Source organism: Musca autumnalis, unplaced genomic scaffold (genome assembly GCF_047663935.1).
Source record: "Musca autumnalis isolate F117 unplaced genomic scaffold, ASM4766393v1 scaffold_4, whole genome shotgun sequence".
In the NCBI taxonomy this organism is placed as follows: Eukaryota; Metazoa; Arthropoda; class Insecta; order Diptera; family Muscidae; genus Musca; species Musca autumnalis.
The window spans coordinates 146,141,384-146,247,969 of NW_027411977.1; the positions used below are offsets into that span (position 1 = coordinate 146,141,384).

The following is a 106,586-nucleotide window of genomic DNA, read 5'->3' on the forward strand; positions in this document are numbered from 1 at the left end:
GAGATAGAGAAAATCTGGCAAAAATTGGAGATCATTTTTATAAAAGTCGCGATACCTCCGAAACTAGAAGAGATAGAGCAAATCTGCCAAAAATTCGAGATAATTTTTATAAAAGTCGCGATATCTCCGAAACTACAAGAGATAGAGCAAATCTGGCAAAAATTCGAGATCATTTTTATAAAGGTCGCGATATCTCCGAAACTAGAAGAGATAGAGCAAATCTGGTAAAAATTCGAGATCATTATTATAAAAGTCGCGATATCTCCGAAACTAGAAGAGATAGAGCAAATCTGGCTAAAATTCGAGTTCATTTTTTAAAAGTCGCGATATCTCCGAAACTAGAAGAGATAGAGCAAATCTGCCAAAAATTCGAGATCATTTTTATAAAAGTCACGATATCTCCGAAACTACAAGAGAAGAGCAAATCTGGCAAAAATTCGAGATCATTTTTATAAAAGTCGCGATATCTCCGAAACTAGAAGGGATAGAGCAAATCTGGCAAAAATTCGAGTTCATTTTTTAAAAGTCGCGTTATCTCCGAAACTAGAAGAGATAGAGCAAATCTGGCAAAAATTCGAAATCATTTTTATAAAAAATTCAAGTTCAATTTCATTTTCATAAATGTCGCGATATCTCCGAAACTAGAAGAGATAGAGCAAATCTGGCAAAAATTCGAGATCATTTTTATAAAATTCGCGATATCTCCGAAACTAGAAGAGATAGAGAAAATCTGGCAAAAATTCGAGATCATTTTTATAAAAAATTCAAGTTCAATTTCATTTTCATAAATGCCGCGATATCTCCGAAACTAGAGGAGATAGAGAAAATCTGGCAAAAATTCGAGATCATTTTTATAAAAGTCGCGATATCTCCGAAATTAGAAGAAATAGAGCAATTCTGGCAAAAATTGGAGATCATTTTCATAAATGCCGCGATATCTCCGAAACTAGAAGAGGTAGAGAAAATCTGGCAAAAATTCGAGATCATTTTTATAAAAGACGCGATATCTCCGAAACAAGAAGAGATAGAGCAAATCTGGCAAAAGTTCGAGATCATTTTTATAAAAGTCGCGATATCTCCGAAACTAGAAGAGATAGAGCAAATCTGGTAAAAATTCGAGATCATTTTTATAAAAGTCGCGATATCTCCGAAACTACAAGAGATAGAGCAAATCTTGTAAAAATTCGAGATCATTTTTATAAAAGTCGCGATATCTCCGAAACTAGAAGAGATAGAGCAAATCTGCAAAAATTCGAGATCATTTTTATAAAAAATTCAAGTTCAACTTAATTTTTATAAAAGTCGCGATATCTCCGAAACTAGAAGAGATGGAGCAAATCTGGCAAAAATTCGAGTTCATTTTTTAAAAGTCGCGATATCTCCGAAACTAGAAGAGATAGAGCTAATCTGCCAAAAATTCGAGATCATTTTTATAAAAGTCGCGATATCTCCGAAACTACAAGAGATAGAGCAAATCTTGTAAAAATTCGAGATCATTTTTATAAAAGTCGCGATATCTCCGAAACTAGAAGAGATAGAGCAAATCTGCAAAAATTCGAGATCATTTTTATAAAAAATTCAAGTTCAACTTAATTTTTATAAAAGTCGCGATATCTCCGAAACTAGAAGAGATGGAGCAAATCTGGCAAAAATTCGAGTTCATTTTTTAAAAGTCGCGATATCTCCGAAACTAGAAGAGATAGAGCAAATCTGGCAAAAATTCTAGATCATTTTTATAAAAGTCGCGATATCTCTGAAACTAGAAGAGATAGAGCAAATCTGCCAAAAATTCGAGATCATTTTTATAAAGGTCGCGATATCTCCGAAAGTAGAAGAGATAGAGCAAATCTGGTAAAAATTCGAGATCATTTTTATAAAGGTCGCGATATCTCCGAAACTAGAAGAGATAGAGCAAATCTGGCAAAAATTCGAGATCATTTTTATAAAAAATTCAAGTTCAATTTCATTTTTATAAATGTCGCGATATCTCCGAAACTACAAGAGATAGAGCAAATCTGGCAAAAATTCGAGATCATTTTTATAAAGGTCGCGATATCTCCGAAACTAGAAGAGATAGAGCAAATCTGGTAAAAATTCGAGATCATTTTTATAAAGGTCGCGATATCTCCGAAACTAGAAGAGATAGAGCAAATCTGGCAAAAATTCGAGATCATTTTTATAAAGGTCGCCATATCTCCGAAACTAGAAGAGATAGAGCAAATCTGGCAAAAATTCGAGATCATTTTTATAAAGGTCGCGATATCTCCGAAACTAGAAGAGATAGAGCAAATCTGGCATAAATTCGAGATCATTTTTATAAAAAATTCAAGTTCAATTTCATTTTTATAAATGTCGCGATATCTCCGAAACTAGAAGAGATTGAGCAAATCTGGCAAAAAATCGAGATCATTTTTATAAAAGCCGCGATATCTCCGAAACTAGAAGAGATAGAGCAAAACTTGGAGATCATTTTTATAAAAGTCGCGATATCTCCGAAACTACAAGAGATAGAGCAAATCTGGCAAAAATTCGAGATCATTTTTATAAAGGTCGCGATATCTCCGAAACTAGAAGAGATAGAGCAAATCTGGTAAAAATTCGAGATCATTTTTATAAAGGTCGCGATATCTCCGAAACTAGAAGAGATAGAGCAAATCTGGCATAAATTCGAGATCATTTTTATAAAAAATTCAAGTTCAATTTCATTTTTATAAATGTCGCGATATCTCCGAAACTAGAAGAGATTGAGCAAATCTGGCAAAAAATCGAGATCATTTTTATAAAAGCCGCGATATCTCCGAAACTAGAAGAGATAGAGCAAATCTGGCAAAACTTGGAGATCATTTTTATAAAAGTCGCGATATCTCCGAAACTACAAGAGATAGAGCAAATCTGGCAAAAATTCGAGATCATTTTTATAAAGGTCGCGATATCTCCGAAACTAGAAGAGATAGAGCAAATCTGGTAAAACTTGGAGATCATTTTTATAAAAGTCGCGATATCTCCGAAACTACAAGAGATAGAGCAAATCTGGCAAAAATTCGAGATCATTTTTATAAAGGTCGCGATATCTCCGAAACTAGAAGAGATAGAGCAAATCTGGCATAAATTCGAGATCATTTTTATAAAAATTCAAGTTCAATTTCATTTTTATAAAAGCCGCGATATCTCCGAAACTAGAAGAGATAGAGCAAATCTGGCAAAACTTGGAGATCATTTTTATAAAAGTCGCGATATCTCCGAAACTACAAGAGATAGAGCAAATCTGGTAAAACTTGGAGATCATTTTTATAAAAGTCGCGATATCTCCGAAACTACAAGAGATAGAGCAAATCTGGCAAAAATTCGAGATCATTTTTATAAAGGTCGCGATATCTCCGAAACTAGAAGAGATAGAGCAAATCTGGTAAAACTTGGAGATCATTTTTATAAAAGTCGCGATATCTCCGAAACTACAAGAGATAGAGCAAATCTGGCAAAAATTCGAGATCATTTTTATAAAGGTCGCGATATCTCCGAAACTAGAAGAGATAGAGCAAATCTGGCATAAATTCGAGATCATTTTTATAAAAATTCAAGTTCAATTTCATTTTTATAAAAGCCGCGATATCTCCGAAACTAGAAGAGATAGAGCAAATCTGGCAAAACTTGGAGATCATTTTTATAAAAGTCGCGATATCTCCGAAACTACAAGAGATAGAGCAAATCTGGCAAAAATTCGAGATCATTTTTATAAAGGTCGCGATATCTCCGAAACTAGAAGAGATAGAGCAAATCTGGTAAAAATTCGAGATCATTTTTATAAAGGTCGCGATATCTCCGAAACTAGAAGAGATAGAGCAAATCTGGCAAAAATTCGAGATCATTTTTATAAAGGTCGCGGTATCTCCGAAACTAGAAAAGATAGAGCAAATCTGGCAAAAATTCGAAATCATTTTTATAAAAGTCGCGATATCTCCGAAACTAGAAGAGATAGAGCAAATCTGGCAAAAATTCGAGATCATTTTTATAAAGGTCGCGATATCTCCGAAACTAGAAGAGATAGAGCAAATCTGGTAAAAATTCGAGATCATTTTTATAAAGGTCGCGATATCTACGAAACTAGAAGAGATAGAGCAAATCTGGCAAAAATTCGAGATCATTTTTATAAAAAATTCAAGTTCAATTTCATTTTTATAAATGTCGCGATATCTCCGAAACTAGAAGAGATTGAGCAAATCTGGGAAAAAATCGAGATCATTTTTATAAAAGCCGCGATATCTCCGAAACTAGAAGAGATAGAACAAATCTGGCGAAACTTGGAGATCATTTTTATAAAAGTCGCGATATCTCCGAAACTACAAGAGATAGAGCAAATCTGGCAAAAATTCGAGATCATTTTTATAAAGGTCGCGATATCTCCGAAACTAGAAGAGACAGAGCAAATCTGGTAAAAATTCGAGATCATTTTTATAAAGGTCGCGATATCTCCGAAACTAGAAGAGACAGAGCAAATCTGGTAAAAATTCGAGATCATTTTTATAAAGGTCGCGATATCTCCGAAACTAGAAGAGACAGAGCAAATCTGGTAAAAATTCGAGATCATTTTTATAAAGGTCGCGATATCTCCGAAACTAGAAGAGATGGAGCAAGTCTGGCAAAAATTCGAGATCATTTTTATAAAGGTCGCGATATCTTCGAAACTAGAAGAGATAGAGCAAATCTTGCAAAAATTCGAGATCATTTTTATAAAGGTCGCGATATCTCCGAAACTAGAAGAGATAGAGCAAATCTGGCAAAAATTCGAGATATTTTTATAAAAGTCGCGATATCTCCGAAACTAGAAGAGAAAGAGCAAATCTGGCAAAAATTCGAAATCATTTTTATTAAAGTCGCGATATCTCCGAAACTAGAAGAGATAGAGCAAATCTGGCAAAAATTCGAGATCATTTTTATAAAAGTTGCGCTATCTCCGAAACTAGAAGAGATAGAGCAAATCTGGCAAAGATTCGAGATCATTTTTATAAAAGTCGCGATATCTCCGAAACTAGAAGAGATAGAGCAAGTCTGGCAAAAATTCGAGATAATTTTTATAAAAGTCGCGATATCTCCGAAACTAGAAGAGATAGAACAAATCTGGCAAAACTTCGAGATCATTTTTATAAAAGTCGCGATATCTCCGAAACTAGAAGAGATAGAGCAAGTCTGGCAAAAATTCGAGATCATTTTTATAAAAGTCGCGATATCTCCGAAACTAGAAGAGATAGAGCAAGTCTGGCAAAAATTCGAGATCATTTTTATAAAAGTCGCGATATCTCCGAAACTAGAAGAGGTAGAGCAAATCTGGCAAAAATTCGAGATCATTTTTATAAGGGTCGCGATATCTCCGAAACTAAAAGAGATAGAGCAAATCTTGCAAAAATTCGAGATCATTTTTATAAAAGTCGCGATATCTCCGAAACTACAAGAGATAGAGCAAGTCTGGCAAAAATTTGAGATCATTTTTATAAAGGTCGCGATATCTCCGAAACTAGAAGAGGTAGAGCAAATCTGGCAAAAATTCGAGATCATTTTTATAAGGGTCGCGATATCTCCGAAACTAGAAGAGATAGAGCAAATCTGGCAAAAATTCGAGATCATTTTTATAAAAGTCGCGATATCTCCGAAACTAGAAGAGATAGAGCAAGTCTGGCAAAAATTCGAGATAATTTTTATAAAAGTCGCGATATCTCCGAAACTAGAAGAGATAGAACAAATCTGGCAAAACTTCGAGATCATTTTTATAAAAGTCGCGATATCTCCGAAACTAGAAGAGATAGAGCAAATCTGGCAAAAATTCGAGATCATTTTTATAAAAGTTGCGCTATCTCCGAAACTAGAAGAGATAGAGCAAATCTGGCAAAAATTCGAGATCATTTTTATAAAAGTCGCGATATCTCCGAAACTAGAAGAGATAGAGCAAGTCTGGCAAAAATTCGAGATAATTTTTATAAAAGTCGCGATATCTCCGAAACTAGAAGAGATAGAACAAATCTGGCAAAACTTCGAGATCATTTTTATAAAAGTCGCGATATCTCCGAAACTAGAAGAGATAGAGCAAGTCTGGCAAAAATTCGAGATCATTTTTATAAAAGTCGCGATATCTCCGAAACTAGAAGAGATAGAGCAAGTCTGCCAAAAATTCGAGATCATTTTTATAAAAGTCGCGATATCTCCGAAACTAGAAGAGGTAGAGCAAATCTGGCAAAAATTCGAGATCATTTTTATAAGGGTCGCGATATCTCCGAAACTAGAAGAGATAGAACAAATCTGGCAAAAATTCGAGATCATTTTTATAAAAGTCGCGATATCTCCGAAACTAGAAGAGATAGAGCAAGTCTGGCAAAAATTCGAGATAATTTTTATAAAAGTCGCGATATCTCCGAAACTAGAAGAGATAGAACAAATCTGGCAAAACTTCGAGATCATTTTTATAAAAGTCGCGATATCTCCGAAACTAGAAGAGATAGAGCAAGTCTGGCAAAAATTCGAGATCATTTTTATAAAAGTCGCGATATCTCCGAAACTAGAAGAGGTAGAGCAAATCTGGCAAAAATTCGAGATCATTTTTATAAGGGTCGCGATATCTCCGAAACTAAAAGAGATAGAGCAAATCTTGCAAAAATTCGAGATCATTTTTATAAAAGTCGCGATATCTCCGAAACTACAAGAGATAGAGAAAGTCTGGCAAAAATTCGAGATCATTTTTATAAAGGTCGCGATATCTCCGAAACTAGAAGAGATAGAGCAAATCTGGCAAAAATTCGAGATCATTTTTATAAAAGTTGCGCTATCTCCGAAACTAGAAGAGATAGAGCAAATCTGGCAAAAATTCGAGATCATTTTTATAAAAGTCGCGATATCTCCGAAACTAGAAGAGATAGAGCAAATCTGGCAAAAATTCGAGATCATTTTTGTAAAAGTCGCGATATCTCCGAAACTAGAAGAGATAGAGCAAATCTGGCAAAAAATCAAGTTCAAATTCATTTTTATAAATGTCGCGATATTTCCGAAACTAGAAGAGGTAGAGCAAATCTGGCAAAAATTCGAGATCATTTTTATAAAAGTCGCGATATCTCCGAAACTAGAAAAGATAGAGCAAATCTGGCAAAAATTCAAGTTCAAAATCGTTTTTATAAATGTCGCGATATTTCAGAAACTATCGAGATTCGAGATCATTTTTATAAAATTCGCGATATCTCCGAAACGAAGAGATTGAGCAAATCTGGCAAAAATTCGAGATCATTTTATAAAAAATTCAAGTTCAACTTCATTTTTATAAATGTCGCGTTGTCTCCGAAACTGGAAGAGATAGAGCAAATCTGGCAAAAATTCGAGATCATTTTTATAAAAAATTCAAGTTCAACTTAATTTTTATAAAAGTCGCGATATCTCCGAAACTAGAAGAGATAGAGCAAATCTGGCAAAACTTCGAGATCATTTTTATAAAAGTCGCGAGCAAATCTGGCAAAAATTCGAGTTCATTTTTATAAATGTCGCGATATCTCCGAAACTAGAAGAGATAGAGCAAATCCGGCAAAAATTCGAGATAAGTTTTATAAAAGTCGCGATATCTCCGAAACGAAGAGATAGAGCAAATCTGGCAAAAATTCGAGTTCATTTTTATAAAAAAATCAAGTTCAACTTCATTTTTATAAATGTCGCGATATTTCCGAAACTAAAAGAGATAGACAAATCTGGCAAAAATTCGAAATAATTTTTATAAAAAATTCAAGTTCAACTTAATTTTTATAAAAGTCGCAATATCTCCGAAACTAGAAGAGATAGAGCAAATCTGGCAAAACTTCGAGATCATTTTTATTAAAGTCGCGATATCTCCGAAACTAGAAGGATAGAGCAAATCTGTCAAAAGTTAGAGTTAATTTTTATAAAAGTCGCGATATCACCGAAACTAGAAGAGATAGAGAAAATCTGGCAAAAAATCGAGACCATTTTTATAAAAGTCGCGATATCACCGAAACTAGAAGAGATAGAGCAAATCTGGCAAAAATTCGAGATCATTTTTATAAAAGTCGCGATATTTCCGAAACTAGAAGAGATAGAGCAAATCTGGCAAAACTTCGAGATCATTTTTATAAAAGTCGCGATATCTCCGAAACTAGAAGAGATAGAGCAAATCTGGCAAAAATTCGAGATCATTTTTATAAAAGTCGCGATATCTCCGAAACTAGAAGAGATAGAGCAAATCTGGTAAAAATTAGAGATCGTTTTTATAAAAAATAGCTGAACCCGGTGCGCTTTGCTACCCCGACATAGATAAAATATAATAGAATGCTTTTTTAATATTTTAACGTATAAATATAGGAGATATGAAGGCGTTCTCTGCTCATTTGGAGCTACTATGGTATTTTTGTATGTTTCAGGAGGTACCACTCCTCCTAAAGCCTTTTCGACTATAAGTATTCCTACGGTAGTTATATACTTTTACAGTATTAATTTCTGTTTATTTGTACAGATTGGATTTGGAGTGAAAAAAAATTAAGAATAGAACCAGGTTTGAGAACCTTAGGTTTGAGGGTAGTTGTAATTTATTTTATAAATGGGACTTAATATTTCCAGGTCATATAAATATTAACATATTGTGATATCTTAAATTACTCTTAGGATAACTCCCACTCGTATTCATAATTGTTACTCAATATTGATTTAGTTATATTATATTAAAACATTATTCTTATGAAGTCTCTCAAAGATATAATATTTAAAGCTGTAGCATTGGTCAATTCCTTCTCAACTATAAGTACTTGTGTATATAATGATGACTTCTAAATATCTTCAAAATTTCATTGAAGTTGGACATACGCAACAAAAACATGAAAATATACATGGGAGCTATGTATATTCCGATCTGAACAGATCTCGATATCATTTTGCACATTTATTTTTACAACAAATCCCGTCTCACATTCCAGATTGCAATGAAATTGGACATACATAACGTGTTTGGTGCACAAAATGCAGGAAATCGGCCGAAAATATATATGGGAGCTATATCCAAATATGAACCGATTTCGATATAATTTGACACATTTATGTCTAGACCAAACTGCGTTAGACATTCCAAATTTTCAGCAAAATTTGACATACTTACCCCCGTTATTATAAGACCTCTTTTGTTATAGTTTGGATTTACCGAACAGTATTGTAGCGTTTCGATTAAATTAAAGTTAAAAGAAATGATTGAATTTCAAGGAGGAGCTTCTTGGCATTAACTTTCAATGTAAAAATTATATTTTTAATACCTCCAAATTGGTTTATTTTGCGTTTTCAAAACCATCAGATAGTAAAAGAACACATATAATAATGACCCATAGTGTGTTTGTTGAATAAATTACAGGAAATCGGCCGAAAATATGTATAGGGGCAATATTCAAATATGAACCGATTTGGATATAATTTGGCACATTCATTTATAGACCAAATTCCGTCACACATTCCAAATTTCATTGAAATTGGACATAAACAGCGTGTTTGGTGCATAAAATACAGCAAATCGGCCAAAAAATATGCATAGGGGCAATATCCAAATATGAACCGATTTCGATATAATTTCGCACATTTGTTTCTAGACTAAATTCCGTTACACATTCCAAATTTCAGCGAACTTGGACATATATAGCGTGTTTGGTGCATCAAATGCGGAAAATCGGCCGAAAATATATACGGGAGCTACATCCAAATCTGAACCGATTTCGGTATAATTTGGCACATGTATTTCTAGACCAAGTTCAGTCACACGTTCCAAATTTTATTGAAATTGGATATATGTATATAGCGTGTTTGGTGCATAAAATAAGGAAATCGGCCGAAAATATATGTATATGGGAGCTATATCCAAATCTGAACCAATCTCGATATAATTTGGCACATTTATTTCTAGAACAAATTCCGTCAGACTTTCAAAATTTCAGCGAAATTGAACATATATAGCGTGTTTGGTACATAAAATAAGGAAATCGGACGAAAATATATGTATGTGGGAGCTATATCCAAATCTGAACCGATTTGAATATAATTTGGTAAATTTATTTCTACATCAAATTCCGTCACACATACAACATTTGGAGATTGAATCAGTAACAGTTCTAAAGATATTTGCATACAAAGTCTAAATTTTTTAAAGGTACCTCCGGTTTTGATGCTATATCTCCAGATCAACGCGAAATTTCAAAAAATGATATAGCCTATTTTCATTCCAGGCCATGTAGCAATGTACCCTAAACATTTCAGTAAGATCTGTTCAGCGGTTTTCGAGTCTATAAGGCACAAACAAACAAACAAACGTACAAACAAATTTCAATCTTCTATATCTATATATATATATGGCGAATAACAAAATTCCTTTACAATTCCATTTGAAAAAAATTAAAAATTTTTTTTGCGAGCACATCTACGATTTTTGGTATAGAGGTAAAGGAAAAAAATCCGGTTTCAAATCTACTCGCGTTCACGAAATTGGCCAATGCGCGCAAAAGTTATAGCGGTTTTTATTCTCATATAAAGAAAAAATATTTAAAAATATCTTTTTTGTTGTTATGAGAAAATGTATGCATAAATCGTTAACAGCATTCCATATCTATTCGTGGATGTTTAAAAAGTTATTAAATTTATTATTATTTTCGCGGAAAATCAACAAATAATAAAAAATTTTGAAGTAAATCCAAATTATCCTTTCCCAGAATCCGTACAAACCCTCAAAAAATAAATTAAAAAATATATGCGGAATCTAGACAATGCGTAGAAAAATATGATACCAAATTTATGGAGATTGGGTACATAAATTGCATATTATAGCAACAACAAAAGAGAAAAACTTATTGTTGGAAAATATTGTTGCAAATATTTGTTTGGTTTGATTTTAAAAATTCGAAAAAAATATTTGGGAGTTCTCCAACTATTTTGCTAAAATCCCATAGAATAATGAATGTATACTGTTAAAACTTCATCAAAAAATATGGTTTACAATCGCGAGAGTTTAACTGATTACTGTGATAACTTATATGTGTAGGAAATTAAGAGTAATATTGAAAATACAATCATTCAATTAATATTAAAATTAAAAAGCCCGTTATTCGCGAATTAGTTAAAGTCGGTTGATGCGCATTCGTTTTTTGATACAGCGAATCAATCTCTTTCAAAATTTATGCATATTTCGATGTTTCACTCAGGGGCCATTGTGTGCCGCCAGTTGCATCATACACTGCAAAAAACCTTAAAGTTGGTAAAAGTCGCGCAATGTGCATACGATTTTGATGCGCATCCGGTTTCATCAGCGCCTATCAAAAATACGTCAAAATATAACTATTTTAATTATATTCTTCAAGAACCGCGGATGTGCCTCCATATTCAATTTTTTGTGAAAGACCCATATTACTCGCGTATCTCTTTTCTTTTATGACACGCGTTTTCGCAAATATTATAATCGCAAGTAAAGGATTCCATTTATGTAAAAAATTTTAAAGAAAATCGCGGTTTAGTACGCGGATTTGTCAAAATATATTTTTGCTGATTTTCCGATTTTCAAGGTATCTATATCCGCGGTTTTAGTAGATGGACTCTATCGCGGAAGGCTTCATTAGAACCGTCGCGTAAAAAAACTAAATTCACGCGGGTTTCAAAGGAAATTGAATGACAGTTGTAAATTTTACACGCAAAAAAATATGTTTTGTAAGAAAATTCACGCATGAAATTTTGGCCTTTCGACTCCAATTACTAGGATGCTGTAAGGAGCACACTCATGAGATATGCACCAAACGACGTAAAATCACGAGTTCTATAATCGTGTTATGAGTTTGGAATATTATCTTATTGCGCGTCCGGATTATTAAAAAAATTCAAAAAACCCCGAAATTCCGGCTTCAAAATGTCAGCATCAATTTTCAGTGGATGCAGTGGATATATCGAAAAATCATACACTACAATCTTGTTGCCCATGGAGTATTCTATGATTCTTTCTTTGGGGATATGTCTATAAAATGTAAGGTTAAGCCAAAAATCGTATGGGAACAGAAACAAACTTGTTGGCTTCATCCCATTTTTACTCATTTTTCTACATTGATGCCAACACAGCTTCCACGAAAATTAATTTTAATGGTCGACATTATGGGATCCCTCCTAAAACACTCCATTTTAAAGAATTGTAGTCATACTTTATAGAATATATTAACAGTTCGCGAATTCTGATAGGGTGAAACTCGGATTCATCGATTGCAAAACATTTTTGTTATTCGCCATATATATAAAATTCTTCGAGACTGCCATGATGTTCGAAATTAAACTCCTCCGAAACGGCTGGACCGAATTCGATGAAATTTTGTATGTGGAGTTTTTAGGTCTGAGAATAGGTTTTTAGCTATTTTTTATACTGGTCAGTGAAGTGACCAGGGTACCTCCCCCACAATTTTTTTTAAGAAAACGTGAAATCAAATATAATTTTGAACGTATTGTTTAAAAATTGATTGCAATACTATGGTAATAACTGTCTTGATCCTGAATGGTCATCTCGGAAGTAGAATATCGCGGTCAGCCCAATTTTTTAAAAATGTATAATTATAGGTCATATCCTTAATTTTAGTAAGCGTGACTACAAAAACGCTATAAACACTGGCTTCAATAATTGGGAAAGCGCGAACAACCCCACAGTTTGGAATACAGTACAACCCAAATGATGTTAAATGTCCCTTGACCGAAATTCCAAAATATCGATTGAGAAATCAGGCAAGACATAATTTCAAAGATGGTTAAATAAGTAGAACGTCTAAAAAATGTGCATTGGTCACTAAAGCAATTCGGTGTATATATAACATATCTAAATGTATATAGGGTTCTTTAAGACTGACATGATTTCCTAAATTAAACTACCGAATCGGCTGGACCGAATTGGATGAAATTGTGTGTAGGTTCATAAGGTGGGAGAATACCGATAATGGAGGGTGTGGGGGACCTCCCCAACAATGGGTTTTAACAAATCGATAAATATCAGAGATTATTAGACGTATTGGTACAATTGTGGCCTCTGCCATTAATGGGTGTTTTGGAAGCAGAATAACGCGATTGCGTCCAATTTTTGAAAACTTTATTCTTACTGATTAGATTTACAAATTTAGTAAGTGGGACAGCAAACATGACATGATCATTGACTTCAGTGCTTGGAATAACTCGATCAAGACCACGTTTTTTAATACAGCAAAGTCTAGATAAACCCAATAGCATTTTGAAGTCATTTTTTATGAATCACAGATGTTTTCATGTTTAGGAGTGCAAAATAAGAACGTGTTCAATGAAACATCTCTCTGTTGCCCCAACTTTTGTACGCACCACCATAAATTATATTGAAATCAGGTTTAAGCTATTCCGGTTAAATAATGTGGCTAAAACATTCAAAATCCCCAAAAAATCAGTAGGTATCGTTTTATGAATGAAAACATGGATTTATACCTACAATTCTCTGCTAAAATATTTGATACCTCCAAATATAGCCATTTCTGTTGAATAATGCCGCTAAAACCATGAAATATTGAAAATCGGAAGGTATCGTTCAATGAAGGCTACATAAAAACTTCTACCGAATATTCTATGCGGGAATGTTTTATACCCACAATGAAGACAACGCACCAAATTGCCATAGCCATTTCGGTGGGATAATGAGACTAAAACCTCCAAATTATCGAAACTCGGGAGGTACCGTGCTATATGCCGATAATTCGTTGCAGAAATGGTTTATACTCCCAAGGAATACTAAGTACCAATTATAGCCACTTCGTATGAATAATGTGGCTATAAACTTGAAAATACCGAAGATAGAGAGGGACCATTCAATGAAGACTATTTAGAAACCTGGACCTGTACCGAATGTTCTATGTTTTATACCCACACTGATGAGTGATAATGATATTAAAACTTACAAAATATCGACACTCGGGCGGTACCGTTCTAGGGTAGTTCTATCAAAACGTGGACCTATGCTGATAATCCTTTGCAAAAATGCGTTATGCCTCTAAGGGAGAATAAATACACCAAGACCTCGCTTTACGTCGTTTCACTTTGCGTTTTTTTTCGAAGTTGCGTCGTTGCTTAGTTAATACCTATTTTCAATATGCGTCGTTCGAATTTCGATGTAGCGTTGTTTTGAATTTGAGTGTCTAATTTTTTATAACCTCTACCATAGTATAGACGGTATATAAAGTTTGTTTTTCCGTTTGAAACACATTGAAATATTCATTTGCGATCATATAAGCTGATTTAGTTGTAATCACGCCATCTTCCGAATGATTTGAGATATATGGCTGAAATTTTGTACGCATGTGTATTTGGTCAGAGCTTAGATCAAGTTCGAAGATGGGCTACATCGGTACCGCCCGATTTCAGTTATGTTGACCATTTTAACGACATTTTCAGCCCGAATGAGCTATAATTTGGTATTTAGTGATCCCAGTGATGTGGAAACTTCTCCTACAAAAATGAAGAACATAGGTAAACGTTTTCTTATATCCCTCATATAACGATACCGCCAGATTTCCATTATTTTGTTTTAGCTAAATTTTCTGGCCGAATTAGACCAAAATAGCTGTAATTTCTCTACCTAAAACTGTGGACATAAGAAAAAAGTGTTTTTCACCTTAGAACCTATCTCCGAAATTTACATAGCTTTCCATAGAAAATCTTAGTTCTCATTGCGTCGTTTCACTTTGAGTCGTGTATTTTTTGGAACGTATCTACGACGCAAAGCGAGGTCTTGGTGTACTAAAGTAGTGTCATTTCGGTAGGATAATGCGGCTAAAACCTTGAAAATTCCGAAAATCGGGCGGTCAGTCACTGCTTTATCAAAATGTGGACTGATATAATCAATTTTCAATACCAAACATGCTCCGAGAAAAAATACAAACTTCTGTACCAAATTGAAAAGCTCTATGTTAAATATCGCGAGCTGTATCTTGATCAACAGATAGACGGACATCGTTATATTCACTTATTTTTTATGCTGATCACGAATATATACTTTATAGGTTCTACGAAGAATATTCCGATGTGTTACAAACAGAATCATAAAGTTAATTAATATGAAGGGTATATTATGATGGAGGCTACAATTAAAGTAATTTTCTATTTTACATCTGGAGATACCATTGCATGAGGGTTATACCAAAATATCTAGAGGTATCAATATTAAATAGACAAATTGTAGATAGATTACTATGCCGGAAATCCAAAACGACGGGCCAGCAACGCGGAACCGGGTCAGCTAGTATCTTCTATATATATAAAAATGGTGTAAAAAATGTATAGTAATTCATAAAATGAGAACGGCTAGGCCGATTTCTGTAAAATTTTTTGTCAGTTATTCGTATTTTCGAGGAGAAGGTCTTTACGGAAGAAAATTTTGGAAAATCTCTCTGGAAAAGTCGGAAAATTGGAAAAATCGAAAATTTAGTTTTTGTATGAAATTTTATTCCTTAATAGCGAGACGAAGTTCGCCGGGTCCGCTAGTTTTATATATATATATATATATATATAGATTCAAGTTCAACTTCATTTTGATAAATGTCGCGATATCTCCGAAACTAGAAGAGATAGAGCAAATCTGGCAAAAATTCGAGATCATTTTTATAAAAGTCGCGATATCTCCGAAACTAGAAGAGATGGATCAAATCTGGAAAAAATTCGAGATCAATTTTATGAAAGTCGCGATATCTCCGAAACTAGAAGAGATAGAGCAAATCTGGCAAAATTCGAGATCATTTTTATAAAAAATTCAAGTTCAACTTCATTTTTATGAAAGTCGCGATATCTCCGAAACTAGAAGAGATAGAGCAAATCTGGCAAAAATTCGAGATCATTTTTATAAAAGTCGCCATATCTCCGAAACTAGAAGAGATAGAGCAAATCTGGCAAAAATTCGAGATCATTTTTATAAAAAATACAAGTTCAAGATGAGCCTGACTTGGACTTGAACCCACGTCGTCGAAAAACACAAGAAAAATTTTATCACGACGTGTTAGCGTTATAATCCAAACTCATAACTTCCAAAGGCTGCGCTATAAAGCGTTTGTCATGGAAAACATACAGACCTATTTTGTCAGGACTTAGCTAAAATTTTGCCGAGCTTTTTACAGGGAGATTTTTCGACCCAAATATGGGTTTCGTAGTCTCAAACAGTACTGTGAGTAGGATTCACAGTCTATGAGTGTTAGTTTGTATCACACGACTCCTGATAAAAATGCATTCATTTTTCCTTAATTAATTTTCTGAATTTTTTTAGTTGGCTTGCACGATCTCTGTCACATCTTTTAAAAGATAACGTTTTGGTGTTTTTCTGACATAAACGATTATTTGAATTAATTCTCTTTAAAAAGGAAAAAAATAATAAAAGAATATTATTTTCTTACAATAACCAGCTTTAAAAAAGGAAGCCGTAGATAATTTTTGATTGGAAATATTCGATACAAGTCTAATCTCGTATTCTAGTTATACCCTCAGCATTTATTCTAACGAGGGTATATACATTTTCATACGAGCAAAATGTGCCCCATCGAAATAATGGTTTTAGACCCCAAGTATGTTTGGACGAAATGTGTTTCAGACAATTTGGAGTCGATTGAGCAATGTCCGTCCGTCTGTCTGCCTGTCTGGCTGGCTGGAGCGCACGATAACTCTCGAACGGATGAACCGATTCGGTTCAAATTTTGGCTTTCGTAATATTTTGCCCAAGCTTAAATTAAGTTCGAAGATGGGCTATATCGGTCCACTCCTTCCGGTACCTCCCACACAAAAATTTCGAAATTATCGGAAAATTTGGGCGCACGATAACTCTTGAAGGGAGTAACCGATTTGGTCCATACCTTGCACATCCTGAAATGTGTACCAGACTTAGATAGGGTTGCAATATGGACTCAATCGGTCCACTCCTTCGGGTACCTCCCACATAAAATTTCGGAAAAGTTCAGTTTAGGACCATCTCTCGAATCGCTTTGGATTTGGTTTTAGCAACTTGTATTCACTGTTCCCCATACGACGGTACAAGTTTCATTAGGGGCAAGTCCATACTTCCTGAGCAAATAGCATGAAAGTTGCAAGAAACCCCTATGACACCGTGTGAGGTGGTTCGAGCGCAAGATAACTCTAGATCGAATCTGCCGATTCGGTCCAACATTTGGCCTTAGTAATATTTTGTCCAAACATATTATAAGTTCGAAGATAAGCCGTATCGGTCCACTCCTTCAGGTACCTCCCCCACAAAAGTTAAAAAATGTTCAGAAAAATTGTTCGTACGGTAACTCTTGAAGGGAGTGGCCGAATTGGTTCATACTTTACACACCCTAATATACCTACCAGATATAGACCAGGTTCAAATATATATTTGTCCACTCAATCCGGTACCTCCCACACAAAATTTCGGATAAGTTCACTTTAAGACCTGATATCGAATCACTTTGATTTTTAGTGAAGCAACTTGCATTCGCTGCCTCAATTACGATGGTAAAAGTTTTTTCAGGGGCAAGTCCATACTTCTTGAGCAAACAGCCCGAAGGGTGTAAAAACCCCATAGACACCACATGTAGTCGCTGGAGATCCACTTCCATAATGGTCAATGTCGATCCATTCCTTTTAGAATCTCCTCCGGAAAACTTTTGATCTTTAGTCCTAATTAATATTTTTGTCGGTTCAAACGACCAAAATTTTTAAAGCCCCTAAATAAATAGGTTTTTTTGGGAAAAATTGTTTCAATATACACTGGCTGAGGGTATATCTCTGTCGGCAAAGCCGTCTGATACTTTTTTACTTGTTATTCTTCTCTTTGGATATATTTATTTCAATTAATTAATTGATGGTATACAAATAACATTAAACATTTTTTGAGATAGATCTTTTTGTCAGAATCAGTCCTCGTGGTCAAAAGAAGCAAATGCGTTATGTTCAGACCGAACTGTTTATATCCTACACAACACTAAAACACTGTATATATCTGCTCGACATATTCGCGATTGCAATCCCTACATTCAAACGTGGATCTATTTTGACCACTTTCTGCATGGAGGTTCTCCCACCAAAAAGATTCCCAAAATCCATATTACAGACGATATTTTTAAAAATTAGAAATACTGAAAATCTTTAGATACCGAAAACGTGAACTTAAATATTAGAAATTCTCTGCGGAAATTAGAACCCAAAATGCCAAATAAGAGCTAATGCGATTGAAAATTCCGGGATACTCCAAAACGTAAACCTATATGGGAAATATTCTTTTGAAAGATTTTTTTAGTTATAGCGTCAATTTTGTTAGAGTTAAAAACATCAAAATACCAGACGGAAATTTTGTATGGGGACTATGAATAACGTGGTCGATATTTTTAATTCTAAACATCCAAACACTAATATATTGTTACGAATGTAACTGATAGGTTTAAGTTAATTTAGTTTAATTTCCGTTAATTTAAAATTTTGAATTGTAACGTAAAGTTTTTTATTACGCAGTTACTTTATTTAAGCAGCAACAACTACCATGTAGAATTCTCTTCATCATTCTAGTTCTTACTTTACCTTTCATTAATGTGCTTTTGTTTGTTTTGCCATAATCATGTAATTATCGTTTAGTTTGCTACTTCTTTATTTCTTGCATTTGTTTGTTGTTGTGATACGTCATTAGAGTGCTTGTCCACTTGTATTGATCTTCGTCCATGTAAGTGAGTCTGGTTGTTCGCTTAGTGCGAATGTGCGTCTGTGTGTTCGTTGTACAGATTCGAGGTGTTCCCAAAAATGTTCTAGAGGATTCTTGAACGAGGGAATTTGGGGGATAAATACGGGTGGAAGCCGCAATGACGAGTTAGTTGTGTTTTAAGCGTTGAACTGAACAGATCGGTTAAAGAAGTGCTGCGTGCTAACTAGAGACAAGATGTATGCTTAGTAATTAAAGTCGGTTCCGAATAAGTGTAATAAAGTAAATAAAGCATTGTAGAAACGTAATCTAAAACGAACCCTGTTTTGTTTGGTACAAATCTAAAACGAACCCTGTTTTATTTGGTACAAATCGTACTGGGGAATAAAACAACGTCTACACAGAGATTAGTTAAATCTAATTCCGTAACAATATTATACTTTGTTCCAAATTTCAAAATTGTATGTAAGATGTTGTGAACTCTCTCTATTGAATTTATATATTTTGTGTCAATATTGCATATAAAATCAACTAAAAAACCTTTAAAATAGCTTTATATTACGCTACACAACATTTTTAACTTTCATGAATTTTGGTCAAGTTGAACACCCCCCCCCCCCACCCCCTCAAAATGAAATCCTGCGTACGTCCCTGTATGGTGGAGTGTATAAAATAAATTGCTTTATGATTATTCTTTGCTGTAAATGCTAATTTAATTTTTATTGAAATAAAAATACTACAAAATAAAAAAATCATGTTTTGCACATTGTACATAACTTATGTACCGAAGTGATTAATTCATCGTCGTCACCAGGTTTCTATATTTACGAGTTAGTGAGAAATAGCCATAGAGAATAGCATGGTCTGTCAGCCAAAAGTATTAAGTAAATAATCGTAATCCGTATTCATAGCCATGTTGTAGTCCTGTTTAATCTGTTTAATTCTTAAATTATATGCGCTGTTCCAGAAGCAGCAGGAATCCAAATTGTTGTCGTTTTTACCAGATTTGTTTTATAAATTTAAAAGTTTTACAAGTCTTTGTGTACGGGTATGTTTCAAGCATATTATGCTGAGGTCGTTTGCTGTGGCGCTTGTTCCTGTGTTGTTGTCGAACTAGTACTAGCACTTTCCGGCGCCTTTTCATTTATCGCCAACCAAGGACATCGTTTCTGTAACTCTAACCTATATTTCGGATGGCTAATGGCATATACAAACGGATCTATACAAGCTACCATTTTGCAAGTACATGCCGGTATCATTGTTACTCCAGGTGTTAATAAACTCTTATCGCCAAATGCTCCAATTAGAGACATCACCCCATAAGGAGTCCAGGATACAAAGAAAAGGAAGCATATTGTGATTGCTGCCTTTGCAATACGTATTTCCGCTGTGTCTTTGCTCTTGTCTACGTTAGAACGTAATGACTCAACGTTCATCTTTTTTGCTTGCTCCCTCAAGGCCTGTATTGGAAAAATATAAATTATTTTATAAATACAACAAAAAAGCATCAAATAGAATTCGATCTTTTCTAAAGAATATCCAAACTAAAACATTTTTTGACTTAATAATTTTTTGCTTTTTTCAATGCAAGAATCTACTATTTTGGCAAATTTATAAAGTAAACAATTGTAAAATTTAAAAAAAAAAAATAGTAGATTAGATTCTTGTACCTTCTTGAACAGGGCATCTATTTTTCATACTCCAAAATTGCTTATTGAGCCATGTTTGTATTATAACTTTTGGGGAAGTAAAATCAATGGATAACTTAAATTGCATTGTCTCTAAAATCGATTATTTTTAGTTAGGACACTCTTTCAGGAAATGAGCGATGTACATACATATTTATTATACCTTTTCGTGGCTGAATACGTGTCCCACTATTTGACTATAGTAATATATAATCAATGCTGTGGGACAACAAAAACTAAAGAAGAATATCGTTCCAACGAAGAGACGAGTATCGAAGTTATCAGTTAGATAATCAAAAGTGCACGATGTTAAGTATCCCTCTGAAAATTTCGAAGAAAACATAAATACATATTGTTATGAATGTAACTGATAGGTTTAAGTTAGTTTAGTTTAATTTCCGTTAATTTAAAATTTGTAACGTAAAGTTTTATTACGCAGTTATGTTTGGTTTACATTCGGCGTCTTTTCGTGATTTCGAAGGCGTTTCGTGATTTCGCGCGGAATCAAGCAAAAATTATCATGATTTCGCATACAAAAATGAAATCATCTCATTTCGTGATTTCAGCGAAATCAACATCGAAATCGCAGTACACATGATATACAACCCTGTTATTGCCTGAAAAAGTACCAAAAGTTGCAACACTTTTCACGTATCACAATAAACAAGGTAGATGGTCAATTGATGCAACAAAAAATTTTAGTATCAAAATTTGTAAACAATGTGAAAAAAAAATTAAATTACTTTGTTACAATGCTATTTTTCATTGTGTTCTCGTACTTTTTTAATGGTAATGTTAGAAAAAAGAGCGAATTGTCAAAAATTGATTCCCAAAACAAATTTCTTAAAAAATAAGGGAACGGAAAATGACGGAAATTGCAGAAACTCCTGCATAAATGTCAAAATCAACGTGTCAGCTATCGTATTAGATGCCAATGAAAATACTTGCTGCTAGTTTCTACTAGGCCAAAATTGTATGGCAGAAAATAGGAGAAGAAGGTGTTATTCGGAGCTATTTTTGTTTAAAGAGAAGTGCAAGTCTTGCTAAATTTCGGAGTACGGGAACGCATTTTTAGCACTAAACGAGGAAACTACTGCAAGTACTAACATTATGCAGGTTCTGAGCACAACTTTTATCTATCAAAATTTATTATGATGTCTCAACGATAAAATCATTTTTTATTTTTTCATTTGTTTTTACTATACACAATTAATACGATATATAGATAATTTTCGAAATAAAGTTGTAAAGTTCTATATTGTCGTATATTTTTGATGACAAATTCAATTTACAACAACTTGTTTTGAAAATTCATGTTCGATCAGCTGCGCATGTGCATCTACCTTGATCATTGTGATATGTTTGAAATCAACAAAAAAATAAGTGTAAACACCGGGATGTATTTCAGGATTTCGTGAAATCCAGTGGATTTTAGAGCGCAAGTGTAAACTTGGCATTACTTTATTTAAGCAACAACAACAAAACCAACTACCATGTACAAATCTCTTCATTATTGTAGTTATTTACCTTTGCTTCTGTTTTGTTTCGCCACAATCATGTAATTATTGTTTAGTTTGTTACTTCGTTATTTCTTGCATCTGTTTGTTGTTGTAGTTACGTCATTACTGTGCTTGTCGTCCAATTGTATTCCCCCCATGTATGTATGTGAGTATGGTTGTTCGCTTAGTGCGAATGTGCGTCTGTGTGTTCGCTGCACAGATTCGAGGTGTTGCCATATGTGTTCTAGAGGACTCTAGAACAGGGAGATTTTGGGGTATAAATACAGGGGAACTGGCAATGACGAGTGAGTTGTGTTTTAAGCGTTGAACTGAACAGATCGGTAAAAGAAGTGCTGCGTGCTAACTAGATACAAGCTGTGTGCTAGTAATTAAAGTCGGTTCCGAATAAGTGTAATAAAGTAAATAAAGCATTGTAGAAACGTAATCTAAAACGAATCCTGTTTTATTTGGTACAAATCGTATCGGGGAATAAAACAACGTCTACACGGACATTAGTTAAACCTAATTCCGTAACAATTGGTGTCAGGAAGTGAGATTACGATCATCCTACAATGAAGTTTAAGGATCTACGAGTGGAAGACTTGAAGAAGGAGCTAAGTAAGTTGGAGTTGTGTTCTACTGGCAACAAGGCCGAACTACAAAAACGCTTGTTGGAAGAGTTCGAGCGCCGTGGAATGAACATCGATGAATATGAGTTCGACGGTAAGGAGGAAGTCGAGTTATCGGCAAAGGACGAATCCAGCGTTGAGGAAGTTTCGTCGGTAGCTGCCAGGGGTGACGATTTGAAATCAATGCTGGCTATGATGATGCTGGAAATGAACCAGAAAAATGAAGAAAATTCAAAAAGACTTATGGCGGAAATGAAATCTGACAACTGTAAGATGTTAGAAGAGATGTCTAGGAAGAATGAAGAAACTTCCAGACTTATGATGGAAATGAAAGCAGAAAACTGTCGAATGAGCGAAGAAACCTCCAAACTTATGATGGAAATGAAAGCAGAAAATTGCAGAATGGTTGAAGAAAATTCCAGTAAAATGATGGAGAAATTAGATGCTAAACTGGAAGAAAATTCCAGAAAGAGTGAAGAATATTCCAAAAAATTAGAGGAACAGTTAGAAGAGAACTCTAGAAAAATCGCTAAGGGCATGGAAGAGAAATTAGAGGTAAATTCTAGAACAATTAACGAGAAACTCGAGAACATCACGATGGTGATTGAAAAGAGAGTAGAAAACGTGGAGGTACAAATTAAAGAGTTGGATAAAAAGATTTTGTCTGTTGACGAGAAATTTCTGGCTCAAGATGAGAAGATTCTAGGCATAGAAAAGAAAATGTCGGAACTGGAAATTAAAGGCGGTCCAGTGAGAGCTATTCATAACACGTTAAAAATTAAGCCTCCAGTGTTCGACGGCTCTACCTCTTTAAATGTGTTCAAATTACAGTTCGAGACATTGGCTGCTAGAGATTCTTGGAACGACAACGACAAGGCGGTATCACTCCTTATGGCATTGAAGGGTGATGCTGCTGACGTATTACAGAGTATTCCCGCCGCTTCTAGGAATAACTATGGGGATGTAATGGCTGCTCTCGAACGTAAGTACGGTAGTGAACACAAGCAAGAGATCTACCGAATGGAACTTAGGGGAAGAGCCCAGAAGCCAAATGAGACCTTACAAGACTTTGCGGCTGATATAGAGCGGTTGGCGCAGTTGGCATATCCAGGAGAGACACATCCATTGGTGGACCGCATAAAGATTGAGACATTTGCTAGTGGTATTCGTGATCCAGAGGTAAAATTTGCGACGTATGCGGCACCGATAGGAACATTTGCAGAAACCGTGTCATTTGCCCTGGCCCAAGAAACCGCGAGGATGATGGTGAAACCAAAAGCTTACAACGTGCGGAGGCTGGAAATCCAGGACAACAATTCCCAGACCGTTGTCGACCTGCTGAAAGATGCACTAATGCGTGTGAAACGAGGTGCTGGCAGAACGAAAAAGACGTGCTATAACTGTCGGAAAACTGGACACTTGGCCCGAGAATGCAGAGTGAGACAAGCAAGGCCCAGATCCACCTCACCGCCTTCAAAAAGCAACGACCAACCGGTGGCCAAGAATCTGCAAAGAGAGACATCAGGTGAATCAGATACAGCAAGTTCTGCTAATCACGAGGCGCCGCTGGCAGAGGATGAAAACGATGGTCCCACAATTTCTATAGCCATAGTCCAGCAGAAGAACCACAACTTAACGGTTAAAGGCTTTATCAATGGTGTATTGCGTACCTTGACATTGGACACCGGTGCAACAAAGTCCATTATTAAACCGGATTTGGTAAAAGGGAAGGTATTGCCGTTAAATGGAGTCAAATTGCGGACGGCCACAGGCGAGACTACAACGGTGCATGGAAAGGCCTACCAAAGACTGAGCATGGGTAGAAAATCCGTAAATTTCGATTTTATAGTGGCCGATATTGCGGACGAAGTTATACTTGGTGTAGACTTCATGATTGCCTTCGATATCAATCGGGACATAAAGCACCGTGTGATGACATGGTCCAATGTAGAAATACCGATAAGTGTGGGCTACAACGAGAAAAGCAAACATCGCCCAAAGGCAGAATCCGGCGAGATAGCTGTCGATGTCCGTACGCTGAAGGTGGAAGCCGCCGACAATTGGCCAGTAGGAAAGCGGAAAAATCCAGCAACGAGGACGAGAAAGCGAAGATGTACGTCGAGGAAAGGTCCATCGAAAAGCGGCCGTACAACAAGGAAGGACAAGTCCGATGACGATCAGGTGGCACTTAGGAGGGTGACCGAGAAAGAAGATATAACGTCACGATACCTGGAGAGAAAAGAGCGAAAGTCCAAAGCTGACGCAGTAGAGGGTACATCTAAATCAGTTGCCACCACTACGGAACGAGAACTGCGTCTAGTCAAGAGGAGCAGGCTTAAGCGGGAGGCAGTGTTACCAATGCCCATACCACCGAGAGGGAACTGTGCCTATTCGGGACGAACAGGCTTAAGCGGGAGGCAATGTTACGAATGTAACTGATAGGTTTAAGTTAGTTTAGTTTAATTTCCGTTAATTTAAAAATTTGAATTGTAACGTAAAGTTTTATTACGCAGTTACTTTATTTAAGCAACAACAACAACTACCATGTAGAAATCTCTTCATTATTCTAGTTATTTACCTTTCATTTATGTGCTTCTGTTTTGTTTCGCCACAATCATGTAATTATTGTTTAGTTTGTTACTTCGTTATTTCTTGCATCTGTTTGTTTTTGTAGTTACGTCATTACTGTGCTTGTCGTCCAATTGTATTCCCCCCATGTATGTATGTGAGTATGGTTGTTCGCTTAGTGCGAATGTGCGTCTGTGTGTTCGCTGCACAGATTCGAGGTGTTGCCATATGTGTTCTAGAGGACTCTAGAACAGGGAGATTTTGGGGTATAAATACAGGGGAACTGGCAATGACGAGTGAGTTGTGTTTTAAGCGTTGAACTGAACAGATCGGTAAAAGAAGTGCTGCGTGCTAACTAGATACAAGCTGTGTGCTAGTAATTAAAGTCGGTTCCGAATAAGTGTAATAAAGTAAATAAAGCATTGTAGAAACGTAATCTAAAACGAACCCTGTTTTATTTTGTACAAATCGTATCGGGGAATAAAACAACGTCTACACGGATATTAGTTAAACCTAATTCCGTAACAATATTAATAAAGTACACAGCAAAAAGGTTTGCATCCATGGATGCAGTTTAATCACTAGTTAAGTGCGGCTGCACTACATCTTTTTTTATGAATTCACTGAGAAATTTTGAAGAAAGCGCGCGGCTAGAAAGCATTAATTTTTGCTTCCGAAACATGCGGCTAGCATGCAGAGCAAAAAAATCCAAAACATTGCCTGAGGTCACCATTTTTAACCTGCAAAGCGTTCCTTAAACCCAAAAAATGGTAAAACTTCTACCACAGGCTACCAGACAAATTTCTTCGGGTAAAAATAGTATAACTGATTTTTCGACATTTGTTTGACGTTTATTTGGCAATGAAGAAAAAATTAATAAAAACCGACCAAATTAAAAAGCAAAATTATAATGAAAAAATTCAAATAAAAGTTGACATCACTGTTGCTATCGGTAGAACTTTGCGACTACTGTTTATTGGTCGTTAAATTACCGAATAATATCGTTAATTACGGAAATTATACGCATTTTAATTTTAACGATTTTTGTCGATAACCAAAAAATGGGTTAGAGAATCCCACTACAAATCTACAATTTTTCCGTTACTTTACTTTTCTGGTCATGAGAGAGCAATTTTGACAGTTTTCTCTTTTACCACATTTACCATTAAAAAAGTAAAGGAACAAAGGTTTCATTGAAACTTTTAGGGATTTTTAGATCGAGTTCCCCACCACAGAAACTTCATTATATTACTCTAGTATGTTCCGGTCCACACCAGAGGTATTTCATTGAACAAGTTTTATGAAATTATGCGTCTCTACATCGAGTTTCCCGAACGCCAAATTTCATGATTTTTATACCCTCAGAATTTATGCTAACAAGGGTATGTACACTTTCATACGGGCAAAATGTGCCTCATCAAAATAATGGTTTTAGACCCCAAGTATGTTTGGACGAAATGTGTTTCAGACAATTTGGAGTCGATTAAGCAATGTCCGTCCGTCTGTCTGTCTGGCTGGTTTGCACGATAACTTTTGAACGACGCAACCGATCGGGTTCAAAATTTGGTATTTGTAATATTTTTTCCAAACTTAGTCTAAGTTCTTCATTAGGCCGGGGCGATTTGAAAACCTTAATGAGCCCTTCGCGTTTCTGATTCCTGGCATTGAACTGAGCAAAAAAGTCCACTGGACCATATATCTACCGTGAAAATCGAGCCTCCCGATTTTGACTTTATGTTTTTTATTGACGTTTTTTGGATATTTTGGCATATAACAGCCAATCCATTGAGATTTTCGATCCAACACAAATACAAAAATTGTAGCCAAGACAGTAATTAAGAACATCGCGAATGCATTGGAACACTCCTTCAGGCAGTTTTGGCCTTGAGAAAGTGCAAACTTTTCGAAAAATGTCGATAAATGACACTGTGCTACAAAAGTTGACCAGAAAAATATTCAAGTGTTCTGATGCAAAATTATATCGTGTTGGGATCCATGGACAACGACAATGCCTTTAGTTCGTTGGGGTAACTTCGTTTTATTTTTTTATAACGGTAAAAGTAGTGAAAATCTGGGTTTCTTACATTTTCAAATTTAAACGGACATATCTTCTTTTTTATACCCTCAGCCTTTAGGCTATGAAGGGTATATACACTTTCATACGGGCAAAATGTGCCTCATCGAAATAATGGTTTTAGACCCCAAGTATGTTTGGACGAAATGTGTTTCAGACAATTTGGAGTCGATTGAGCAATGTCCGTCCGTCCGTCTGTCTGGCTGGCTGGAGCGCACGATAACTCTCGAAGGGATGAACCGATTCGGTTCAAATTTTGGCTTTCGTAATATTTTGTCCAAACTTAGTTTAAGTTCGAAGATGAGCTATATCGGTCCACTCCTTCCGGTACCTCCCCCACAAAAGTTCGAAAATGTTCGGAAAATTTGTACGCACGATATCTCTTGAAGGGTGTAACCGATTTGGTCCATACTTTGCCCATCGTGGAGCGTGTACCAGACTTAGATCGGGTTTTAATATGGACTCAATCGGTCCACTCCGTCGGGTACCTCCCACACAAAATTTTGGAGAAGTTCAGTTTAGGAACATCTCTCGAATCGCTTTGATTTTTGCTTTAGCAACTTGTATTCACTGCCCTCCATACGACGGTATAAGTTTCATCAGGGGCAAGTCCATACTTCCTGAGAAAATAGCCTGAAAGTTGCAAAAAACCCCTATGACACCGTGTGAGGAGGTTGGAGGGCAAAATAACTCGCGAACAGGTCTGCCGATTCGGTCCAAAGTTTGGCCTTAGTAATATTTTGTCCAAACATAGTTTAAGTTCGAAGATAAGCCATATCGGTCCACTCCTTCAGGTACCTCCCCCACAAAAGTTCAAAAATGTTCGGAAAAATTGTGCGTACGATAACTCTTGAAGAGAGTGGCCGAATTGGTCCATACTTTACACATCCTAATATATCTACCAGATATAGATCAGGTTCAAATATGGACTATATTTGTCCACTCCATCCGTTACCTCCCACTCATAATTTCGAATACATGTTCACTTTAAGACCTGCTTTCGAATCACTTTGATTTTTGTTGAAGCAACTTGCATTGCTGCCTCAATTGCGATGGTAAAAGTTGTTTCAGGGGCAAGTTCATACTTCTTGAGCAAACATCCCTGAAGTTCTAAAAAACCCCTATGGTACCATATGTAGTGGCTGGAGATCCATTCTTTTTAGTATCTCCTCCGCAAAACTTATGATATTAAATCCTAATCAACATTTTTGTCAGTTCAAACGCCCAAAATTTTTAAAACTCCCTAAATACATGCGTTTTTTGGAAAAAAATTGTTTCAATATACACAGGCTGAGGGTATATCTCTGTCGGCAAAGCCGACTGATACTTTTTTACTTGTTCACAACGGATTTCTAGTGATACTTCTTCCTTTTAAAGGGGTGAATAATATCTTTAGAATATGTTATTATTTGTTTAAATTGGTTTATAAATGGCTAAGTTATACTGGTTTAAGTCTGACAACCCCCACAAAAAAACCTATAACTGAATTTCTTATAATTTTCAAAAATATAATGTTGTTATGTTTTGTTCAATATTTATTTTGAAAATTGTGAGAAATTCAGTTATAGTTTTTTTGTGGGGGTTTTCAGACATAAACCACAATAATTTAGCCATTTGTTAAATGATTTAAAACAATAATAGCTTATTCAAAAGATATTATTCACCCCTTTAAAAGGAAGAAGGATCAAAAGAAATCCGTTGTGGAAAAAATAAGATATGCCCGTTTAAATTTGAAAATATAAGAAACTCAGATGTTCACTACTTTTACTGTTATAAAAAAATAAAACGAAGTGACCCAAACGAAGTAAAGGCATTTTCGTTCTCCATGGGTGTTGGGATACAACACGATGGAATTTTGCATCAGAAGGCTTGAATAATTTTCTGGTCAAATTTTGTAGCACAATGTCATTTATCGACATTTTCCGAAAAGTTTGCAGATTCTTAAGGCCAAAACTGCCTGAAGGAGCGTTCCAATGCTTCTGCAATGTATCAGAGAGTTTTCAACTACTGCCTTGTCTACAATTTTTGTCTTTGTGTTGGATCGAAAATCTCAAGGGTTTGGCTGTTATATGCCAAAATATCCAAAAACGTCAATAAAAAACTTAAAGTTAAAATCGGGAGGCTAGATTTTCACGGTAGATATATGGTCCAGAGGACTTTTTTGCTCAGTTCAATCCCAGGAATCTGAAACGCAAAGGGCTCATTAAGGTTTTTTACCTTCCACCCTAATGTAAACTATAACAAAAACGGAACAAATTATGAATGAATATTTAGCGCAAAAATGGTAAAATTCATGTTTTTAATTTTTGAGTTTTTCCTTAAACTACAAATAAACGGGTCAGACGATATCAAAAGTCGATGGACCAAGTCTTCGTTTGTGGCCTTTCTAGAAATCTTGCGCGTAAAGTTCTGGCGGTATTTCCGTGTATCCTTATGTCGCGACTCTTGTGTCTCCTCCGATAGTTGCTCAATAGGAAGTATGCATGATTCTATTATAGATTTTCCATGAAATAATACCTTATGGACAGTGGCCATGGTAGAACAAGAAAAGGTAGCAGCAATACCCAGCTGACTGAACTGGGTTGTAGTGTTAGTGTCAAATTCCATACGACATTTTATGTATTTATTTCTATGTTCGATGTATATAAGGGATATATATTTTTGAAAAACAAATTTATTCATCAGAAAAAAAAACTATTTCCCATAAAGACGGCTTCATATCATTGACATGTAACCTGCTCCAGGTCCGAACGACATGCCGCACACTAACACACCGCTTATAGAGGCGGTACAATATTTGTTAATATGTGTGGTATTTTGTTAAACTTGAAAAGAATAAAGCCCTAATAAACATGTGCTTTTTTGTTTTCAAAAGCAAATGATTGAAACAGCTTCTCTTTTTTCAATGAATTACCAGCGACCCGAAACATTTTTGCAAGTATTCTACTTTCTGCGATAAATTATGCATTTAGTGGAATGATATGGAAACATTCAAATTGAAAATTTAACGAGTTTTCATTCATGTTTTCCAAAATTTTCAATCAAATGTGAAAAATTATTTGTTTTTTAAATTCCAATAATTTATAGACATTTCCTTGTTTTGTTTACATTTACGTTGACACTAAGGTTTACAAACAAAAACAAATTTCAATGTGGTTGTTGTTGAGTTGTATTTGTTGTAGTATTAACTTTACCTTGTATTTGTTCTACCATGGACAGTGGCTGGCATATTATACCAACTATAATTTTCTAAGTAAACTTAACACGTTTCTTTTGCGTATTTATCAAATTTGTCTGAATGTATTGATTTACCAGACAGCAAACATCCCAAAATAACTCGAAATCTCGTTATTAATTCCACACTTACGCCAGTTACATTGGATGTTTTTTGGGGTTCTTAGAAAAATATCCTGTAGTGGGATTCTGTAACTCATTTTTGCTGTTACCGACAAAAATCGGTAAAATTAAATCGCAAATTATGGCTAAAAACATAAAGAAAAGTTGGCCTCACTGTTTGTGTCGGTAGAGGCTAGCGACTACTTTTTATTCATCGTTAACTTACCTAAAAATTTCGTTAATTATAGAAATTATAAACATTTTAATTTTATCGACAATTATCGATAACAGCAAAAATGAGTTACAGAATCCCACTACTGGAAAATTATATTTGCAAATATTAACCCAGATAAAGCCACTGGTCGTTTAAACGCCATGAAAAATGGTTGCAAAAATTGACGTAAAACTCTGTTTTTTTTTTGAATATTTTTGTGGGGTTTTTTGCATTTTTTATAGTATTGTCTGTTATCTGACATTTCACGCTTACAAGGCTTCATTTGACCTATGCATTTCCATGCAATTGGCCTAAAACCCAAGCTATTCAAAAAAATCGACTTTTTTGTAATTTTCTATTTTTGATGAAAAATTTAAATACGCGATAAAAATTTAATCATAAATGTTAGAATCATATAAAGTAAGGGAATTGTTAGGAATATAGTAAGAGTATTTTCTCAATCAAAAACCAAGGGATTGGCATATAAGGATACACCTATATTACCCTCCAAAGTTTTTGGCACTTTCAAAAGAAAGCCCGATTACAGGAAATCTAAACGTTTTAGAGAAAAAAGTTATTTATTAAAAAATGCTTAAAATGTCTCAAAATTATAATTTCCATAAACAATTTTAAGTTTTCTCGCAAAAAAATTCACGGCGCTAAGTGGGTTAAAGAATATATAATTCGGTCGGAAAATGCATCTTTGAACTCCAAAATACCAAAAATCAGGGGTACCGTTATATGAGAGTTCTATCATAAAGTGGATTTATGCCCACAATATTGTGTGTGCAAGTTTTTTGACCACTAGGAACCCTAAATGCAAAATTGTAGCAACGTCCTTCCGAAAATGTATTTAAAAACTCTAAAATACCTGAAATCGGGCGGTAGCCTTATATGGGGGCTACATCAAAACGTGGATCTATATATACAATAGGTGTGTTCGTTTACTCAATAATTTGTACAAATTTGTACAAGTCCTGTAACTTCTTGTAATCGACTAAGGTCTTTTGCATTGTACAGTAGAGTAAACGAACAACAACCAGTAACAATTTGTACAAATTTTGAGTAAACGAACACACATAATTTTTAGTAAGGAGATAGTTTACTCGTAGAAAACGTTATATTTAAATTTTTAGCTAAATCGGTTGATTACAATGTGCTACAAAAGTTGACACATTTTTTTGCAGGGGTTCTGATGCATATATTCAGTTTTATGGGAGTCCATGAAAGACGAAAATACCTTTAGTTTCTTTGGGTCACTTCGTTTTTTGATTTTATAACGGTAAATGTAGTGAAAAACGGGGTTTCTTAGATTTTCAACTTAAAACGGACATAACTTCTTTTTTCAACAACGGACTTTTACAGATTATTCTTTATTTAAAATGTGAAAATCACGTCCTTCGGACAAGCCATAATTTTTAAAAATCCGGTAACAAACGGTTAAGTTATAGCAGCGTACGTAAAAATACTTTAAATAACATTTCCAATCGTTTCGTAAAACAAAACGATTCCCGTACCAATCACACAACGCCACAAACTTTTCAGCTTCTCTGAATCATTCATTCATTCATTCTCACAAACAAAACAAAAACACAAACTTTTCAATGTAAAAAGATGAAATCCGTACGATTGCTCAAATGTACTTCGGCTATGCTTTGCCAGTTGTTTCATTCACCACCGAAACAAAAAGATTTTTTGGCAAACGTTTGCCGTGCGTTATGGTCAATGACACACACAGGCACACGCCCATGTGATTGCATAACTACCCTCTAAACCAACATCAACATGCCACAGTAAATATTTTATCAACCACCAAACGTTTTTATACCCTCCACCATAGTATGGAGGGTATATTAACACGTTCGCGGACGCAAGCAAATTCAGAGAGGTGAAAAAAATGACACCCAATTATTTTCGAAATTAGTTTTTTGTTTTTATTTAATAATTATTGATTCTTATTATTATTTTTTATTTATTACAGAGTGTACCTTGTTGAAATAAATCGTATTATGTATATTAATCACCAAAACTTAAGATTGTATACAAGTAAATGGACAAAAATTGGCTGACAATGTGAATGCTATAGCATTCACGTCATTTTGCATCGGAATGCTATAGCATTCACGTCCGCGAACGTGTTAAGTTTGTTTTTCCGTTTGTAACGCATTGAAATACTCATTTGCGACCCTATAAAGTATATATATTCTTGATCAGGGTAAAATTCTAAGTCGATCTGAGCACGTCCGTCCGTCCGTCCGTCCGTCCGTCTGTGGTAATCACTCTAGCATCCACAAAAATAGAGATAGGGCGCTGAAATTTTGGGAAAATGCGTCTTTTGTTTGCAGGCAGGTCAAGTTCGATGAAGGGCTATATCGGTCCACGTTTTGGTATAGCCCCCATATAACGGTACCCCCCGATTTACGGTATTTTGACGTTTTTAGCTACATTTTTAGACCGATTTAGCTATAATTTGAAATTTAGGGTTCTTAAGTATCAATAAACTTATATAACAAAAGTTGTGGACATAGGTCCATGTTTTGGTATAGCCCCCATATAACGGTACCCCCCGATATACGGTATTTTGACGTTTTTAGCTACATTTTCAGACCGATGTAGCTATAATTTGACATTTAGGGTTCTTAAGTGTTAATAAACTTATAAATTAGAAGTTGTGGACATAGGTCCACGTTTTGGTATAGCCCCCATATAACGGCACCCCCGATTTGCGGTATTTTGACGTTTTTAGCTACATTTTCAGACCGATGTAGCTATAATTTGACATTTGGGGTTCTTAAAAATCAATAAACTTATATAACAAAAGTTGTGGACATAGGCCCACGTATTGGTATAGCCCCCATATAACGGTACCCCCCCGATTTACGGTATTTTGACGGGTTTAGCTACATTTTCAGACCGATTTAGCTATAATTTGACATTTGAAGTTCTTAAATGTCAATAAACTTATGTGACAAAACTTGTGGACATAGGTGCACGTTTTGGTATAGCCCCCATATAACGGTACCCTCGATTTACGGTATTTTGACGTTTTTACCTACATTTTCAGACCGATATGGCTATAATTTGACATTTAGGGTTCTTAAGTGTAACTAAACTTATATAACAAAAGTTGTGGACCTAGGTCCAAGTTTTGGTATAGCCCCTATATAACGGTACCCCCGATTTACGGCATTTTGACGTTTTTATCTACATTTTCAGACCGATTTAGCTATCAATTGATATTTAGGGTTCTTAAATGTCAATAAACTTATATAACTAGTGGACATAGGTCCATGTTTTGGAATAGCCCCCATATAACGTTACCGCCCGATTTCAGGTATTTTGAGAATTTTACCAACAAGTTTTAACCGAATTATCTGTAATTTGAACATTTGACATTTGAAATTCTTAGTGGTCACCACACCTCTCCACCAAAAATTGTCAAGAAAGCCCCCATATAACGGTACCTCCCAATTTTCAGTAATTTGATGATTTTAGCTACAATATTAAACCGAACAAGCATTAATTTGACATTTGAAGTTCTTAGTGGTCAGAACACCTCTCCATCAAAAATTTTCAACATAGGTCCATGTTCGGATATAGGTCCCATGTAACGGTACCTACCAATTTTCAGTAATTTGGCAATTTTAGCTACAATTTTTAACAGAACTAACTGTAATTTGACATTTGAAGGTTGTAGTGGTCACCACACATCAGCATCAACAATTTTCAACATAGCCCCAATATAACGATACTTCCCTATTTTCGGTACTTTGAGGATTTTACTTAAAATGTAAGTCAAAAAAAATTCTGCAACAAAAATTGTTCATTTAAGTTCATATTTTCGTATAGCCCAGATACCTCCGAACTAGCTGTTAATGACATTTGAAGTTCCCACGTTATGTACCGATTTTCGATATTTTGAGGATACTAGCTAAATTTTTTAACCGAATTAGTAGTTATTTGACATTAAACGCTCCCATCAAAAACTGTCAACATAGGCCCATGTTTTATTATAACCCCTATATAACAGTACCTCCCAATTTCTAGCCCACCAAAAATTGTCAACAGTTAGATATAGGCACCATAAAAAAGGGCCTCCCGAATGAAGCATTTTATGTACATTATCTAACATTTTAACGTACTCACCTAAAGTTGGGGACAGGATTGATTATTTTATGGTGGAGGGTATGAGAAGTTCGGCCCGGCCGAACTTAATACTTTTTTACTTGTTGATTTATTCACATGTGTTTAGTACTATTTAGTTTTTTATCTGCTCTTGTGGAGTTGATACTTTTCGCTAATCGTTTTGTTCGAACTCGCGAATGTAAACAAAACGAAACTAAACAGCGAACTCCGCCAGCGTGGGTTATGTTTCGTTTTGTACCTATGGAAAATACGAAACGAAACGATTGGAAATGTTATTTAAAGTATTTTTACGTACGCTGGAGTTTATATATTCACATATTCAATTCACGCCCACATTAAATGAAATTTCTCATAGCGGAGAGTATGAAAAGTTCGAAAATCCAAGCTTATACGCAATTTTTAGCATTCTGATTGTTAGTGATGCTGAGTTTAAATCTATAAGATTATCACAGAACAAAGTAGGTTATAGAAATACTATTCACGTGTTGGTCTCAATGCTAAATTAAAGCAAACGAAAGCCTCCTAGAAAGAGTGTGTTGAGGACATTGGTATTGGTCTTACATAGCAGTACCACACTTGAGTTCTTTTGAAGCATTAGCTAACGTTTTTCCTCTTTAATAAGTAAAACAAAGGTTAGCGTAGTCTTCATACGTAGGGTAGCATGGGGCAGCTTCGCCACTGTTGCGCCTTCGCCAGCGCCGATTTAATTGATGCTACATAAAGCTGGTCTAAAGGAAAGTTATGAGTTAATCGAAGATCTACAAGTTCTCTTTGATGATCTTTATGCAGTTTCAATAAAATCGGCGCTGTCGAAAGCACAACAGTGGCGAAGCTGGCCCATGTTATTCTCACCGTTAATACTTATGTAAATGCATTAAGAAGATTTTTCTCAATAAGGCGGAATTTACCTTGTGTACCCTCCTTATTAACATAACATATGTTCATATAAAACGCCGTTGTTAAAAGAAATCAGCGAAATATTGTAATAATTTACTGTCGTTAAGACTTAACGACTACTTTTTTTTTGGTTGTAAACTTAACAATAACTTTCGGTAATTAACGACAAAATTTACCGACAAAAATCGTTAAAATTGGTATACAGAATAGCACTTACCGAAAAATGTCGTTAACTACCGACATTTGTCGTTAATTCTGTCGTTAAGGACTACTGCACTACTGGTTATGTTTTTTGGTATGACATAACCCAAAACTGTAAACAACAGCTTTGCCAAACAAAACAGTACATACACATGTGTTGCCATCTCAGTTTGATTCATCCAATTTGTTTATGTATTACACGAGTATTACTTACAGATCTCGAAAACAGATACATAACATACTAAGCAGATAGTCTTATGGCTATATCACACCATATGTTTTTTCACATGTATGTTGTCACTTACAGACCAGGGGCTGGATTCTTGTTCTATGAAAATTTAAATGAAAAATATTTTCTTTACAATTTTTTTTTATTTGACAGTTTTCTCCTTTATAAAAGTTTTCATTTCACATTTTCATAGAAACAGAATCGAGCTCCAGGGGCTGGATTCTTGTTCTATGTACATTTGCAATGACAAATATTTCCTTTATAATATTTTTCATTTGACAGTTTTTTTCCTTTACAAAAGTTTTCATTTTACTTTTTCATAGAAACAGAATTGAGCCCCAGCTGATGTCATACATGTGAAAAATCATATGGTGTGATATAGCCATAAGAAAAGCATATGGTGTGATATAGCCATATGAATGGAAATCATCGATTTCTTTTTGTCTTCCGTTCACATACATATTTTGTTTTCGTTCATGTTCTTATGTGAAAGATTTTGCTGTCAAATGCATTATTGCAAGATCTATTTAACAGGTCACGTAAGTAGCACAACAACAACTCAATTTTGGCCGAAAATTCTTCAATATGTCAAAATGTTTGTTTACGTTTTCATACAATTTATTCACAATAACGAAATATTTGACAGATTGAAACCAGCGTGACCGCTGGAAATTTTCAAAAAGTGTCACAAAAAGTATCATTTCTGAAAAAAAGTGGCACACGTCTTTCGAAAAAGTGGCACAAAAAGTATCACACATTTTTATTATTAAAATCTGAAAACAACATAAAAGCATAAGAGAAACAATCGTGTACATATAAGTAGACTTATCGGACAGATAACAGGTTTTTTATTCTTACAAGTTTGATTTAAGATTAATTGTCGGATAACTTAAAAGGAACTTCGTGTTCCTGTTGTTATCGGTAGGAATTAGTGACAACTTTATTTTGGTTGTTAGCTTATCCAAAAATTTCTTTAATTACCGAAATTATAAACATTTTAATTTTACTGATTTTTGTCGGTAACTCGAAAAATGTGTTACAGAATTCCACAACAGATTTGAGTACTGGTTTTTTTGGCTTGATATTGCCAAATTTCCACATAATATTATTTGCTCTGTTCCTTAACGTGCAAGAATCTTGAAGTTTTACAATTTTTTTACCCGAAAAGCGTTCCCTTATTTCAGATACCATACAATTCATATGAGAGTACTTCAAAACTTTTGCTACTTTTACCATTTTTAAATTTTAGATGGAAGATGTAATAACAAATCATCATTCCTTACTAGTCTTAAAGTAAGGGATAACAAAAATGGACTATAAAAATACGATATAAATGTCCTAAATACATTATCCGTAGAAAGTCTCAAAAAACTCTGCAAATATCTTCACTTTATAAGAAAAAGGGGTCTTGAGTGTAGCCGTTATGCGGATCAAACTGTTTGACTACCATTACCGAACATTTTCGTTCATTCCTACAGATGCAAATATCTCCTAAAAACAACCTAATAGGAAAACGTGCCGCATGTTACTTCAACTCCCTAATTCGATATCGTGTAGTTGGAAGATTTTTCTACTGCTCTTACGGGTAGTTTACACTATATGTAAATGTCATATGACATGAAATTTTCCATCGTTAAATCTTCACTAATATGTGGAATATTTGAGATTTTCCTTACGCCATTTATTCTGTGCGTCCACCCTAACAAAAATATAATAAAATTACGTGTCCACATTGCCTCCGTGGGTAGATATGGAATGTTTTTATTTCGTGTCATATGACATTGATAGATAGTGTAAACTACCTCTTAGTGATTTTAGTAGAGTGTCTATATTACATTAGGGCGAAACCTATAGCTCTGCGTGTTGCGTGTGCGTTCAAAAATACAAAAACAAAATACACGTATTTCAAATTGAAAACAACAACAAATACATGTATTTTGTTTTTGTATTTTTGAACGCACACGCAACACGCAGAGCTATAGGTTTCGCCCTAATATTGAATTTAAAAAATAGTGGCACAAGGTATGAAAAAGTGGCACATTTGGTATCAAAATAAAAAAGTGTCACAGAAGTATCAACGTCGAAAAAAAGTGTCAAAATTGATACTTTAGTGGCACAACGGTCACGCTGATTGAAACCAATCACCTGGCCGTTTTACGCCACCTTATAATTTCATCATGCATTATTGTGACATAAAATACAAAGGAAATCAAATCACAATAATGAACAATCTATTATGTTTGTTGTCAAAAGTTGTTAACAGAACTCTGAATGTCCGACCTTCTGTAGGCCTGGTTACTACTCTTTAATAAAGCGCATAAATTCTATAAAATAAGAAGTATATAACACTAAAAGAACGGCAAAATATCATTGGTGAAATCAGCGATTTAAACAACAATATTTGAGTTAAATGTCAAATGAGCGAAGGAACGAACAAAGAACGATATTAAGGAACTAGTTCCTTTTGATGAAAGCATGGCACAATTACCCAGGTAGTGGCATCTTAAAATTTTGAATATGTTGTTTAAAACTTTCTTTATGTTGTTGGGGAAATTACAACAAATATAATTTTTTTATAAAGGGATTTGACTTTTCATATTCAATCAGCTGGTGTGATACCACTACCTGGTAGTTCTGCCATGGATAAAAGGAACGAGAAAGATAGAACCGCTCAGTGAACAAGATTGCCCAACTCTAACACACACAACAGCTTCTTTCCCGTACTTTTTAATAGTAATACCCCGGTTACAATTAACCGGAATAACCCAGTGGGTTTGGATTTAAAATGTCAATTCCATAGCGCAAACGTCAAATAAATCGTCTTAAAGTGGGTTAACCCGGCAAAAAACTGTAGTGTAACCGCACTATAAAACTCGTAAAAGAGAGAACTGTAACAAACGTTTTCTCACACAAAAGTTTTTTGAAATACAGTTGAACCTCGATTATCCGTGAATCGATTATCCGGGAACCTCCATTATCCGGGATAGAAAAGAAATGTTGGTCTTTTTTCTATTTCCTATATTTTTCCTTATAATCTTCATTGTCGGGGAGTAAAAGCACGCTTTCCAATTAATTTGATTAAGCAAATAAAGATTAGGCAAAAGAAAATTGGAAATTCTCCCACATTACACAATTTTTGTATTAATTGTATCACAAAAAGCGTGGGACAAAGTCAATTCAGATGAATCTGATGATGATATTATGTATCATTCTAACATTTTGTGAATTACATTAACAAATATAATAAAAATTGCAGACTTTATTTTTATTATAAAATTCTATACATTTTTTACTTAAAAATATGTCCAAAAACTGCATAAAAACTTTGCCTCCATTATCCTGGAAAATCGATTATCCGTAATGCCTCCGGTCCCGATCATCACGGATAATCGAGGTCCGACTGTAGTTCGGGAACGAAAATGGAAAATACGTCGAAAAATGGAACAAATGTCAAAGTCGGCGTATCAGCCAATCAGACGCCGACAACCATGTTACTATTTTTTTACGTATTACCAAGCATAAATCGATCTTTTGATTCTTACTTGGAATTCGAGAGTGGATCTTTCGATCTTTTGATTCTTAAGTATAGTACACATTGACAAGCAAAACTGACAGTCATCGAGGTCTTTTTCTTGAATATCAAAGCCTAAATGAAAAATTTCTTTTGTAATCTCTAAATAATACCGTAAATATTGTATTTCAAACGTTTTTAGCTAAATAAAAGTTGTTATTTGCCGGAAAATTGTCCTAAAAGTACGTTGACTGTCAGTTTTGACTGTTAGTGTGTACTCCCCTTTACTTAGAACTCAAAAATAGATTTTTCGATTCTTACGTAGGAATCAAAAAAGATCTTTCGATCCTTTGATTCTTACTTAGAACTCACTGGGATAAAAGAATCGTTCGATCGTGATGACTCCTTAGTTGAAAAAGTGAACGTTTTAGTGTACAATGCTTCGCGTTTAACACTGCTGTACCGTTAGATTAACTTTGTTCATCAGTACAACAAATAATATAAGCTCTGTTCCAGAACTAAAAAGTTTTTACAATTTTTACCACTTTTACACATTTTGCGTTCCCGTACACAAAATTTATATGAAAATCGTTTACGTCTTTTACAACTTTTACGACTTTTACCACTTTATAAAGTACGGGAACGGGCCAATAATATTGTTGTCTTGCTCTTACCAATGAAGTCTGTATATTTCATTTTCGTGGTACATCAAAAAGTCAAAACAGAATTGATCTTTCGATTTCCACTGCAAGAATCGAAGAATCATAATAGAACATCGATCTTTCGATTCTCTATGAAGTCAAAACTCGATTCCGATTTTTAGATTCTTCAAATCAAAGAATCGAGGAATCGATTACTCGAAAATCGACTTGCGTATCCGTCGATCGATAATTTCGAAATATCGACATTCAAAACTGACAATAGGTGTGTTCGTTTACTCAACAATTTGTACAAATTTTCACAAGTCCAGTAACTTCTTGTAATCGGCTAAGGTCTTTTGCATTGTACTGTAGAGTAAACGAACAACCTCCAGTAACAATTTGTACAAATTTTGAGTAAACGAACACACATAATGTGTACTGCACTTAAAGAGAGCGTCATTCAGCGCCATTTTTGTTTAAAGAGAAGTGAACATTTTACAACTTTTTTGTGTACGGGAAAAGTTGTAAAAACTTTTTAGTTCTTGAACAAAGCTAACATAATGGGCCAAATACATACGATCCGTTGTTGGACGCGTTGCGCGTTGAAAACAACCACACATACGGAAAACAACAGCTGCACATACGGCGCGTTGAGCGTTGCGTTACAACAACCACATGAAAACTTCAAGATCAAACTTGGCATCACTTCCACATTTTTCATGTGGTTGCAGTTTTCAAAGCGCAACGCGTCACCCAACGGACCGTATGTATTTGGCCCATTAGCATCGCACAGTGGATCAACCAATTGGCCAGAAATAAAAAAATTAATGTCAAAATTTGGGTATAACATCTGGCAAAACAGTCAGCTATAACATGGACCTTTTTAAAAATATATTAGTTTTTGTTTCATTCGAACTCGATCTTCTTAAGAATAGCTTCAAAAGTCGGAACATTTGACTAATATTTTTTGTTGTAAATGCAAGCTATATTTTAAGTGCAAGTAAATATATTAACAATATCGCGAAACTAATACTATGTTTACATTTACGAAATCCACTCGATTTCAGCTGTCAATTCCTTTGCGTATACGTCAAATGAAAACTCATCTGAAATCGATTGGATTTCATTTGACGTTTGAGCAATGGAATTGACAGTTGAAATCGAGTAGATTTCGTAAATGTAAACATAGTATAATACCTATAACAAAATATTATACATAGTCGGTTTTGAAGGAGGAGATAATAGCTTAATTTTCATTAAAAAATAGTGTTTTAGCGTTTTGTGGAATTCTAGTTAGCTGCATATTTTCTTAGTGTATTTTGTAATGCCAATTCAATCATATGCTTGTTTTACATTTACGAAATCCACTCGATTTCAACTGTCAAATCCATAGGTTAGGCTTAAATTTGACCTTAGGTTTTAGTTATGATGCCCACCAGTGCCCACCTCGGGAATAAGTTTCTAAAGTAGGTCATGGGTTTAAGCTTATTCAGTATTAAAATCAGCTGCCATCTAGTGCCAGACTATAAATGGTGGGTCGCTGACTAAAGCTGCCTTAGAATAGGGTTTCTATGGATATATTAGCGTATAACTCTGTTATGCGTACTTTACACGATATGTTTTTTACGTATGAGTTGTCACTTTGTATATACATTTTGTATGGGAGAAGTGACAACTCATATGTAAAAAACATATCGTGTAAAGTACCCATTATCTGGCCACGTACATTAACATAATTGGCATCAGTAGCAAGATGAAGAAATCTTCTTCCAAATTAGTCTTGCGTTGGCGGAAGAACGCTAGCAATTTTCAGACAAAAATATTGATTTTTTTAATCCGCTAAATTGGTTGGATTTTATACCCCGGTTACACTTAACAGGATTAACCCAGTGGGTTTGGGTTTCAAATGTCAATTCCATAGCGCAAATGTCAAATAAATCCTCATGAAGTGGGTCAACCCGGCAAAAACTCTAGTGTAACCGTACTATTATGTTGTTTTGGAGATTGTTTTGTTTCCCCAAGCATCATAAGATAATCGGGATCTTTATTCATGTCATTTTGTATTAAGAGCATAACAAAATTCTTACCGTATACTCCTTCCAGAGGGGCAAGGGGGAGAATGCCACGCTCGTGGTTTCTTAAAACGCTCTTCGCAGCAGCACAAAGCTGTAACCGGCGCATTGGCTTGATTTTTACACTCTAAATATTTTTGGCCACTTTCTCTATACACGTTGTTGTTTATGACGCGTAAAACGACACTCAACGGACTATTGTCCCGGATCACACTAGAGTGATTTCCTTGAAAAAAAAAATTATGAAATTAGGCGTTCTTAGATCGAGTTCCTAACTACAGTAATTTCATGATTTTACACAAGATTCTGTAATCTGAAATTATTCTTTGTGTTTAAAATCGTAACTCTTAAACCAATGCAAAGCAATGAAAATATCAAAATTTTCATATGATTTCATATATTGCTCTGTTCCAGAACCTGCAAGAAGCTACTATTTTTTACTACGATAACATTTTTTCCTTTATGTTATCGGAAAAAATAGTAAAAATTAGTAGATTCTTGCAGTAGTGGAACAGACCATATGTGTGTGGACGTCAATGAAAATTTAAAAGAGAATAACAAATAATTTGCTAATGGAAATTTTCATAGTCTGGCATAAGACCTAGTAATCGAAAGCAATGCAAACGTGCAATAACGTCATGTTTACATCATCCTCCTTTGTGGAAATTTATTAGAGATTTGTCCCAATTTACATTATACTATGTTTACATTTACGAAATCCACTCGATTTCAACTGTCAATTCCATTGCTCAAACGTCAAATGAAATCCAATCGATTTCAGATGAGTTTTCATTTGACGTATACACAAAGGAATTGACAGATGAAATCGAGTGGATTTCGTAAATGTAAACATAGTATTAGACTGATTTAAAATGCAATCCGAAGAACGCATATAAATTCAATCCAAAGCACTGCATCTTAAGCCGTGATTTGGATCGAAAATGGAGTGCATCCTAGGAGTGCATCCTAGCTGCCTCGTCAGAGATTATAGCCTTCCTCAGTAGACGTTCAACCAGCACCCATTGATCCTCACTGATCCTACCTTCAGGATCGGCCTTATCAATGATTGCTACTTGAAGATCCACTGAGGCCAACTTTTTCGGGATCCTTGCTAGTTTCGATGTCCCCCCGGCAGATGACTGCTGGGGTGCCGAGCTGGAGCTACCTTTACAGGTCTTCTCCTGTTCAACCCCAGTTGCCGTCTGCTGAGCGGCCATCTTAGCGAATGTGGGAGGATGGATGCTCTGATGTCGGTCCAGCAACCTCTTGGCTGTTGGTTGTGGGTCCTCCGAAGACCTGACCCGCTTTACGCATGACTGCTGCGGAGAGGTCTTTGGTCTACCACTGGCCTGCCTAGAGGTTGAGGGACCGTCCATCACACCAGCCATCCGACCTTTCGCGTCACCGGCGCTCCTCACTCCTCCATCTCTTAAGGAGCAGGGCTTCTTGGGATCCTTCGACGCCTCAGTTGCCTGTTTACCCGGCCTCTGCATCGTCGAGGTTCTCAAGAGGTCACTGCTTCTGTTTACCCCGGCAGATGTGGGGGCAGTCACCGATGAGGCAGATGCTTTCGGAGTCGCCTTGTGCATCTGCTTCGTCCCTGACTGTCCCATTTTCTGCTCCGACGACAAGACGGGTGATACCTTCGGGGGCAGCAGCCGTCTTGATGTTTCCGGGGCCGGGGGCATCCTTCTGCTCGTCTCCGCCGCGGTCACCACTGGTGTCCGCAAGGAGTCCGAGCAGCCTGATACTCCCGGTTTGGGTAAGTTTCCCAGAGCGACTGCACCCTTGACAGCCGTTGAGCTGGAGGGTTCAGCCGTTCCAGGAGTTGGAATCTGGTCAACCAGAACGGGGATCTTCTCCATATGAGGGTACCTACGCTCAAGTCTCCTCATAACTCGAAGCCTCACCCCGATTAACCGGAATTCGTCCTGACTTACGTCAGTAGCGTTCTTGCCAACAAATTTGTTGCAATATTTTGCGGCTCTTTTGTACTCATGCCGATCCTTCTTCTCCTTGGTCTTATCGCTCTTGTTGGTCGAGGTCGTGGTAGAGGGGATCACTTCCTCCAACACGGCTTCTTCCTCCATGGCGTCCTGCCTCGGAAGAGTAGGCTTATCGGTACCGACCGATGAAGCATCCCCTAGAGGAGTTGGACCTGCTGTGGTAAGGTTCGAGACCCCTCCTTGGATCGAGGACGGCGCCTCCTGGGATGTCCGAGATGGGATCACCGTGACGTCCATCTCTTCGTCCGACATGAGGGAGTCGTCTTCCCAGTTCCAAGGGGGGGGGGGGGGGGCTCTCCTGACTCAGTCTGCAAGTCTCTCTCTGCTCTAGAAGATCAAGCAAATCCCTGCTTTGATTTAAAATGTTTTGACTGACTTGGTCCATCGTAAAGGTCGTCGGGGTCACGTCCCCACCCAGGGATTCATAAAGTTCTAGAGTCGCACTTGGTGCGGCATTGTCCGTGGTCATAGCTGGGGTCGATATCGAGGGGAAGTTGGTTTGGGTTGTTGTGGATTTTATAATTTTGTTGTCATTCATAAGGGGAACGTTTAATGGGGGATTTGAGGACAGGTCATGGCATAGCCCTCCTTTACCATGACTAGGGCGCTAGCTACTCGCTGAGGTGCCCAGGTATCACGCGAGGCTCCGTTCAAATACAGTTGGTACCCTAACTGCAAACCATGAGAACACCGATGGGCACGAGGTCGCTTAACACCCCGGTGTTAGGGGATCTCACAATTACTTTGGTAGGAGATCACTACCAAATATGTGTCACTCAATCCTGAGATACACTTTGAATTCCAGTGCACTGAGCTGGAGCGTGACAGAGAGTGGATAACCTTTGGTCGATCACAGCCTCCCAGTTCAACACTACAAGAAGTTAAATGAGAAGATTGTGACGTCTAGCCCCCGCATCGCTTCAAGATTGTTATCCCCTAGCTGCGCGCTCTCTTGTAAAATTCATAAGTGAATTCATAGGAAAAGATGTACTCCAACGGCAAATGTACCGTACACTTGTAGTGATTCAACTGAATTCGCGGATGCAAACTTTTTGCTGGAAATGAAAATAATGTCAAATACGAAAAATATAAAATGAATTGCCTGAGAATTGCCGGTACGAGCAATTTTTTCCATTTCCATTCCCTTACGTGTCTCATCTACAAGCTGTGACTTGCCGCAAGTAAATTCGCCTAAGACTATGTTTACATTTACAAAATCCACTCGATTTCGTCTCTCAATTTCTTTGTGTATACGTAAAATGAAAACTCATCCGAAATCGATTGGATTTCATTTGACGTTTGAGCAATGCAATTGACAGTTGAAATCGCGTGGATTTCGTAAATGTAAACATAGTATAATGTAAATTGGGACTTTACGCAATTGAATTGACCTACTGAATTAACTTAATGCAGTTATATGTAAACGTACTGTAAATGAAATGGAACGCCTTTTATGAAGCAATCACATTGGAATGGCACAGTTGGCAGCATTTATTTTTGTTCTTCTTTCGACCTCATTTCTAATTGATTCTCGTTGTCTATCTGAGTTTCTATCTGTTTTCGTAGTGTTTTTTCGACTTACGTATCCCTAGCAGAAAACGAGAAATTTACGACAAACTTAAACTTGGAGATTAAAATAATGCAGTGAAAAATAAAATTATCGAAATAAGCAAAATAAGTTCGTCGAATTCTACGTTCGTTATCAAATTCATTTCATCAATTCATGTAAATACAGTTTTTTGTATGTTAATGTGTCTTTTGGAAAGTGTTATCCTATAAATCCACATCAAATATTGCGACGAGAAGAAAAGAAAAAAAACAAAGCCAGCATAAAGCCGTTGAGGAAAATCAAAGAATTGTCGTAGATTTATTGAATAACTCAATAAACATTTTAATTCTTTTAAATTCATAGAATTTTTTTTGGTTTTAATTATACCATTTTTAGTCTATTTCATCTCCTCCTACGGTCGTATGAAAGTTACTGAAAATTAACAATAACATCCACCAAATAGTGAACAACACAACAAACACTGTAGATAAAAAAAGTCAAAGTCGTAATAACATGCCACAGTGAGGAACTCGAAGGAACAGAACAGCGTTCACCAAAAAAGTAAATAAATCTGATAATTGTCGCAAACATATTTTCAATGCCGTCTTTCGTTTCGGTGACTAAAAATTCGAAGAAATCAACAAAAAGCAAATCCCAACAATCGCCATAAAAAATTAAAGGTAAACAAAAAGGGGGTTCAAATGGTATTTGTGTTTCTGAAATGATCGCAGTATGACTGTATAGAAAATTATCAATCATCTGTCGGTTGCATTTATAGTTAGAAAGAACAATAAACAACATAAAACATTTAAACAGTGGATAAGTCTTTGTAAAATATGTAGATGAAAATGGAATATAAGGAAAACAGAAATTAATCATAAAAAGGTCAAAAATATTGGACGTGCGTGTGTATTTTTTTAGCATTTCTCTTTACATATTTAGTTTTTTCTTTCGATACCCTGACATGGCAAGATACCAGTGTACAAAACCAGAGAGGCTCAAAAAATAACCAGAAAAAAGTTGATTCCAACCAACAACCACCTGACTTCTTGTTAATGCAGTGGAAAGTAAATTGGCAACGAAGTGAATGGCACTTCATTGCTGCGGTGTGCAGTTGTGTTTTTCGTATTTTAGAATTAAAAAAAAAAGTATTTGGTAGTCAGAGTTCGCAGGGTGGTCTAAAAAAAAAATGTAAAGAAATAATGGGAAAAATTCTAGCTCTGTAAATATTTCTTATTTCCTGATTTCAAAATCCAGTTTAAGGGCCAAAGTTGTGGTGTGAAACTTCCACATATCGAAATACGGGAATGTTGATTTTATTTCAATGAAATAACCTTGATTTTATTTCATTATTTTGAATAATAACCAAGGCATAATGCGTACCATTGCAAAGGCCTTGAATTCAACACCGGCTACGCTAAAAATCTCTCTTTAAAAGAGGAGTAGTAGATTCCAACACCGGCTATGCAATAAGATCTCACATATAGGACATACAGTGACTGTCACTGAAAATGTAAAAGTTGATAACTTGGTAACGAGTACAGATTTTTTAACAATTCAAAAAACAATTTTGTAGACTGAAAAGTTGTCTTTAAGACATACTAAAATGATGCACCACAACAATCGATTAATAATTTCCAAATTTTCCGCTTTTTATGCCATTTTAGTAATCAGAATGGTGGAATAATTGGTTCCCTCTTGTTATCAGTAGTTTTGTTATTAATGTTCCTGACCTAATTTTGGCATGATTGTAAGTAATGTCCCTTTGTAGGCAATTTGGCTAGAAATTTCCAGTTTTTGAAGCTTTTTCAAAAAATGACTATGAAAAATCATTAACGGTTATGTCTAGAGTACGTACAAACAATCTAATGATATATGGAAAGACCTGTATTAGCCAGGTTGCCCTATATTATACTAGTCTTTAAAGTCGTTGCCCTGATAGAGGTAAAAATCAGGGCATAGAACAACATTTTTTTGCACTTTTCTTTGAAAATAGTTTTCAGAAAAATTAATTGTCAAAGATAATATTGTTTTAGGAAAAACTTAAATACATTTTGAAAATCCTCTAAAATAGAACAAATTTGAAACAAAATGTAAATAGGGTAAGTGCACCAGTAGTCGGCACTTTAAGGATTCTCGTATCTTTAGCCGTATGTCATTCCGAGTCTAAATGTCCAATCAAATTGAATTTAAGTTGTTATGATTCGTTATTTTGTGTAGTTTTAGATTATATAAACAATTTTTTTGATTATTTCTGTTCAACATGCAAAAATTACAATTTTAGTGAAATACTGCTTTTTCACCAGTAGTCGGCACCATTACCCAATAGTCGGCATGATATGATCCAGTAGTCGGCATGTTATATTTAAATAAAGAAAAAATGCATACTTTATATTTTTTCTTAAATATTTGAAAGAACAATAGCTTAAGCATTAGTTATTTATACATTTTTAGTTTATTTTATACATTTCTATTAATTTTACTTCAAAAAATTAAGAAATTTAAACATATTGTTTAAATAAATTAGATCGTACCAGTAGTCGGCATCTATTACCCAGTTGTCGGCACCCCACAACGTACGTTCTTCAAATCATGGTTAATATTGCTTAAAATCGCTAAAGTTCCTTTCAAATTGAAGCAATTTGTTTACTAATTAGCCTTTAAAGTACTTGTTTAGTATTTTTTATAATTTTTAGCTAAAATTAATCGATAAAAACCAATGTTTATAACCCCATGCTGACTTCAGGCAAATTGTATATTTTTTTGTCCCTAAAGTCGGCATCAGCAAAAATTGCACAATTATAAATATTTTTTAAAAATTTCTGCTTCTAAAGTGTTATTTTAACTGTTCTCTACCTATATAACAAAACTGTTGTGGAAAATTTCTTCATTTTAATATAATTACAGAGCTTATAAAGTTAACATCTCCACAATTTTTTTCTTAAGAAACATGCATTTTCGGGTGAAAAACCCCCACTGACAAAAACTTAAATTTCGATATAAAAATTGGTCCTAGCTCAATGAAATTTCATATAATGTTAGCTGACAATATTGTTAAAGCATTTTTAAGATTATTTTCCTATTTTGTTTTCTTAATTTTCAGTTATTTGAGTTCAAATTCAAAAGGTGCCGACTACTGGTACATGCCGACATTAGGTGCACTTACCCTATAACGCATTCAGGTAATTTTTATTACACGTTTTGGATCAAAAGCAGTATTTTATGGTAGCAAATTTCGAAGTTTAAAATTTCATGAATTTGAAAACTAAATTTACAAAAAAGTAAGAATACAGCAGATTGTCACTTCTACCTTGTATAAATATGCCTTGATAAAAACAAAAAATGTCAACACCCTTTGTTGCCATTCATGTCCAAACAATAATATTTCTTATGCCGGGCATACACTATGGGCATGCAGGACAGCAACCGATGAACCCTTGTGTAAGTGTGTGATTGAATAGTGTGTGGCACTCCTTCAATCAATATTGCAAAAATGATGAATTTTCCTCCAGAACTCGATTTTGGGTTGAAGTTTTCCAAATTTTTAATTTCCTCACAAATAATATTTGTTGTTTTCAAAAATTATTTGTTGGTTACTTGGAAAATAAACAAAATTCATCGGATTGAAAGGGGTTCATTTACAAAATCAAAACTATTTTGATTTCAATCCTGCCAAAAATACTCCCAAATACATTGACAAAAACTTAAAAATTTACTAATACTATTACAAATGCTGTCGTGCATGCCCATAGTGTATGCCCGGCATTACGAAGCGTTTTGATAGCGACAGTTTATTACAGTGTTTTATTTAATTAATTTAAACTCAGGTGTGTGTTGGCTTATTCCTCATGTAAAATATCGATTTTACGCTAGATATGCTGATTTTCATCCGAACTATGAATTTTGTATCACACAAAGTCCGCAAAAATACGACATAAATTAAAAAACCGCACAAAAAATAATTGGAGTGATTCTATGAAACTCGTCGAAGGGAGTTGTTTTTGTTGTTGTTGTAACAGTGTTTTTGTTATGTTTATTTGTTCGTTCCTCTGTTCAATCTGGCTCTGGGTTCAAGAAAAGTGGCTGCTTCGATGGGATGTAGCCATAGATCCATTGGAGTTAGATGGGTAGGTTTGGCGGGGCAGTTAAAAAGGTGTTGTGTGTCGTGCGGGCCCATGCCGCATACTGGGCAGATGTTTTGCACGGTGCGATCGATTTCCGCCCAATAAGAATTTAGGCGACTGCAATATCCCGAGCCTAGTTGGGCCAAAACTACTCTAGTTTGTCGTGGCAGCTGACGCTCCTCAGCTGCGATAGATGGAGGATGTACTCCAAGTACTTTATTCACACTATAATTGCTTAAGGCCTTGGCAACTGCGTCCGTGTGAATGCTATTCAATCCTGCTTGATATGCTTGGTGATCTAGGGGTTCTCTCCTGTATCGTTGGACCTCTCCCTCTAGAGCATGGATATCCTTCCTGATCTCCCTGAATTGGCCGGGCCTACCCACAAGATGGTGATTGGGATGGCTCACACGATAACATCCAAGCAGGTACTGCAACGAAAGCATCTCATTGTGTTGCTTTACAGGAAGAATTTTTGCCTCCTCATGTAGATGGTCCACTGAAGATTTGAGGAGGCACCCTGTCGCTGTTCTCAGGGCTGCATTTTGGCAAGTTTGAATCTTTTTCCAGTTCGAATCACACAATCTCGGGGACCAGACTGGAGCCGCATAGTTTACCACAGACCGACCTATCGCGTTATATGTGTCAACAAGGTTTCTTTACCCCCCGTTTACACATGCAAGTGACAGTTCGAAAAATACCAATACACTCACACATATTCAATGCCACACCAACTAACAACCTCACTGCCGACAAAATTTTCTTGTCAGTAATCAATGTAAGTGCTTTGAAAGTAACTTCAATTTTTTTTCCGAACGTCTACACATGCAAGTGTCAGTTCGAAAAAATTGAAGTTTCGACTATAATATGTATACACAACTGTCTGTAAGTTACTTGCATGTGTAATCATTGGGTTATCTGCACCCCAAGTGCTGCCGGCCAGGGACTTGAGGACCTTGTTCCTACTTTTCAACTTGTCGCAGATAGCTGTGGCGTGTGCGCACGACGTGAATGTAGTGTCGAATGTGACCCCTAAAATTTTAGGGCAGTTTGTGGTCGGAATTCTGCTACCGTCGACCACGACATTCAACTCACGTCCAAACTGCGCTGTCCATGTGGTGAACAGAGTGGCTGTAGATTTTGTGGGGGAAATCTGCATATTCCTCGAATGGAAAAAGGTGGTAAGATCAGTTAAATAGTTGTACAGTCTCTCACAGATGTCATCTGGATAGGTACCCGACGCCAAGATCGTGCAATCATCCGCATACGTCACGATCTCAATGCCGTCTGGAGGGGGTGGAATACAGGAGAGGTAGAGGTTAAACAGTTCCGGAGATATCACCCCACCTTGGGGAACTCCCTGTTTCACTCTACGGGGTGTGGACTTTTTATTCCTGAATTCCACGTACGACTGGCGTCCACACATATAGTTGACTATCCAACGTTTCAAGCTTGGCCGGAGGGTTGTATGCTCAATGTCCTCGAACAGCGTGGAGTGCCTGACTGTATCAAAGGCTTTTGATAAGTCAAGAGCCACCATCACTGTTCTATCGCACGGCCGTCTCTGGTTGAGTCCTTTACAGATATATGTGGTAATGGCGTGCAGCGCTGTTGTCGTGCTGTGCTGCTTACGGAATCCATGTTGATGATCGGCAACTTGATAGCTATTTCTGATACTGGGGAGGATCAAGGCCTCAAGTGTCTTTGCTACGGGCGACAAAAGCGAAATCGGTCTGTACGATTCACTTTTGCTGGCATCCTTGCCTGGCTTCCGTAGTGGGACCAACCTGCCCATTTTCCAGACTTCGGGAACAACGAGGGTGGCTAGCGACAAGTTGAAGACTTTGGTGAGATACTCGACTCCCGGCCTATCCAGCTGCTTCAACATTACCATGGAGATTCCATCAGGGCCCAACGTTTGGATGATTTAGCGTTCCTGATGGCATTCGCAACATCATCCATTGTAAATTGTGGTGGTTCATCCTCGGCAGGAAGAGATCTGATGCGACGTAATACTCTTCTCTTCGCCCTGTCCCTCTCGGGATGCTCGACAAACTGTCGATTGAAATTACTTGCGCACCTCTTCGGGTCAGTCAACGTAACGTCGCCAAACGTGACTGAGGTCCTATCTTCCCTTCTTCCAGGGTTCGAGAGTGACTTAACCGTTGCCCACAATTCACCTATACCGGCTCCAATGTTGCAGCTCTTCAGATGATTTAACCATTTGTTCCGCTTATGCTCGCCGACCAGCCTGTTAACTTCCAGTGTCAGCTCCCTGACTCTGGGGTCATTGGGGTTGATACGACGAAGCTCATCACGCTCGTTTGCTAATCCCGTCGCCTCTGCTGTGAAATTTGGTCTTACTTCGGGTATTCGACCAGCAGGGATATGGCGAGCGGCTGCAGCAGTGCGTCGAAGGGAGTAGTTTTGTTTGGCTTGAATGGCAACATTTGTGTCGATACTTTTGTTTTTATAAAAACAAGCATGATCTCGACATTGCTAAAAATCTTTCTAAAAGCTCTTTTCAAAGAAAATTGCACAAAATATTGTTCTATGCCCTGATATTTACCTCTATCAGGGCAATGCCGTTAAATACTAGTATAATATAGGGTAAGTGCACCAGTAGTCGGCACTTTAAGGATTCTCGTATCTTCAGCCGTATTTCATTCCGAGTCTAAATATCCAATCAAATTAAATTTAAGTTGTTATGATTCGTTATTTTGTGTAGTTTTAGATTATATAAACAATTTTTTTGATTATTTCTGTTCAACATGCAAAAAATACAATTTTAGTGAAATACTGCTTTTTCACCAGTAGTCGGCACCATTCCTCAATAGTCGGCATGATATGATCCAGTAGTCGGCATGTTATATTTAAATAAAGAAAAAATGCATACTTTACATTTTTTCTTCAATATTTGAAAGAACTATAGCTTAAGCATTTGTTATTTATACATTTCTAGTTTATTTGTATACATTTCTATTGATTTTACTTCAAAAAATAAGGGAATTTAAACATATTGTTTAAATAAATTAGTTCGTACCAGTAGTCGGCATCTATTACCCAGTTGTCGGCACCCCACAACGTACGTACATCAAATCATGGCTAATATTGTTTAAAATCGCTAAAGTTCCTTTCAAATTGAAACTATTTTTTTTTTAATTAGCCTTTAAAGTATTTCTTTAGTATTTTCAGGCAAATTTAATATTTTTTTGTCCCTAAAGTCGGCATCAGCAAAAATTGCACAATTATAAATATTTTTTAAAAATTTCTTTTTCTGAAGTGTTCTTTTAACTGTTCTCTACCTATATAACAAGAATGTCGTGGAAAATTTCTTCATTTTAAAATAATTACAGAGCTTATAAGGTTAACATCTCCACAATTTTTTTCTTAAGAAACATGCATTTTCGGTTGTGGTGAAAAACACTCACTGACAAAAACTTAAATTTCGATATAATAATTGGTCCTAGCTCAATGAAATTTTATATAAAGTTAGCTGACAATATTGTTGAAGAATTTTTAAGATTATTTTCCTATTTTGTTTTCTTAATTTTTAGTTATTTGAGTTCAAATTCAAAAGGTGCCGACTACTGGTACATGCCGACATTAGGTGCACTTACCCTGGTAACCAAGCCCATTCGGCCATTTAGTTACACAAAACAACATTAATTGCACTACTCTGAGATCAAATAAACTTAATTTAAAAAAAAAATCGCAAAAAAATTACTTATAATTAAAGAGGGCACAAGTTTCAATTACTTTACCTACACTACTCATAGTAATTTATTAAAAAAAATAGGGAAAATTTGTGATTAAGGAAAATTTTTTACACTAAATTATAATAAGAAAAATAATAATATTTAAAATTTAATCAACATAATCCCAGTTTTGCAATATAACACAGTAGAAAACAAATGAAGTGAAATATCAAAACACTAATTTAAACTTCATGAGATTGGGCATATAAGAGGAAAAACTAAACGTTTTAAGTGCGGGTGGCAAGCTGTTAAAAATTCAAATTTAAGGAGAGAGACATGTCAAAACAATGTTTGTGTATACAGACTCTCAGTTGATTCTTTGCTTTTTGTTCCTAATATTGTCTGCATTTTGGACATAATGGATAGGAACTGATCTTGGAATTAAGAAGGAAACATAATTTCCTTCCTTCTGCACATATATAAAACGTTTAATTCACTACTTTTCATGCATGATTTCTCTTTTTTTCTGAAAATATTTGTTTTTCCAACTATTTTTTCAATTTTAAATTTAGACATGTCATAATTTATTTTTTCGACAAATTTTCTCATTTGTTAGTGATGGGACACATTTATTCGTCATTCAGAGAGTATTTCTACTTGAACAACCTAGAAAAATCGTCGTTTGGTCACCGAATTTCGTACGGGGAATCAAGTAATTTATTCGTATTATTTATACTGATAGTAGTAGTGTTATCAACTTGTATTGGTACTTTTCATTCATAACTAGCAGACCCGGATCCGCGTTGCTGGCCCGTCGTATTGAGTTTTAATGACAACTTTTTAAGAACTTTATGCTTTACAATTCAAAAATGGTGTTTTCTACCTCATTTCTTTGGGTCCATTGTCACACCAAGTTATTCATTGAGGATTTTAAATTTATCAACAGATTTTGCTGAAACCTTTCTTTTCCCTCGCGGGCTTTGTCGGATTTTTTGTCCCATTGTTGCTGTTTAGGATTTATTATCATCCCTGTCCCCTGTCTTTATCATAAAGCGATCTAATTATAAAAGTTAAAAATGGTTAAGTCGAATTCTTCCGCTTATTGAGACTTATATGTTTTAGTTTTTCATGGCTGATGGACCGTTGAGCCTCACCATTTAAGGGAATTTATAAATATATCGTTTTTCTCGATCGAGGGCGCAACCACCGTTATCTATTAAATTAATTTTAACAAAAATAGCGATTATAAAACAATAGGCTACCCGAAATTCGTCTACAAATATATAGCATTTTGGACCAAGGGATATTCTTGAACATTTTCTGAAAATTGCATGAAATTATGTTCAATGGTTTTGAAAAAAAAATAATGTAATTAAAAGAGTGGGCGTTGTCATCAGTTTTCAAGATATAACATATTTAAAAAAAGTGGGCGTGGTCCGTTATTTTGGCTCCAAATATGTATCTAGGGTACACACAACCCCATTGCCTCTCAAAATTTGAAACCGATATAATCAAAATTTTGGCTTATACTTATAGCGTTTAAAAGAAAGGTATGGGAAAGGTACCCCATCTCCTCCGAAATTCATAAAATATACGTAACAATGGCAAACATTGAGCTTTTGCTGCAAATTTGAAAACATTAAAAAAAACAGGCATTGTCGGGTCTTTAAGTCCAAAAGAAGTATTGCATTGTAGATTAATCTGTAAATTTTTAAACAAACATACATGCGTTATTTTTGCAAATATATTTCGTTTTTTAAATATCGCATAGGGGAGGTACCCACCCTCTCTGGAATTTAATAAAATATATAGCCTGTTTTAGTGCGCCATCCCTGTATATACCCTGAAAATTTCAGGAAAATCGGTTCAATATTTTTGTATAAGTAACATATTTTAAGAAGTGTGCGTGGAAATTAACTTCCAACACGATACATTCGTAATTATTTTAAATACAGGAGCCATCCCTGTACATTCCTGAAAATTTCAAGAAAAACAGTTCAGTAGTTTTTTAGAAAATATTAAAATTAAAAAGTGGGCGTGGGCAATTTTTCTTTGCATAAGAACCTAAGTTGGGTTACGGCAAACATTTCACAGAAAGAATTATCCAAATCGGTCCAGCCGTTCTCAACTGATGCCATTACCAACGAACGACATCGGATTTTATTTATATAGATTGTGGGTTTTACCGATTTCAAAATATCAATTTCGAGAGAAACACGTTAAAATGTTCTATGTTACACACAAAACGGCGGTTTTATTCCTTCTAACGCTCATATCTCAGTCAATTTTGTCCCGATGCTTTTTTTCAGCGTCTACTATATACAGTCTGTCACGAAAGTTAGTATGCAGCATTGAAATCAAAATGTATTAGGTATAAAAAAACACTATAACTTATTAAAAACAACAAACAATTAGTTTTATTTGATAGACACGAAGGTAGTTTTCGGTGATAACAATGAAAAGTGCGCAATATTTGCATTCATCAGAAAATGTACGGTTCGTGCAATGGTATGTTATGTACAACACCCGTCACCTGTAGGTCCCATATCAATGAGCTAATATGAAACGGGGTGCATTCATTGATATCAGAGAAGTCTCCCTTGTCCCATCTGGGATGTTTGTGGAACAATTATTATTATTGTTATTATATTTTGATTTGAATGCTGCATACTAACTTTTGCGACAGACTGTATGTACTAATATTAATTATACCGATTTAATTACTTAAAAATCAAAGAAAATAACATTGGTATTTGTGTTTTCATTCCTCTTGCAGATAATATTAGTATCTACGTGACATCATTTTTGGACTATCTGTGGAATATCGATTGTGTCGATCGGGCATTTTGTTTCTAAACAAGGAGTACATTTTAAAAACTGCCAACAACAGACTCAAAGAATTTTGTTACAACCAAGCTCATATGAACATAAATTTGTCAGCATTAGGTTGATAAAATATTCCTAAGAATAAATTTTAACAACTCACACCCTCAACATCCTTAACATCACCAGCAAAAACAAGCCATTATCAAGGTCCAATGTCTAATAAAATAAATAAAATTAAGCGTGAAATACCCACTGTTAGTGCTACAGGCAATACCAACACCAGCAATACATCGGCCAACACATCATCGTCGTCTAGTTCATCACTGTCGTCCGCCGGTGGCGGTGATGTCGGTATGTCTACCGATCTAACATCATTGTTTGAATGCCCGGTGTGCTTCGACTATGTCTTGCCACCAATACTCCAGTGTTCGAGCGGCCATTTGGTGTGTGTTTCGTGCCGTTCGAAGCTCACCTGCTGTCCAACATGTCGTGGCCCTTTGGCCAACATTCGTAATTTGGCCATGGAGAAAGTTGCCTCGAATGTCAAGTTTCCTTGTAAGCATTCGGGCTATGGGTGCAATGCCTCCCTACTCTATACGGAAAAAACTGAACATGAAGAAACCTGCGAATGTCGACCCTACTTGTGTCCATGTCCAGGTGCCTCCTGTAAATGGCAGGGACCCCTGGATCTAGTCATGCAACATTTAATGATGTCACACAAAAGTATTACCACACTACAGGGTGAAGATATTGTGTTTTTAGCCACAGACATAAATCTGCCCGGTGCTGTTGATTGGGTCATGATGCAATCCTGTTTTGGTCACCACTTTATGCTCGTTCTCGAGAAGCAAGAAAAATACGATGGCCACCAACAGTTCTTTGCCATTGTACAATTAATTGGATCACGCAAAGAGGCTGAGAATTTCGTTTATCGTTTAGAATTAAATGGCAATCGTCGACGTCTCACCTGGGAGGCTATGCCGCGATCAATACACGAGGGTGTAGCCTCAGCCATTCATAATTCCGATTGTTTGGTGTTTGACACATCAATTGCCCAACTGTTTGCCGACAATGGAAATTTGGGCATTAATGTTACCATTTCAATTGTATAATACCAATAACATTCTAACGGCGATGATCGCAGAGTAAAAGAAAATTAATAAGCAAATCATACTCTACCAGACATGATACCCCCAAAAGCAAAACAACAACAACAACTTATAGTTGGTGGTCATATATGGATGAAGGATAACCCAAAAATCAGGAACGTTTCTAAAACACATCCTGCTTGCTTTAGTTTATTTACAAAATCAACAAAAAACAATAACAATATTTTTTTTTGGATTCATGTTGCTAAAGAAATTTTCCCAATAAATCCAAAGAACTTGGAAACAAACGGCTAATTCAAACATAAGACCCAGTTGAATACAAAAAATAAAAAAAAAAAACAAAAGACAAATTACATTTGATATGATCCGCAACAAAACTGTCATCTGTGGCCAAAACGGAACTCTTTCTGTTATGGAATTGGAAAGTAAATCTTCTTAATCGTTTTAGGAAGCGATATTGTGGTGTATTTTTAATTATATTAGATCTGTTTTATATAAGTTTTTGTTTTTTCATTTCTTTTTTAATTCTTATATTTAGAGAGTAATCTTAATTATTTAGTGTAACAATCGAAAGGAGATGTTATGTTCCTTATCAAAAACAAAATTCATACATATTATATATTTGGCACACCTTTTCAAATCATCCAAATGTTATTTGTCGCTGCTTAAAATACATCCACCAACTACAACACATTTCTAAAGACTTAATTCTTTTGTAAACTTTTTGAAATTTACAGGAATGTTTAATAATAAGTTTTCTATTCTTAGTTACCGCTATAAATTCTTTTGTTTATTAGTAATAACAAACTCTTGGTATAAATTGTGAATATAGGTTTCCAGCTGTATCGGGTATTCTATTAAACCCTTGTTAGGCAACATTCTTTTTGACACTAACGCTTCTCCTTCTCTTGCCCACAACTGATTTTGATTTATTTTTATTGTCATCATTATTATAACATATTTTAATTGGGTAAATTCTTTTGTACATACCAAGATTTTTGTTTTTTTTTTTTTAATTCAAATTCTTAATGTTAGTTTTGTATATTGTCGTTTACTCGAATATGTTTTGTGCTAAATACATACAACCAAAAACTCAATAAAAAATACTATTAAAAAACTTTTCTATGAATAACGAAATTTATGTTTGAAAAACAAAATATATTCAGCAGCCAGCAAACAGGTGTCGTGTAACAAACAATAAGCAACAAAATTAAGCTCACTCTATTCGCTAATGAATGATCGTAGTTCAGTTTTGTTTTTTCTATTTTCCATGCAGAAAATACAGTTTAATTTTATAAATTGCAAAATGTTAAAAAAGAAACGGCAAATTTATATTATAAGAACGCATGTATTCTATATGTGTATAAGCTGAGGAATACACAAACGACAAGAAAATATACACGATGGAAATACACACATACACACGTATATATATACAAATATTTTACATAGGTTAGTTGATCTCTAAAAGTAATACAATGATAATTACAAAAATAAAAAATGTAAACGTTGAGTTTTTAGTTGGTTTTGGTAAGGTAAGTATTTAGGACGTACAAACCTAAACCGAAAATTTAGCCAAGATACAATAGATCTGTGCGCGATAAACCAAAAATTTTCACAATCTTTCACAAAATACTGTTCGTTGCAAGAACTTGCAAATACTTTTTACTTGCAGTTATTTCAATAATGTTTGGGCAATACTTTAAAACACATTTTGAAATAACAGAAATATAGGCTCAATTCCGAAACGTCAGTTGCTTTGTATTCGTGCATGAAACTAGGGGTTCTTAGATCGAGTTCCCCACTACTGCAATTTTATAAAATTACTCTAGTATGGAATTTGATTTAAGAACCCCTAGTTTCATGCACGAATACAAAGCAACTGACGTTTCGGAAGTCAGCCATAGTCGAACTTCTCTATAGCGTGACATTTGAGGATCGACGAATTACTACGTTACACGGTGCGAAGTATGGGAAGTCTATTGGGACTTTAAGGAATTCGAAAGTATATATATAGTATGTCCTTTATTTTTGTTTCATATATCTACACACAAAAGTAAAAAAAAGTACATAAAATTAATTAAATTTTCATTGAAGTCATTTTATTGAATAATTTCAGCTCCTCTTGACCAGAAGAAAATGAAATCATAAAATTTCAATGAATAATCTTTTTCTGAACGTAAATTTCACACTCTATTTTAAGGGGTTATCTCTACTTATCACTTCCAAAAAATCGAAAAGAGTTTTATTGGCTTATGTTGAAGTACAGTAAAGAGTATGCCGCAGAAAATTTCAAGTCGATCGGAGCAAAGTTGGCTGAGATATGAGCATTGGAATGGAACAATTTATTGTGATTTGTATGTAGCATAAAAACGCTTGTGTCCCGAAATGAAATATTTGAAGTCTCTGGCCAACGATAGGTCGGAAACAAATTGACCATCCTCATATGGTTTAGAGAGTTTTTTTAAATGCATGAAAAGCTTGTATTAAGCTATACAGATTTTTTTAAATTTTTTTTTGCCCGATTTTGTGACAAGTATCAGTTAATTTTTTCGTTAAAATTTACGTAACGTTACGTTAAAATTGGCAGTTCACAAATTTTTTTAAATCGATTTATTAAAACTCCGTTTCGCTTAAAGACAAGGGTTCTTAAAATGCCCACAAAAATATACGAAGATCGGCCTGGCCTATCCCTTTTCGAGCTATCGTTGGCACCCCAAAACGCTTTTACAAAAAGGGGTTTCGCATGTAGCCATTTACCACAAGACTGTGCATTATTTTTCAACAACAAAAATTCCAAAAATTCCGAATAAGGCTGAATAATCACCCTTATTACGGTTGGCGTAGTCGTATGCGTTCAAATGTCGTAGGCGTAGTCGTAGTTTACATTTTTTATATCGCTCATTTACTCAAAGAGTGGCATAACTCAAAAAATGCGTTTTTTGAGTTAGCAATTTCTATTTTTCTACGACTTCTACTTTATCTTGTGTCAAATTTTCATGCTAGTATCTCTAAAACTCATCGAGTTACAGCTCATTTACTACGGGTTTGGTATAATTCAACAAAATACATTTCAAATCGTGCTTGATCTTGCACAGAAATTTAGCACTGGTATCTAGCTAGCTGTTTGCAAAAATTGGTTCAAGTAGTTATTTTATTTTTTGTGTAATAGTATTTTTAAGTAGGAAGATCAAATTTCAATCGCCAACTTAAAACGCGTTTTTCTCGAAACTAGATTTTTTGAAATGTATCACTCTTTGAGTAAATTAGCGATATGATGAAAAATTATATACTACGGACATTTTTTTATTTTATAGCGTCATAGATCCATAAAATATCGAAAGAAACACATTCACCATTCACTAGACGGATTTCTTGGGTTATAAATAACATTTATTTTTTGGATACGACAAATTGGTATCACGTATGGCGTTGAAATACGAGGAAATAGTCGTGACCAATTTTGTTAACGACTGCATATAAAAATAACAAATCAATATCAAACGATTTTTTTGGCAATGATTAATGAAATACAGTCAGGGACAAAAGTTTACATACACCCCCTAAATCTCGGGTATTAGGGTTAGTAGTGATTTTTATGAAATTCCAAGTATGCAGTTTTATTTCGTCTCACTAATAAACAATATTTAATAGAACAAAAGTATATTTCATAATACAAATAACGGTAAATTTTACAAAAACCTAAAAATGATGGGGACAAAAGTTTACATACACCCCAAGTAAATATGCGTATTGCCGTGCAATTTATGGAATTAACAGCAAAATTTATACATTTTATTGTTTTGGTGAATGCCTCTGGGTGTTTGAGATATATTTTAGAGAAAAGAAAATAATTTTTGAGGGTCAAATGCCGTTATTTAAGGTCAAACTTCTTGTATAGCTTGTTAACGCCGACCCTTGCTTAATTATTTGCGTTTTTGGGTAATGCACTTAAAAAAAAACACAAAATTAGTGTCAGATTACACATTTTGAGACCCTAGAAAGCTTTGGAGTTGTTCTTGTGCAAAATATTGCTTCTTGGACGTCGATAAATGCCCGCTTTTCATCAGATTTCTCAGGAAGTTAATAGATTCCGCGGAATTCTTGGTGCAAATTACATATAGAAGGCCTTGAATTGCCTTGTAATATGGTCTGATACAATCCTCTGGCATCAATTGAATCAGAAATGTGAAATATTCTGTTACAAACCTGTTCCCGAAGCTTCCAAAGCATCAAAATGTAAGCACTACCAAAAAAGCATGAAATTTGTACTGTGAACAACGTCGTTTTCATATTATGATCATTACCGTCACTATAGGGGCAAAAAGTTTCGTATAATTGTACATTTCTGAGTTAATTGATGCCAGAGGATTGTATCAGACCATATTACAAGGCAATTCAAGGTCTCCTATATGTAATTTGCACCAAGAATTCCGCGGAATTTATTAACTTCCTGAGAAATCTGATGAAAAGCGGGCATTTATCGACGTCCAAGAAGTAATATTTTGCACAAGAACAACTCCAATGCTTTCTAGGGTCTCAAAATCTGTAATCTGACACTAATTTTGTGGTTTTTTAAAGTGCATTACCTAAAAACGCAAAGAATTAAGCAAGGTTCAGCTTTAACAAGCTATACAAGAAGTTTGACCTTAAATAACGGCATTTGACCCCCAAAAATTATTTTCTTTTCTCTAAAATATATCTCAGACACCCAGAGGCATTCGCCAAAACAATAAAATGTATAAATTTTGCTGTTAATTCCATAAATTGCACGGTAATACCCACATTTCCTTGGGGTGTATGTAAACTTTTGTCCCCATCATTTTTAGGTTTTTGTAAAATTTACCGTTATTTGCATTATGGAATATACTTTTGTTCTATTAAATATTGTTTATTAGTGAGAAGAAATAAAACTGCATATTTGTAATTTCATAAAAATCACTACTAACCCTAATACCCGAGATTTAAGGGGTGTATGTAAACTTTTGTCCCTGACTGTATATCAGAAAATAACTAAAATAAATACAAATTTTACTTCTTTTATTAATTTTCGTATGACAAATTTCGAGTTTTTATCAGACGACAAACTTTTTATAGAGTCCTCGTATAACGATTCAAGCAATGCAAATTTCTTAGTTCTTGTACAAAAAAGATGATTTCGAACGAATTATTTTACAATTAAAACATATATATATATATATATATATATATATATATATATATATATATATATATATATATGCACTCCGGTTCAGCTGAATAGAACCAGCCAATATTTGTCTACAAATACCGTTATATCAGACGAAAGGAGAGGAATTGTAAATTATAATTTTGTGGAAATGTAGAGTATATAGTAGCCGATATTTTCAATACCTAACATGTTTCACATATGCGTTATAACGGTATTTTTTACTCGCTTTATGAAAAAAATGCCAAAATATTAGCATTTTTAATGGTTCAGCAGGATAGAACCACCCTAAGAATTTAAACAAATCCTTTGTTAGATGTGGTAAACTTTAACAAAAAACTATTTATAATTATAAATAAATGCCGTTAGTGTTGATTGACAACAAATATTGTGCAAAAATTTGTATTAGGGTCTTAAAATTTAATGAAATTCGAGGCTTAGAGCTCCAAAAAATATTTTTATGAAGAAATCGGTAGAAACAGTTTATAAAGACAAAATTTTATACTGAATTATGTTCAAAATTTTCTATACTACAATAAAACTACAAAAAAGTCACATTTGATAGGTTTATGAGTCCGAAACAGAGGAAAAATGTTTTCCAATCCAAAATTTGATATTTTATCTCAGGAAAGTGAATGCAAATCGATGGGTTCCACCCAGTTTCGTTGGCTGTGGCCGATTTTCTTGATAATAATAACTGCTACAGAAATGCCGTTAAAGGGAAAATTGTCAGTTTAACGAAGATCTTTCATCTCCCAAAAATCGGAATTTCTATCAAATATATGATTGCTGATGAACGCGGTTTTATGTTTTTGGGGTAGGTATATTTTTTGATATCTTGTATACCTTTTGTGATATCAAAATTATATTTTATACCGTTAATAGACAACTACTGAAGAATATAAATCCAAATAATTTGCATTATAAATGTCGTTATATTCATATTATGAACTATGTAGGGGGTGGGGCGGCTTCGCCATGATAGGGGTGTTGTGGGTTAATGTGAGAAATATGTCAGGTTTAATTTAAATTGTTTATGCTATTGATATACATACTTAGCTGGCCCATTACAGAACATTTGTTCTATAGGCCGAACTAAGAAAAGATCTCAAATTCTCTCTATTCTGCGTGCACCGCCAAGCGGTCCGGGTTTATACACCTTTCTTATGATATGGCCTAGCCAACGCAATCGCTGCATCTCGATACGTTTAACAATATTGATGTCGTTGTACAGCAGATACAGCTCGTGGTTCATGCGACGTCGATATTCACCGTCAACGCAGATTGGTCCGTAGATCTTTCGAAGACTTTTTCTCTCAAACACACCAAGCACTGCCATGTCTGTTTGCGCAAGTACCCAGGCTTCGGAGCCATACATCAGCACGGGTAGTATCAGTGTTTTGTAGAGCGTTATTTTTGTTTGACGAGATGTGGCTTTGTTTTTGAACTGCTTACTTAAACCAAAGTAGCATCTGTTGGTCAATACAATTCTTCTTTTTATTTCACAACTGATGTCGTTTGTTGTGTTTACGGAGGTGCCGAGGTGGACGAAGTCTTTTACTACCTCAATATTATAGGAACCAACTTCCACAGTCGGTCCGAGCTCAATGGACGCATTGCGCGTCGACACCATCAACTTGGTCTTCTCACCGTTTACCGCCAGACCCACTTTAGCATATTCTCCTTCGACCTTCATAAAGGTATCAGTTACTTCTTTTACTGATCGGCCTATGATGCTTATATCATCAGCATAAGCAATTAACATGTGACTATTGGTGTAGATTGTGCCACTTCTTTTGACGTTTGCCTCTCGTATAACCTTTTCCAGCAGGATGTTAAAGAGATCACACGAAAGGCTGTCTCCTTGTCTGAAACCTCTTTTGGTACCAAACTCTTCGGAGAGGTTCTTTCCTATTTTAACTGAGGACCTCGTGTCAGTCAAAGTCATTTTGCAAAGACGGATGAGCTTTGCGGGGATACCAAATTCAGACATGGCTTAGAATACCTTTGAGCGCAGCGGGCTGTCGAAGGCTGCTTTATAATCGACAAAAAGGTGGTAGGTGTCGATCTGCATCTCTTGGGTCTTCTCCAGGATTTGCCGCAGGGTAAATATCTGGTCAATGGTGGACTTGCCAGGTCTAAAGCCGCATTGGTATGGTCCAATTATCTCGTTGACCATAGGCTTTAGTCGTTCGCACAATATCCCTGACACGATCTTGTAGGCAATAGGGAGTAGACTTAAGCCCCTATAGTTAGAGCATACAGTCTTATCTCCCTTCTTGTGGACGGGGCACATAATACTCAGGTTCCAATCGTCGGGTACTCGTTCTTCCTGCCAGATGGTGCTAACTAGCTGATGAATACACCTTATCAGCGTGTCGCCTCCGGTTTTGAACAGCTCGGCTGGTAAGCCATCGGCTCCTGCTGCCTTATTATTCTTCAGCCGATTTATTGCTGTCTTTACCTCATCTTGGCTGGGCGGTATACATTCAATACCATCTTCTGGGATTGGGACTGTGGTATCTTCGTCGTCTTCGCTGCTATTGGATACCAACAGTTTTGAAAAATGTTCTTTCCATATCCTGAGTACACTATCTGTATCAGTTACCAAATTACCTTGCTGGTCTCTACAGGAGGATGTGCCTGTTCCAAAGCCTTCAGTTTGATGCTTGACTCTTTGGTAGAATTTTCGGACTTCATTCTGGCTCCTGTACATCTCGATTTTTTCACCCTCCCGCTTTTCCACCTCTCACTTTTTCCTGCGGAAAAGACGTTTCTCCTCTCTCCTTTTCTCCCTGTATCTCTCTCGTGCGCTACGCGTTGCTACGGATTGTAAAGTAGCCTTATATGCCGCATTTTTCTCTTCGGTGGCAGCACGACACTCCTCATCATACCATGGATTCCTTGGTGGAGGTCTCTGGTATCCAAGTATGGATTTTGCGGCTGTTTGCATGGAGTGGGCAATGCTTTGCCATTGCGCTGATATGTTATCGGGATGAGGAGGGCTTTGATTAAGCAATTGGGCTAGTTGAGTGGAATATGCTGTGGCTATCTGTTGTGATTGCAGCTTACCGATGTCTAACTTTCGTGTTGTGCCTGTTTGTACTGTACTTTGTTTGCTATGTTTAAGCGGGTGCGTACCTTTGCTGCAACAAGGTAGTGTTCCGAATCAATGTTTGCGCCTCGGAACGATCGTATATCCAACACGCTCCATGAATGTCTTCCATCTATCACAACATGATCAATTTGATTTCTTGTTTTCTGATCTGGAGACAGCCAGGTGCCCTTATGAATATCGAGATGATTAAATCTAGTACTGCTAACTACCTTGTTTTTTTTGCAGCTGCAAAGTCTATCAGCCTCATACCATTGTCAGATGTTTCACTGTGGAGGCTGAATTTCCCGACTGTTGGGCCAAATATATTCTCCTTTCCAATTTTGGCATTAAAATCGCCTAGAATGATTTTAATGTCATGGGCAGGGCAACTGTCATATGTTTCTTCTAAGCGCTCGTAAAATATATCTTTGGTCTGTTCGTCCTTTTCTTCAGATAGGTGATTAAATACTGATTGTTTTGTTTTATTTTTGTTTTGTTGAAAATAATTCTCATATACACTTTCTACAAAACTTTGATATAAATATTACGTATAATATTAAGAGTATAGAAAAACACAACAAATGTTCAGGTAAAGGGGATAATTAAAAGTCATAGCAAAGCAGAAAAGACAACACAACAAAGGAAAGGAACAAAAAAAAAAAAAAAAAACAAAGAAGAATAAAAAGAAAATTCTTTTAATGTTTTCGTCTAATAAAAAGACTCATAAATGACTCCCTAAAGACTCATAAACGATAATAAACATGACTCAAAAAAGACTCGAAAAAGAGTCCAAAATTAATCAACAAATCACCAATAAATGATTAAAATACGACTCGAAAAATATGACTCGAAACTAATGCAGAGGAAGACTCATTTGTGATTTGTTTAGAAGAGTCGCCTGAGGTTACGTTTTCCTCCCGACAAAGGAGTCATTTATGATCAGAAAATGAGCTCATATTCCAGCTTTTTAATCGTGCAGTCGGATCAAAAAAGACTCGAATTTGATTAAAATTTTCAAAAAATGCTGGCTGGGAGAAGCCCAACAAAACATGAAACACAATTTATTGCAAAGGAAAGTTAATTGTTTACGAATGAAAACATTTAAGTTAGTTTCGGTCGCGGATTTTGTGTTTTAAATGTGATTTGGGACTAACGAATTTGGGTATTGTATTGAGGAAGTCACCTCGGACCGGTTCTCTTTCTTTTATTTATAAATGACTTGCCAAACTCAATAATGCATTCTAGATTGCTAATGTACGCTGATGATGTCAAGCTATTCATTACTCATAAATCGGAAAAGCAAGCTGATCTTCTCCAGAGTGATTTAAATAGCCTTTTTCAATGGTGTAAAATCAACTGTATGGACTTAAACTTAAAAAAATGTAAACATATGTGTTTTTCCAGATCTTCTTCTTTAATAAGGCAATACAATATTAACGGTTCTCAATTATTAACTGTAGCATCATTCGTTGATCTTGGCCTTTTGATGGATCGAAAATTAAAATTTAATAATCATGTAATTTCTATTGTTAATAAAGCGCATGGAGTTTTAGGATTTATAAAAAGATGGGCCAAAGAATTTTCAGATCCCTATATAACAAAACAACTATTTACGTCACTTGTAAGACCTATATTAGAATATGGTTCTGTTGTATGGGACCCTCAATACGCAATGTATTCTGATAAAATTGAATCAGTGCAGAAACAATTTTTGCTTTTTGCACTGAGAGGTTTACATTGAAATAGCGATTTTGTCTTGCCTTCATATACAAGCAGGTTAAAATTAATTCGATTACCTACATTAAAAAGTAGACGCACAATGTTAAACACTATGATGGTGCATAAAATTTTAATGGGCAATATTCCCTCGGATTTCTTAATATCATCTATTAGAATAAATGTTCCTTGTAGAACAATTAGAAACTATCAACCCTTATTTAGAGATTTCCACCGCACGAATTACTCTATGGGAGATCCTATTAACAAAATGTGTGTAGATTTTAATTCCATGTATTGTAATGTAGACTTTGGCATGAGCCTTGAGCTTATAAAATCTAACATAATTTTATTTTTAAATGAATAGTATATAAAAATGTATTAGTAAGTAACTAACTAGCTGATGAAGTAAATTCTGTAGCTGGTTTTCAATTTCCCTCTCATACCCCATCATGATGCGGATCATGGTGTGTACGCGACCCCTACGTAAAAGGGAGGTCGCCCCCTCGGTCGGCAGGGGTGGGAAAGTGAGGCGTGGGAACGTTCGAAAAAAAAAAAAAATACGGACGCTCAGAGAGCGTTGTTTTGGTAGGTTGGTGAAATATTTGTGTACGTCCCGTCGTTATTTAGGTTTAGCAGTAATAATCACTGAATAATCACCCTTATTACGGTTGGCGTAGTCGTATGCGTTCAAATGTCGTATGCGTAGTCGTAGTTTACATTTTGTATATGATGAAAAATTAATATACTACGGACATTTTTAAAATTAAATATCGAAAGAAACACATTCACCATTCGCTAGACGGATTTCTTGGGTTATAAATAACATTTATTTTTTGATACGACAAATCGGTGACCGATTTTGTTAACGACTGCATATAAAAATAAAAACAAATCAAATCAAATAAATACAAATTTTACTTTTTATTCATTTTAGAATGACAAATTTCGTGTTTTTATCAGATGACAAACTTTCTATTGAAAATCTGTTAGAGTCCCCGTATAACGATTCAAGTAATGCAAATTTCTTAGTTCTTGTTCAAAAGATTTCAAACTAATTATTTCACAACTACGCCAATGACTACCAAAACGTCTACGCCAAACAATTATTTTGATTGTAAAAACTGTAGGATTGGTTTTTCTTCTGGATTAAAATATTAAGCATGATCTACTAATAACTCTATTAGTACATCACTTTTATCGTAGGTGTGGCTGAGAGCATTTTGTCAACGCCACGGCAGGGATTGAAGCTTATTTGTGAAAGGCGGTCACTATTTTGGCTTCTTCATAGTCGCATCGCATATTTTTCTGGGATACTCTAGCAATGTCCAATGTTTTGAAGGAAAAGTTTCCGACATATGGCTGATGGCTAGGGAATTTAAAAATCTTAAATGGTTACAAAGCAATGATGTCAACCGATGTACGATCGTCACATGATGATATAAATATACATGTGTGTAAATAAAAAAGATCGGATCTTTTATTACTTGATTTAAACCAACGCAAAATACCCCACGAAATCATGACATCGCATAGAACCACTTCCATCAAATTTTGCTGCGATTCTGACTAACAATTTCTCAAACTATTTAAATTTTTGAAGTATAATTTTAGGCTTACAACTTTGATCATAAACCTCTAAATAACAGCCCAATTAGATATGACTTCATTAGCGGGATTAAGCACATTATCAGGTTTTATATGCTAAATCCAGCCAAAATCTACTAGACTTCCAATACAAAAATAAATCCTCGTATTGAGTGGATTTGTTTTAAATCTGGCATAAATCCTCGTATACAACTCTGTTTTTTGCAACATGTTGCTAGAAAATACAAAAAGTTGCAAGCTGGCACAAGAAACAAAGTGAATTGCTACACTAAAAACAATTTAAAATGTAAAAATTTGTAAACAAGGCGGAAAAATTAAATTTGTTTTGATGTACAAAGTTGATTTTAATCAACCAAGACTAATATTTACGATGTCTAAAAGATAAAATAATTCGTTTATTTATTTTAGATGGACAAACTGCGATAAAATAATTCTTTATTTGCTCTTTAGTTAGCATTAGTAGCATAATGTGCTATCATTTTCAGTATTAAACAATAAATTTGTAATTTGACGTATGTATGTTTTTTGAGACGAGTTCAATTTACAAAAAATACTTTTGACGTTTCAAATTCGATCAGATGGGCTGATGCATCTACCTTGGTAATTGTGCTATGAACAAAAATCAGCTGACTGCCATTTAAATCCTCCAAAATGTATATCTAAATGCAATGAGATTTGTATTGGATTTATTAAATCCAGTCGAGGATTTATGGCTAGTCTAAATGAGCTAAAGGCATAAACCTCTACAGCAACTTATTGTTAGAAACGAAATATTCGGTGCGATAGACCTGGTGATACACAATATCACCCCCTGAACATGTTGAAGATTTCATAATGTTTGATTATGTATTATAATTTACAGTTTTGACAGTTTATGAGACCCAATATCTTTCCTAAACTGTATATGCCTGTCCGTGTACTCGATAATTTGTAATAATTATTACAAATGTTTCTAAAATAGACAGTTGTATAAAGAAAAAGTTGTGAATAATGTGTTTCAGCAACATTTAGTAAGTACGAGGAAAAACCTAATGGCTGTGACTTTTTACGTGATAATTAGTAATAATTAGCTTTGTTCCCGTACTTTTTAATAGTAAAACTCGTAAAAGAGAGAAAGAGAGAAAATTGTTTTAACACAAAAGTTTTTCAAAAAGTTCGGGAACGCAGAAATGGAAAAAACCTCAAAAAAGCTGGAACAAATGTCATAAGCTTTGTTCCCGTACTTTTTAATAGTAAAACTCGTAAAAGAGAGAAAGAGAGCAAAATTGTTGTCACACAAAAGTTTTTTCAAAAAGTTCGGGAACGCAAAAATGGAAAAAACGTCAAAAAAGCTGGAACAAATGTCAAAGTCGGCGTACCAGCCAATCAGACGCCGGCATTCAGATTACTATTTTTTACACGCTCAAATTTGTCAAGTAAAAAGTTTTTAAAGAGAGCGTCATTCAGCGCCATTCTTGTTTAAAGAGAAGTGAACATTTTACAACTTTTTTGTGTACGGGAACGGGTTTTCGTGTAAAATTTGTAAAAGTCGTAAAAATTACATCTTTGTGTTTATTTCAGCTTGAGTCCATATTTTGTTGTAATTCAATTGTTTGAATAACAACAAAATATTTTAAAGTGGATATGAAATTGATTAGTTGCGGGCGAAGGGTAGGGAATACTATAGTTTCAGTTGTCACCAAACAACTTCATCAGTTCCCTTTTTCGCCGACTCTGTATCGATAAACAGGTCAATAAAGCCATCTAACAAATTAAATAAAATGAGAAATTTACTGTATGGCCCTAAAGCTGTTTACCTTACAATTTGAGTCGAACTAAAGAATTTCATATCCACCATATCGACCGCAACTAATCAATTTCATATCCACTTTAAAATATTTTGTTGTTATTCAAACAATTGAATTACAACAAAATATGGACTCAAGCTGAAATAAGCACAAAGATGTAAAATTCTGCAGTCCAACAATGAAAAACGCCAACAACAATAATAGGCATCAGCACGGCCTTGTTGACCAATGCGTAATGCAAAAACAACTTTCTTGTTGTTTTTACCCCCGCTTATTGAAGCAATATTCCTATGTTCGTATTCTTTGCGAAGCAAAGACGACATAAAAACAGTGGTGGATATGAAATTCTTTAGTTCGACTCAAATTGTAGGGTAAACAGCTTTGGGGCCATACAGCAAATTTCTCATTTTATTTAATTTGCTTTATTGACCTGTTTATCGATACAGAGTCGGCGAAAAAGGGAACTGATGAAGTTGTTTGGTGACAACTGAAACTATAGTATTCCCTACCCTTCGCCCGCAACTAATCAATTTCATATCCACTTTAAAATATTTTGTTGTTATTCAAACAATTGAATTACAACAAAATATGGACTCAAGCTGAAATAAACACAATGATGTAAAATTCTGTGCTCGATTCACTATCATAATTTATCGACACTCAAGTTGTTTAAATTTGTTAACCATATTTTTATAGACTTTGGTATTCTGAAACATTTTAAACAACTTTACTCATTGTTATTTAAAATTTTGTCGATAAAGAAACGGCAATAAATTTTGTGTTGTTAAATTGTCGCCGATTACTGATAATAACGGCGAAATTGAAACGTCAAAATTTCTGTCCGCCCTATATAATTAAAACGAATATCAACTACAGAGATTATTGCTTATACCGACCGAATTTCGTGGATTTTTGACCGTTATTATAGACGAAGTCTACTGTAGGTTAAAAACCAAAATGAAACAGAAACGTGTTTTTCGTCTTAAAATTTAAATTTATTAATGCTATCATTTTGGTGCTTTCGTCTCAACTTTAGGTTCAACCAACATCTACATATGTATGTGAATATGTATATTGCAATTAACATGAAACAAATGCTATCTGCATTTAATTTTATACTCTCCAATACAAATTTCAGCCATTTCGGTGGATTAATGTGGCCACTACCTTCAAAATACCGAAAATCTGAAGGTACCGTTCTATGGGGGCTATATGATGGCGTGGACCTATACCTACAAATTTCTGGAGGAAAGTTTTATACCCCCAACGAAGACTTAATACCAAATTTCAGCCATCCCGGTGTGATAATGAGGCCAAAACCTTCAAAATACCGAAAATCGGGAGATATCGTCCTAAACATTTTATGGTAGAAATGTTTCTTTGCCTCTGGAAACACAAAATACAAGGTTACAACGGATTCTGTTGTCAAATGGAACTAATACATTCAAAATATATTAAAATGACGCGTATTTTATATGGGGCGTTATATGGGGGCTATACCAAAACGTGGACCTATATAAACCAACTTTAGTAGGAATATTTTTTGGCCTCTGGAGGCACAAAATACCAAATTACATCCGATTCGGTGATAAAATGGGACAAATATCTTTAAAATTTCTTAAAACGACGACGCGTCACGCGTCATTTTCTATGGGGGCTATACGAAAGCGTGGACCTACTTAGCCCGCTTTCAATACCAAAAGTCCTACGTACATATAATAGAGTTTTCCAAAATTTCATCTACCTACGTCAATCCGTTCGGACGCTAGAGTGATTTCCACAGACAGGCGGTCGGACATGGCTTTATCGACGTAGAATTGCACGCTGATCAAGAATATATAGTTTGTGGGTTCTACAATGATTATTTCGAGTAGCTACAAACGGAATGACGAACTTAATATACCCCCATCCTATGGTGGAGGGTATAAAACTGCGTAATTTCGTGAGATATACGTTTTTTTTATATTTTTCATTTCTTCATTTCTTTATTTTTGACAACAACAATTTCCAGAGATACCATTTTAAAATATTTATTTTCGATAGTATTTTAACATAAGTTACTGAATAACACCATCGTTAGTGCAAACCTCAAAACCTGGCGATAAAAATAACAACTCGACTGTCGTTAAAAAGTTACAGAATAGGCCCACTGCAGTCCAACAATAAAAAAAACGCCAACAACAGTCGTAAAAATTGTAAAAACTTTTTAGTTCTGGAACACAGCTATAGTCAACGTACAAGCCAATCAGACGCCGCACATACGGGTAATATATGCCAAAAGTTGATCAAAACACAACATATAAAAATCGCGTTTTTAAAAACAAACTATTGGTAAACAGTCACCTGACCCTTTACCCCTTTCGCTATGACCATCCGCAACTATCTGCGGTTAACCAATTCAAAGCAGCAGCCGATTGAACTCAGCTATAATGAAAGCAAAAAAGCACATGTTCAAATATTATAAAATGAAGTGAAAATCTATATATATAAATATGGTGTAAAAAATGTATAGTAATTCATAAAATGAGAACGGCTAGGCCGATATCTGTAAAATTTTTTGTCAGTTATTCGTATTTTCGAGGAGAAGGTCTTTACGGAAGAAAATTTTGGAAAATCTCTCTGGAAAAGTCGGAAAATTGGAAAAATCGAAAATTGAGTTTTTGTATGAAATTTTATTCCTTAATAGCGAGAGGAAGTTCGCCGGGTCCGCTAGTTGAAATATAAATATTTTCGCGAAAATTTATAATTTTCAAGGTTTTTTTGTTTTTGTATATTCTCCGTACAAGATAAGCTTATAAGAGTTCTAAATTGTTTGTGCAGCTTCACTCTTTAATAATGGTGGTACGTCTCTTCCTTCATGCATATATTTTTTATGATAATTTTTAAGATAACTCAAATTTCAAAAGTGAAAAAGTGCATGATGCGAACGTTTGCGGACCATAGTTACTTTTGATGTTTTATGCAAGATTATGCTGATTCAAAGATAATACGCTACGCACAGTTGCGCCAATCTGAAATAATCCTATTTTTCTCCACTGCAATCATGAAAACCTTTAAATTTGTTTCTGGAGTTAAATTGGAATAATTTATGTAAACCAATTTTAAAAAAATTAAAAAATATTTTGGCAACGTTTGCCAACACTAATTTTTGATCTGTCTTATAGACGGGGCTCTTATTTATCAGACTAAATCAAAACTTTTGATAAATGTTTGCGCCATTCGGAAAAATCACTGGTTTTTCTAAAGTAAAATTTGAATAATTTATGTAAAACAATTTAAAAAAAAAAAGTACAGAAATATTTTGGCAACGTTTGCCAACACTAATTTTTGATCTGCCTTGTAGCCGGGGCTCTTATTTATCAGACTAAATCAAAACTTTTGATAAATGTTTGCGCCATTCGGAAAAATCACTGGTTTTTCTAAAGTAAAATTTAAATAATTTATGTAAAACAATTTTAAAAAAATTACAGAAATATTTTGGCAACGTTTGCCAACACTAATTTTTGATCTGTCTTATAGCCGGGGCTCTTATTTATCAGACTAATCCAAAACTTTTGATAAATGTTTGCGCCATTCGGAAAAATCACTGGTTTTTCTGAAGTGAAATTTAAATAATTTATGTAAAACAATTTTAAACAAAATTACAAAAGTATTTTGGCAACGTTTGCCAACACTAATTTTTGGTCTGTGTTAAAAGCGAGTCTCTTATATATCAGAATGTATCATAACTTTTGATATAAGTTTGCGCCATTCCGAAAAATCACGTTTTTTCTGAAGTAAAATTGGAATAATTTATGTAAAATAATATAAAAAAATATGTTGGCAACGTTTGCCAACACTAATTTTTGGTCTGTGTTATAAGCGGGTCTCTTATATATCAGAATGTATCATAACTTTTGATATAAGTTTGCGTCATTCCGAAAAATCACGTTTTTTCTGAAGTAAAATTGGAATAATTTATGTAAAATAATATAAAAAAATATTTTAGTAACGTTTGCCAACACTAATTTTTGGTCTACCTTATTAGCGGGGCTCTTATTTATCAGAATGACTCATAACTTTTGATATAAATTTGCGCCATTCCGAAAAATCACGTTTTTTTCTCATATAAAAGTGGAGTAATTTAGAAATAATAATAGAAATAAAAAATCGAATGGATATATAACTATATAAATTTTGAACCAAAATTGACACACTGTTTTCTGGTCTCGTTCTGGATGCATGTACCGATTTTTAGCTTGATCGGATATATATTGCGCTTTCAGTGCATTATTTACCTCATATCCGATGCTAAAATATAAATGGGAGCTATATCTAAATCTGGACCGATTTTCATTATTTTCTACAAAAATAGTCCTTGGACCAAAGATATGATTTGTGCAAAATATTATATCAATCGGATTATAAATGAGGGTTTTAGGAGTTTTAATCAACTTTTAACATACATTACTCCTATGTGCGCCGGCAACCATATTACTATTTTTTACACGCTCAAATTTGTCGAGCGCCATTTTTGTTTAAAGAGAAATCAACATTACACAACTAGTTGTATAAAGGAAAAGTTGCTGAAAAAATGTTAAAATTTGGAAAAAATATTACGAAGTACAAAATTTGGTTCGAATCGATTGGAGAGTTATCGTGCGAAGCAGCCAGACATATAGACGGACATTGCTAAATCAACTCCAAATTGTCTGTTCTCAGCTTTATTACTTTGTTGATAGCTTTACTTACCCGGAACAAATCTTCCCCAACTTTCAGTTACACACGCTACCACAAATGGTGTGGCGTACATGTAAATGAATATGATCATCAATATCGCCTTGCCATGGGTCATTTTACCCTCCATTGGTCGCGTGATTACATTATAGCGATCGTAGGCAATGAAAGCATTTGTACACGATGCACCTATCCCAGTATAGGATCCAATTATGCCGAATATTTGGCAACCCAAATTTCCCAGAGCAAATCCACGCTTAAAACTATTATAGATGAAGATTGGTGTCTTCGACATCATCAGGAAATCACAAACGGCCAAATTTATAACCAAAATATTTGAGGGCGTTCGCAAGGATTTGGCGCTGTAATTGATTGTAAATGGATAATAACAATTTAATTACAAAATGAAATATTTCTTACGCTGTGAACACCCAAATCACAAGGCCATTTCCGGTCAGCGACATTATGGTAAAGAATATATACAACATAGCTAATAGGTAGTGCATAGATTCGGGAGGTTCTTGAAATTGTAGCCAATGCTCTGGAATGTGACGTATTTCGTGTGGTGGTACATCCCAGCCCAAAAGTCTCCTCTCGGCAGATAATCTGTTAATATTTAAAATATTATGTTAAAGTACAATTATGAGAAGTAGATCATCTTAACATCAGATACATACATACTATGTAAATCTTAAGAAAAAGAGTTATTGTTGCGAAACGAAAAAAAACGTCCATGTACAACTTGATTGCATTTGACCTGCGTTATATGCTGTTTATACTATAGCTTTTTGCGGGGTTAACCTTCATTATCAGGATTTGTTTGACGTATATGTAATGGAATTGACATTTAAAACCCAGTGGGTTTGTTAAATCCGGTTATATATAAACGTACTATTAGTGTATATTATAGCATGGCTGCACTACCCAATCAACTCGAAATGCCAGATTACGAAAAAATATATGGAAAATGCCGCAAATCGGAATGTGCGTATGACTATGAAAAATCATGTAATGAAAAAAATATTGGTTGAATTGTTGCTTAAAAACTACCAAGCCTTCCTAAAAAATCCAATTGATATGTTGGTACACGCAGAGAAGGGATATTGGCGGAGCTATCATATTCTGTTCTCAGAATATGTTAATTGGTAAGATAGAGGTTTATAATTTGGTACAGATGTTTATATTACTCCTGGCATGTTTGGCATTGAAAATGGGCTATATCGGTCTACGATTTGATATACCCCCCTATCTTCGGTATTTTGAAGTTTTTAGCCTAATATTCATTGGGACTACAAAACTTTCTACCAGAAGACGGTACCTCCCGATTTTCGGTTTTAGCCTCATTATCGCACGAAATAGACTGAAATTAAGAGTTTAGTATTCGATATGAGAATACAACATTCCTGCAGAAAATTGCGGGTATAGATGCAAGTTTTAGTATAGCCTTATATAAGAGATACGCCCTATTTTCGGCTTTTCTAGCTTGTTTTTCATACAAAAATAGCAGTTATTATTTATTCTGGTATTACCCCCATTTTACGGTACATCAAGATTTTACCTGTTTTTAAGACTGTATCTACATTTCTGACCAAAATAGCAATTTAAGTTTTCTATGGGTTAAAAAAAGTATCCACAAAAAATTATATGCATATAACGGTTCCTCCCAACCGATGTTTCTGTAATTTAGTACAGCGGGATCTCAGATGGAAAGGTACACGATACCGCCCGATGTGAAGTCTTTTTAAGGATTTTTCTACTGAAGTGGCTGTAACTCGGTGTTTTGGATTCTTAATTTTCTAATATTTTGGTGTATACCTCATAAGAATTTACCTCCCGTTTAATTTATGTACGTATATTAAAGGTTATACACACATTGCCCAAATTGAATGACTGTAACATGGTATGAATGGGTAGAATACCCAGATATGCCGAGTGTACTACATGTAGTACACCTATTATTTGTAGGTTTTTGTGCTTATTTTACGATAAATTTTCTAATAAACTTGTTGAGGCGCTACAGAACATAACGGTGAACAAAGCGTACATTGATAAGTTTTGTATAAAATAATTGCTTGTGCGTATTGTTTGTGATCAAAGATTTCAGTTTTGTGAAATTTGGAAAAGTGTAAAGATGCCACGCAATCGGTGCGAAAAAATTGTATATGGCGAAAACCAAAAATCCTTTGCAATTCCATTTGAAAAAAATTAAAAAAAAAATTTGCAATTTTTGACATAGAGGTTAAGAAAAAAATTCTGGTTTCAAATCTGTTCGCGTTCACAAAATTGAACGATGCGCGAAAAGTTATAGCGGTTTTTATTCTCATATAAAGAAAAAATATTTAAAAATAGCTTATTTGTTGTTATGAGAAAATGTATGCATAAATCTTTAACAGCATTCCATACCTACTCGTAGATGTTTAAATAGTTATTAAATTTATTATTGTTTTCGCGTAAAATCAAAAAAATTTTAGAAAATCCAAATTATCCAGTCCCAGAGTCCGTACAAAACCTCAAAAAAATAAATTAAAAATTTATACTGAATATACGACAATGCGTGGAAAAATATGATACCAAATTTATAGAGATTGGGTACATAAATTGCATATTATAGCAACAACAAAAGAGAAAAACTTATTATTTATTATTGTCTTTTTAGGACGAAGGCCAATTATTTATGAAAGTTTATTATTTATGGATTAATCGAGCTAACATGGCCTAAGGAGTTTTGTATTGAAAAATGAATTCTAGCGTTATACCACAACACACATTCAACAAATTAATAATGCGCATCCGTTTTTGGATACAGCGAATCAATCTCTTTCAATATCTATGCATATTTCGATGTTTCACTCTGCGGTCAAAGTGTGCCGCCAGTTGCATTACACAATGCAAAAAACATTAAAGGGGGTAAAAATCGCGCAATTTGCATACGATTTTGATACGCATCCGGTTTCAGTAGCACCCATCAAAAATACGTCTACGAGTATATACACATATTTCAAACAGATTCTTCGATGTGCCTCCGCATTCTATTTTTGGTAAAACCCCATATTACTCGCGAATCTCTGTAATTTATGACACGCGTTTTCGCAAATATTGTAATCGCGTATAAAGGATTCCATTTACGTAAAAAAATTTAAAGAAAATCGCGGTTTAGTACGCGGATTTGTCAAAATAAATTTATGCTGATTTTCTATTTTCAGGGTATCTCTATCCGCGGTTTTAGTGGATGGATTCGATCGCGGATGGGCTCATTAGATCCGTCGCGTAAAAAAAACTAAATTCACGCGGGATACAAAGGAAATTGAATGGCACTTGTAAATTTTAAACGCAAAAATAGGTTTTTTTAAAAAAATGCACGCATCAAATATTGGCCTTTAGACTCCAATTACTAGGATGCTGTAAGGAGCACACTCATGAGATATGCATTAAGCGACGTAAAATCACGAGTTTTATAATCCTATTATGAGTTTTGAATATTATCTTGTTGCGCGTCCGAATTATTAAAACAATTCAAAAAACCCCGAAATTCCGACTTCAAAATGTCAGCATCAATTTTAGGTGGATGCAGTGGATATATCGAAATAAGTTACACTACCATGAAGTATTCTTTGAGTCTTTCTTTGGGCATATGTCTATAAAACACTGTTGGGCAGAAATGCTCGGCCTCATACACAAAAGTGTAAAAAATACATGAGTCTCTCGCAATTTGCCCACCATTGCTATAAAATGTAAGGTTAAGCCAGAAATCGGAAGGGAGCTTAAAAAAACTTGTTGGCTTCAACCCATTCTTACCTATTTTTCTACATTGATGCCAACACAGCTTCCACGTAAACTAATTTTAATTGTCGATATTATGGGAACCCTTCTAAAACACTTCATTTTAAAGAATGTATATCATACTATATAGAATATGTTAACAGTTCGCGAATTCTGAATGGGTGAAACTCGGATTCATCGATTGTAAAACATTTTTGGTTTTCGCCATATGCTTATTTTATTTTTGTTGGTTTTCTACGGTTTTCTAATTTTAACAGTTGTAAAAATCAATACATAGCAAAAGTATATGGCAAAAAATTAATTATATGTGTTTTAGTTGACATATTTCCTAGCGTACTATATGCACTACGTGCGGCACTTGTGTGTAAAAAATAAAAATATTATTTTTAAAGATTTTTATCATTAAATGAGAAGGCCTTAGAAGAAATATTTGAACAGTTTTTACACGATTTTTATGACATTGCAATTGTACCCGCCGAAGATGTGAATACGAGGCTACTAGATAAGTTTCTGGCCTATGCAATATCGTCCAAAAACGGCCGTTGTGCCAGAAAACATTGATGGCGTGCAAGAACTAATAATGCAAAATCGTCATGTGATATACGGTGAGATAGAGGCTGCCTTGGCTATTTTTTGCACCAACATACATTGATATTGCATAAACACCTGTCCGTGAAAAAGGTTTGTTATCGTTGGAACCTCCACAATTTCACAATCGCTCAAAAAAGACTCGTGTCGGCTGGTGCAAAGAAATGTTGAAAAAATACGATAGCGGTGCTTCACAAGACGTTTATACGGTCGCACAGGTGACGAATCATGAATATATGCGTATGAGCCCGAAACAAAACAACAATCGACCATGGGGTCTTCGGAGACGAGCCAAATTCAACTAAAGTTGTTCATTGAAGAAGCACTTTGAAACAAATGGTAGCCTATTTCTGCGACTAAACTGATAATATGGCGACCATACGGCTTGTAAAACGTATGACGAAAATTTCCGAGTGGTACACCACAATTTGTTTGATGTCTGATGTCAAGGAAAGCTCTTTTCTGAGCTTATATCGATTCAAACTGACTTGGAACCCAATGTCTTCATTTGATTCCTGCACATCAAGAAAAAAATGTGTGGTCGACGATTTTCGTCGCCAGAAGATGCTGTTAAAGCGTTCAAAAACCATGTTTTGGAGATGTCTCATCCGGAGTGGAAAATGTGATTGGACAATTGGTTTGATTGCTGCCAAAAGTGTATAAACCATGATGTTGAATACTTTAGAAAACAACAGAACTATTTTTGATGATAAATATTCGCGTTTTCGTTATTAGGTCAGAAACATTTATAGAAGCCCTCCTAATTACATTATTGATGAAGATCCTGGACTAGATGATGCAAATTTTAAAAATTTACCTCCTCCTTTATTAAATGTTGAAGCTGATTTTTTTTTCGAAATCTTTATTCCACTGTTTCAGATAGCGATGACGATATGACACTTGCGTTATTGTAACAGATCTTGCTTTGCTCTTCTCACTGACGGCTTGATACGTCAGTGAAAAGAGCGAATCAAAATCTGGAAGGCACCGATGCTATAATTTCAGCATGTGATCAGGAAATTTTACCTAAAACCCTGGAATTGTTTTAACAAATTGTTGATGGTGATTTGGTGAAGTCATTACTCAATTCCAAAGACTATGCCCTAAACATAACAAAACTACATTTGTCTTTTGCATACGTATATGCCGAGTGTACTGTATGTAGTACGGTCTTAAAATCCAATTTAGAAAATATGATTCTTTATTTCAGTTTCAGTTTTATAACATTATCAGTCAGAATAACACTCTTTTGGAAAATCACGAAAATTGCTTTATTAGTTTGCCTGTCGGCATGTCCGGGTTAAAAGAAAGTGATATTTTTAAGGTAGGATATTCCAATCCTCCTTGGAATAAGCATTCAAGTGATGGAAGAGCTTAGTACTTTCCACTTTACTTTAATACAACTCATGGTGGATGGTATAAAAAGTTCGGAGCGGTCGAACTTAACGGCAATAGCTGTTTTACATCATGAATTGTCTTTCATTCGAAAGATTATAAGTGACTTGTTCCTCAGAACGCTAAAGCCAAAAAAAACATCCAACGTTTCAGCAAAGTTGGGCGCCATTTCTGATAAAAAGGGTAGGAATATTTGAATTCAACGGTTAAAAATACAACCACGTACATATTTTGTAAATAGTACCATAAAAATTACATCTGTGATCTTAATATCTTTTGTACACAACTAATACTAGATGAGTTACTCGCTTCTCATGTTGAGTACTTAAACGAAACCAAATTTCAATAAATCGGTTACATGATGCAACTTATGTAAATATTACATGTATTATTTAGATAAACTTAGATACATAACTTGTGCTAAGTAATTATTAGAACTATTGTTAGACTTAAGTCTTATTTCAAATAAATTGAATTGAATAAAGTCGCTCTCATTCGTTCAGCAAACATTGAAAGTTTATAATCTATTACGCTTGCCCAAGTTGATGGATATAGATTCATAAGCTGGAAATAATACCTAAACAAGAGTAAAAGTGTTCATTCAAAAGAAATCTTGTGTTATTCTTTCGTATGAAGCCACATCAGCTCTACTCACGAGCTGCTTTATAATTAATTTAATTTATAACATAATTGATTTAATTTATTAACTTTATGACCTAATGAATTTGTGTTGAGAAATGTTATCTAGCGAAGTCGCATACATCAAAATAATAATATTTAGCAGACCTTGCAGCCTTCTTTTGTGCAGGAAATATGCAAATAACCGCCACTAAATCTACGAGCAGACTGTTTACCACAAAGACAAAGGAGATGAGGATGACACTGAATGTCCTGGTTGAAGAAAGAACAATTTGGACAAGTAAATATCTCAGAATGCTCCTCCGCGCAGACCACAGTTATATACCGATACCAGGGCAATGCAATGGAAAGAATATTTAGATCTGTCAGAACGTCGCTACGAATGACTTGACTTACAAGAGAATACTAAAATTCTTCCCGTTGAATGCTACCTTGGAGTCTTCCTGATAATTATATGGTAGATAGGATCCCCTTAAAAGAGGACCCAAATTAATATGTTTTAGAAAACGCAAGCATTGAAAATATGTAAAGTATAGTACACATTGACAAGCAAAACTGACAGTCATCGAGGTCTATTTCGTGAATATCAAAGCCTAATTGAAAAATTTCTTTTATAATCTCTAAATAATATCGCAAATATTGTATTTCAAACGTTTTTAGCTAAATAAAAGTTGTTATTTGCCGGAAAATTGTCCTTAAAGTACGTTGACTGTCAGTTTTGACTATTAGTGTGTACTCCCCTTTAGTTAGTAAATTGGTAGGTCGAACAAGCTCTTGAACAACAATAAATCAAAACATTTGTTCTCGATCTTTTTTAGACCCGGTCAACGGAAGCGTGAATTTCATTAACAAAATTTCACGAATCTATGCGTTTCTAGATCGAGTTCCATAGTAGAGTAAAATCATAAAATGTTTGTAGTGGGGAATTCGATCGATGAACGCCTAATATCATGAACATTTTTAATTAAATTTATGCTAGTGTGGACCGTATGTGTGAAAATTGCTAAAAAAAAACTTCGGCACCACCGTGTCATGCGTGATCGCATATGATCCAAAGACACTAGCTAGATCACATTTATTATAAAACCCATAAGACCGGGCTGAATAGCATTCGCTGATGCTATAAACTATTACTTTCCTAATGCCTACGAAGGTGACATTACATCCCTTGCTTTATTACTGTGGCGTCCGACGCTGAGAAGTCTGGAGTGAAATAGAAAAAGTTTTTGTGGCATCAAGTTCCTGTACTAGCGTAAAAAAGTTGGTAATTTTATTGATGTCAACGCCTGCACGTTGTCGTAACAACAGAGAATAGCGAATTCAAATGAGAGCTATGTCAGCCGTTGTTTAACAAAGAGACATTACTCTTCCATAAATTCTCTCTCATTTATTTTGGACACCAATGGTAATTTATATTGTTCAGTTCGGAGAACTTGTTCTTTACTGTCCAAGGTACCTGTACATACATTACCTTTATTTATTTTGTCCATCAGGGCTTGATTTGCTGTTTTATTCCGATGGAGGTTTATCTGGCTGAACTTAATCGTCCTCCAGTAAACGGGCTTCTTGAGTGCCGCTAATAGGTTCGCCTCCCTCTTGCGTATTGCTCGTTGGTTTAGATTCCTGGCTTTTTTGTTGGGCATCATAATACCCAATTTAGAAGCTGACTGCGTTGAACATGTTGGAGTACGTCATGCCCTTTGTCTTTATTAGACTTGTTAGTGAGAGATTGTAAAGTCACATTACAAGGAGTGTGCTAAACTGCTCACTACCTCTCCGAGAGCGGCCGGGTTCGCATGCGGGCCAGAAGATTCTTCGGTCGCGCTCACCCTCTTGATGTCTGAGCTCAAGCCTTTCGCCCTCTATCAAAGAATACTGTGGGGAGTCTCCTCCGCGTGGGATTTGACTAGGTTTGCTCGGTGTTGTGGTGGAGGGAAGTGGAGGGAGTATTGTTGATATCTTTTGGGGCATCCCGCTGTTCTCTGTTAAGTCGCGGCGGGGTTTTCATAAACTTCCGTCGTTGAGCCCCTGTCCACATCATTGTTTTCGTTATAAGTTTTGCTCGCTCTCGCTTATTTCTTTTTTCATGCTCTTTATTGGAATTTTCCACAACGGTGATGTTTATTTTGGTATTGCTGTCCGATTCGAAGTCAGGATCGTTCCCTAAGCTTGCCTGTCTCCGATATGCTCAAGTACAAGCAATTGATACGTCATTTCTATAATAAGCATGACAGCAGCGAAAATGGTAATTTCTGATGGCTTATGAGTAGACAGCGGAATTTTATGCGACCCCTATTTTTGGTCCGATTCATGTCAAATTTTGGGACTGGGCATATTTTTGGCTTCTGTTTAAATTGCAATCGAAAAATATGACATATGCAAAATTATGCAACAAATATTTCAATAATAGGTACAAAAATGTTTGTGTGTACAATTTTTTTGTTTAAAATTCTCTTCAGACAAGTCCATAAAATAGAGAAATGTATAACCACAGCCACAACCTTCAAAATACCGAAAATCGGGAGGTATCGTTCTATGGGGGCTATATGAAGACTTGAACCTAAACCGACAAATTTTAGGTGGAAATTTCTTTGCCCCCAAGGAAGACTTAATACCAACTTTCAGCCGTTTCGGTGTGATATTGAGGCCACAACCTTCAAAATACCGAAAATCGAGAGGTACCGTTCTATGGGGCTATATGAAGACGTGAACTTATACCGACAAATTTCAGGTGGAAAGTTGTATACCCCCAACGAAGAAAAAATTTCCAATTTCCAATTTTGAGGATACAACCTTCAAAATATCGGAAATCGGGAGGTTCTATGGGGGCTATATGAAGATGTGGACCTATTTCAATTGTAAAGTTTCATATCCCTAACGAAGACTTAAACCAAATTTCAGCCATTTCGGTGGGATATTTAGACCACAAATCCTTGAATATATTTTTGCATATGCTAATTTTATGCAAATATGTAAAAATATGCACGATATGCAAAATATGCAGAAATGTCTGGGCTTAATTCATTTTATTTTGTAATAATAATACCATTTTTCTTCCTTTCTGGTTTTTGACAGTCCATGCTGTAGAAAATGTAAAAATAAGGACAATTATTATTAAAAGTTTTGCAAGAACTGATATGAATAAAAAATCAGACGAAATTACTAGAAATGTGATAGATATGACTAACTTTTTTTTTTATTTACGAATTTTACACAAAAAAATAATTGCTAATAGTAGTCCTCCTGCAAAAATGTCCGAGGCCTCATATGAAAAGAAATGTTACCAGCCTTTGGAAATGCAACGAAATAGGATCCGGGCTAAGGTGTACGTAGGAATATTTTTGGTTTCTACGTCGTAAAAATCGCACATTTTATTTTATTTGACGTAAAATGTATTGATGTTTTAGAACGCGATATCGAAAATCATTTTATGTGGAAAACTGTGAGGAATTATAAGAAACAATTAAGATATACAGTTCTTCGTGCAATCTGCGTACGGCTGAAATTCTACGCTTACTATGAACGAGGGTTATGGCTGCAAAAATTGCCAAAATAATGCTTTCGACTTCTAGAAAATCCTTTACGTGTAAAAAACTTCAAGTTTTACCATTTTTTACTCGAAAAACCTTCCTTTACTTCATCATACACTTCATATGGTAGCAGTTTACAACTTTTACTACTTTTGCCGGTTTTACCATTTTCAAAAGTAAAGGAACAGGCCAAATTTTTATTTACCGAAAGACCATTATGAATATATAAATATCAAAGGAATGAAGTAAATTGGCCAGGAATGGACGTTGGATATTCTATTGAAGAAATACATTATTTTTAGGGAAATTTAGATTATTATTAGTTCTTACTAAATTTTTAATAAAATTATCGTTATTTTCTATTGCACAGTCATCCCAAGAGAAGAAAAGAAATGAATGGTATTTTGCTAAACAAAATGCTTAAATACCACAAATATTTAGTGCTTCCAAGTGTACGAATACGCCATCTATACCTAAACGACGGAATAAATTAAAATTGTTTTTGTTATTTTTAAATCTTCCTTCGTTATAATAATTCCCATAATTTGTTTCATATTTGGATATAAAATATTTATTATTAATTTTTTGGGGTGTACGAATATGAACTTTGCATACTGAACATTTTTCAGGCCTTATGGAACACTAACAGAGAGTGGATCGGGCTAAGAGTCAATTGCTCTGTTCCAGAACCTGCAAGAAGCTACTAATTCTTACAAGATAAAATTTGTTCCTTTATGTTATCGAAAAAAATAGTAAAAATTAGTAGATTCTTGCAGTACTGGAACAGACCAAATGTTTGAAGCTTTTATTGGAATTAAATAATCAATATGGTCCACATTATCTACATTTGAGAATTATCGCGTATATTAAATGTGAACAAAATCAAATGGCTGTCAGATTAGAAATTTTTACATTCATTTGGAACTACAGCTCCCAAGTTGCTGCCATTGCTTTAAGGAAATCTTACAAATTTGAAAGAGTTCATATTTCAAGTTAGCATTTTCTCATGTGCTTATTTGCACTGTTCTATAATGTACCCATAAATGACATTTATCAATAAATTTTAATTGTGTCTCTAAATATTCCGTGCTATGATATGCTGAGCATCATGCATAGAAGTACTTCTCTTGAAAATAAAAAACCTCCTCTCACTTTCATCAAAAAGCAATATAACTGCGTCCATTATGTCATAGGTATTTTGTCGATTTCTTTATAACACACTTACCTTGCCTGAGGAAATAAAACGGCCGAAGCATTATCCAATGTTATGGCAGCACTGGAACTGATGTTGTAATATTCCATGGTTTGGCCGCTACCACAACACGTTTGGTTTTCCGATTATTTAATACTATCTCTTATAAAAAAACGTTTACAGACTTTTGTTGTTCATTACCGACAAAGTGGTTCATGCCAATGGGCATTGTTTTTATAGCAGAATTTTGCTGAGATTTCATTTACGCACCAGTCTTTAGTTTATTGGGAAAATGGATTAAAGCTTAACCTCCCGTATAACATTTGATGACATTGACTTGAAGGGATTAACGTGAATATCCGAATGTGTTCTAAAGACTCTTTGTAGATATTTGCTGGGATTTCTTGTCTAAATATTTCAAAGCAAAACTATGTGGAATAAAATGCATTTTAAAGATTATTGTCAGAGACGTAGTAGCTGTAGGTTTATATCACAGTATCCAATTGATTTTCATATTAATATGGAGCAGAATTAATTTATCCTTAATGGACGGATTTAGTAGCATTCCATGACATATATTAATGTCAGTAGTGGAATTCTGTAATTCATTTTTTGAAAACAAGTCGAACAAGACATACTTTAAAAAGTGCTAAATGTGAATGGGAAAGATTTGCACATTTTTAGGACAAAGATTTTGGTTATGAAGCCCGTATTCGATCTGGCTATAGATTAAAGTCTCAACTCACACAGGCTGAGGGTATACCTACGTCGGCAAACCCGACTGATACTTTTTTAACTCGTTTTCGAGAAAACAAAAGATATGAATGTTCATATGTTTGCCTCCGCTGTTCCGACAGAAGTCATAGTCCTTGGAAAGTTTTAAATGTCATCGAGTTCATAAACATCTAATCGTACAATTAAGATTGAAAAAAGGCGGAACAACAACCATTGGAATATCAGTTGATGCAGTTTTTCGGCTTAACCCATTTCTTGCAGTACTGGAACAGACCATAAATGTAATTTTCTGAATTTTTTAGTTGTCTTGCATGGACTCTATCACTTCTGGTAAAAAAGTAAAGTTTTGGTGTTTTTATGACAAAAAGAATATTATTTTCTACAATAGTTCGGTACAAGTCCAATCTGCACTCGCGGATTCGAGTTATTCTTTTTGTGGAGTTATTTATTTCAATTAGTTATTGGTATACAAATAACATTAATAGGGTTTTTAGATAGATCTTCTTATCAGAATCAGTCCTCGCGTAAAAATGTGTTCAATTGATAACTTCATAAAGCAAAAATAAGACAAAACTTGTTTAATGGGACTGAAGTTAATGTGTGATATATGGATATGTACTTTAAAGAAGAAGATATACTGAAAACCTTTGAAATAGAATCGAAAATGCCAAATAAGAGCTACTGTGGTTAAAAATTCTGGGATACATTAAAACTTAAACCTACATGGGTAATATTCATTTGAAAGATTTCGCGTCGGACGTCCGACATTGTGTTTGCTGGGTAGCTATGGAAAGGAGTGATTGCGACATTGGTCCAACCTTTGCGCATCGGGAGCAATTTGAATGTAGTGGCCGGATTTACATTTTTTTTGACTGAAAGTTTACAAAAATTTAGTTTGATCGGGTATTTGAGACTTTCTCCTATGGACAGATGGAAAATAATTTCTGAGTCCGGCCACTACATTCATAGTATGCCGCGCATCGCATTATTTCTTTCGCACTTAAAACAAGTGCGAATTTGCACTATATCGATCCAACTATAGTAGGGGGTAATGCCGATTCTGGATCACAAAAGCGCCTTTTTTGCCTATTCGGCCCACTGTGCAGGCTGTGTGTGTGTCTGTGTGTGAGAGAGAGAGTGTGTGTGTGTGTGTGTGAGAGAGAGAGAGAGTGTGTGTGTGAGAGAGAGAGTGTGTGTGTGAGAGAGAATAAGAGAGAGAGAGAGATCACTAGATCGAGAGAGTATTTGGAGAGATCTTAAATGTAAACATAGCTTAAATATATACAAAATATTATGGTGTTTCAAAAATATTACCTCCAAAAATATTACGTTGAATCATGAAATATGGGGTCCCCAATGTGAGAGTTAGGATAAAGACCAGCCCTAAGAAGCAATTCTTACCCGAACAGACCTATTGTGCGAGAGAGTTTTATTCAAACAAATGTATGGCATTAGAGAACATATGAGAAAACTAAAATAAGAGAGAGAGAGTAAACTAATAGACGGTTATACATTTACCCATTTACATGTATGTATGTCCAGATAGTTAGGATAAAGACCAGCCAAAAGATGCAATTTTTGTCGATTTGAACCACTGTGCGAGTCAGTTGGAATTAAACAAATGATTGAGTGGAGTATATCTAGTGAACCACATTTAACCTGTATAAGTGTAGGAGGGAGCCAGACCTTGATTTCGGGAGAGAAACACATTTATCCTGTATATGTGTGGAAGGGAGCCAGACCGAGAAGTTGAGAGAGAACCACATCTGATCGTTAATGTAAACAAAATACATTTCAATATATGTCTGTCTGTAAGCATGCCGAATCATGATCGTAATCAAAGTGGATTTTTCCGTCCGTCCGCCAGTCTCTCTGTGAGCATGTTCAATCATGTTCATAACTTAACATATGTATCCCCAATTAATTTCACAATATTGTGAAATTCATGTTTTAGCATACTACAGTTTTCGTATAAAAAGCAAATAATCTTAAATAAAGTTCAATGTATACCCAATTAGTTTCACAAGTTTGTGAAATTATAGACGATGGTCAGGTTCGTTCGTCTTTTGAATTTCATAACTCTGTGAGTTGAGATGAATGTCAGACTTTCTCATATTGCAACAAAAACCCAAGATTAAACATAAAGTGACCATGAAATGATTCGTACAAATTCTCTCCTTTGTTATATTCCATGTTAGCGTACTGGTGATCGATACATTGACCAAAAATTTGATTTTTTGTCAACAAGCATTTAGGCAATTTGTTTACATTTAACAAATGTAAACAAATCTGCAGTTTTCAATGCTACAAGAATATTTCTTTATTCTTTGGAATTCTTGCCCTTGTGGATATTACACATTTTGTATATGTTATGCAGGTTGATCATCAAATGATGAGAGAGGGGATTCAAGTGTGAGGTGGGGATTGGGTTGAGGGCGGATTTTGATGCTGGAATACAATCAATACTTTGATTCATCTAAATAATTATATCAGAACTTAACACGTCACATATTATTAACGGAGCTTAAATGCACTGCACAGTGGGTCAAAACAACAAAAATAACATCCAAAATGTTAGGCTGGACCAAATTTAGAGTAAGTCTAAATTAAATCATATGTATGAGTGAGAGTATAACATTATTGTCATCAAAAACATACACATATATATATAAGCGTTTAAATTTAGGCAAGGCAAAATATGAAACAAAGTTGGATATTTTATCTCCAGTATGTGTGGGAAGCAAAATATGAAACAATGTTGCATATTTAGCATCCTATATATGTGAGAGAGGGAGCGATAGACAGAGAATTGGAAAAGTCCCCCAGATTTTTACGTTAATGTAATCAAAATTACATGTCAATGTATATGTAAGCGTAAAAATATAAGCAAGGCAAAATATTAAACAAAGTTGCATAATTTACCTCCAGTATATATGGGAACAAAATATGATACAATGTTGCATATTTTTACCTCCCGTATATGTGAGAGAGGGAGATGAAATAGATAGAGAATTGGGAAAAGCCCCCAAATACAAGTCAATGTATATGTAAGCGTTTAAGGCTTGGAAATTTCGTAACTTAATTTAATTTGAGTTTAAGTAAATAGGAATGAGAGAGTCTCAGTTATTGTATGACTTCAACCAGGAGTAAATATCAATGGTCACCATTTGTTATGCTCTCTATACTCGATGTTAGCGGGTTGGAGATCGATACATGGACCCAATAATTAGATTTTTTTATTTTAAATTTTGTCTGTTAGAGCGAAGATCATTTTTAATGATTTCTATTAATTTTCTCGTTTAGAGTTAAGCTTGATCAGTTTTAATGATTTTTATTAATTTTCTCGTTTAAAGTTAAGCTTGATGATCGGGTTTTTTGTCAACAAGAACGTAGACAATTTGGTTACATTTAATCAAATGTAAACAAAAGTGGTTGTATTTAGGATTGAGGAGAAATAAACTACATATAACTTCATCAATAAATGGCTAGCAACACATGGAACATTTTCTACCAGAAGAGGTTCACTTGACAAAGATCAAAAATATGTCCACAATATAAAAACAATGTACTGCATTCGTTGATATAGCAAATTTTGTATAAATTTGCATCTGATATTTAATAGAAAGTTTTCTTAATGTCTATTTATCCAGCAGATGTTGTGGTATATCAGATGTTATGGAAGCTGGAATTATTGTTTACTCCAAAAATATCATAAGCAAGAAGAATACTTTCCAACATACCGACAATTATTGTATGCCTCGTCAATAATGTGTAATTAGGTGACCAACGATGATGTTATGTAAGGTTTATCTTCATGTTCCTAAAAACCAATTTCCACCTCATACCAGAACGGACCAATTCATTGATATCTAAAAATCCAATGGCTAATTTTCAAACGTTTGTAAGCGTTCATCTTCACGATGGAATCTATTATCCATGACATAGGATGGTTTTTTTTTTTTGGAATTTCCAATAAACCGCTGACAGAAATATACTCCATTTCATCACAATACAAAGGGATCACTGATGTGAATAGGGTTAAGGGGCTTTGGCAGAGTTTCATGCCAAAAAGACTGGACAAATGATTATGCTTGATGTCTGCGCTTAACAAAGATATTGAATAATCTTCTGTTTAACAGCATGTTTATTCGTGGTCATGATTAAACATGCCATCTATCCAAATAATTCCCAAAGATTGTGAATTTCATATTTATATTGCTTGACATTAAATTTTTCATATTATCACAATTTGGAATAAGAAATAAGGTAGCTCAAGTTCGAAAAAATCTACAGTATCCAGTCTTCCTGAATTCATAGATTCAGGTTTCGTTCACATTAGATTCAGGTTGTGTTCAGGTTAGGTTGGGTTCAGATTGGGTTGGGTTAGGTTCAGGTTGGGTTAAGTTCAGGTTGGGTTGGGATCATGCTGGGTTGCGTTCAGGTTGGGTTGGATTCAGGTGGGGTTGGGTTCATATTTGGTTCGGATTTCACCTTACTGATGGTCCGGGAAATATTTCTCATGATTGTCACAGTTTCAAAGTCCTTATTATAAATATATATCAATGACTAATACGCATTAAAAAAAAATAAAAACAACTGTAGCGGCCCGTTTATTCAGCATTATTAGTAATTATTATTTTTATTATATGACAACATAATTTCATTTAATTTTTGTTAACATCATTTGTACATGTATATGTTAACGTCAGTTTACATTTTAATGTTAAATATCCAATGTTACGTTACATTAGTATCTTTTGTTACAGAACCTTAAAACGATTTCACTCGAAGGAGCATCTCTAACTTTCTCTATTTCTCAATATACATGCTTCTTCTTACTTTTAACGAACAAGTTATTATCATTGTTATTGTATTGCTCTCGTCAATACTTTCGTGTTCTCTCGTACCATAAAACTTAACGACAAATCGATTTATGTATATCTTACTCTTTCGCTCAATTATACTCAAATACTCAATAACTATGTAAATTAGATATGATTGCAACTAATAATCACTCAATATGTTTTTAACTTTCATACTAATATTTGCAATATTTGTAGTAGATAAGTTCTAACCAAATGTAATGATTTTACTTGTGTCCAGCTGGTCATAGAAATGATTCAAATTCTTTCTATTCTGATCGAGCTGCAGACGAATAAAGTTGGTAAAATTGAAAATAACCTTGTTTTATTTGGAAAACAAATAAACATATAAAAAATACTATTCTCTTAGACTTTGGAAGCCTTAAGGCTACATTGCAATAGAGAAACTGAGGACGAATACTGCATTGCGACTTATTCATGTCCCAGTATAAATAATAAAATTAATAAAAACCATAAACCCAAAACTTAAGGGAAGTATTTTCCAATATTTTGGATATTTCTCCCCTTACAACTGGCGCCCCAACGTGAATAATTCATTTGAAGCTGAGGAATATTTTTGCGTCTTACAACTGGAGTGAATTTTTTGTTAAGAATTTGGTCATTTTCGCCATCAATCGTTGTTGTGTAACAAAAGTGTTCGTTGTTTGGTTGTCTCATCAAAGCGTTGTTGTTCAACACAAGAAACTTCAACTAAACTGCTGATTCCTGCGCATAAAGTGTTGTTTGTTGCTTTAAGAAAATAAACGAGTGTTGAAAGGAAGTTATTTGGAGAAAATTAGAGTTTTGTGGAAATTTATTGTGGTGGTTATTTGGTTCTTGGTAGAGAAACTAAGAAAAATTAAAATGCCGAGAACAACTATGAATTCCATTAGTGCCATGATACCCCTCGCAGAGCAGGAAAATCGTTCTGACGAGTTTAGTTCCCCAATTAATTCCCCTAACCCCCAATCTACTCTTTCTACTGCACCGTCTGGTAGCAAACAAAATGCGGCATCAAATCAATCAAACGCAAATTCTTCTCTGTCCAGCTCAGCTTCAAGTAATGCCCCTGTGAGTCTCAATATCTCCGATTTGAGTCAGCTAACTTCTTTAATAGGATCCATAAATGCTCGTCAAGAGAGTAAAACCAGCTTTAGCTCATGTAGCTCGCGTTTCAATGGAGGCAAAAATACGTCAAAAGTAGAAGATTTTATAGCGACTATCCTAGTTTTCAAGGAAGCCGAAAATGTTTCGGATGAAAGGGCCCTTCGTAGCTTTCCACTTCTTTTAGAAGGTTATGCATCCTCTTGGTGGCAAGGTGTCCAGTATGAGGCCAAAACTTTCAGCGAAGCCATTGATTTACTTCGAAATGCGTTTTCACCCCCAAAACCCGACTGGAGGATATATTCTGAAATCTTCCAAGAAAAGCAGGGACCATATGAGTCTACTGATGAATTTGTGTGTCGTAAAAGGAGTCTATTCGCTCAATTAAAAGAAAGGCTACCTGAGAGCACAATCATAAATATGATATTTTCCCAGATTTCTATTCAGATTCGAGAAAAAATTCCACGAGAAAGTGTAAAATCTTTCCAAGAACTTCTCTATAGAGCTCGGGATATTGAATTGTCCATAAAAGAAAACAAAATGGAAACGTCTTCTAATCAATTTCATTTTGAAGAACGGTCCCAGTTACGTTGTTCCTATTGCCGGAAGAAAAACCATACAGCAGACGTATGTTATAAGCGTATCGAGATGGAAAAGCGGGGAAAACCTGAAGAAACCAATCTCAGCTGTTATGGATGTGGTGCTGTAGGATATTATAGATCAAATTGCCCGACGTGTAATGATAAAAACGTCATGGAAAGCCCCAAACTCTTGGACTTCAATAGTGTCCAAACGACTATTATTGGTCATAATGTTCCCATAGTGGATATCAACGTCAACGGTCTAAAAGGAGAAGCTTATTTGGATACAGCCGCAAGGACAAGCATTGCTGGTTACCATCTTTTCCGAAAACTCGTTGATATGAAGGAGGAATTCCAAAAAGTACATGCCGAAGTAATATTGGCTGATGGCATAGTACGAAAGGAGTTAGTTTGTTCAACTGTTGTCAAAATTATGATAGGAAAACGACTGAAAAGAATCCGGTTCATATGTTTCCCGAATGCCAAAAACAACAGAACTTTGTTAGGCATCGATTTTCTTGAACAAGCCGGAATTGTAATGGATTTGGCCCAAAGGACGTGGTACTTTAAGGATACACCAAAACAAATATTTTCTTTTAAATCGAAATCGTCTGATTTGAAAGACTTGAACATCAATCAGACATTAATTCAAAAAGAAAATCCAAGAGCGGCAACCAATATAAACGATTTTATATCCTGGTTTGAGTCTAACTATGAAAAGGAACCCCCAACTTTGGGAGAAGTTTATTCAAAACCCGAGGATTATTCGCCTGGTGGTTTACTGAGGATGTTTTCTGACACATTACCTAATGATTTTCAGATGCCAAATCAACCAGATCTTTTTCCACCATTGAAGAAATTTCGCAAGAATACCACTATATGTAGCCCAATTGGATTCGAATTGAACTCTGTCCATTTCAACAAATGTACCCTGATTGATTCCAACGAAGACAATTTTGGAAATGTCACCAATCAAAATAATGTTTCTGTTTCCAACCAACGATCAATCTCCAAAAACGTTATCCAGGGAAGCCCATTATCCAAGATAATGAAAAAGAACGATGTTTGGAAAGTGTCAGGAAAACACAATAAATCGTTCGGGAAATTGGAGAAAATGCAAAAATCCCCAGTTTTTAAAAGAACCGTATCGATCGGGACTGAATCACTCAAGGTGGAGAAAAGCAATCGTAATCCATGGAAACCATATAGAAGCGGTACTGTAACACTCCAGGGAGAGAACAACAACCAGAAACCGTTAACTTTGTCTAAAAGAGGAACTGTATTACTCGAGGGGAAGAAAAGCAAACATAATCCCTTGAAGTCACATAGACGCGGAACTGTAGTATTCCAGGGGGAGAACAACAACCAGAATCCATTGAATTCACATCAAGTCGATAAGGAGGTGGTATTTTATTCAAAAAGGAAAAGATGTCAATCTTGGAGAACCCCAAATTATCAAACACTTGATTGGCAACATTCACAAAATCCACGAAAGCAACAACTAGTGCAACGACAAGTCAGACAACAATTGCCACAAAAAGCTTGCAACAAGAAGTCGGACTACGTCAGCAACATCAAACCATTGAAAAAGAAGACGACCAGCGTTAACAATAATACTGTCAGGATCGACAAGGTCAAAAACTGCGCGGGTAACGTCGAATTTCTTAACAGACACAGAGCCAATATGTTCAAAAACAGTACATTATATAAGACGGAAAACGTCAACAACAGCGAAGTTGTTAACAAAAAGACGGACAACGTCATCAGCAACTTCAGCAACAATTTCTTCAACAAAAAGGCAGACAATGCCAACAACAACAAAGCCGACAACGCTTTCAAGAACCAAAATGCTAACAACAACAAAGCCGAAAACGCTTTTAGCAACGAAATTGGCAACAACGAAGCCAAAAACGCTTTTAACAATCAAATATCCAACAACAATAAAGCCGACAACGCTTTCAACAACCAAAAGTCCAACAACAACAAAGGCGACAACGTTTTCAACAACAACAAAGCCGACAACGCTTACAACAACCAAAAATACAACAACAATAAAGCCGAAAACGCTTCCATCAACCAAAATTCCAACAGCGAAGCGGAAAATGCTTTTAACAACAAAATTGTCAACAATAAAACGGAAAACGTCAGAAACAGCGAAGTTGTCTACAAAACGACGGGCGACGTCATCAACAATAGTTTTAACAAAACTGACAACATGGTCAACAAGGCAGAATACATCTTCAACAACAATATTTCCAGAAAGATGATGGCCAACGTCAACAGCAGGAGAACTATTAAACCGCATGACGACCAACATCAGCAACGAAAAGTCAACAACGTTTACAACAACAATATGGTCAACTGCAAAAACAAGCAAATTGTCAGCAACAAGTCAATCAATATTAGAACTAACAACGTTTTAAACAACGAAATTGCCAAACAGAAGACGTCCAATATCATCCAAAAGGCAGTCAATGCTAGAAACAACAAGGTGGACTACGCCAAGTACTACAAAAAGAGGGTCAAAGTCAGCCAAAACATAGTTGCTAACAACATTCCCAACAACCAGCAAATGAAAAGATCTTTGGAAGAATAAGACTTGATGGTATCCTGTTTGCATCATCGGGACGATTAATGCAACAGAGGGGGAGGTTGTAGCGGCCCGTTTATTCAGCATTATTAGTAATTATTATTTTTATTATATGACAACATAATTTCATTTAATTTTTGTTAACATCATTTGTACATGTATATGTTAACGTCAGTTTACATTTTAATGTTAAATATCCAATGTTACGTTACATTAGTATCTTTTGTTACAGAACCTTAAAACGATTTCACTCGAAGGAGCATCTCTAACTTTCTCTATTTCTCAATATACATGCTTCTTCTTACTTTTAACGAACAAGTTATTATCATTGTTATTGTATTGCTCTCGTCAATACTTTCGTGTTCTCTCGTACCATAAAACTTAACGACAAATCGATTTATGTATATCTTACTCTTTCGCTCAATTATACTCAAATACTCAATAACTATGTAAATTAGATATGATTGCAACTAATAATCACTCAATATGTTTTTAACTTTCATACTAATATTTGCAATATTTGTAGTAGATAAGTTCTAACCAAATGTAATGATTTTACTTGTGTCCAGCTGGTCATAGAAATGATTCAAATTCTTTCTATTCTGATCGAGCTGCAGACGAATAAAGTTGGTAAAATTGAAAATAACCTTGTTTTATTTGGAAAACAAATAAACATATAAAAAATACTATTCTCTTAGACTTTGGAAGCCTTAAGGCTACATTGCAATAGAGAAACTGAGGACGAATACTGCATTGCGACTTATTCATGTCCCAGTATAAATAATAAAATTAATAAAAACCATAAACCCAAAACTTAAGGGAAGTATTTTCCAATATTTTGGATATTTCTCCCCTTACACAACTATATTCATTCAATTATAGAAACCATCTCATTTGTATGGTCATATTTTCCACTTTGATTTGATTCCACCAACAGCTTTAGTCGTTCAACAAGAACATTGGGATCGTTCCAATATTCATATTGAGGTTTTTCGGGATTTACTCTCATTAGGCCTTTACCAGTGTGAGTACCATCGACTATCTTCTTTATTATATTAGTGTATTTATATCCTTTGTTAGATTTTACTCGTTCATTATGGTTGTAGTTTACTTTATGTGCATTTGAATCCAGTAAAATTTTCTTATATATCTCCAACTCTGATTCATCGTAGTTTTTGGGCTTTTGATGAAAGAGGAGTTCAAATAAGCCTGGTGTGAGTGCCCTACCATAATTTTTCCTACCATAATTTTTTCATTATTTATTTCTAAAGGTTTATCTCCAAATTTCCATTCCCCATTAACATTTTTATGTGGACCGTATACAGTATCCAGATTATTATTGATTTTCAATTGAAGAAGATTGTTTTCATAATCATAGTCATCATGATCAGAATAAAAAGATTCTTCTCCACCCTCGTCGTTACTTGAGTCATCTTGATTATTACCTTCTTCGTACTCATCATCACTTGGAGTGGTTTCTTCTTTAACATCTTCCTTATATCTCTTGATACTGGAAAACGATGATTTCCCATACTCGGGTATATTTTCTGTTTTAGGAATCATGTATTTGGATGCATTTTTACTTGTTGTTTTAACTAATTTGTTTAATTCATCTGTTATAGGTTTGAAGGTATTTTCCAATTGGGTTGTTCTTGCTTGTTCTCCCCTTTTAATGTTTTGAAATTTTCTTTTCAAAACATTGCGGGATTGAACCAGCCGTTTTAACATTTCTTCTTCCATTGTTAGAGTTATACTGTTAAATTTGAGTTATTGATACAATATATATAGAACCCCATCCTAACCCAACCCCACCTGAACCCAACCTAACCTGAACCCAACCTAACCTGAACGCAACCCAACCTAACCTGAACCCAACCCAACCCAACCTGAACCCAACCCAACCTGAACCCAACCCCACCTGAACCCAACCCAACATGAACTCAACCCAAACCAACCTGAACCCAACCCAATCTGAACCCAACCCAATCTGAACGCAACCCAATCTGAACCCAACCCAATCTGAACCCAACCCAATCTGAACCCAGCCTCAACCCAATCTGAACCTTCCCTGATCCCAACCTGAACACAATCTGAATCTAATGTGAACGAAACCTGAATCTATGAATTCAGGAAGACTGGATACTGTAGATTTTTTCGAACTTGAGCTACCTTATTTCTTATTCCAAATTGTGATAATATGAAAAATTTAATGTCAAGCAATATAAATATGAAATTCACAATCTTTGGGAATTATTTGGATAGATGGCATGTTTAATCATGACCACGAATAAACATGCTGTTAAACAGAAGATTATTCAATATCTTTGTTAAGCGCAGACATCAAGCATAATCATTTGTCCAGTCTTTTTGGCATGAAACTCTGCCAAAGCCCCTTAACCCTATTTACATCAGTGATCCCTTTGTATTGTGATGAAATGGAGTATATTTCTGTCAGCGGTTTATTGGAAATTCCAAAAAAAACCATCCTATGTCATGGATAATAGATTCCATCGTGAAGATGAACGCTTACAAACGTTTGAAAATTAGCCATTGGATTTTTAGATATCAATGAATTGGTCCGTTCTGGTATGAGGTGGAAATTGGTTTTTAGGAACATGAAGATAAACCTTACATAACATCATCGTTGGTCACCTAATTACACATTATTGACGAGGCATACAATAATTGTCGGTATGTTGGAAAGTATTCTTCTTGCTTATGATATTTTTGGAGTAAACAATAATTCCAGCTTCCATAACATCTGATATACCACAACATCTGCTGGATAAATAGACATTAAGAAAACTTTCTATTAAATATCAGATGCAAATTTATACAAAATTTGCTATATCAACGAATGCAGTACATTGTTTTTATATTGTGGACATATTTTTGATCTTTGTCAAGTGAACCTCTTCTGGTAGAAAATGTTCCATGTGTTGCTAGCCATTTATTGATGAAGTTATATGTAGTTTATTTCTCCTCAATCCTAAATACAACCACTTTTGTTTACATTTGATTAAATGTAACCAAATTGTCTACGTTCTTGTTGACAAAAAACCCGATCATCAAGCTTAACTCTAAACGAGAAAATTAATAAAAATCATTAAAACTGATCAAGCTTAACTCTAAACGAGAAAATTAATAGAAATCATTAAAAATGATCTTCGCTCTAACAGACAAAATTTAAAATAAAAAATCTAATTATTGGGTCCATGTATCGATCTCCAACCCGCTAACATCGAGTATAGAGAGCATAACAAATGGTGACCATTGATATTTACTCCTGGTTGAAGTCATACAATAACTGAGACTCTCTCATTCCTATTTACTTAAACTCAAATTAAATTAAGTTACGAAATTTCCAAGCCTTAAACGCTTACATATACATTGACTTGTATTTGGGGGCTTTTCCCAATTCTCTATCTATTTCATCTCCCTCTCTCACATATACGGGAGGTAAAAATATGCAACATTGTATCATATTTTGTTCCCATATATACTGGAGGTAAATTATGCAACTTTGTTTAATATTTTGCCTTGCTTATATTTTTACGCTTACATATACATTGACATGTAATTTTGATTACATTAACGTAAAAATCTGGGGGACTTTTCCAATTCTCTGTCTATCGCTCCCTCTCTCACATATATAGGATGCTAAATATGCAACATTGTTTCATATTTTGCTTCCCACACATACTGGAGATAAAATATCCAACTTTGTTTCATATTTTGCCTTGCCTAAATTTAAACGCTTATATATATATGTGTATGTTTTTGATGACAATAATGTTATACTCTCACTCATACATATGATTTAATTTAGACTTACTCTAAATTTGGTCCAGCCTAACATTTTGGATGTTATTTTTGTTGTTTTGACCCACTGTGCAGTGCATTTAAGCTCCGTTAATAATATGTGACGTGTTAAGTTCTGATATAATTATTTAGATGAATCAAAGTATTGATTGTATTCCAGCATCAAAATCCGCCCTCAACCCAATCCCCACCTCACACTTGAACCCCCTCTCTCATCATTTGATGATCAACCTGCATAACATATACAAAATGTGTAATATCCACAAGGGCAAGAATTCCAAAGAATAAAGAAATATTCTTGTAGCATTGAAAACTGCAGATTTGTTTACATTTGTTAAATGTAAACAAATTGCCTAAATGCTTGTTGACAAAAAATCAAATTTTTGGTCAATGTATCGATCACCAGTACGCTAACATGGAATATAACAAAGGAGAGAATTTGTACGAATCATTTCATGGTCACTTTATGTTTAATCTTGGGTTTTTGTTGCAATATGAGAAAGTCTGACATTCATCTCAACTCATAGCGTTATGAAATTCAAAAGACGAACGAACCTGACCATCGTCTATAATTTCACAAACTTGTGAAATTAATTGGGTATACATTGAACTTTATTTAAGATTATTTGCTTTTTATACGAAAACTGTAGTATGCTAAAACATGAATTTCACAATATTGTGAAATTAATTGGGGATACATATGTTAAGTTATGAACATGATTGAACATGCTCACAGAGAGACTGGCGGACGGACGGAAAAATCCACTTTGATTACGATCATGATTCGGCATGCTTACAGACAGACATATATTGAAATGTATTTTGTTTACATTAACGATCAGATGTGGTTCTCTCTCAACTTCTCGGTCTGGCTCCCTTCCACACATATACAGGATAAATGTGTTTCTCTCCCGAAATCAAGGTCTGGCTCCCTCCCACACTTATACAGGTTAAATGTGGTTCACTAGATCAATGTCCGGCAAAAAGGGGCACACGTGCCCTTGATGAGAATAACAACAGAACAACCACCACTCAGTCTTCGTTAAGAAGTCAATGAAGAAGGTTCTGTTGTCGGTTGTTTCAATGATTTTTAATTTTAGCAATGTATTAACGCACACGCTGTTTGTGGAGAGAGCGAGAGAGAGTCGTATGCGTGAGGCCGCAAACAATGCGTTTGTGTTGGTGCCGATACCTGCACTAGATATACTCCACTCAATCATTTGTTTAATTCCAACTGACTCGCACAGTGGTTCAAATCGACAAAAATTGCATCTTTTGGCTGGTCTTTATCCTAACTATCTGGACATACATACATGTAAATGGGTAAATGTACAACCGTCTATTAGTTTACTCTCTCTCTCTTATTTTAGTTTTCTCATATGTTCTCTAATGCCATACATTTGTTTGAATAAAACTCTCTCGCACAATAGGTCTGTTCGGGTAAGAATTGCTTCTTAGGGCTGGTCTTTATCCTAACTCTCACATTGGGGACCCCATATTTCATGATTCAACGTAATATTTTTGGAGGTAATATTTTTGAAACACCATAATATTTTGTATATATTTAAGCTATGTTTACATTTAAGATCTCTCCAAATACTCTCTCGATCTAGTGATCTCTCTCTCTCTTGTTCTCTCTCTCACACACACTCTCTCTCACACACACACACACTCTCTCTCTCTCTCACACACACACACACACAGACACACACACAGCCTGCACAGTGGGCCGAATAGGCAAAAAAGGCGCTTTTGTGATCCAGAATCGGCATTACCCCCTACTAACTATTACTACTTCTACTCAAAATTTTCAAAGCTGTGCGGTTTAGTGACTTGTCTAGGATAGCTTTTACAACGGGTCCTTGTCGTTTATATTACGACAGTATAGTTTTACTTACTGAAGTTAAGTTGTAAAAATTCTATAGCCACCTTAAATGATGTCGATTTAGGCCTAACTTACATACATATGTCAAATTCGAAGATGGTCTATATCGGTCCACCTCATCCTGTATCTCCCATACAAAAGTTCAAACATTTAGACATAAGAACAGGTTGCGTGTTCTCGGATAAAATTTAAACTTTATTTCGTATAGTTCTCACAGTACTAATTTAATTACACCAGTAATGTTTTGCGAAAACAACCCATACATATGTCAGTTCGGCACTTATTGCTGGAGGACGGTGACAAACTCGAACCCCTGATATTGCATACCAACGTATCCGCAATTCTTCCAAAATCCAAAATGATCACATTACTCCTGAAAGAAGATCTGTCATTGCTTCAAATGGAATATTGTGTGTTTTGAGTACCGGCATACAGCTCAATAGAACATCGAAATCTATCTGAAAAATTGAAAATTTTACTACTTTAAACAATTTTTTCTTTATAAATTTATAATAGTTACAAACTGATTACATGTTTTAGTAGAACAACAAAAACATCAAGACTATTTCCTCCCCACGATTTCTCAAAAAAAAAAACTTTTCTTTAAGCCTTTACCTAATTAATTGCGTGTTGCGTGTGCGTTCAAAAAAAAAAAAAAAAAAAAAACAAAAACAAAATACATGTACAGTCGAAATCGCTTATAACGTCGTCGTTTATAACGTCATATCGGTTATAACGACGATATCCAAAAGTCCCAAATCTCTGGGACCCTTTATAGCCCTATCGCTTATAACGACAAATTCCGTCGGTCCCTTGACCGACGTTATAAGCGATTTCGACTGTATTTGTTTTTGTTTTCAATTTGAAATACATGTATTTTGTTTTTGTATTTTTGAACGCACACGCAACACGCAGTTAATTAGGTAAAGGCTTTACGGCAATTTGTGTACTACAAAATATGGCAAAATAAGCCGCCAGTCGGTAAACTACTCGGCGCGCCGCCGCCGATTGTCTGTCAAATGTACTGAGCAAGCGAGTCGAAAAACTTGGTTGTCTGATCCATGGTAGAATAAAAAGGTGTTACATCAAATCCATGGTACAATTACTTAGGTAGATGCCTCAGCCCAGCTGATCGAATCTAAAACGTCAAAAAAAACTAGGAATTCGCTATGAAAAATCAAAACAAACAACCATATGATTCGGTAAGTAAGAGATAGCATGTGTTCACTTCACTGTACAAACACAAGTGATAAAAAGAGACAACAAGAAACCATTCGGCGAAAATTTTGACAGTTTACATTACAAAAAAAGTTGCTTTATTGTAGCAATTCGCCGATGTTTCTACCTAAGTAATTGTACCATGATCAAATCATACCAAACGTCAAAATTGTTCAAAATAACGAATTACTGTGAATTGATTGTTTACCTTCGGTATGCGATTTTATTCACAATAATGCATTTTGACAACTAGTGTAATAATCAGCTGTTTTTCCCGTTGTACCTGTATTATTGTGCCATGGGCAACTCGCACGAAAACGTAAAGGCTAGTGCTCATCTTGTTCATCTATGGTGTAAGGCCGACCCCTACAAAAAAAACAAACACATTACAATTTCTCTGCCTATACAAGTCTAGAGTGCCTCTTCTTCTTTATTTGCCAATTCGGTTTTCGAATTATAGGCGACCAAAACAATATTACAAAAATTAATTATGTGCTTAAGATATTATAATTTCATATGTTTTTCAGGATCTCTGCAAAGGCATCCCTGTCTTTAGCATCACTTAGAAGTCTTACAGAATCCCGAATTCCAGTCCATGCTTGGGTATTGTCTAGCCATATAGTTTCTTTTCTTCCTCTTTCCGGTCTGCCAGCAATAGTTGTCCGTAGTATATTTTGTAGCAATTTGTATTTGGGGTTTCTCATAATATGTCCTAGGTATGCTGTCTTCCTTCTCTTTATCAAATCGATCAACTCCCTCTCGTAGTGCATTTTTTTCTCAGGATTTCGGCATTTGGTATGAAATCAGTCCATGATATTCTCAGTACACGCCTATATATCCAGATTTCGAATGCCTCCAATCTTTTTATGTCTGCTGATTTTAAAGTCCATGTCTCAACGGCATATAGCAGAACTGACCAAACTGCTGTAGATAAATATAAAAATAACGGAAAAGTCGGACGGAAATACTTAAAAAAATGTGATAGATACGATTACCTATGGCAATTTATTCTCGAATTTTGGACGAAAATAGCTAATAGCAGTCCTTCTGCAATAATATTCAAGGTCTCATATGAAAATAAATGTTGCCAACATTTGGAAATTCAACGAAACGTAATCCGGAGGACTACTAGTACGTTTATATATAACCGGATTTAACAAACGCACTGGGTTTCAAATGTCAACACCTTTGCGTATACGTCAAATAAATCCACATTAAGAAGGTTAACCCTGCAAAAGGCTATAATATAAACATAGCCTAAGGTAACATAAACAAATTTTTGGTTTGTACGTGGTAAAAACCGCAAGTTTCGTTTTATAGTACATTTACATATAACCGGATTTAACAAGCCCACTGGGTTTCAAATGTCAACACCTTTGCGTATACGTCGAATAAATCCTCATTAAGAATCCTCATTAAAAGCCTATACATAATATAAACATGGCCTTATATTTGACCAAAAAGGTATTGAAGTTTTAGAATACGGTGTCGAAAATAATTTTGTGTCGAAAACTGTGAGAAATTATGAGGAACAATTAAACTATACAAGTCCTTATACTTTCTGCGTACGACTGAAATTGCACGCTTACTACAACGAGGGTTATGATTGATAAAATTTCAAAAATAATGATTTTTACTTCTAGAAAGTTACATTTCTTTACCAAACGATCTAAAATGAATACATATGTAAATGTCAATTAATTAAGTAAATTGGCCAGGAAAGAACGTGCGGTATATACAAATGTCAGTCTGGCTCCGAAGGAAGCTATTGCGCAAAAAAAGGTTTATATCGAGTGTCCATTAGGGTTATGACTTTTTTACAACCTCATATCCCTGTATCATAGCGTGATGAGTTTTGCCATAAGATTACATAAAATCTTAATTATAAGGTGATTCGGTGAAAAAACCTCACGCACAAAATGATTTTAAAATTTTAATTTATCAAAATTATGGACAATTTTTTGAAGTCACTGAAAACAGATATATAATTGAAAATAAACTTTAGAGCCACATGAGATAATTAAAATGACATAAAATTTATTTCTCACTACTTTTCTTTAATTCTGAGAATCGTAAAAATGTCCTAAACGCTTTTATTCAAAAATATATTTTTTTAACAAAAAACAAAAAATTTGAAATTTTTTCGCGACTTTTTTAATATTTGAATGAAATAAACGTTATTATAGTTATTAGTAGGCTTATATTTATTCATTCGTGCAACAAAAAATAATTAAAAAAAAAAAATTTCATTTCATATATTTTTTCAAAAAATTATTTTTTTAAAATCGATTTGTGCGTGAACTTTTTTTATATTTCAATGGAATAAACGATAGCATAGTTATTAATAGGCAAAAGTTCATTCATCCCTGCTACAGGAAATCATTTTTGAGGAAAAATGTCAAAAAGTCATAACCCTAGTGTCCATATAACCGGATTTAATAAACCCACTGGGTATCAAATCTCAATTCCATGGTGTATACGACAAAATAAGTGAAGAAGATTAACCCGACAAAAAGCTCTAATGCAAACAGCATTTTAACCCTGTAAAAACCATATTTTGTTAACAAAATGCTAATGGGTGATACGTATGACAAAGTCGTCCTCTATGGGATTGGAGTAAAGGCTACAAATCTATGCGAAGTATGTAAAGTGCCTCAGGTGCGCAACAGTGCGTATTTTAATGTACATTATGAATACAACACTATGATCAGCAAAAACACTATGAACAAACGAAGACTCAAATTTAAGGACCTCAAACTCTATCTCCTTCCGAGATTTATCAAGGAGGCAAAAATCCATATGAATCTGTGATAACTTTATTTACATGTGGAATACATTTTTTGAA

At 35.0% G+C, this 106,586-nt stretch overlaps 2 protein-coding genes across 7 annotated transcripts; one reads left to right on the forward strand and one right to left on the reverse strand.

Annotated features, from left to right (window-relative positions):
* Positions 1–19,382: 19,382 nt before the first annotated feature.
* On the reverse strand, positions 19,383–87,152 carry Rh4 (Rhodopsin 4). The gene is made up of 5 exons (XM_073986075.1): positions 86,978–87,152; positions 76,241–76,426; positions 75,836–76,182; positions 20,543–20,700; positions 19,383–20,151 (listed from the first exon to the last, which is right to left on the reverse strand). The coding sequence occupies exons 1-5, from the start codon at positions 87,052–87,054 to the stop codon at positions 19,756–19,758; spliced, it is 1,164 nt and encodes a 387-aa protein (XP_073842176.1). The 5' UTR covers positions 87,055–87,152; the 3' UTR covers positions 19,383–19,755.
* Positions 45,919–57,755, forward strand: sina (E3 ubiquitin-protein ligase sina). 6 transcript variants are annotated; one of them, XM_073986077.1, is made up of 3 exons: positions 45,919–46,127; positions 46,348–46,631; positions 56,550–57,755. In XM_073986077.1, the coding sequence occupies exon 3, from the start codon at positions 56,812–56,814 to the stop codon at positions 57,709–57,711; it is 900 nt and encodes a 299-aa protein (XP_073842178.1). In that variant the 5' UTR covers positions 45,919–46,127; positions 46,348–46,631; positions 56,550–56,811; the 3' UTR covers positions 57,712–57,755. The 6 variants fall into 6 exon arrangements, with proteins under 6 accessions (XP_073842178.1, XP_073842177.1, XP_073842179.1 ...); XM_073986078.1 differs by having other exon boundaries at positions 45,936–46,143; XM_073986079.1 differs by having other exon boundaries at positions 45,972–46,127; positions 46,415–46,631.
* Positions 87,153–106,586: the final 19,434 nt, after the last annotated feature.

Coding starts and splice junctions, on each gene's coding strand:
- sina (XM_073986076.1), top strand. CDS start 56,812: ATGTCTAATAAAATAAATAAAATTAAGCGTGAAATACCCACTGTTAGT.
- Rh4 (XM_073986075.1), bottom strand. CDS start 87,054: ATGGAATATTACAACATCAGTTCCAGTGCTGCCATAACATTGGATAAT. Junction 76,427..86,977: donor GTTTTATTTCCTCAGGCAAG/GTAAGTGTGTTA, acceptor AAATATTAACAG/ATTATCTGCCGAGAGGAGAC. Junction 20,701..75,835: donor TTGGGGAAGATTTGTTCCGG/GTAAGTAAAGCT, acceptor CGAAATTTTCAG/AGGGATACTTAACATCGTGC.